General features: G+C 45.1%; 2 protein-coding genes across 11 annotated transcripts; both read right to left on the reverse strand.

The window, feature by feature from the left end:
- Positions 1 to 58927: 58927 nt before the first annotated feature.
- LOC147970794 (uncharacterized) lies at positions 58928 to 91051 on the reverse strand. Its single transcript, XM_087523633.1, has 4 exons — positions 90978 to 91051; positions 90593 to 90908; positions 90262 to 90501; positions 58928 to 59077 (listed from the first exon to the last, which is right to left on the reverse strand). Exons 2-4 carry the CDS (start codon positions 90887 to 90889, stop codon positions 58928 to 58930), a joined length of 687 nt encoding a protein of 228 aa, XP_087379759.1. The 5' UTR covers positions 90890 to 90908; positions 90978 to 91051.
- Positions 91052 to 98589: 7538 nt separating this feature from the next.
- On the reverse strand, positions 98590 to 105613 carry LOC125536822 (uncharacterized). Of its 10 annotated transcripts, none has more exons than XR_015604299.1 (7): positions 105219 to 105613; positions 104884 to 104991; positions 102202 to 104458; positions 101606 to 102107; positions 101221 to 101297; positions 101009 to 101123; positions 98590 to 99990 (listed from the first exon to the last, which is right to left on the reverse strand). XR_015604299.1 is itself a non-coding variant. In XM_087525775.1 (7 exons), the coding sequence occupies exons 5-7, from the start codon at positions 102091 to 102093 to the stop codon at positions 99856 to 99858; spliced, it is 738 nt and encodes a 245-aa protein (XP_087381901.1). In that variant the 5' UTR covers positions 102094 to 102107; positions 102202 to 102244; positions 104333 to 104458; positions 104884 to 104991; positions 105219 to 105613; the 3' UTR covers positions 98590 to 99855. The 10 variants fall into 10 exon arrangements, 8 of the variants coding, with proteins under 8 accessions (XP_087381901.1, XP_087381902.1, XP_087381898.1 ...); XM_087525775.1 differs by lacking the exon at positions 101221 to 101297 and having other exon boundaries at positions 102202 to 102244; positions 104333 to 104458; XM_087525776.1 differs by lacking the exon at positions 101221 to 101297 and having other exon boundaries at positions 102184 to 102244; positions 104333 to 104458.
- Between the last annotated feature and the right edge of the window lie 38566 nt (positions 105614 to 144179).

Genomic DNA, 144179 nt, shown 5'->3' on the forward strand with positions numbered 1-144179 from the left:
ATTGATGAGAATCCCGTAATAAAGGGGACACGATCTCTGCTTCGACAAGACGTGCCAAGGAAACCGCCTTGCAAAACACGTTGAGATGGGTTATGAAAAATTATTCGAATAAAGACCTGGCTGTGGTGTGATGTCACACTACGGGGTACGTCAGCAGATTAGATTTGTGGAAATAGTATTCTCTCTACGATGGTATGTGGAACTTGTTTTGCAGAGCGAGACACGATCCTCGTGTTCAAAATCTTCTATGAAGTATTCGGAGGAGGAACCCGCCTTGCAATGCCGAAGACAATCTGCGCGCCGGACTCATCGTCATTGAAGCCTGGTTCAGGGGCTACTGAGGGAGTCCTGGATTAGGGGGTATCCAGACAGCCGGACTATATCCTTTGGCCGGACTGTTGAACTATGAAGATACAAGATTGAAGACTTCGTCCCATGTCCGGATGGGACTCTCCTTGGCGTGGAAGGCAAGCTTGGCAGTACGGATATGTAAATCTCCTTCCTTGTAACCGACTCTGTGTAAACCTAGCACCCTCCGGTGTCTATATAAACCGGAGGGTTTAGTCCGTAGGAACAACAACAATCATACCATAGGCTAGCTTCTAGGGTTTAGCCTCTTCGATCTCGTGGTAGATCAACTCTTGTAATACTCATATCATCAAGATCAATCAAGCAGGAATAGGGTTTTACCTCCATCGAGAGGGCCCGAACCTGGGTAAAAACATCGTGTCCCTTGTCTCCTGTTACCATCCGCCTAGACACACAGTTCGGGACCCCCTACCCGAGATCCGCCGGTTTTGACACCGACAAAGGGCATGGAACACTTTTCTAGAAAGAAAATTAAATTACCTTATGAATTCAAATTTGTAACATTTTTTAAATCTTCAATAAATTCGAAAAAACTAAATATTTTCCAAAAAATTGGAATAATTTTTAAAATTCAGAAAAAAAAATAAGAATGACAAAAAAATTAAACTGCAAATATTTTTTAAGAATAAACACAACTTTTGAATTCATAACATGAACTACCGAATATACTTGGTAACGTGAACAATTTTTTGAAAATTCCATAGATTTTAAAACAAAGCGAGAAAAAAATTTGAACGGAACATTTCCTGAAATTCACATAAATTTCTTAAAAACATGAACCTTTATAGAAAATATGAACAGTTTTAAAGTTGTGAACAATTTTTGAAAATTAGAATCTATTTAGAAAATTCAGAAGAATTTTAGAAAATGTGTTTCTTTAATGCCAACATTACTTTCAATTTTTGCACATATCGCTATAAAAAATATTTTTCAATTTTGGAACATTTGTCAAATGCTTTTTTTAATATTTATTTTTTGGAAAATAACAACATTTTTCGGAAAATGAGAATATTTTAAAACTTTGAACAATTATTGGCATGAGAAAAAAATACAAACATTTTTTGGAACAGGAACACATTTTTTTAATTAACTTTTTATGTAATTTTAAATAAAAATTGAAATTGCAAACATTTTTTGAAAATTTCGAATTTCAGTATAAAAGTAAAAAATAGACTTAGAATGTGAAAAAAAGAAACAGGAACTACAAAGAGAAAGAAACAGAAAAAGAAAAATTGAAACAGGACACGAGCAAAAATGGGCCGCCAAGTCTTGAGTGCCCTGTGCGTAGCTGAAACTATTTGTCGCACTGTGGGATAAATATGATTTTTATTGCTGCGTGGGCAAGGAAAACTGGGCTGACTTTACTGGGCCATAGCGCGCGTGGCCCACGCACGTAATTCTGCAGGAATCGTTTTTCCTTTGCTAACAGACGACGATAAAAGTTGAGTACCACCTCGGATAGAAAAAAAATTGATGGTGAACGGATGAAAAATTTGGAGAAACGCACCTTGCTTTATTAGTAGGTATAGATACATATGGATAGCATACCAAAGATGATAATACCTAGATCTATCCTTGCCTTTATGCTTAGCTAGGGGCGTTAAACGATAGCGCTTGTTGGGAGGCAACCCAATTTTATTTTTGTTTATTGCTTTCTAATTCTGTTTAATAATAAATAATTCATCTGACCTCTATTTATATGTGGTTTTATGCTTTTAATTAGTTTTTGTGCCAAGTAGAACCTTTGGGAAGACTTGTGGAAAGTCTTTGCGATCTTGCTGTAAAAACAGAAACTTTAGCGCTCACGAGATTTGCTGCCATTTTTTAGTGGAGTGTGATATTTAGTTAATTCTTTTTTAAGATGATTAATAGAGAAATTCCTCACGTCCAGAAATTTATTTTAGAATTTTTGGGGTTCCAGAAGTATTCGAAACCTACAGATTACTACAGACTGTTCTGTTTTTGATAGATTCTGTTTTTCATGTGTTGTTTGCTTATTTCGATGAATCTATGGCTAGTAATGGAGTTTATGAACCATAGAAAAGTTGGAATACAGTAGGTTTAACACCAATATAAATAAATAATGATTTCATTATAATACTTTGAAGTGGTGTTTTGTTTTCTTTCTCTAATGGAGCTCATGAGATTTTCTGTTAAGTTTTGTGTTGTGAAGTTTTCAAGTTTTGGGTAAAGATTTGATGGATTATGGAACAAGGAGTGGAAAGAGCCTAAGCTTGGGGATGACCAAGTCAGCCCAAGTTAAAATCCAAGGACAACCAAAAGCTAAGCTTGGGGATGCCCCGGAAGGCATCCCCTCTTTCGTCTTCGTCCATTGGTAACTTTACTTGGAGCTATATTTTTATTCACCACATGATATGTGTTTTGCTTGGAGCGTCTTGTATGATTTGAGTCTTTGTTTTTTTAGTTTACCACAATAATCCTTGTTGTATACACCTTTTTAGAGACACACACATGAATAGGAATTCATTATAATACTATTTGTGCTTCACTTATATCTTTTGAGTTATATAATTTTTCTCTAGTGCTTCGCTTATATCTTTTAGAGCATGGTGGTGGTTTTATTTTATAGAAATTATTGATCTCTCATGCTTCACTTATATTATTTTGAGAGTCCTTTAGAACAGCAGGGTAATTTGCTTTGGTTATAAAATTAGTCCTAATATGATAGGCATCCAAGATAAAAACCTGAAAGTGCATTAAATACTAAGAGAAATTGGATACTTGATAGTTGTTTTGAAATATAAAGGTGGTAATATTAGAGGTGTTCTAGTTGAGTAATTGTGAAATTGATAAATACTTGTGTTTAAGTTTGCAAGTCCCATAGCATGCACGTATGGTAAACGATGTGTGACAAATTTGAAGCATGATGTGTTCTTTGATTGCTTTCATTATGAGTGGCGGTCGGGGACGAGCGATGGTATTTTCCTACCAATCTATCCCCCTAGGAGCATGCTCGTAGTGCTTGGTTTTGATGACTTGTAGATTTTTGCAATAAGTATGTGAGTTCTTTATCACTAATGTTGAGTCCATGGATTATACGCACTCTCACCATTCCATCATTGCTAGCCTCTTCGGTACCGTGCATTGCCCTTTCTCACCTTGAGAGTTGGTGCAAACTTCGCCGGTGCATCCAAACCCCGTGATATGATACGCTCTATCACGCATAAGCCACCTTGTATCTTCCTCAAAACAGCCACATACCTACCTATTATGGCATTTCCATAGCCATTCCGAGATATATTTCCATGCAACTTTCCATCGTTCCGTTTATTATGACATGCATCATCATTGTCATATTGCCTTGCATGATCATGTAGTTGACATCGTATTTGTGGCAAAGCCACCATGCTTAATTTTTCATACATGTCACTCTTGATTCATTGCATATCGCGGTACACCGCCGGAGGCATTCACATAGAGTCCTATTTTGTTCTAAGTATCGAGTTGTAATTTTTGAGTTGTAAGTAAACAAAAGTGTGATGATCTTCATTATTAGAGCATTGTCCCATGTGAGGAAAGGATGATGGAGACTATGATTCCCCCACAAGTCGAGATGAGACTCCGGATGAAAAAAAATAAAAAAAGAAAAAAAAGAGGCCATAAAAGAAAAAAGAAAAAGAAGAAGGCCCAAAAAATGAGAGAAAAAGAGAGAAGGGACAATGTTACTATCCTTTTTCCACACCATAATCTTCATGATAGAGAGTCTCTTATTTTGTCACTTTCATATACTAGTGGGAATTTTTCATTATATAACTTGGCTTGTATATTCCAATGATGGGCTTCCTCAAATGCCCTAGGTCTTCATGAGCAAGCAAGTTGGATGCACACCCACTTAGTTTCTTTGATGAGCTTTCATATATTTATAGCTCTAGTGCATCCGTTGCATGGCATTCCCTACTCCTTGCATTGACATCAATTGGTGGGCATCTCCATAGCCCATTGATTAGCCGCGTCAATGTGAGACTTTCTCCTTTTTTTGTCCTCTCACACAACCTCAATCATTATATTCTATTCCACCCATAATGCTATGTCCATGGCTCACGCTCATATATTGTGTAAAAGTTGAAAGAGTTTGAAAAGGCTAAGTATGAAACAATTGATTGGCTTATCATCGGGGTTGTGCATGATGAGAGCATTTTGTGTGACGAAAATGAAGCATGGCCAAACTATATGATTTTGTAGGGATAAGCTTTCTTTGGTTATGTTATTTTGATAAGACATAATTGCTTGGTTAGCATGCTTGAAGTATTATTATTTTTATGTCAACATTAAACTTTTATCTTGAATCTTTCGGATCTGAACATTCATGCCACAATAAAGAAAATTACATTGAAGAATATGCTAGAAAGCATTCCACATCAAAAATTCTGTTTTTTATCATTTACCTACTCGAGGACGAGCATGAATTAAGCTCGGGGATGCTTGATACGTCTCCAACGTATCTATAATTTTTGATTGTTCCATGCTATTATATATTCTGTTTTGGATGTTTAATGGGATTTATTATACACTTTTATATTATTTTTTGGACTAACCTATTAACCCAAGGCCCAGTGCAAATTGCTGCTTTTTTGCCTATTTCAGTGTTTCGCAGAAAAGGAATATCAAACGGAGTCCAAATAGAGTGAAACCTTTGGGAGCGTGATTTTTGGAACAAACGTGATCCAGAGGACTTGGAGTGGACGTAAACAAACAACCGAGCAGGCCACGAGGCAGGGGGGCACGCCAGGCCTGGGCACGCCCTCCCCCCTCATGGGCCCCTCATGGCTCCACCGACCTACTTCTTCCTCCTATATATGTTCATATACCCCAAAAACATCCAGGAGCACCACGAAACCCTATTTGCACCGCCGCAACCTTCTGTACCCAAGAGATCCCATCTTGGGGCCTTTTCCGGAGCTCTGCCGGAGGGGGCATCCATCACGGAGGGCCTCTACATCAACTCCATGGCCCCTCTGATGATGTGTGAGTAGTTCACTTCAGACCTTTGGGTCCATAGTTATTAGCTAGATGGCTTCTTCTCTCTCTTTGGATCCCAATACAAAGTTCTCCTCGATCTTCTTGGAGATCTATTCGATGTAACTCTTTTTGCGGTGTGTTTGTCGAGATTCGATGAATTGTGGGTTTATGATCAAGATTATCTATAAACAATATTTGATTCTTCTCTGAAATCTTTTATGTATGATTGGTTATCTTTACAAGTCTCTTCGAATTATTAGTTTGGTTTGGCCTACTAGATTGATCTTTCTTGCAATGGGAGAAGTGCTTAGCTTTGGGTTCAATCTTGTGGTGTCCTTTCCCAGTGACAGCAGGGGCAGCAAGGCACGTATTGTATTGTTTCCATCGAGGATAAAAAGATGGGGTTTATATCATATTGCTTGAGTTTATCCCTCTACATCATGTCATCTCACCTAATGCGTTACTCTGTTCTTATGAACTTAATACTCTAGATGCATGCTGGATAGTTATCGATTTGTGGAGTAATAGTAGTAGATGCAGGCAGGAGTCGGTCTACTTGTCACGGACGTGATGCCTATATACGTGATCATGCCTTGATATTCTCATAATTATTCGCTTTTCTATCAATTGCTCGACAGTAATTTGTTCACCCACCGTAATACTTATGCTATCTTGAGAGAAGCCACTAGTGAAACCTATGCCCCCCGGGTCTATTCTCCATTATATTAATCTCCCGTCACAAGTTATTTCTATTACCGTTTATTTTGCAATCTTTGCTTTTAATCTTTATCATAAAAATACCAAAAATATTATCTTATCATCTCTATCAGATCTCACTCTCGTAAGTGACCGTGAAGGGATTTACAACCCCTTTATCGCGTTGGTTGTGATGTTCTTATTTGCTTGTGTAGGTACGAGGGACTTGCGTGTGGCCTCCTACTAGATTGATACCTTGGTTCTCAAAAACTGAGGGAAATACTTACGCTACTTTGCTGCATCACCCTTTCCTCTTCAAGGGAAAACCAACGCAGTGCTCAAGAGGTAGCAGTAGGGCGTGCCCTCCACCCTCGTGGAAGCCTCGTGTCCTTTCCAGACTACTTCTTATTTTCTTATTTTCTTAAATATTCCAAAACGGAGAAAAATTGCTATTAGAACTGTTTTGGAGTCGGTTTACTTACCGTACCACATACCTATTCATTTTCGGAGTCTGAAACATTCTGGAAAGTGTCTCTTATGTATTCCTCTGGGGTTACGGTTTTAGTAACATTAGTTTCAACATTTATGGGATTACCTGAGATATAATGTTTGATTCTTTGACCGTTTACCACCTTCGGATTTGTACCTTCGAAGTTGTTGATTTTTATGGCACCGAAACAGTAAACCTGCTCGATAACGTAAGGACCTTCCCATTTAGAGAGAAGTTTGCCTGCAAAAAATCTTAAACGAGAGTTGTATAACAATACATAGTCACATACATTAAACTCATGTTTTTGTATCCTTTTGTCATGCAATCTTTTAACCTTTTCTTTAAACAGTTTGGCATTCTCATAAGCCTGGGTTCTCCATTCATCAAGTGAGCTCATGTCAAAAACCCTCTTCTCATCGGCATGTTTGAAATCATAATTTAGCTCTTTAATGGCCCAATATGCCTTATGTTCTAGTTCAAGAGGTAAGTGACATGCTTTACCATAAACCATTTTATATAGAGACATACCCATAGGATTTTTATATGCAGTTCTATAGGCCCATAATGCATCACCAAGTTTCTTGGAACAATTCTTTCTAGATCTATTAACAGTCTTTTGCAAAATTAATTTAAGCTCTCTATTACTCAATTCTACTTGACCACTAGACTGTGGATGATATGGAGATGCAATTCTATGATTAACATCATACTTAGCAAGCATTTTACGAAAAGCACCATGAACAAAATGTGAACCACCATCAATCATTAAATATCTAGGGACTCCAAACCTTGGAAAAATAACTTCTTTAAGCATCTTAATAGAGGTGTTATGATCAGCACTACTAGATGGAATAGCTTCTACCCACTTAGTAACGTAATCAAAATCAACTAAAATATGAGTATACCCATTAGAGGAAGGAAATTGTCCCATATAATCAAAACCCCAAACATCAAATGGTTCAATAACAAGAGAATAATTCATAGGCATTTCTTGACGTCTACTAATGTTACCAATTCTTTGACATTCATCACAAGACAAGACAAACTTACAGGCATCTTTGAACAGAGTAGGCCAATAAAAACCAGACTGCAATACCTTATGTGCAGTTCTATCTCCAGCATGGTGTCCTCCATAAGCCTCAGAGTGACACTTGCGTAGGATCTGTTCCTGTTCATGCTCAGGTACACAACGTCTAATAACACCATCTACTCCTTCTTCATAAAGATGTGGGTCATCCCAGAAGTAATGTCTTAGATCATAGAAGAACTTTTTCTTTTGCTGGTATGTGAAACTAGGTGGTATAAGTTTAGCAACAATGTAACTAGCATAATTAGCATACCATGGAGCAGTATGAGAAGCATTTATGACAGCTAATTGTTCATCAGGAAAGCTATCATCAATAGGTAGTGGGTCATCAAGAACATTCTCTAACCTTGACAAGTTGTCTGCAACGGGGTTCTCGGCTCCCTTTCTATCAATAATATGCAAATCAAATTCTTGTAGCAAGAGAACCCATCTAATAAGTCTAGGTTTAGCATCTTTCTTTTCCATAAGATATTTAATAGCAGCATGATCAGTGTGAACAGTTACTTTGGAATCAACAATATAAGGTCTGAACTTATCACAAGAAAATACAACCGCTAAAAATTCTTTTTCAGTAGTAGCATAATTTGTCTGGGCACTGTCTAGAGTTTTACGAGCATATTGGATAACATTTAATTTCTTATCAACTCTTTGTCCGAGAACAGCCCCTACAACATAATCACTAGCATCACACATAATTTCAAAGGGTAAATTCCAATCAGGTGGCTGAGCAATAGGTGTAGAAATCAAGACTTTCTTAAGTGTTTCAAATGCTTCTACACAATCATCATCAAAAATAAAAGGAACATCTTTTTGTAAGAGATTAGTCAGAGGCCTAGAAATTTTAGAGAAGTCCTTAATGAACCTCCTATAAAAACAGGCATGACCAAGGAAACTTCTTATACCTTTAATGTCCTTAGGACACGACGTCTTTTCAATAGCATCAACTTTAGCTTTATCAACTTCAATACCTCTTTCAGAAATTTTATGCCCCAAGACAATACCTTCATTAACCATAAAGTGGCACTTCTCCCAATTCAAGACAAGTTTAGTTTCTTCACATCTGTGCAAAACTCGATCAAGGTTGCTTAAGCAATCATCAAAAGAAGTTCCGTAAATGGAGAAATCATCCATGAAAATCTCAACAATCTTTTCACAAAAGTCAGAGAATATAGCAGTCATACATCTTTGAAAAGTAGCAGGTGCATTGCATAAACCAAAAGGCATACATCTATAAGCAAAGGTACCGAAAGGGCAAGTAAAAGTTGTCTTTTCTTGATCCTCTTTCGACACACGTATTTGAGAGAAACCAGACTAACCATCTAGAAAGCAAAAATGTGTATGTTTGTATAATCTTTCTAGCATTTGATCAATAAAAGGTAAAGGGTAATGATCCTTTGTAGTAGCTTTATTTAATTTGCGGAAATCAATTACCTTTCTATAACCTGTAACAATTCTTTGTGGGATCAATTCATCTTTATCATTAGGAACAACAGTAATACCTCCCTTCTTAGGGACACAATGGACAGGACTTACCCATTGACTATCAGCAATGGGACAAATTATACCTGCCTCCAGAAGCTTTAGTATTTCTTTTCTTACCACTTCTTTCATCTTAGGATTTAACCGTCGTTGGTGATCAACAACCGGTTTTGCGTCTTTCTCCAGTTTTATTTTGTGCTGGCAGAGAGTGGGACTAATGCCCTTAAGATCATCAAGAGTATATCCAATAGCAGCATGGTGCTTCTTTAGAGTTTTCAATAATTTCTTTTCTTCATGCTCTGAAAGGTTAGCACTAATAATAATAGGATATATCTCTTTCTCATCAAGATAAGCATATTTAAGAGTATCAGGTAAAGGTTTAAGCTCAAACATGGGATAACCCTTAGGTGGAGGAGGATACCCTAGGATTTCAACAGGCAACTTGTGTTTCAAAGTAGGTTCCTGCTTAAAGAAAACTTCATCTATTTTCCTTCTTTCATTCATAAACATATCATTTTCATGGTCTAACAAATATTGTTCTAAAGGATCACTAGGAGGCATGACAACAGAAGCAATACCAATAATTTCATCTTTACTAGGCAATTCTTTATCATGGGGTTGTATATGAAATTTAGCAAAATTAAATTCATGAGACATATCCCCTAAACCAACAGAAACAATATCCTTATTGCGGTCTATCTTAGCATTAACAGTATTCAAGAAGGGTCTACCAAATATAATGGGACAAAAGTCATCTTGTGGGGAACCAAGAACAAGAAAATCAGCAGGATATTTAACTTTCCCACACAAGACTTCAACATCTCTAACAATCCCAACCGGTGAAATAGTATCTCTATTGGCAAGCTTAATTGTAACCTCAATTTCTTCTAACTCAGCAGGTGCAATATCATGCATAATTTCTTTATATAAGGAATGAGGTATTGCACTTGCACTAGCACCCATATCACATAAGCCATGATAGCAATGATCTCCTATTTTAACAGAAATAACAGGCACGCCTACAACATGTCTATGCTTTTTTAGTATCAGGTCTAGCAATTCTAGCAGCTACATCACAGAAGTAAATAACATGCCCATCAATATTATCGGCCAAGAGATCTTTAACCATAGCAACACTAGGTTCAACTTTAATTTGCTCAGAGGGAGTAGGTGTTCTAGTATTACTCTTACGAACCACAGTTGAAGATTTAGCATGATCCTTTATTCTAACAGGGAAAGGTGGTTTCTCAATATAAGAAGTGGGAACAACAGGATCATTATAAGTGATAGTCTTTTCTTCAACTTTAATAGGTGCAACTAATTTTACTTCAATGGGAGGATTACATTTAAACCACTTCTCCTTAGGGAGATCAACATGAGTAGCAAAGGATTCACAGAAAGAAGCTACTATCTCAGAGTCAAGTCCATATTTAGTGCTAAATTCACGGAAAGCATCGGTATCCTTAAAAGATTAAACACAACCAAACTTAGGTGTTATATCTGACTCCTTACCTTCGTCGAGATCCCAGTCTTCAGAGTTGCATTTAATTCTCTCCAATAAATCCCATTTGAATTCAATAGTCTTCATCATAAAAGAACCAGTACAAGAAGTATCAAGCATGGAGCGATTACTGAGAGGAAGTCGAGCATAAATTTTTTTGAATAATCATTTCTTTTGAGAGCTCATGATTGGGGCATGAGTATAACATTGACTTAAGCCTCCCCAAAGCTTGAGCGATGCTTTTTCCTTAGTGAGACCAAAAATTGTATATATAATTACGATCACGATGAACAAGATGCATACGATAAAACTTCTGATGAAATTCCAATTTCAATCTGTTGTAGTTCCATGATCCCATATATCACATAGCCTAAACCATGTCAATGCCTCTCCCTTCAAATATAAAGGGAAGACTTTCTTCTCGATAACATCCTCCGGCAACCTGCAAGCTTAAATAATCCACAAACTTCATCCACATAGATTAGGTGCAAATCGGGATGTAATGTTCCATCACCTGTGAAAGGATTAGCTAGCAGTTTCTCTATCATACCCGAAGGAATTTTAAAGTAAACATTTTTAGTAGGTTCAGTAGGTTGAGGATCAACTCTTTGCTCTACTGGTCGGGGCGAAGATACCCCGAACAAGCCCCTCAAGGGATTATGGTCCATAGTAACAAGTGACAGTAAATTTTAGCACACTATATAAATTTTTTCCTTACCAAATTCCACCTACCAAAGGCGCTTCACTCCCCGGCAACGGCGCCAGAAAAGAGTCTAGATGACCCACAAGTGTAGGGGATCTATCGTCGCCTTTTTGATAAGTAAGAGTGTCGAACCCAATGAGGATTAGAAGGAAATGATAAGCGGTTTTCAGCAAGGTATTCTCTGCAAGCACTGAAATTATCGATAACGGATAGTTTTGTGATAAGGTAATTTGTGACGGGTAGCAAGTAATAAAAGTAAATAAGGTGCAGCAAGATAGCCCAATCCTTTTGTAGCAAAGGACAAGCCTGGACAAACTCTTATATAAAGGAAAGCGCTCCCGGAGACACATGGGAATTATCGTCAAGCTAGTTTTCATCACGCTCATATCATTCGCGTTCAGTACTTTGATAATTAGATATGTGGGTGGACCGGTGCTTGGGTACTTCCCTTCCTTGTACAAGCATCCCACTTATGATTAACCCCTATTGCAAGCATCTGCCACTACAACAGAAGTATTAAGGTAAACCTAACCATAGCATGAAACATATGGATCCAAATCACCCCCATACGAAGCAACGCATAAACTAGGGTTTAAGCTTCTGTCACTCTAGCAACCCATGATCTACTTATTACTTCCCAATGCCTTCCTCTAGGCCCAAACAATGGTGACGTGTCATGTAGTCGACGTTCACATGACACCACTAGAGGAAAGACAACATACATCTCATCAAAATATCGAACGAATACCAAATTCACATGACTACTTACAGCAAGACTTCTCCCATGTCCTCAGGAACAAACGTATCTACTCACAAATCATATTCATGTTCGTAATCAGAGGGGTATTAATATGCATAAAGGATCTGAACATATTATCTTCCACCGAATAAACCAACTAGCATCAACTACAAGGAGTAATCAACACTACTAGCAACCCACAGGTACCAATCTGAGGTTTTGTGACAAAGATTGGATACAAGAGATGAACTAGGGTTTGAGATGAGATGGTGCTGGTGAAGATGTTGATGGAGATTGACCCCCTCCCGATGAGAGGATCGATGGTGATGACGATGGTGATGATTTCCCCCTCCTGGAGGGTAGTTTCCCTGGCAGAACAGCTCCGCCGGAGCCCTAGATTGGTTCTGCCAAGGTTCCGCCTCGTGGCGACGGAGTTTCGTCCCGTGAGCTTGCTTATGATTTTTTCCTTGATGAAAGACTCCATATAGCCAAAGATGGGCATCAGAGGGCTGCTAGGGGGCCCACGAGGCAAGGGCCGCGCCCATTGGGGTAGGGCGCATGCCCCACCCTTGTGGATGGTGGGTGGCCCCCCTCTGGTACTTCTTTCGCCCAATATATATATTATGAAAAGTGCTCCCATAAAGTTTCAGGACTTTTGGAGATGTGCAGAATAGGTCTCTAATATTTGCTCCTTTTCCAGCCCAGAATTCGAGCTGCCGGCATTCTCCCTCTTCCTGTAAACCTTGTAAAATAAGAGAGAATAGGCATAATTATTGTGACATAATGTGTAATAACAGCCCATAATGCAATAAATATTGATATAAAAGCATGATGCAAAATGGACGTATCAGACAGCACCATAAATAAAATATACAATCATACCAACCAAGATCATGATTAACCCACAGGACAAAATGGATCTACTCAAACATCATAGGATAACCATAGATCATTGGGAATTAATATATGGAGTTGAGCACCATGTTTAAGTAGATATTACAGCGGGCAGAAGAGAGGTTACACCGCTTCATAGAGGGGGAGAGAGATGGTGATGACGGTAGCAAGATTGTTGATGTAGATCATCGTCACGATCCTTGCCCCGGCGGCGTTCCGGCGCCACCGGCAGAGAGGGGGAGAGAGCCCCCCTCCTTCTTGTTCTTCCTTGGCCTCCCCCTAGATGGGAGGAAAGTTCCCCCTCTGGTGCATGGCTTCCATGGCAGCGGAGGGGTTGGAGCCCCTCCAAGATTGGATCTCCCTCTCTGTTCTCTTCTGTGTCGCGTCCCCCAGATCTGGCCCTTCACGGTTTCTTAAATTCCTGGAGATCCGTAACTCCGACTGCGTTGAAATTTCTACATGATATTTTTCCATAAATTATCTTTCTTGTTCTAGAAGAAGGGCCCCAACCGACATTCGAGGAGGACACAAGATACTTGGGCGCCCCAGGCACCCCCTGGCGGGTTGTGGGCACTGTGGGCCCCTGTTTGCGTTGATTCCACCTCCCAAAAATCATACATATTCCAAAATAATTCTCCGTAAATTCTTATCGCGTTTGTACTTCATTTGATATTGATTTTCTGTGAAACTAAAAACATGCAACAAACATGAACTGGCACTGGGCACTGTATCAATAGGTTAGTCCAATAAATCATTTAAAAAGTTGCCAAAAATATGTGAGAGTTGTACAATATTGGCATGGAACAATCAAAAATTATAGATATGACGGAGACGTATGAGGATCCCCAAGCTTAATTCCTGCTAGTCCTCGAGTAGGTAAATGATTAAAAAGATAATTTTTTATGTGGAATGCTACCTAGCATAAAATTGATCATATGTATAGTCAAGGCATGAATATTAAGACACGAGTGATTCAAAGCAATAGTCTATAATTTGACATAAATACATGAATACTCAGGCATCCCAACAAAAAATCATGTCTTTCAAATTATCAACGCTAAAGAAAGCTATCCCTACAAAATCATATAGTCTTGCCATGCTCTGTCTTCTTAACACAAAGTATTTATCAAGCACAACCCCGATGACAAGCCGAGCAATTGGTTCATACTTTTGAACGCGCTTCAGCTTTTTCAACCCTCACGCAATACATGAGTGCAAGCCATGGTATAGCACTACAGGTGGAATAGAGTATGATGATAGGGGTAAATATAGAGAAGACAAAAAAGTAAGAAAGTCTCACACCGACGCGGCTAACCAACAGGCTATGGAGATGCCCATCAATTGATATCAATGCGAGGAGTAGGGATTGCCATGCAATGGATGCACTAAGAGCTATAAGTGTATGAAAGCTCAATATGAAAACTAAGTGGGTGTGCATCTAATCCTATAATGGAAAATTCCCACTAGTATATGAAAGTGACAACATAGGAGACTCTCCATATGAAGAACATGGTATTACTTTGAAGCACAAGTGTGGAACTAGCATGCCCCTTCTCTCTTTATTTCTTTATTTCTTTTCTTTTTCTTTTTTATTTTTCTTTTCTTGTTTTTCTTCTTTTTTTAATTTTTTTTCTCTCATTGTCCGGAGTCTCATCCCGACTTGTGGGGGAATCATAGTCTCCATCATCCTTTCCTCATTGGGAAATGCTTTAAAAATGAATAATGATGACCATCACACTTCTATTTACTTATAACTCAAAAGAAATAGAAATTACAACTCGATACCTGTAACAAAATATGACTCTATATGAATGCCTCTGGTAATACCAGGATGTGCAATGATCTAGCATAACATGTATGAAAAGTGATGAATGGTGGCTGAGCCACAAATACTATGTCAACTATATGATCATGCAAAGCAATATGACAATGAATGCTCAAGTCATCAAAACGGAAGCGGTGGAAGTTGCATGGCAATATATCTTTGAATGTCTATGGAAAGGCCATAATAGGTAGGTATGGTGGCTGTTTTGAGGAAGATATAATAAGGCTTATGTGTGATAGAGCATATCATATCACGGGGTTTGGATGCACCTACGAAGTTTGCAACGACTCTCGAGGTGAGAAAGGGCAATGCACGGTACCGTAGAGGCTAGCAAATTGCAAAAAGGTAAGAGTGCATATATTCCATGGACTCGCATTAGTCATAAAGAACTCATATACTTATTGCAAAAGTTTATTAGCCCTCGAAGCAAAGTACTACTACACATGCCCATAGGGGGATAGATTGGTAGGAAAAGACCATCGCTCGTCCCTGGCCGCCACTCATAAGGAAGACAATCAATAATAAATCATGCTCCAACTTCATAGCATAACGGGAGACTTGTGACGCCCTCGATTCAATCGTACACTAATAATAAATGCAAAAGTGTACGATCAAGATCAAGGACTCACTGGAAGATATCACAACACAACTCTAGACACAAATTAAAAATAATACAAGCTTTATATTACAAGCCAGGGGCCTCGAGGGCTCGAATACATAAGCTTGAAAACACAAGAGTCAGTAGAAGCAACAATATCTGAGTACATACATGAGTTAGACAAGTTTGCCCTAAGAAGGCTAGCACAAAAGCAACAACGATCGAAAAGGCAAGGCCTCCTGCCTGGGAGCCTCCTAACTACTCCTAGTCGTCTGCGGTCTTCACGTAGTAGTATGCATCCTCCGGGTAGTAGTAGTCATCAGTGGCGTCGTCTGGCTCCTGGGATCCGTCATCTGGTCGCAACAATCGGGTATGGGGGAAAAGGAAGTAGCAAAGCAACCGTGAGTACTCATCCAAAGTACTCGCAAGACTTACATCAGATCTAAACTAAGTATGCATCTGTATCAAAGGAATGGGTTGTATCTGTGGACTAAACTACAGAATGCCAGAAGGGAAGGGGAAAGCCTAGCCCATCAAAGAGTAGCATCTTCTAGAAACCACCATCTTGCAGCAACAGGAGGGAGTAGAGTAGCATAAAGTAAAGTAGTAGAAGTGTTATCAACCTCGGCCAGAGATCCTTTCTCGACTCCCTATGAGAAAGCAATCCCAGAGCCATACTATCCAAGTGTCAACACATTCCAATTCTCATCACCATCCAGTTCTCATCACAAGTATCCAGTTCTAGTTGTATCGATCGGGATACAACTCCAAGTGTCCGTTACTGTAGGACAGGCTATCGATAGATGTTTTCTTCCCTGTAGGGGTGCACCAACTTACCCACCACGCTCGATTAACTCCGGCCGGACACACTTTCCTGGGTCATGCCCGGCCTTGGCCAAACAATACGCCGCAACCCGACCTATGCTTAATAGAGAGGCCAGCACGCTGGACTAAACCTATGCCCCCAGGGGTCATGGGCCATCTCCCCGGGAACTCCTGCACGTTGCGTACGCGGCCGGTGAGCAGACCTAGCTACCTCCTTCAACAAGGCAGGAGCTTACGCAGTCCAACCCGGCGCGCGCCGCTCAGTCGCTGACGTCTATTAAGCTTCGGCTGATGTATACGACGCAGAATGCCCATACTATGCCCACGTGATGGTTAGTGCTATCAGGCCAGAGGCCCCTCGGATCAAATATCCAAATCATAGTGGATTAGGAGCACGCGGTAACGAGCAGAGACTCACAATCGATGTGACCCCGTTGCCCCGTCTCGAGTACTTGCGGCAAGGGCTAAGAATGCCCGGCCACGCCTCTTAAGTATCTCACGGGCACCTTCCAGGTCAACCCGACTCCACATCACCCGCTATTAAGCTCGCGCGGGTACCCCTCAGGGTCGACCCGTCTTTAGTAACATGGCTCAGTGTAAAGTCATAGTAACCATAGTAACTGTGTGTCTAACACCAAGGGGAAAACACGAGGAATCACCCCCGGTGAATCCCACTCGATTTTATCATCAAGGTGAACGTAAGAGGATCCACCCTCAAGGTTCACACTTGAGGGGTTGCACGACAGAGCGGTAACGGAAGTGGTTAAGGAGGAAATCACCCTCGATGACCTCGACCGTATAGCTACACTATAGAGATCTCATTAGGAGTGATGTAAGAGGTTCCACCCTCAGCATTCGATGGTAACTCTGTAGAGTTGTACAACTAGGGTGGTGATGTGCGGTGTCGGGGCCTGGACATCGATCACGTTGATCGAGTCATCGAACATAAAGCGGGGCAACTGGGACAAGGTGGGGTCACTGATGGATCTCTAACCAACCTATACTAAACAGTTTAGGATAAGCAGGTAAGGTATAAAAGCAAGTAACAACAATAGGCTATGCATCAGAGTAGGATCATACAGAAAGCAGTAGCAGTTCTAATGCAAGCGTGAGAGGAAAAGAATAGGCGATATCTGAATGCTCAAGGGGGGTTTGCTTGCCTGGTTGCCATGGGAAGAGAGAGGGGTCGTCAACACCGTAGTCGTACTGGGTAGCAGCGGCGTCGGTCTCGTAGTCTATCGGAGAGAAGAGGGGGAAGAAACAATAAATATTAAGCAAACAGAAGCATATCGATGCATGGCATGACAAGTATCGGTGCTAGGGGTGCCCTAACGCGGTATGAGGTGGTACCGGTGAAGGGGGGAAACATCCGGGAAAATATCCCTGGTGTTTCGCGTTTCCGGACAGATGAACCGGAGGGGAAAAGTTGTGTGTTCGCTATGCTAGGGATGCGTGGCGGATGAGCGGGCTGCGTATCCGGGTTCGTCTCGTCGTTCTGAGCAACTTTCATGTATAAAGTATTTTCATCCGAGTTACGGATTATTTTATATTATTTTTTGAGTTTACCCCTATGTTCCCGATTGTTCGGCTAGGGAGTAAAGGGAGCACCTCTATGATTGTCACGATCGGGTCATCCGAGCCAGACCTCAGACTGGGTGAAGCCGAAAGATAGCGCTCTTATTATTTTCAATTATGGTCGGCACACAATGGAACTCATGAGTACAAAAAATCTATTGCACAAGTCTCATAGTAACAATGAGCACCGAAAAAAGGTATCGGTGGGGGTACTATTTTCTTCGAAGATGCTTTTTACACTTCGTCAGTAATATAGCATAAGTTCCCTGAGCGCGCTTTGTCTGTTACAGCCTTATGGCCTGATTGCCTAGTTATCAGAAACACCATCGATATTCTCGACAGGTGGAGTACATAACACTTTTTGGCCCTTGACCGAAGAGGGAGAAGCCGACGGTCGGTTAAGACGCGTTTAAAGTTTGGGTGAACACAAATATGATATACATAATTAGGTACATTGAATCATTTTACATAAAATTCTTTTACCCAAGTCACTTGGGGGCTCTTAAATTTATATGAGCCGTTTTATAATAAGTGTTCTTCTTCTTAGTCGTTGCAAAGTTTTTATTATTATTACTATTTATCACTCCTTTTTTCGACACGAGTGTGTGGTCTCTAGCCGGGGAGCCTAATTTCTCTCTCAAAGCCGCTAGAGTTTAGTTTGCTAAACTGGCCTAATGATAAGCACTCCGCCTTTGGGATAAGAGGTTGATGCCGTAGGCTGACCCGCTTGAAGTCTTGAAATAGGATGTGTCATGTTAAAGCACGACAGAAGCACTTTTTTTAAAGTCCAATTTTCAGATTGGCACCGAACACTTGATCTTGTTCGGACATCAAGTTTTCACTGACGTTTTTGGTTTTCCAAGCCTATGGCACTTTTAAACTATTTGTGCGTTTCCAGCATTAGTCTCGCAGTGCAACGCCGGACACCTTCAGGGATTCGGCAAAAACATTCTCGGATATTGCTATATATGCATCGGTTTCGAATTGTGTCTTCGGTCAATGGTTGGGTTGCCCGGCTCTTGTGCTTGCCTCCTACGTTCGGCTTTGTTAGGCTAGGTGTGCAAAGGGAGAACCACTGCGATTGTGCTTCCAGCTCGCATGGTCAAGCACCTCAGTGGAGAAAGCCGAAAATTGACTGTCACAATAGGCGTAAACTGGTCAGCGATCTGATGACTATGTTAAATGACAGGTCGTTCATAACATTGGCCGAAGTGTTTACCGCTTGACCCCGGCTGTCGTCGAACACTAACCAGGGGCTCATAGCTAGCTTCCCCAGCATAAAGCTCCTATGACTAAGCGAAAGTTTTAAAGCCCGCATATCTGATTACCTTGTTTCTGCTAACACAACCGCCTTCGGGCACCGAGACGTCGGCTAAGGGTTGCTTTGTTATTGCGGAAACACCCTACGTAGTATCTACCAAGGGGTAGAAGCCGACGATGGGCCACTTTCAACTGATAAACGGTCACAATGGAGTCAAAATAATGATGTAAAGTACTTGGATACATAGAATCAGGGAAGGCATTTGGGACGCCATGCCGAACCCGCAGCAACTTGCCAACAAGAGGCACCGAGGCCGAGTAGGCCAAAAAGGAAGGAGGTCAGGACGGAGACGCCGGCGCAGAGGTATGACAAAAAACCCCGCTCCGTGGTTGTCGTCTTTCTCAAAATGTAATGACGTCCATGTTTCTTTAACAGAAAATACGCTCGTCGGAATGTGTCCGGTGAGGCTGCCGATCATGCTTCCACCAGTCGGGCTCTAGGGCCAGACATAGAGGCGGAAGCCAACATGGGGCGGACGCCGGATACTCCTCCTACAAAGGATGCGGATAGGCTGTCAGCTACAAATTCAGAAGTGGAGAGCGCCATGAATCATAGGCGTCGACGGGCCGTACTCTGTGACGCTTGCTTCTCACCGAAGGCATTTGATGCCTTCAATTCTGGAGATGCGTACCTCCGTGCTGCTCAGAATGGTCTAGCCAGAGCCATGGACCAGTATGTAAGGGATGTACAGGTAAGCAAATTTGACGATTATATGTATTAGTAGCCCCTGAGACTTGAAACAGTTAGCAGAACTGATTTAAGGATCATCTATTGTGCAAGTTCTTACAGAGAAGAATACTCGACTGTCACAGGAGCTGGAGGAATGCAAGACCCAACTTCGGGCCACCGTTGCCGGATTGAAGGAACCTAAAAAGTCCCCAGCTGGTAACATTTGTTTCAAAGAAAATGGGTACCGTATAGTATGCGGCATGGCTGTAGATCTAACAATAGATGTTGCAGATGAATCCAGAGAGAATCCGGAGGACCATCATGTCGTACGACAACTAAAGGCTGGCGAACGCGTGCTGACTGAGGTCAGGCGGGAGAAAAACAATCTCCAAGACGCCAAAACAAAGCTGAGCGTGGAACTGAAAGATGTTCGAGCCCAGCTTGCGGACTCCGAGAAGGAGAATAAGCGGCTTCGACGCGGCAATTTCAGTAAGTGCTTGAACGAGCCCTTAAAAGGGGGCGGCGGAGAAGCCGGCTAATAGAGTTATGTCTGCAGGTATGCTGACGGGTTGTCCCGTGGAGGAGATGCCCGGGTCTGCGTGTGATCTTCTACCTGAGCTTTCACAACTGCACGAACAAGTTTGGCAGGTGATGCAAGGTATTGCCCAGGCCTTGTGGCCATCCGTCTCCCTGCCAGAAGGCATTGGAGAGCTTGCGGAGAAGCTCAAGGGAGCACGGCGGCGCTTCCAATTATGGAATATATCGGCGTGCCCTCAAGGTGCCAGGGAAGCCTGGGAAATGGTAAAGACACGGTATACCAAGGCTGACCCAAACCACATGGCCGAGGTCGGACCTGTGGGGCCCGATGGGAAAGAGATCCCCGTTAGCTTAGTGTATGGGCAAGTAGAATTAGTCGCAAAGTATTCCCAACAGGATTGTAGGCTAGACAGCCTGTTGGATGGTATAGAAGAGGAATTTAGTCAGTCTACATGAATATGTAATTAAAGTGACATGTATAATGCCTTCTAGCCGGATTGTAAATCATTTGTCATGGAGGACCTTTTCGCTTCAACCTCGGGACCCGATAGTCCGGAGTGTATCCGAATACCCGCGCAGTAATATACGAACCGGGGTATGCGTGGAGACCAAGCGTAGGGGTCATTAGTGCTTGAACAGACAAGTGCCCAACTAGTTATGTTATATTACATGGGTAGTAAGAAACATCTTCCAGGGAGAATAGTTCCGTTAAGGGTTCCTTTCCCTGGGTACGCATGCCCTAAAGTGCATGTCCGGACTACGAGAGGAAACGCAGGCAAAAACATGTGGGGGCATATATGGAAAATAAAAATCATCTTTTGTTCACCGACTGAATATTCCCTTAAGAACGCTAGCTTTCAGCTTCACCCAGTCTGAGGTACACATCCGGCTGACCCGGGTAACAATCGCAGAGGTGCTGCCCTTATGCCCTAGCCGAATTAACGGGAATGTAGGGCATAAATACAAGAGCCAGGCAACCCAGCTTGGCCAAAACTTAAGTCATATCGATGCATATAATGGCGAAGAAAAGGTACATGCGGAAGAATAACACATGTGCGGGGCATGAAGCCCAAATAAATAATTAAGCTTCTGTGTAAGAAGCCCCCAGGTATAATGAGCGCGGTTAGCGCGTCTATAGTGTGCAAGCGAGGCACAAGTTGGCCCTTGAAGGCCTGGAGAAAGAATAAAAGAAAGAAAGAGAAAAAAGGACAGGTAATGTATATGCAAAAAATGGACAGAGGAAAGAGACGAACATGGAGTCCGGTGCTAGGCGTAGAATCTTCGGAGTCTGGCTGCGTTCCATGGGTTCGGCTCAAGTCGATAATTCGATGCATCCCACAGACGGTACGCTCCATCGGTCAGAACTTGGTCAATAATGAAGGGACCTTCCCATTTGGGCTCGAGCTTGGTCTTTTTCTTCTCCGGCAGGCGTAGAACTAACTCGCCAACATTATAAGTTTTGGCCCGTACTTCTCTGCTTTGGTATCTGCGAGCCTATTGCTGATAGAATGCGGAACAGGCTTTTGCCACATCGCGCTCCTCCTCCAGGGTGTCCAGACTGTCCTGCTGATCGAGCTCGGCTTGTCTTTCTTCGTACATGCGCACTCGAGGTGAGTCATGAATTATGTCACAGGGCAGAACTGCCTCTGTGCCGTACACCATAAAGAAGGGTGTATATTCGGTAGTACGATTCGGCGTGGTCTGCAGCCCCTAGAGTATGGAGTCGAGCTCCTCTACCTAGTGTGTGTTAGACTCCTTTAAGGACCGCACTAGTCTGGGTTTGATGCCGCTGATGATAAGACCATTTGCTCGCTCAACTTGGCCATTGGTTTGTGGGTGATAGACAGAAGCATAATCGAGCTTGATGCCCATGTTGCTGCACCAGAGTTTTACCTCATCGACCGTGAAGTTCATGCCGTTGTCAGTGATGATGCTATGGGGGACGCCATAACGGTGTACAACCCCGGATATGAAGTCTATCACCGGTCCGGATTTGGCCGTTTTAACAGGTTTGGCTTCTATCCATTTGGTGAATTTATCCACCATGACCAGTAAGTATTTTTTATTATGGGTTCCCCCTTTAAGGGGTCCAACCATGTCAAGCCCCCAGACCGCGAAGGGCCAGGTAATGGGGATTGTTTGTAGGGCGGTGGGTGGCATGTGGCTTTGGTTTGCAAAAAGCTGGCAAACGGCGCAGCGTTGGACCAAGTCATGTGCGTCTGCCCAGGCCGTTGGCCAATAAAAACCTGTACGGAAGGCCTTGCTTACAAGGGCCCGAGCTGCGGCGTGGTGGCCGCCGAGTCCGGCGTGAATTTCTGCCAAAAGCTTCCGCCCTTCCTCTTCGGAGATGCACCTTTGAAGGACTCCGGTAGTGCTTTTTTTATACAGCTCTCCCTCGTGGACCCTGTAGGCTTTAGATCGCCGCACTATGCAGTGTGCCTCATTTTGGTCCTCAGGAAGTTCCTGCCTAGTTAGGTAGGCCAGGAATGGTTCTGTCCACGGGGCGATGATGGCCATTATTACGTGGGCTGAAGGTGTTATTTCGGTGGCAGAGCCTCCGATTATGTCAGAGTGTTCGGTATCGGGCATTTTGGCCGGGTCCGGACTAATGTTACCGGTGTCCCCTTCCCATACCATGGATGGCTTAAACAACCTCTCCAAAAATATGTTGGGGGGACCACATCGCGTTTTGCACCGATGCGGGCGAGGATATCCGCCGCCTGATTGTTTTCCCGAGCCACATGGTGAAATCCGAGCCCCTCGAACCGAGCTGACATATTTAGGACGGCGTTTCGATAGGCCGCCATCTTCGGATCCTTGGCATCGAAGTCTCCATTTATTTGGGATATTGCAAGGTTCGAATCCCCACGCACCTCCAGGCGTTGAATGCCCATGGAAACTGCCATCCGAAGACCATGTAACAGGGCTTCATATTCGGCTGCATTGTTGGAGTCTGTATACAGTATCTGCAATATGTATTGAACTGTATCTTCGGTTGGGGACGTCAGGACGACGCCAGCCCCCAGACTATCCAGCATTTTGGAGCCGTCGAAGTGCATGATCCAATTGGAGTATGCGTCGTACTCTTTAGGGAGTTCGGCTTTCGTCCATTCGGCGACAAAGTCGGCCAATACTTAGGATTTAATGGCTCGCCGAGGTTTGTATGTTATGTCAAACGGGAGGAGCTCAATGGCCCATTTGGCAATCCGGCCCATGGCGTCGCGGTTGTTTATAATATCATTAAGTGGCACTTCCGAGGCTACTGTAATCGAACACTCTTGAAAGTAGTGTCGCAGCTTCCGGGATGCCATGAATACCGCATAGGCTATCTTTTGATAATGTGGCCCGACGACACACAGAGCACGACAGAGGAGCTGCTTCCCACCGCAAGACGCCACCGCCGCTGTGTAATCTAAATTTGCCATGAAAAACGTTCGGATTGCCATGCTTAAAATCGGAACGTTTATCATTTTTGTTTGTTTTAGATCGATCGTCGTATAATTTAAAGTTGGAGTCAGACTGAGCCCAATCTATGGTTTATTCGATTGAATGTTCTACTAGATCCATATCAAATTAAATATAAAGCGTCATCAAGCCACATGTATTCCTTGTCATCCAACGACCTAGACTGCTTCAATGTTGAGCGCTCAAAATGTTTAGCGTGCAGTTAATTTCATGCCAAAAATAGTGCTAATCACATAATAACACGCAAATAATATCCTACTTAATATCCGCATGCACTTAATATACTTCCAAATTAACGTGCATTGCATGTACACACTGACAAGTGCTGCTAGTACGTGAAACTGGTGTCGTAACTTGTGAACGCGTCCAGATATGGTCAACGGCAACATCGCCCGCGAGTTCTTCGTGTTTTCCCGTGCGTCTAAACGCAGAAGGGGAGGAGAGAGAGAGAGAGAGAGCACACATGGAACCCACCAGTAAGTGAAGGCGAATAGTACTAAAAATGATATTAAATGTTATCCATTAAATAGGCTGTGGTAATATAAAAACATTATGTGAACAAAGGGAGGTACAACAAACATTGCTGTTCTATATATGTTGCCTATTGACGTGCGGCTTGAAGGCCCTGCTCGCATGTTCGATCCTCGTCCTTTATTTTTTAATTTGTATATGGGTCCAAATTTTTTTCATGACATGTGGGCCCCTCGGTGTGTAGTTTGTAGCACTTTAATTTGTGGGTCGAAATTTGTTCCATTCCAAGTGGACAATCGGTGTGTAGTTTTGTAGCTTATTTATAATAATTAAAGAGAACAACAGAGTTTTTTGCAATAATACCATGGTGCAACGTTGAAGGTGAGAAAGGACGTGCGAGAGAGCGATGACCGAGCCAGAGGGAAATCAACTAGGGGAGTTGCAGGGGTTGCAACGGTGTTTGGAGTAGTTGTGGGCCGAATGCTTCAAAAATATAATCTAAACCGACCGGAATAAATGCCTACACAAATTAATCCAAGGTTGGAGTGCCCCTCGCAATGTAAATAGCTCCGGCTTTGCGAGGGATGGAGAGGTAGCTTCAATGTGTGGAAGATACGACATGAGAAAGCGAGGTCAATCGAGAGACATGTAGATAGAGAGACAAAGTGAGTGTGGTCCGACATTCATTGAGCAGATGTATATATATATGCTCTGGAGAGATATTGTCCGATTGAGCTTTTGGCAAGGGTGAGGGCTGTAAGATGGAGCTTGAGAGATGATCCAGTCACAGACATGTAGATATATTTTGTGCGTGGGAGGAAGCAAGGTCAATCGATCACATAGGGTCGTCGTGCGATCAAAAGAGTGAGACGGGTTGGAGAGAGTGATCTAGATAGACAATGTGCGTGAGAGAGTATAAAATGTGATTAGGTCGAATTGGGCTCAAACATGGTGATATATCATTTTTGTCCGAGAAAGAGCGATGTCAATCGAGACATACAAAGAGAGAGAGAGAGGAAGAGAGAGAGAGATTGAGCGAGCGTGGACCGCCATGAGGTCAAAAGAGTGGGGGCGGCTTGGATGGACTGACCTAGATAGACAATCTGCGTGAGAATGTATAGAGTGTGTCGATCGAGGCCCGGACAGGGAGATATATCATTTGTGTGTGAAAGAAAACGAGGTTAAACAAGACTCAGATAAAGAGAGCGAGATTGAGCGAGTGTGGCCCGCCATGCGGAAGAAAGAGTGAGACAGTCTCGAGGGAGTGACCTAGATAGACAACGTGCGTGCGTGCGCATGAGAAGTTGGGGGGGCTAGATAGGCAATGCATGTATTTAGCGCGAGAGGGTGAGAAGGAGAGGGAGGGAGATAGAGAGCTCGGCATGGGGTGCAATGGCGGGTGTGTGAGGTAAATACATTTGGTAACAGAGTGGAAAAGGGGGGTTGTGTAGTTGAGAGAGTTAGAGATTGAAACATGGAGAGAAAGAATGAATGTGTGTTGGAAACCGATAGCTTCCTAAGGTGGTTAGGAGAGGAAGATTGACCGATACAGGAAGTATGTAGCGTGTGTGGGGGGGCTAAAAACAACATTTGAATGTAGATAGTATGAGACTTAATATTGATGTTTCAATTCGGTGTACATTGTAAGATTTGAAGTAAGGACCATGAATATGGGTAATTATTTCGAATTCGTGCCATACTAGGTTTCGAAAAGTTGACATTGACTCAATTTGTTGTGCTATTTTGTAGGTCATATGTTTGAATCCATTCAAAAGTTTTCTCACTACCATGGTGTTCATCATATACATATGAATTTGTATTAAAAAAGTAGCATGGATACAGTGAAATGCGAAATCCACGTTAGAATTGGAGATCGCTATGTGACACACACTCTAATTCAAATAACTAATTATGTGACACACACACTCTAATCCATGTTAGCGTGGAAATCGTGGATACCATTTCATTTTTTTCAAATAACTCCTCATTAATTAATTTATAGTATCTCATTTGGAATGACTAATTGTTTGCAAGGAAAACACGGGCATGGTAATACATACAGATTTGTTAGCAAATGAAAGAAGATTCGTTTGCATTCTCAAATCTCCTCTCAAATGTAGGTGCACCAGGCATACCAGGGTCGTGTCGTGGTGGTCGCGTGTTTTGTACGGTGGCTTAGCACCCAGCCACCCACCCGGATGGATGCTTCAGTGCTTTAAGGCACCTACCTTTATGTCCATGACATGTGGGCCCAACAGGTGGCTGGCCCACATGTCAGTGACCCAAAGGCAGGTGCCTTCAAGGCACCGAAGCTGCGTCCCACCCACCCCCTCCCTCCCTCCCCCTCCCCCCCAAAAAAAGGACGACGACAAAATAAGTTCGCGCTTCCATGTTTCGGATTGAAATATTTGGCGGCCCCAATTCCAGCCCTGCAAAATCTCCCTTCTCCACCGTCCCCTTCCGCGCCCAGATTGCTGAAATCCCTAATTCGCCGCCAACCCAAGCAAAGTTCGAATCACCCCTCGTCTCTTCTATTTCCCCACCTCTGTGCTGGACGATGATGACGAAGACGACGGTCGCGCCTCAGCACCGCACCGGAGCTACCTCATCTACGCCCTCGTACACCGCACCGGGTGGTCCACCGACAACGCCGGCCACTGCAACCGACGTGCCTCACAGACACCGACTTCCACCGCATCAGGTGCGCTTCACCGACGCCGTCTCCCAGCTCACCAGGGCTACTTCACCGAGCACATCGTCGCACCTCCGCCCCCCGAGGCCGCTGGGGCTTCACCAACTGTCTCGTCCACCACAACGTAGCGCTCCGCTGCCACTCAAGATCTGCATCCGTGCACGGCCAGCCAACGCCAGCGCATCACCCTCAACGGCTCTGAAGTGACCCGCACTCTAGCTAGGCGAGCATGCTCAAACGCTGGCCCGAACTAGGTATCCACACATCACTCCCTTGTGCATTGTTCCGATGATATTTGGATATCCTTTCACTGCTCTCTTAGCTTACACTCTTATGAAACTCTGACTTTAACTCTTATTTCTTCTGGAGATATCATCTGAAACAAGCAAATCCATTTTTTAGCAAAGCATGGCAGCGCTACGGGATCTGGTACACATCCTGCACACCTGTATAACCTTGTAAGTATCTGTCCTCCGGTACAACAACAAGGTCGATTCCTCTTATTTGATCAACCATTCGCCGTGTCAAAAATGCAGAGGGGGATGCAAGGAGCACAAGGCCTGCACATCCAAGCAACTGGTAACATGGACTTGTACATGGAACATCCCAAGCGCAAGCAGAGCTGCAGTGAGCCTGTACAACGAGCTAGCGTAAGTCCTTGCATTTCATTTAATTCGTACTGGCATTCGTGTATGATTTGTGTGCAGTGGCAGATCCACGAATTCAAGTTACTAGGGGCGAACATTTAACTTAAAAAATACGAAGGCACTTGCACTCCGGAAATCAACATAACTTGAGAAATGTGAAGCTACATGCACTTTGAAAACCAGCTAATGATCCAAAGTAGTTCAGATTATAAACACTAAATGATGCAAGCACCAAAAACCACAAAATGTAACATGGTGTACAAGGACTACAAACATGGTATGTACCTGCTTGAATTATTCGTTCTCTGGCTGAAAATATCGAAGTGTAATTGGACCTATAACCAGTGCGCAAACTGCATATCAATATATCTATCATGCACAAGTATGCCAATAGTTTCAAACAATAGATTAGAAAAGTATTTATGCTACATTGTCATGATACGGGGACTTTCTGGTAGATGGCCTCGACGTTTCCTCAAGCCATGAAAATGCACTGTAATTTGCTTGTCATCAATGCCTGCAAATCTCTATGTCTCTCTCAACATAGAAGATCATCATTAGACACTAAATCCTTCAATGGGAGCTTGCAAAATGCTTGCATTAGATGCCTCATTAGACACTATATGTTCATCACCAGGAGCATGTAAAATGTTTGCATCAAATTCTTCATTAGCAGTCTGTTCATTAGACACTTTAGGCTCAATAACAACATGAGCTTGGATGTTTGCATCGGAAACTTGATCAGATACATCGAATTCAGTCAGTTCAGTATTGATTGGGGAGTTATAAAATAAGTAGAAATTGGTTTCATTTTCTCATAGATTCCCTACATACAGGCAGTTTTACAACACCGTCAGGTTTAACTATTGGCCAGAAATTGAAGAGTTGAATTAGATATAATCAAGGATGTGATGTACCTGCTTGTTGCGCATGCTACTCTTGCAAGCTGCGATTGTCCGTTTGCGCAAGCTCGATGCCATGCCCGTGCTGCCGCCGCTGCCTCCCACGCGGGCTACACCCAGGGTTGGATCTTCATCTTCTTGTCCTTCCATTCTATTCAAGCACGGCGACCACCCTCCAACGAGGGTGTGAGGAAGTGCTGTGTCGATCTGTCTAGTGGCGGCTAGGTTAGGAGCGAACCAGACTGGAGTCTGGAGCGAATGAATTGGGATTTTTCCTGCTGTCGATCGATATGGGAGGTGCTCATTTCGGTCGCGAGACTGCTATAGGGCCTGCCTTGCACTTATGTTATTGGCCCATCCAAATTGAAACTTTTTTCTTCATTTTTTACATTGCCTGCTCGTGCATTGGGATGAACAAAACTAGCCTGGGCCAACCTGGACGACTCAAACTAGGTTCACACTTTCCAGCCACCCGAGGCGGCCGCCCATACCAGCCCCTATGGTGGCGTCACCCCTTTTTGCATGTATGATTGGGGTAGTGAAAAATATTCCAGTGGCGCTTTTGATTTACCCACAAAATGGTTGCTTGTTTCTATGAACTGAGTTCGCCAATAATGTGAAGGATGCCAGTCTTTTCATCCTATTGTAGATTGCTTAGATCTCGATATGCCAAAATTAAGCGCATGAAATATACAGTGAAAGCCAGTGTGATGTGTGTGGCTACAACTAGTCTGACTACATGTCCTCATATAACATATCAACGACGCACCATCTTACCAGATTAACCATTCGACTTACCAGTGCAATGTGGGAATAAAGAAGTATTGGGACTGCGTATCCAAGCAATTGATGCCATGGACTCGTTCGTACAACCTTGTAAGCAAAAAAGAAGTTGAAGTGTGCCTGTACAAAGAACTAGCGTAAGTTCAGGTACCTGCTTCTTGGAGTTTTAGTTAGCCACTTATTGGAAAATTGTTCAATTATGTTGTTTGGCTTAATTTAGTTTCTATTGATTACATAATGCCACAGCCTGTTAATCCTATTATAGATTGCGCATATCTATGTGTTTGATACTTACTGTTAAGAATTACCTGTTTGCCTGAACTTAAATAGCTACTTGTTTGTTTAACTCCTTTGCTGCTGCAACAACGGGTTACAATGATGTTAATAACTACTTTTCAGCATCCAATTGAAACTCTTTAATTCCTTGTTTGTTTAACTGGTTTGCTGTTATAACTCCCAGTTGAGATGTTTTGCTAACTTCAACTTTTCTGAATCCAATCGGAACTTTATGGCAAAACAGGTTAGCCCAAGATCAAAGAGCAAGGTCCCCATGGATGTTGTATCATCCCACAGCAGTGGCACCGGCCCAATCGTGCATTATGAATTGCCAATTGTTGATGCTCGCTAAACTAGTGGTAGAAAGAGATTCTGCTTCTACACTTAGAGATGAAGTTGAGATGTTGAGGAAGCAAATAGCACAATCACAAGCAGTACTCAAGACAACCATTAAATATTTGGAGGATTTCAAAACGAAGCAAGCTAAGACTGACCACATTGTTAAGGTCCTGAAGGAAAAAAGGAAATTAAATTCCCACTTGGTAAATCATAGGTGAAATGTTCTTTCCATTGTTGAATAACCTTTGTGTTGTTTGTTCATGTAAACAATCAAACCATTTGTTTTAGAGATCATGTAATAATTGTTTCTTGTATATTTTTTTTGGTTTGTAATTTTATTTGAGCACAAGTCTGTATTAATTGATAAGACTCAGATACATTTCATTTTGATTGTTGTGCAAGACCAATAAATATGCCAATCGGGCTGAATGTGCATTCAACAATAATAGTAGTATAGATGGACCATAAGTGGCACGCATCGGAAAGGGCCAAGATGTTGTAGTAGCTTGGCTAAAAAAGGATGTTGTTGTAGCAAAAAAAGGACAGCGGCCTGGCTTATGCATGTTAGTTGATATTATTGATCCATATACTCTATAAGTGTTTATATGTCTGTTAGTTCTGTACATTCTTGGTTGATTGACTCGGTATTTGAATCTTGATACATCGCTTGTGTACATATCTAAATGGGAGTACACATTATGCTGCGTGTGACATTTGAGTAGGACATGAAGTGTTCCAAATATTTGAATTCACCTTAAACTGGATTCTAGCTTCTGAATTTGAATATCAGCATTTGTAAACCATATTCATATATGATAGTGGAATACATCTTTGTCGTCCTTTTGAATATATATAAAAACACATAGAATGACTTATAAATATTCGTATAGGAATACAAAATGGATTCGAATTTAGTTGCCAGGGTAAACATGGATGCTTATTGTCCCAAAATTCAAAAGAAGCGGCAAAATATCCACTCCCACGTCGGCTGCCCGAAGCCAAGTGTTTGGGAGATGGAAATTATTGTCTACCCATTACACGGACAATCCATCGACCCGATTTCCACTGCTCTAAATAGGGGTAGGTTAGTAACTTCAATTAGATGTGACACGACCGCCTATGAGCCCATTCCGACCCGGTGGGCGCCAAACATGGGCGGCAAAACACATTTGATTCAAGCTTGTCTGAAAGACCTCTATTTCTCCCTCCATTTCCCCATACATACACAGTGGGCGGCAAAACAAACTTGACTCGGCCGAAATCGATGTAGGCAAATATTTTCAATAGGGGGCAGGTTTGTAACTTTACTAAGACGTGACACAACCGCCCTACCTGTCAGCCCCGTTCATACACCATGGGCGCCAACCATGGGCGCCAACCACCCTCTCCTCGCCCGAAATCGCTCTGGGCAAATATTGGCGAGATGCGAGATTACCGTCGTATCCCCAACCCACGAGACGTCCAAATTTTAAACGGGGGATAAGTTCATAACTTTCCCATATTTCAGACAGCCGCGTCCCAAAAACATGGTTCCACGCACCTCTCCCTCCATTTTCCCATTCATACACCGTCCGCGCTAGAACACCAGCCTCCGTCTGCCACCCCATCCATCGCCGCCGTCCTCCACCCCATCCATCGCCGTCGTCCTCCACCACATCCATCGCCACCGTCCTCCACCATGCCAGAGCGCCTACCAAGACTGCGTCGTCCACTACTAGAGATGGACGTTTCTCATCCACGGCGATGGACCAAGAGCCTTGCATCATGTCCTCTCGCTTCATCGGCATCGTCGTCCTCTTTGTTGGGGCCGCTCACATGACCTTCTCTTCCACCGCAACGGGACTTATCCCCCGATGCACCCGTCTACCATCGCAGATCTGCTTCAATGCCACCGACAACCATCGCACCCCCGATGCCTACACGGCGTCGCAAGAGAGGTGGTACTTCATATCTCCTCAACCATTTGATCTCACCCAGAAATTAGATCTTAGCTTGGTTACTCTACTTTCTTTTCAACTCTTAGAATTTAGTTCTTAGTTCGAAGCAAACAATGGCTGCTAAATATCATTTCTCCGGTTTGCAGCTTCAAATCTGCCATGGCACAGTCATAATATGGTTTAATTGATGATGTTGGTTCCGTGGTGGTTTCTTTAATAGAAATCAGAGGGGAAACCCTCTTTTGCTAAAAAAATATGCTTAGAGTTTCCCCCTTTTATGATCACTGTAAGATCAGATTACGTGCTTCTGTCATAATAGCACTGCTCCACCCATCAAGCTAAACAAGCTTAGTTGTTCAAATACGAATCTGATATTATTAAAACAGAATCGTTTAATTGGTCAGCTAAATGTTCCTAACTTATTTTTGAAAATGCATGTTTGCCACTCGGGTGTGTATCTCAACAGGGTGCCCACGGTGGGCCGGCCCACCCTGGGATTTTGGGTCGTCCCAGGCCCCAATTCCCCTCTGTTCTGCTGCACGCTTCCGATCTCTACTCGCCCCCAGCCGCCTGCCTCACCGGCGACTTGCCGTCCCCGGACAACATGACTCTAGGAGGATTTTGGACGGTCTCTTACTGCAGGTACAATTCTGCATACTTGTCCTAGTAAGCTCACAAGTAAATCATTGATTCACTACATCTATGCTTGCCTTGTCATATTTGTTGTCAATATTCTTTTAGGGTGGACCACCCTATTTCTAAATACTGGAACCGTAGACATGAGTGAATAGTATTTCTCTATGTGATCTCCTCCATCATGTGTGGGCAACGAACAATGCATTGTATAGAAAGAAAGTGTCATTTCCAGCTTTTACATAGGCTTCGATCTTTTACATGGAATACAATCTGCCTACTTGCTTTGTGTCGCACTACCAACACTCCACCCTTGAAGCTAAACATTATGCCATTCATAATTCCTTAGTTTATTTGTTCAAATACGAATTTCATATGATTCTAATGTTCCTACTTCAGTTTTGAAATGTGTGTCTGCCTGTTATAGAGACATAAGGGGTTTGTATTTCTGTGTGTGGTCTGGTCAGCACGGTTGGGGTGAACTTTGCATATGCAGGGGTTTATAGGGAGACACTCTTCGAGTTGAATCCACAATGCATTCCATAGATAATCTGACTACTTTTTATGTTTTCATGAATCTCAGATTCTGAACAGCATCATAATGATTATGAGCTTGCGCGCATGAAAAGAATAAAGCAGAACAATGCCATGGCTGTCAAACTTGGCATTAAGGGACTAAAATCAAGTCTGTATGCAATGCAATGCAAACGTTCTCCGCCTACAGATTCATGCTCAGAATATGATCCTAACAGTGATTCTGAGCTAGAGGGAGACCTAAGTCAATGTAGCTCCCTAGTGGAGGAGTCAGAGGAAGATGCCCTATCTTATTAACCCATCAAGGTGCTTGCTCTAACTTTCCAATGTTATATTGGTCGCACATATCCTGCAGCTGATGCTTTGCATTGCTTCTACTTTGTTGAACTGCCATTAGCTTAGTTTACACATCGTGTATGTGAATACACCCTGCCTATCCATTTTCAGTACATCTTCCATCTGTCATCATACCATATTTATCCATTCAAATGTTGTTCTTGTGTATCAGACGTTCAAAAGGAAGAGGGTGATTGCTGATCGTGGAGGAGCACAAGCAAAGTATTTGGAAAAGGTAGTGGCACCTGATAAATCAAATAGCCCATTAGGTGTAGTTGCAATATCAGTTGACCCACAAAACACCCCAACTCTAGCTGACTCTAGCCCTACTACACTGGTCATTTCTGATGCCCCAACTCAGCAGACCTCGGCTACAGCAAACAGTATGATTATGCCAGTTGACATAGCACCAACTCTACGACGCAAAACCCCCATTCCAGCAAAGAGTACACCATATCCAGTTGCCAAATCCCTTTTCGAACCAGAGAGAGCCCCAATTGCAGCAAATAGGACCCCTGTTCCATTTCTTCACAGTTTAGAAGACGAAGCTTATATTGTTGTCAGGAACTTTGTGCGCATATTTCCTTCATGGAAAGATTATACCGCAGACATAGAAAGATTTCCAGTCTTCCTCCGCAACTTATGCGTAAGTAATGTACTAATGTTATTCATGGTCATTACTGCATATATTTCTGCTGACAGAAGACACAAGATTTCATTCTTTTAAATAGGCGAGGACCAAACTGGATTGTGAAGACGAGCAAGGGTTGGTTGTGCTTTTCAAGCACTTGTTGATGAAGTATCGTTCCTACCTGAGGCAAGAACACATCGATGGCAAGCCTCTAAACGAAATTTCTGTAAAGTCTCTGGTGCTACATTTATCCGACGGTGACTGGAATAATCTTGTTACACATTGGTCTCGGCTACAGGGTAAGGTACTGTCTTTGATATCACATCACAATTTGAACTACATTTCTGCATTTGCCTTAACGTCTCACTTGTACGAAAACTGTTAGCAGAAGAACATTCATTCTCAAGGGACCACAGAATCTTGCAACTGTACTACACACTGCATTGCTCTTGTGAGTACGTCTTGCCCTGTATGACCATACTTACTTTCATAGTTGTTTGATTATGTAGCATCACTGCATATGTTAGCCTCGTTATCGTCCATTTGATGGACATTATAAGATCCATATGGACTCTTACATAAATTTATAATCAACCCAATGCTTTTGAAGAGGTTTAGCTCTGCAGTCCTCTTGTAAGGACTGAACGTCGTCTATCACTGTACTTACATTAACAGCTACTCCCTCCGTCCCATAATATAAGAACGTTTTGTATAGTACACCAGTGTTCAAAACACTCTTGTATTATGGGAATAGGGATTGGTTCATTGTGTAGCATTCTGCATCTTATCTCCCTCGCCCACCATTTACTAAAAAAGATTAGATCTATATTTAATCTTACCAAAAAGTAGAATACACAGACAATGCCAGTGCAGAAGTGTAGCCCATTGCTCTTGTCAGTACATTTTGTCCAGTAACGCTTGTACTTCCAGGGATTGGTAGTTGATTATGTAGCATCAATCTGCATCTTATCTTCATTATCCTCTATCCCTTCCAATATTATCATATCTATAATTACTCTCTACAAAATGTAGAGTATAGGCAATGCTTATGAAGAAGATTTTGTGTTGAAATTCTTGAGTTATCCTTCCCTTGACATGGAGAAGGGCATTATAAAGCCGGTGTTAACTGTTAATGTAAGTCAGTCCTTCTAAAGCCTTTATCCTCAACTGCTGTTTAATTTGCTCATACTCCCTATCATTTACTGCTGTTTAGTTTGCTGTTTCTACCAAAATGCATGTTCGCAATAACCGTAAGTTCTAAGTTTTACTTGTAAAACCAAATTCCTTATTCATACCATGCACATTACTCAATACTCCCTATATGTATGCTTGTTTTTGTGGATTTATAATCCAGTGTGTGGTGAAGCAGCCAACGTTTGCACCTTGTCATCTCCTGTTTTATCTTACTGATGTGGCTGATGATATGAACAACATGCCATGCACATTAACCAAAATAGATACAATGATTTTCTTTGCCCTTCATCTATGCTTGTTATGTTGACATGGTAATCCAGTAGTGTGGTGAAGCTCCCCACATTATGAACAATGCCAAATTATGCTATTGATATTTTGAACTTACTCTTTATTTTCTAATTTGAAATTGGATGGAATTGACAGCACAGTTATCATCTTTGTTTATACACGTGCAAAACCTGTCATCTATTTGCTTTGTTTCAGGGTGATATGCCTGATGGCATGCACAAGTCTGCTGAAGGCTGTGAGACAAACCCAACATATATTGCAGCAAAGAAGGCAAAACATCTTGAAGATAGCAAGACAACCCCAAAGTCTTGTCTTGATGCAGTGTTCAAGTTACTTGAGACTAGCAGTGAGACAAGCTCATAGAATTCATTGTCTGAATTAGTTCAACTTCTTCAGTCCCAAGTTCTAGCAGAAAGGCATTCTGCAACTCAACTTCAACTTGAAGTCCTATCTCTAAGGAAGATTGCGGAGAACACCAATGAGAACCTCATCGCTAAACAGCTACACCTGGAAGCTATGACCGACATGCTAGGCCAGTCTCACAACCTTGCTCAGCAGCTTGCGCAGCATTTCCCGCGCAAGGCTAACCTTTCTTGAACTGTCTTGGAACTGGTCTCGGTTCAGTATTATTTTGTTACGCTGCAATGGTGCCTAGTTTTTGTAATCTGCTTCTTCGTTGCGCTTTATGATCACTGGTGGAGAACTTCGATGCCCAGTGGATGTAATATACCATAAATCCTTAGTTACTATGCCGTAATTTCTTTATTTTAGCGGTCCACAATTGGGCCGGCCTGCATCTTTCTTGGGCCCGAATGATTGGGGCCTTCACACTTTGCACGAGGCCCACAACTTACACCGGCCTATATTTTAGTTGGGCCTTTTGTGGACCCGGCACTTAGTTTGGCCCAGGTAGCATTGGGCCATTAACATGCTGGATATTGTACTGGCCTATTACGGCCCAGATGAAACCATGGGCCTTTAGTAGGCCGAAATGCATGTTGGGCCTCAATTTTCACTAGTCGTCGACGGGCCTTCAGGAGGTTGAAATGTAGACCAGGCCTTTTTGGGCCCAGTTATATCATGGGCAGTTACCAGGACGAAACATATCTCGGGCCTTAGTTGGCCCAGTGATATCATGGGCCTTTAAGAGGCCAAAAGCTTAGTATAGACATCAACGGGCCGAATTATGCGACAGGCCTTTAACAGGCCCAAAGTAACGTTGGGCTTAATTGTTGCCACCTTTATCACGGGTAGTTAGTGGGCCTGTCGGACCATATATGGCCCATGGGCAGCACGGGCCATTCCCAGGCCGAAAGTCACACTGGCTGTAATTGGGCCCAAATATTCAGCGAACAATTAACGGGCGAGATCTGGCTTCGGGCCGTAAATGGGCCTCTATTAAGCAGGTTGTTATTGGACTGGCCCACTAGTACCTAAGTAAGTACTACGGGCCTTTGACTGGGCCGGCCTTTTTAACCTATATGGGCCCCTATTGGGCCCAGCCACGTGTCGACGTATCATAGGCATGGCTCCTCCAATGGGCGGGCGACATCTGGCCCACTGACGAGCTGATAGGTGTTCCCTCCGGCTAATCAGAATTTTACACGTGGAAATTTCCCATTGGTCCTGGCTGTTAATGGGTTATCGGATCCAAAACCGGACCCGATAGCTTAACGGCGTTCCGTTACGGTGGATGCCACGTGTCGGTCACCCTTGACGAAAGCACTTCTGTAACACGCGATTTATCATCATGGAAGTGGACACTTCCGTGATGATAATTTTGTTAATGTCATGGAACACTTCTACGACAGCACAGGTAGGACTATCTTGATTCTGTCATAAAATCGTCATGGACGTACATGCATGACAAAAAACGCGACCTACTGTGACAAACACGTATCATCACGGAAGTGTATTTTTTTGTAGTGAGATGATTTTGCACAGTTGACTGGGGTCTTGTAACTAAATTCATACAATTGCTACACGGGCAGAGCACATCTGATTTCGGACCACCGTACTTAGCTCTGATAAAATTCATGAAGTTTTCAACCCCCTCGACATATGTAGCGGAGAATCTTCGAGCAGAAGTTATCCAAGTCATGTCCATCTGTTAGACATACAAATTAGTTCTTCTACTAGATATTATAGGAAAAACGTATATGCTTTTTTATGAAGTCCAGAAAAAAACCTAGGTCGATGTCTAAAGCTATGGCAAGATATTTGGACAAGCAGATCTAAGTAACGAAATATATGTAAAGCTAATTCAGCAAACATATTTGAGTGCTAAATTATGGCAGGCTGTTTCAGCAGTCTATGAGGCCGAGCACATAGCCATCAAAGGCCATCTCAGCAACAAAGATCGAGTATAAAACAATGTAGAGCTATTTCACCTAACAGATTGGCTACTAGACCATGGCAATCTACGTCATAATAAATATATGGCAAGATATTTTAGCAACTAATCGGGCATGGTATGCCATCTCAGCTAAGCAGATTAAGTGCAAAACGGGGCAAGGAAGCTTCTTAAGCAGAGCATATTGACTGTCAACTACATCAGCAAATAGTGAGATTAACAGCATCTATCAGCTAACATTCAGTGCTACTCCGACATGCACGGGGCCTGAGCCTAGAATGCGCATACTGTGGGAGAAGCTGACCGCCATGCGTCTCCACAAGAACGTCGCCAACAGTGGCGGCACAGCTGGAGGACGGAAGTCTACGAGAGCGTACTTTGGGAGCGAGAGGATCACCGTGCGTCCCCTCGACAAACCACGGCGCCGACATATCGTCGCGGCAGGGAGGGCGGCTTTGGTGGAGCGAATGGAGTGGAGGGGGCCAGGGGGAGGTGGGTTTGGGGAATATTATAGGCTAGTTGGCCGAAGGGCCGCTGATTTTGGGATTTGGGGGGAAATTTTTTTTTGGGGGGGGGGAATTTTTGCGTGGTGGGCGGGGGAGTTTGGCTCATGGTCGGTTTCTCCAAGTGCGATCCCATGTGTCAGTGAAGAGGCAAGCCGAAGCACATTCCGTTTGCGTTAGCCGTATGCAGGACCGACCGTGTGAGGGGTGCAATGCAAGCGCGACAGATGTGCTATGAGTGTACCGCATTTTTTCCTTTTTAAACTTGGTGCTTTGCGCGATCCATCGATACGACTACTAGTAATCCGGTAATCCCGACTAAAACGGCACGGCCAGGTCTTTTCGTGTGTGATATGCTGGGAGGTTGGCTTAGTTTTTTTTTTAGGACGAGTAATGCTACACCTACGTAATCCCAGTTACGTAAATAATGTAATGTGAAACATGTGGTCTGTTGACTGGAGATTGGGGGAGGGAGGGGGCCACCACCATCAAAATCAGGGGAGAGAGAGGCAATTTACGTTAACCCTTTTGTAGGTTCCCATAGATGTAGAAAGATGTGAAATGCATGAATGTGTAGTGGACATACTATTGGAGTGCCTAAGATAAATTGTGTGTAGACCCTATGTGTTTATTTACTTCACATGTTAGCTTTGTCTCAGGTAAAACCTGCTAAGTTTATACATACAAAATGAATCATCATTCCATATATCTTCATACTCCTACAATATATCTTACTATTATTGTGAAAGTTCATATACACCGGATGAGATTCATGCAAACACGACAGATTTTCATTACATTTTGAACTTTTATAGGACAGAAAAATAAAAGAAACCCGACCCTAAACCTATTCTACCTGGGCGACCGATGTCCTCCATCTACAATCTCTATGTACGGGGGCGGGGTTCAAGACCCGTGAAGTGAAGGTGCGGTCTTCGGCGAGGAAGAGTAGAACATGGGAGACAGACCGGCCAGTTGGCACACCATGCTCTACCGCCTCCCATACCCTACTCATCTTTGGAGGAGTTCCTGAGCTCGGCGGTGTCGGTGGACGTGAGGTCGATGATGATGGACGTGGACGGTCCATCGCTTCACCTTCCACATGCGCCACCGAACGTTGGACGGCCGCGTCTGGCGACGCCGCTATTGTGTTGCGAGCGGTGACTTGAGAGAGGGCGGAGACCTTGAGCTTCATCCCCAAAGATAATCTCTCCCGCAGAGCGTTCACGCTCGTGATCATGTCGGATGTGCTGCCAGGTAGCAGGAGGATGCGCTATGGTGTGCAGTTTAGCTGGGTGTTGCCGGTTTAAGTAGCGCATTCGGGTGAGGCCAAGTGTCCGGGTGCGTCATTAAGTTGCCGGAGTTGGTTCCTCGGGCACCGAGCCACTTAATGACGGCATACGAACGGACGGCATGAATGTGGGCAGCTGGCGACGACTGGGAACGCACCACGTGACGGTGTGAGGGACGAGATTTTTTGGTGTGCCAGGGTAGTCAGTTGCGGTCATGGCAAGGAGAGATGCCCTTTGCTCACATGCGATCCCCACATGTAATTGAAAAAGCAAGCCGACCCGGCATGGTCTCGGGTCCTAGATATGCATTTGGTCGCACTAGAACACTCCGCGGACATGTCGCGGCGCGTGCACTTTGGCGCCCCGTGCATCCTCGACGAGTCGAGTGTTGATCTGCTGGTCGTGCCACAGTGCTAATGCCACCCTCGGCACCCTGAAGCCGCCCATGTCCAGCGATGATGAGAGTGTCGCTCATCGCGGTCGCCGTGTCCACAGGCGGTGCGGGAGCTGCGCCACATTGCTGGCCCCCACGACCCACATGAACGGTTGCCGGTGGCGAGGAGGTTGTGGGCCAGCTCCTCCATTGGACTAGTCTGCGCCACATCGTCCCGACAGGTGTGCCCCACATGTCGATTTCCCTTTTTTCCGGCAAAATTCGAGCGTCAGTGCTTCGCGTTGCACATTAGGCGCAGAACAGGTGGTTTTTGTGCCCTGGTTCAAATGTGGTACGGTACCAAGTTGTTACCCTAGCCCCAAGTGTGGTGGTTTTGGGTACGGTACCACCCTTTTCCTTTTCAACTAGTGAAGCATAACACTTGATTAAGTAGCTGGATGGTGTGCTAATGTAGGTGTCTGACTGTTTGAAGGAATAATTGAGGTGTGCCCGGTCCGTACCCGCATTTAGGGGTCCAACTTACAATGTTCCAGCAGGAGTAACTATACTAGTCCCTGCGTACTCCCTCTGTTTTTATCTACAAAACATCCTTACTGATCATGCTCAAAAGAGGCATAGATCTCTCGGTAGCAACATGAACACATGGCATAAAAATAATAACAGGACAAGGACTTAGTATATTTCTAAGTCCCTGAAATCAGCAACATTAAGTAAGCTATTTTGCATGCTTGTGCTAGTCACCACAGAGATCACAAAAATACATGGCATACACCCCTATAAAGATGGCATGGCATACTTCAAAACACATGTAGAGTTCAGGATCATAGCATGCACACATTAATCATGGCAAAAGTGCAAATGCTGAAACAGATCTGAAACTATCATCACATAGCCCTCTTCCAACAGAATTTCGGGCATCAAGATGATCTCAAATGAAAATGATGCAATGGGATGAAATGGAGTACTCGTCGTGACGAACATTTTGATATGTTACACGCACGAATCGGAGCAACGGTGACGAAGTTATGATGCGATGAAGTATGCATAAAATTACTGGGACTTAGCAGATTACAGCGAGAGTCAAAAGACTACAACGCACGCGCGGGGAATAGGCATCTCACCCTGGGCTTCGGCCCGGTTAGGAGGGAAAAGGAAACGGGACGGGGGCCGCGGGATCTGGGCCTGGCCCAGCGAGGAGGTGGCGGTCAACGCAGGAGGCGAATCAGGGCTCTCCCGATCCCGTCCGGCGGCGGCGCGCGAAGGAACTCCGGCGACGGGGATGGCCGGAGTCATGGCGGGCGGCGCCGGATCTGGAGGCAGACGACCCATTCCGGCCGAATCTGGGGCCGGGCGACGACAGGGAACCGCGGATGAGCTCGGATCCAGGCTCCACGCGGCGAACGGCGGCGGGCGACGATGGGCTCCGGTCGCCGGAGTTGGTCACCGGCGACGGCGCGAAGGTGGCGGGAGGAGGGGCGGCGCGGATGCGAGGCGCCTCGGGCGCAGGAGACAGGCGGCGGCGGCCGCGGGCTCGCGCGGGCCCGCGATGGGTCTGGCGGGCGGCGGCGGCGGGCGGTGGCGGAGTGCCACATGGCGAGGCCGGATTGGCTGCGGGCGGTGGCGCTGAGGAGCGGACATGTCCGGCAGCGATGGAGACGCGTCCGGTGATCGCGAGGTAGAGGAAGACTAGGGTTAGACCGCGAATTTGGGGAAGAGGGACCTATATATAGAGGTAGAGGGAGCTAGGAGAGTCCAAATGAGGTGCGGTTCGCGGCCATGCGATCGTGATCGAATGGCCTAGATGATGGAGGAGGTTTAGGTGAGTTTTGGGCCACTTTGGAGGGGTGTTGGGCTGCAACACACACGAGGCTTTTTCGGTCCCTCGGTTAACCGTTGGAGTATCAAACGAAGTCCAAATGGCACGAAACTTGACAGGCGGTCTACCGGTAGTAAACCAAGGCCGCATGACAAGTCTCGGTCCAATCCGAAAACGTTTAACACCCGCACATGAAAAGAGGTAGAAAAGGACACCGGAGGACATAGGAGCACCGGATTGCAAAACGGACAACGGGGAAAATGCTCGGATGCATGAGAAGAACATGTATGCAAATGAAATGCACATGATGACATGATATGAAATGCATGACACGCAAGCAATGACAAGGCAACAACAGCGAATAATTGGAAGACACCTGGCACATCGGTCTCGGGGCGTCAGAATGTACCAGTAGCTATGTGTTTGATCTTTCTCTCTCTCGTGTTCTTGAGGTGATACGATCTTGATGTATCGCGAGCTTTGCTATTATAGTTGGATCCTATGATGTTTTCTCCCCCCTCTACTCTCTTGTAATGGATTGAGTTTCCCCTTTGAAGTTATCTTATTGGATTGAGTCATTAAAGATTTGAGAACACTTGATGTATGTCTTGCCGCGCGTATCTGTGGTGACAATGGGATACCACGTGATTCACTTGATGTATGTTTTGGTGATCAACTTGCGGGTTCCGCCCATGAACCTATGCACAGGGGTTGGCACACGTTTTCATCATGATTCTCCGGTAGGAACTTTGGGGCACTCATTGAGGTCCTTTGTGTTGGTTGAATAGATGAATCTGAGATTGTGTGATGCATATCGTATAATCATACCCACGGGTACTTGAGGTGACATTGGAGTATCTAGGTGACATTAGGGTTTTGGTTGATTTGTATCTTAAGGTGTTATTCTAGTACGAACTCTAGGGCTGTTTGTGACACTTATAGGAATAGCCCAACGGATTGATTGGAAAGAATAATTTTGAGGTGGTCTCGTACCCTCCATAATCTCTTCGTTCGTTCTCCTCTATTATTGACTTTGGAGTGACTCTTTTTTGCATGTTGAGGGATAGTTATGTGATCCAATTATGTTATTATTGTTGAGAGGACTTGCACTAGTGAAAGTATGAACCCTAGGCCTTGTTTCAACACATTGCAATACCGTTTACGCTCACCTTTATCAATAGTTACCTTGCTGTTTTTATAATTTCAGATTACAAATACCTTTATCTACTATCCATATTGCACTTGTATCACCATCTCTTCGCCGAACTAGTGCACCTATTCAATTTACCATTGTATTGGGTGTGTTGGGGACACAAGAGACTCTTTGTTATTTGGTTGCAGGGTTGCTTGAGAGAGACCATCTTCATCCTACGCCTCCTACGGATTGATAAACCTTAGGTCATCCACTTGAGGGAAATTTGCTACTGTCCTACAAACCTCTACACTTGGAGGCCCAACAACGTCTACAAGAAGAAGGTTGTGTAGTAGACATCAGACGCCTCACTGCTTTGTGATTTGTGATAGAAGGGACAGGGGAGTAGACTTTGTGCTCTATACTATACATGCGTCCAAGCACGGGAGAATGAGAGGTTGCATTTTTCTATTCCTTCAATCAATCAATTAGGGAGCTTTGGTTCCATAGCTTTGGCAGCATCGTCTATAATGGTTCCCATAGATGCCAAAAGCTATTTTCACATTTGGCTACACATTGTGGATGCCCTTAACCGCACCACTTGGTTTTGCTCCTATGTGCTATCTATACAAATCTCGATTATATTGATCTAAAAACTTAATAGTATCAAGATTAGTAAAAAGGAGGTGATTTGCCGCACGGATGGCGGGGGAGGTTTCTTATTTTTAGAGGACGTTGGCCTGGCGGTTTGCTAACATGTGGTCCCACGTGTCCGTGCTTTACCAAGCCGATCCGCGTCCCACATGAGGCCGAACAACGGCAGAAGCAACACGTGGTTAACTTGAAGAAGATGAGGGAGAAGCGGATTCAGCAACGAGTGAAACGATGGTTGCTTCATCCCTCTAACTTCTTTTTTTAGCATTATTACTTTGTCCCTCCAACTTAACTGCGGGAAAGGTGCAGCTTTGTGATTTGACACCTCATTGCTCATTACTACGCCGGCGCCATGACTGGGTTGCTTCACCCCTGCTGCTCTACACTGTTATTTCGGTATGGCACGTGGACCCGGTTGCTTGATGTCCCACATGTGGGCAAAGGGGACTAGAACATTTATGAAAGCGAGCGCTCCACTCTTACGATGAAGGAGTACACGACACGGCGGCCCAGTGAACTGTTACTTGTACTGTAGTACTACTATAGTTTTGTTGTTTCGCATGATCCATTGATACAAACCCGATTAAACAGGCAAGGGGGGATTTTTCCCGCACGGTAGATGATACTAGCCATACATTTCAAAGACAATTTTAATGTATGCAAACTGAATAATTAAGTTACAATATGAGATCTAGTAAAACTAAAAACACATATGATTTATTGTGTTAAGAGTGTAGTAGTAGTGTTGTATTGCATAGTTGTTAGATGTAACATGCGAGAACGTGTAGAGATGTACTTTTCGAGGGCCTATAGAGATAAATTGGGCATAAAGTGGATTCAAATATTTGTATTCGTCTTCATTGCATTTGTAACTCATATCTACAGTTTGTACAGTAGACGTGAATGCTTGTTCGCTCTTACGAAACCAGTACAACAATAATGGGGTGGCATGCGCCAATTTAGGCACTAGCACGTTGGCCTACTCAGCTCCATAGAGAGAGCAAGAGAAGAGATAAATACACGGGCGGTCAGTGTATTTCGAGCGAAAAGCATAATACGGTCACCGGACTTCAGAATACGCTCGTTACGATCACTATATACATTTTGTGGTGATTATATGGTCACTTGCTCAACATTCAACATCGGATTGCACTCTGTTGACCGGCCAAATAGTCTGTGTGGCACTATGTTGACTAGTTAAATTGACCACGTTCCTTGTGGGTCCCTGTAGTGCCCAAGATGCGATTCTATCCCAATCACATGATCAACTCATGATCGGGCCGCAATCGCATTTAGAGCACATAGCAAGGTGGATATCATTACAACATACCATGTACTGAATAGATGAGAATACAAGATAAAGGCTTACACTCGCCACAAGCTACATCATCAATACAACAGTTCATCAATACATAGTAGTCATCATACAGAAAAGCAGGATCCGAGTACGGATGAAAACAAATGAAAATAAGAATGACATCCACCCTGCTAGCCCAGGCTCCCCAACCCGGAACCTATCCCTTGATCGAAGAAGAAGCAGAACTCCAAAACAAGCAAGCATCGCACTCGTGTCAGATCATCGCATTACCTATACCTACAACTATTGTTGCAGTAATCTATGAGCCACGAGGACTCAGCAATCCCATTACCATGTGTATCAAGACTAGCAAAGCTTAATGGGTATGGAAAGGATAAGTGGTGAGGTTGCAGCAGCGACTAAGCAAAATGTGGTGGCTAACTTACGAGTACAAGAGTAAGATGAGAAACTATGCAAACGGTCGAAAACTAGTAACGATCAAGAAGTGATCCTAAACTACTTACGTTCAATCATAACCCAACCGTGTTCTCTTCTCGAACTTCCCCGAAAAGAGACAGTCACGGTTACACAACGCGGTTGGTGTATTTTATTTCGGATCTAGTGTCAAATTCTCTACAACCAGATATTAACAAATTCCCATCTGCCACATAACCGCGGGCATGGCTCTCGAAAGTTCAAACCATGCAGGGGTGTCCCAACTTAGCCCATGACAAGCTCACGATCCGCGGAGACAATCCTCCATCGCGGGACCCTCTGATCAGACTCGGAATCCTGGTGCACAAGACATTTCGACAATGGTAAAACAAAACCAGCAAGACCTCCCTAATGTGCCAAAAAATCCCGATAGGAGCTGCACATATCTTGTTCTCAGGGCACACCGGATGAGACATCCTACAAGTAAAACCAACCCTCGAGTTTCCCCGAGGTGGCCCCGCATTCTACTCGGCTTAGACCAACACTCGGAGGAGCACTGGCCCGGGGGGTTGAATTAAGAAATCCTCGGGGTCCGAAAAGTCCCTAGGCAAGTTTTAGTTGTTATTAGGCAAATGGTAAAACCAATGTTGGGCCTTTCTAGAAGAGTTTTATTCAAAGCGAACTATCAAGAGGGTCCCCGTACCCCTCACCGTGTTAGGGACGCAAAATCAAGGAACATAACACGGTATGACGGAAACTAGGGCGGCAAGGGTGGAACAGAACACCAGGCAAAAGGCCGAGCCATCCACCCTTTACCAAGTATATAGATGCATTAATTAAATAAGAGATATTGTGATATCCCATGATATCCATGTCTCAACATTGAACAACCTACAATTGCACCTGCAACTAGCAACGCTATAAGAGAGGCTGAGCGAAGCGGTAACATAGCCAAACAACGGTTTGTCGGGATGGTGGAAAAGGTTAGAGGCTGTTTCATGGCATATTAGGAGGCTTGATAAACAAGTGGTAGGTAGCGCGACATAGCGATAGCATCGAGACAACTAGCATAGCAAAGATAGTAATGGTATCCAGGGTAACGGTCATCTTTGCCTGAAATCCCGCTAGGAAGAAGATCGGATCCATGAAGAAGACGAACGAGCGTAGTTGAACGGATCCTCACAAATGCAACGATACCAGACTATCAAGGAGAAGCGCAACCGGAAAGAAGCAAACATCATGGTAAACAACCATCACATAAGCATGGCATGCTGCACAATCAAGTATGATGCATGTCCGGTTTAAAGAGGCATGGCAAAGTGCAACAAACAATACTACAAATTAAGTGGAGCTCAATATGCAATGAGTTGCATATTGAAGAAACACCACATTTAATTATTTAGTTCTCTCTTGTTTATGTACCAACAATATTAAATGTTGTTAAACATGGCAAGAGGTCAAGAATAGGTAAACTACTCATTTAGGCAAGTTTAAATGAGTCCGGAAACAACAAACAACAATTCTGGTAAATCCTCACGTGCATATAGCAATTTAATGCAAACAACAATTTTAAACATTTAAATGTTGTTAACATGATGCGGATGACATATCCAAGTTATATGCAATTTTTAAGGAAAAGTTGACATGAGCATGATATGAAGCATTTGTCACCATGGCGGAACAAAAGGGGTGCCACGGCAACGACAATGGAAATGGTGCCACGACAACATTCCGGTGATCCGGCAACTCGTTGAGATACCGACGCAAGTAAAAGTGTGACGAGAGCGTGCCATGCAAGGATGGTGGGGTGATTCCGGATACCGGGTTCCCACGGGTCGACGACGTGGCAAACGAGGAGGAACATGCAACGTCAATCGCATACGGTGAAAACACGCGGCTCATCTCATACATCACTCATGCATTCGTTCACGGCGGTCGTCTCGCCGGTTATACCTACGAAGCATGCGTTTTGGGTAGGGGCGGAGCCAGGATTTGGACATGAGGGGGGCGAAGAACGTATATGCCGGGTAACAGAAAAAAGGCGCATTTTTATCAATTGATTTGCACTCTCACATATGTTTGAGCTGAAAGTAATGGACTTGAAAAAGGGAATCTATTTTACTTGTATTGTTTCTCCTCATCTTTCAATCATTGAAAAAATAAACAGAAGAAACACTAGATTTCTAAATTAGAACCTGCCTTATCACATTAGTAAATTAAGCTATTTTCTTCAAAGGAAGCAAAAAATTACCAAAATTACGATACAGCGGTGACATACCTTGATTCCTTGAAGTTGACTTTGATCTGTTATTGTATGATACTGGTAAAGCACACAAGAAATCATTGTCTCGTGGACTTTGAGTCTCTTATGGATTCAATCGCCGCAAAGTGGAGTGCCCTCTGCCGGTCTTCCCTATCGAGGAGCGAGGGGCGGCGGCGCAGGGCGATACGGAACCTCCAGAACGCCATGAATGAAATTACGAGGAGGGTAGATCGATTGGAAAGTAACTGCTTGATCTCACGGCTGATCTTTTCTGATGTCTACAACTAGCGATCAAGGCTCAAGCGGTGATTTCCCATGTTTGGGCCGTTGGGCTAGAAAGTTACCCCGTTGGGCCATAATCAATTTAGCATTAAACGACAAATGGCAATACACTTTATACGTACAAACTACTGGTAGAACTAGCACGTACTAGTAACGAGATATTATAGGGGGGCGACGCGATGGGGGGTGTCTGACCCCTGCTCGCACCCCCCTGTCTCCACCCCTGGTTTTGGGGCGGATGGGTTTGATGCGGCATAGATGGATGTAGTGGTACATGTTCGTTTCGGATAGGAACTTGACGAATCCGAGTAACTTGGGGTCGACGGTAGTTTTGCACGATGAGGGTAGTCGAACTTGAGGCTTGCGTTACACGGGTCTTCGGCGACGGTAGTGCTACATCTTGTAGTGGAACTTGGACATAGTGGTACACATTCCGGAAGTCGTCGTAGACGTCCGTAGATGATGTTGTTGAACTTGACGAACCCGGGACCTTCAGTGTCATCGACGTCATCGTACTTGGGTTCTTCTGACGGCAGTGGTACAAGGTCGTCGTGGAACTTGTGTTCCGGTCGTGTAGTCTTACTAGGCATCCGTGGTCTTCGAGGGACTTGGCGTGTCCAAAACATAGCAGCACAAAGGTCTCGGTCGGGAGCACTCGTGGAAGAGAAGTGCCCGCATGCGAGGCGATGCAGCACGAACAGGAAGGTGGATGCCATGGTCAGGCGAGCGGCAGAGCTCCCTGGTCGGAGTCAGTAGGGACGACACGAGGCGGAGATGAAGAGGAGGTCACAGGGAGAGTTGCTGGGGGTGGATGCACGGGGTCGCTAGCCAACGAAGGACGAAGTGGCCGGCAAGGCTTGCGAGCAGAGGAAGGAGGCCTCAGGGTGCAGCGGTCGCTAGGCCTTGGCGCAGGCTGCAGCCCATAGGGAAGCAGAGAGGAGGCGAGCGACACTGCAGGGTCGAAGCAGAGGGCGGGGCAGAGCAGAGGCTCGCCGAACAGCAGGGGTCGCTGGCGGGGTAGAGGAGATCAGGCGCGAGGCATGCGCTGGAGGCGGGGTCGCGTGCGGAGTGGCTCTCCTGTGGGTGGTGGCGCGCGTGGGAGATCGAGAGGGGGTCGGGTGCGAGGTAGTGGCGCTGCGGGATCGGGATCCCTCTCCTATGCGTGGGTGGCAGCGCGAGAGGAGGAGAGGGAGACGAGCGAGAGGAGGGGGGTCGAGCCGAGGCTCACCCTGGCGGCGCAAGCAAGGGGGAAACGGAGATATGGGGATCGAGCAGGAGGGTTAGGGTTAGATAGGGGTGCGGGCTAGGCTAATGGGCCGGCCTGGCTATGGGCTAAAACACATAGAAAAGAAAAACAAAAGGAGAGATGGGCCAGCCTCGATTAAGAGAAAAAAGGTCTCTTCTACTAATTATAGAGAAAAATAGAGAAGCAAAATATTTATTTGGAAGAGCCAAATAAATAGGAATTGAACTAACATTTGGCATGTGGCTACTTTGATATATCAAAGCTCCACAACTAGAGGATGAGTATTTGGAGAAGATGAAGGATTTAAAAGATTTAAAAACAAGAGGGAATTAAGATGCAAGTTTGTTATGGTTAATTCCAAAATGATGGAATATTATATTATAGCTCCCTAAAAATATTGAGAGACTTTTATATGTTTTAAAGAGAATCTCACCATGTGAATTTCCCTCGATTTAAATGGATCGAAGATCCATACAATTTATTTAGTTGAGTTTTAAAAGGGGTGCAAGATGACATGATGCAATGCACATGATGCAAAGATGAATGCAAAGAACCAAACAAATCACATGACGAATCTTGGAATCCATGGAAGGCATCTGGAGCACCGGTCTTGGGGCGTCAAAGTCCCACCTGTCAGTTCGCATAGGAAAAAGGTCAGATAAACACAAATTTACGCAGGCGCGACAAGACTCCAACCCGTGCGTGTGAACCATCTGGTTGTGTATGTGTCTGTCAGGGCCTTATGTGTGCGCATGCACGTGTAGGTTGAGCACTTGAGCGTGAGAGTGTGTGTTGGTCATGTGGTGTGTGCATGCATGCGTGCGTGTGTGTGTGTGAGTGTTGCATGCGTGTGTGGCTATGTGTGTACGTGTGAGTGTTGCCTGCGTGTGTTCGTGTGAGTGTTGCGTGCATGCAGTTCGTGTGCATGCGTGCGTGTGTGTATAATCACCACACCAGCTCATGTGTGTTAAAACAGGTGACTCAACATACCAATACAAGGCCACCTTGTCCGCTGTGCCCGCGGTCATGACTTTGAACCACCATCCAATATTTTTTTATCGTTTGTTTTCATTCTTATACACGCCGACAGGTGGGCCCAATGGTAGTGAAATAATGTGATGCAACACTAGAGGTGTCATGTGGAGCATTTAACTGGTCAACTAGTCGCGTCTTGAGCAAATACGGAGCTGTACGTTGAGCCCGTGACTGTATAATAACCACAAAACATAAATGGTGACCGTAATGAGTGGATTCTGGAGTCCAATGTACGTATCATGCTTTTGCTTGAAATACAATGATCGTCACTGTATATATCGTGAGAGAAAGATGAAACATGTGTGAATGTGTTGGGGGCGTACTTTAAGAGGACCTGGAGATAGTTTGTGTGCGTAGGTGAAAGGGGCGTAGAGGGGGTGTATGCGATGGAGAGAGATGCTCTTCATTTCTCTTTATTATGACTAACTTTATATATAGTATACAAATATAAATATTCATAGTGCGGAATAAATATCATTGGGGGCACCATGCAATGCAAATTAACATTCATACTCCTCCATATAACTTTCTAATGTTGTATATATGTAGAAATTCGAAAATATTTTTTTGGCCACACTTTGTGTGGTTTTATTCAAAAGAACGTTGTATGGGAAACAAACGTGAAGAGAGGGCTTTTTAGATCAATGGGGTACGTGATGTAACATGTGTGAATGTGTAGTTGATGTATTCGAGAGAGGCATGGATAGAGGGGCTGACGGGGGGGACGTCAGAGAGATAGCACGAGAAATGAGAGTGGTCTAGAGAGAGAGACGAATAGGATGTCACGACGAGAGATGCCCTTGAGTGTGTGTATGGAAGGGGGGATAGAGGCATGCTACCTCTTGAGCACTGCGTTGGTTTTCCCTTGAAGAGGAAAGGGTGATGCAGCAAAGTAGCGCAAGTATTTCCCTCAGTTTTTGAGAACCAAGGTATCAATCTAGTAGGAGACTACACGCAAGTCCCTCGTACCTGCACAAACAAATAAGAACCTCGCAACCAATGTGATAAAGGGGTTGTCAATCCCTTCACTGTCACTTACAAGAGTGAGATCTGATAGAGATAATAATAATAAGATAAATATTTTTTGGTATTTTTATGATATAGATTGTAATATAAAGATTGCAAAATAAACCGCGACAGAAATAGCTAGTTAACGGGAGATTAATATAATAGAGAATAGACCTGGGGGGCATAGGTTTCACTAGTGGCTTCTCTCAAGATAGCATAAGTATTCTGGTGGGTGAACGAATTACTATTGAGCAATTGATAGAAAAGTGCATAATTATGAGAATATCTAGGCATGATCATGTATATAGGCATCACGTCCGCGACAAGTAGACCGAAACGATTCTGCATCTACTACTATTTTTTTTTGACTGGGGACTGTAGGGAAAACCCCCCACAGCATATCAAAACTTTATTAAAAGGCAAGACAAGAACAAGTACAAGGGGGATTACAAGGGGTAATCAAACTAAACTAAAAGGAGGAAAAAACAACAAATAGGCTCAAGGTGGAAGAAAAGAGATCCATTTAAGGAGATCATCCTTAAAAGCAGGCTTAACCCTATATTGCATTAAGGCAATATCATGAAGAAAAGTTGTTTTCCATTTATTAAAACCAGCTCTCTCATGCCTAAAAACCTTAGCATTTCTGACAATCCATATATTCCAGCAAGCTATAAAGACACATCGACCGCTATCCAGCATGCATCTAGAGTATTAAGTTCATAAGAACAGAGTAACGCATTAAGCAAGATGACATGATGTAGAGGGATAAACTCAAGCAATATGATATAAACCCCATCATTTTATCCTCGATGGCAACAATACAATACGTGCCTTGCTGACCCTACTGTCATTGGGAAAGGACACCGCAAGATTGAACCCAAAGCTAAGCACTTCCCCCATTGCAATAAAGATCAATCTAGTAGGCCAAACCAAACTGATAATTCAAAGCGACTTGCAAAGATAACCAATCATACATAAAAGATTTCAGAGAAAAACCAAATATTGTTCATAGATAAACTTGATCATAAACCCACAATTCATCGGATCTCGACAAACACACCGCAAAAAGAGTTACATCAAATAGATCTCCAAGAAGATCGAGGAGAACATTGTATTGAGATCCAAAGAGAGAGAAGAAGCCATATAGCTAATAACTATGGACCCGAAGGTCTGAGCTAAACTACTCACACATCATCGGAGAGGCTATGGTGTTGATGTAGAAGCCCTCCGTGATTGATTCCCCCTCCGGCGGAGCTTTGGAAAAGGCCCCAAGATGGGATCTCTTGGGTACAGAAGGTTGTGGCGGTGGAAATAGCGTTCTGTGGTGCTCCTGGATGTTTTTGGGGTATATGGATATATATAGGAGGAAGAAGTAGGTCGGTGGAGCTACGAGGGGCCCACGAGGGTGGAGGGCGCGCCCAGGGGGTAGGCGCGCCCACTGCCTCGTAGCCGCCTCATTTGTTTCTTGATGTCCACTCCAAGTCCCCTGGGTCACGTTTGTTCCAAAAATAACTCTCCCGAAGGATTCATTCCGTTTGGATTCCGTTTGATATTCCTTTTCTGTGAAACACTGAAATAGGCAAAAAAAACAGCAATTTGCACTGGGCCTCGGGTTAGTAGGTTAGTCCCAAAAATAATATAAAAGTGTATAATTAAGCCCATAAACATCCAAAACAGATAATATAATATCATGGAACAATGAAAAATTATAGATATTTTGGAGACGTATCAAGCATCCCCAAGCTTAATTTCTGCTCATCCTCGAGTAGGTTAATGATAAAAACAGAATTTTTGATGTGGAATGCTACCTAGCATAATTCTCAATGTAATTTTGTTTATTGTGGCATGAATGTTCAGATCCGAAAGATTCAAGACAAAAGTTTAATATTGACATAAAAATAGTAATACTTCAAGCATACTAACAAAGCAATCATGTCTTCTCAAAATCACATGGCCAAAGAAAGTTATCCCTACAAAATCATATAGTCTGGCTATGCTCTATCTTCATCAGACAAAGTATTTAAATCATGCACAACCCTGATGACAAGCCAAGCAATTGTTTCATACTTTTGATGTTCTCAAACTTTTTCAATCTTCACGCAATACATGAGCGTGAGCCACAGACATAGCACTATATGTGGAAAACAATGGTGGATGTGGAGAAGACAAAAAGGAGAAGATAGTCTCACATCAACTAGGCATATCAACGGGCTATGGATATGCCGATCAATAGATATCAATGTGAGTGAGTAGGGATTGCCATGCAACGGATGCACTAGAGCTATAAGTGAATGAAAGCTCAAAAAGAAACTAAGTGGGTGTGCATCCAACTCGCTTGCTCACAAAGACCTAGGGCATTTTGAGGAAGCCCATCATTGGAATATACAATCCAAGTTCTATAATCTAAAATTCCCACTAGTATATGAAAGTGAAAACATAGGAGACTCTCTATCATGAAGATCATGGTGCTACTTTGAAGCACGAGTGTGGAAAAAGGATAGTAACATTGTCCCTTCTCTCTTTTTCTCTCATTTTTCCTTTTTTTTATTTGGGCCTTCTTCTTCTCTTTTTTATGGCCTCTTTTCTTTCTTTCTTTTTCTTTTCATCTGGAGTCTCATCCCGACTTGTGGGGGAATCATAGTCTCCATCATCCTTTCCTCACTTGGGACAACACTCTAATAATGATGATCATCACACTTTTGTTTACTTACAACTCAAAAATTACAACTCAATTCTTAGAACAAAAAATGACTCTATGTGAATGCCTCCGGCGGTGTACCGGGATGTGCAATGACTCATGAGTGACATGTATGAAAGAATTATGAACGGTGGCTTTGCCACAAATACGATGTCAACTACATGATCATGCAAAGCAATATGACAATGATGAAGCATGTCATAATAAACGGAACGGTGGAAAGTTGCATGGCAATATATCTCAGAATGGCTACGGAAATGCCATAATAGGTAGGTCTGGTGGGTGTTTTGAGGAAGGTATATGGTACCGGCAAAAGTTGCGCGGTACTAGAGAGGCTAGCAATGGTGGAAGTGTTAGAGTGCGTATAATCCATGGACTCAACATTAGTCATAAAGAACTCATATACTTATTGCAAAAATTTATTAGTTATTGAAACAAAGTACTACGTGCATGCTCTTAGGGGGATAGATTGGTAGGAAAAGACCATCGCTCGTCCCCGACCGCCACTCATAAGGAAGACAATCAACAAATAAATCATGCTCCGACTTCATCACATAATGGTTCACCATACGTGCATGCTACGGGAATCACAAATTTCAACACAAGTATTTCTCAAATTCACAACTACTCAACTAGCATGACTCTAAAATATCACCATCTTCATATCTCAAAACAATCATCAAGTATCAAACTTCTCATAGTATTCAATGCACTTTTTATGATAGTTTTTATTATACCCATCTTGGATGCCTATCATATTAGGACTAATTTCATAACCAAAGAAAATTACCATGCTGTTCTAAAGGACTCTCAAAATAATATAAGTGAAGCATGAGAGATCAATAATTTCTATAAAATAAAACCACCACCGTGCTCTAAAAGATATAAGTGAAGCACTAGAGCAAAATTATCTAGCTCAAAAGATATAAGTGAAGCACATAGAGTATTCTAATAAATTCCAATTCATGTGTGTCTCTCCCAAAAGGTGTGTACAGCAAGTATGATTGTGGCAAACTAAAAAGCAAAGACACAAATCATACAAGACGCTCCAAGCAAAACACATATCATGTGGTGAATAAAAATATAGCCTCAGCTTTGTCCTCCTCGAGATATACGCCACCTCCACGGAGGAGGTGCGTTTCTATATTCCAGTCTCAATCCTGGTGGCCTTCTCTACCAGGGCACTGTACCCCTCAAGCTCTTCGTCAAGAGTGGGCAGCCGCCAATCGCTTGCCACTCCATGGGCATTGCAGTCTGGCATCCATTTTAGTATCTGGTCCCGGGCTGAATTGATATTCAAGGGGATGACTGTTGCCGGGAGTTTGAACAGCTCAAAGCGACCAAACAACTGGTCACGCAACCAGGCGTGGTCATAAACTGACAAGTTGTTGGCCAATCCTGGGAGCAACCTCATCTTGTCCCTTGCATCACCATACAACCAGGCGGGTCTGTCCCTCTTCTGCAGTGGCGAGATGCGGTGGAGAAGAAAATCATGTTTATTGTCGGGCGCAACCTGTCATTAGTGAGGCCATGAGCGCTCCATTCCTTGCCGCGCTCGACTCATTCCATCCGCGCTTCACAAAAATCTGGGGCTTCCTCATCCTGAATCCAGCACCAATCCCCTCTCCACTCATCCCACCTCTCGCGCTTCCTACCAAGGATATAATCCCAGAGCTTCCTCACTACCCGCGGCATATAGTTGATGTTCCCGGAGTGATGACCCTTGTTCTCCACCCGCGGAACAAAGTAATGCTGGAACAGATCTACATTGGGGGCACCTCTGATGAAATTCTCACACAAATGAGAGAAAATGGCCATGGTCGCCATTGCATTTGGTGTGAGGTCAAGAAGGTGGAATCCATAAATGGTCATGATCGCCTCAAGGATTTCAAAGAAAGGGGGACAGAGGCCGCAGATGAAATCAAGCACAGAAAAATCAGTATGAGTCTGGCGGATCTTCTTTCCCCTCCTCCAAAACTTTGGGCGCTCCATGCCCTTTTGGGACAGGCCTCCCCCACAGATACCCGTACCTTGCTTGAAGAACTGGGCCTTCCAAATTCGACGGAAAGAAGACGACATCTTCCATCCGCTTCTTGCTCAACTCCACCGCCCTTTTGCTCCCCTCGACGATCGCCTCCTTCGCGGCGGCCGTCTGCTTCCCTTTTTCTGCAAGTTTCTTCCCCATTCCCAATGGCGGCGATGCGAATGGGGGAAGGAATCCGGTGAGAAGGGTGGCGGCGGGCAAGAGAAAGTGGGAGGAGGAGCGGTGTTTTGGATTGTAGAGGAAGATGATGGAAGGGCGAAAAGGCGACAGGTGAACCGTGCCACTCTGCATTTTCCTATCTTTAAGGGGAGAGGCATGGAGCGGAGGCGCGACGCTTTCGAAAGTTACCATTTTACCTTAACTGCAACAGTCCCACGTCCTCACAACTCATAGTAATTATGCGAAGTGGACATTGGATTGACTAGTCATCATGGCAAAAACCGGCATATGCAGCCTTCTCCTGCCACGTGTCTGTGCACTGTTTGGGGCCTAACTTAATGTGTCGCGCTACACGTATGGCTCAGGTCCGGGGGCTTATGTCGGGGAAACAAACAGGGGCATATATTTTCCCCTGACTCATGCACGGACAGTAAAGACACATGAGCGAGTACAAGATTATGAATCAAGATGCAAGAGACCAAGATCTTCAAAGGACCAACATGCGGATCAAGAGGACCAAGGCCAAGCCGGAGAAGTAAGAAACCATCAGTAGAAAAGCCTCACTTGCCAGGCAAGCGAGCCTGGCAAGGACGGGAACACCCCCGGATGAAAACCTCCAAGACGGCCCGGCAGCGCCTGCCGGGACTCGCGGAGGCAGAACCACCTCACCACGACGCATGTTGTCAATCACTGCGGTGTCAAGCCGCAAAGTGACTAAGTGGCAGCCATTTGCCACATGGTGGCCTCTTTCTACAGGAGATACCTACAAAGGACACCCGTCCTGTGACGTGTCAAGCGAGCGGGCGTGAAGCTGGCAAGATAGCCCGGTAAGGCTTGTCGGGCAAGCGATGATGTGATGTTAAGCGGCGCATTTAATGTGCCCTGTCACCCTGCAGAGTTAGGTATGATAGCACTATTTTCTATCTTATCAGTGCATAATGACTGATTTGCCACTGTGGTGACCCCTTGGCCTATAAAAGGAGGCCCATGGCAACCTTAGAAAGGGGGGGACCCGGTGTTAGTGAATCCATCCCCTCACATTTCATACGCTCGTAGCCGTTTCGCCCTGAGGCAACCCTGTCGGGAAAACGCACTACGATCACCGCCATATTTCCACCATTAATCCACCAAAGTAGGAGTAGGGTTTTACGCCTCACGGTGGCCCGAACTTGGGTAAAATTGCTCGTGTGATCTCTATCGTGTTGCCCCATGTTTTTATGCTCTTTGTGCAATGTGACATCCCCCCCTGCCGAACCAGCAAGGGACCCTTGGTCCCATAGGTGGTCGTGGTTTCCCACGACAATAAGGTAGTTAGTCATCGGGTTAAGTAAGGGTTCGCATGCTATCAGTAAAATATGTTGATGAAAAATAAGCACATTGCAGATTCATCAGATTAATTCAAGCCACATGGAAAACCCATTTATTGAAACCAAGCATGATTAAGAACTAGGAAATATAGCACTTGTATATGTTTCACATGTATTAAGTGCAGCCAAAATCGATTGATTCCTCACATGCACAACAATACAAAATTCTACCCACGACAATTGGACATCGCATTGCAGAATTGAACCAAGTAGATAACTAAACACCACAACAAATGAACCAAACATTAAGTGAGCACCAAATTGCACAATATAACATACTCCTAATAGAAGATCAGACAGTTAACCAAACCAAGCATGCTTAACAACTTGGAAATATAGCAATTGTATTTGTTTCTCATGTATTTAGTACAGCCAAATTCAGTTTATTCCTCACATGGTATACAATAACAAAATGCACCCACAACAATTGAACATCGCATTGCAGAATTGAACCAAACAGTTAACTAAACACCAAAACAAATGAACCAAACATTACCTGAGCACCACATTGCACAATATAGCATACTCCTAATAGAAGATCAGACAGTTAACCAAACCAAGCATGCTTAACAACTTGGAAATATAGGAATTGTATTTGTTTCTCATGTATTTAGTACAGTCAAATTCGATTTATTTCTCACATGGTATACAATAACAGAATGCACCCACAACAATTGAATATCGCATTGCAAAATTGAACCAAATAGTTAACTAAACACCACAACAAATGAACCAAACGTTAACTGAGCACCACATTGCATAATATAACATACTCCTAATAGAAGATCAGAAAGTTAACCAAACCAAGCATGCTTAACAACTTGGAAATATAGCAATTGTATTGGTTTCTCATGTATTTAGTACATCCAAATTCGATTTATTTTTCACATGGTATACAATAACAGAATGCGCCCACAACAATTGAACATCGCATTGCAGAATTGAACCAAATAGTTAACTAAACACCACATCAAATGAACCAAACGTCAACTGAGCACCACATTGCACAATGTATAACATACTAGAAGATCAGATAGTTAACCAAACCAAGCATGCTTGACAACTTGGAAATATAGCAATTGTATTTGTTTCTCATGTATTTTGTACAGAAAAATTCAATTTATTTCTCACATGGAAGACAATACAAAATTGCACCCTGAAGATTGAACATCACATTTGCAGAATTGAACCAAACAGTTAACTGAACACGAAAACTAATTAACCAAACAGTTAATAAGTGAGCACCATAGCATGACATATAGAACATATACACTAGAGCAACATATTGCATGATAAAAGTAGATAGCACAATTCACTGGAATTTATTAAGGAAAGGCAGTAGCTAGCAAACTGAACATGGGTCCTTATAGTGAGCCAATAAGACAAGCTACTCCTCATTGTCGGAGATATCGATGACGATTCGCTCCTTGCAAATAGAAGAGGGCTAGGCCTCCGCATTGTGGGTGCCCATGTCGTAGTGGTATGTTGCCTGAGCCACTCCGGGCACCAACCTGCTGGCTAAGCACGTGCACGCTAAGAAATCACCTCGTAGTCTTCGTCGAAGGCACCGAGCGTGGGCTCAAGAAAATGCCATGAACTATCATTTAAAGAAGCCAACCGCGTCGCGGCATTGGCGCACGAGGCGTTGACGGTGGCCTCGACGATGAGGTGCTCCTCCAAGATCTGGGGGTCGACACGAATGGCAGCCATCGCGACCTCATCCGCGCATGCGGCCACAATTTGCTTCTCCTCTGCCAAATGCTCCTTGAGCTCCTGTCTATATTGCATGCACCATGGTTTAAGGCGACGCTTATTTGGTGGAGGGGTCGGTGATTTGGGTGGAAGATGTCGTGCCGGTGGTCGGGGCATGTGTGATGCGGAAGGAGGAGGAGGATGGGGGTCAGGTGTGGATTATCTTCCTAGATAGACGAGGCTGAGCAGCGTGAAGGAGGGTCACCGGCAGGAGGCGGCGCTGCAAGCAAGGAGTGAAGGGGGAGGGGCGGGGAGGTAGATATTGCTGCGGAAGCCAAAAAATTTGAATCGCATCAGTGAAAAACTGGCGTGCAAAGTGTCATTAGACACGGTCCCTTATTCAACACTGTGTATGATATGTGAACATCACAAACGATTCAGATAGCTTAACTCGTGTGTGATGAGTTTGAACGTCAAAAATTTTGGTTCGAATTTCCCTGGTTACAGTGATCATCCACGTCATTGCATAATTTTCATACACAAAGGAGACTACAGCACACCCACACTTCTTAATCGAGCAATTTCAGCACCTTCTCGCATAAGCCGTATGCGTACTATACATCGACGGTGCTCCTGGATATTTTGTATTGCATCTCACACTGTTGGTGATAATAAACTGTGTGTGATCTACTTGATATTTCATCTTGATTTGAATTACATAATGGGGTCACAACTGCAAAGGATGGTGTTTGAATTGCTAGAACTTTTATTTGTAGTGAACATGCAACTATAGGTGTGTTGTGAAAAAAATTGGAATTATTCAGGGTTCGTTTGGACATTTTTATACATTACCTTGGTTTTCTAGGCATTTCAGGTGCATAATTCAAAATTAAACTACATGCACATGCTCCGGTGCACCAAAATGGGTTGTAAAATGATATATGTGTCCATGGGTTGATGCTTATGTACCATTCAAGAAATGGGGATGAATTTCAAACACCACGGTACCGTGGATCTCCGGCAAACGTTGAGGTGCTTGCTTTTGTAATTCTAGTAAATACAAAACAAGTCTGAAATTCATGAACCTTGGCATGCAATCATGGAACAACATCAACATGTTGGGGTAAAAAATATTGTCCCATTTGGGGCAGGTTATGGTATAAGCTTCTCGCAAACCAGAGCTTCTCTCACAACAAGCCTGATGGTTATGGTAGGGAACGTGCCACCTTGGGGGAAGAAACGGTACCTGTTGCCTCTTCTTACTTTGAATTTTTTTTATCGTGTCAACATAGAACAACAGGAGTGTTGTGCAATTTTTGGGATTTTTCGGGGTTCGCTTGGACATTTTTATACATAAACTGAGTTTTCTATGCATACATGTGCACAATTCAAATTTGAACTACATGCACATGCTCCAGTGCATATAAACGGGTTGAAAAATCAAATGTGTGTCCTTGGTTGCAACCTTAGGTCCCATGCAAGAAATGGGAATGAATGTCAAACACCTTTGCCACTGTCGCTCGGCTACTAACATTGAGATACATGGTTTTAAAATTCTAGTAAATCGAAAACTCGTCTGAAATTCATGAAACTTGACATGCTATCATGGAACGGCATCAACATGCAGTGGTAAAAATATTGTCCCATTTGGGGCAGGTTGGGGTATAAGCTTCTCACAAACCAGAGCTTCTCGCAACAAGCCTCGTGGTTACGGTAAGGAACGTTTCACCTTTCTGGACGAAACGATATCCATTGCCTCTTCTTGATTTCAAATTTTTCTCTAGTGTCAACATAGAACAACAGGAGTGTTGTGTTAAATTTTGAATTTTTTCGGGGTTTGTTTGGACATTTTTATACATTAATTGAGTTTTAATGCATTTATGTGCATAATTCAAATTTCAACTAGAGGCACATGCTCTAATGCATATAAATTGGTTGAAAATTCAAATATGTGTCCTTGGTTGCATGCTTAGGTCCCATGCAGGAAATGGGATTGAATGTCAAACACCCAGCCACCGTCACTCGGCCACAAACATTGAGATACCTGGTTTTTAAATTCTAGTAAATCCAAAACTCGTTTGAAATTCATGAAACTTGGCATGCTATCATGGAGCGGCATCAACATGTTGTGGTAAATTGTTTTGCCCCATTTGGGGTAGGTTTGGTTATAAGCTTCTCACAAACCAGAGCTTCTCACAACAAGCCTAATGGTTTCGATAGGGAACATTTCACCTTTCTCGACGAAACGATATCCGTTGCCTCTTCTTGATTTCAATTTTTTCTCTAGTGTGAACATAGAACAACAGGAGAGTTGTGTTAAATTTTGGAATTTTTCGAGGTTCTCTTGGACATTTTTATACATTAATTGAGTTTTCAATGCATTTATGTGCATAATTCAAATTTCAACTACAGGCACATGCTCTAATGCATATAAATTGGTTGATAATTCAAATATGTGTCCTTGGTTGCATGCTTAGGTCCCATGCAAGAAATGGTAATGAATGTCAAACACCCTGCCACCATCACTCGGCCGCAAACATTGAGATACCTGGTTTTTAAATTCTAGTAGATCCAAAACTCGTCTCAAATTCATGAAACTTGGCATGCTATCATGGAGCGGAATCAACATGTCGTGGTAAAATTTTTGTCCCATTTGGGGCAGGTTTGGGTATAAGCTTCTCACAAACCAGAGCTTCTTATAGCAAGCCTGATGGTTTCGGTAGGGAACATGCCACCTTTGGGGTCGAAATTGCCTCTTATTGCTTTCAAAAAAATTCTAGTGTCAACATAGAACAACAGGAGTGTTGTGTTAAATTTTGGAATTTTTCGGGGTTCGTTTGGACATTTTTATACATTGATTGGGTTTTCTAGGCATTTTATGTGCACAACATGCACATGCTCCAGTGCATATAAATTGGTTGAAAAATCAAATATGTGTCCTTGGGTGCATGCTAAGGTCCCATGCAAGAAATGGGAATGAATTTCAAACACCAGGGCACTATTGATTGCCGGAAAAACATTGAAATACTTTGTTTTTAAATTCTAGTAATTCTAAAACTCGTCAGAAAATCATGAAACTTGGCATGCTATCATGGAATGGCACCCGACATGCTGTGGTATTTTTCATGTCCATTTTGAGAGAAGGCGCACTCGAATAATAGCCACCAAAGGCATTTTGAAACAAATAGTTGCCGCTGTAACATCTCAAACGTTTTGTATAATTTAAATCGTGTGCGTTCTGTTAACCATTCACGTTAAGCCACGCCTCACTCTTTTAATGGCTAGGAGGTGCCGTACGGACAGGTGCTTAACTAAACAAGAGGCGTGCGAGCTGTACTCCAATGCACAGGCTCACCGAGAAGCAAGTCGTTTGACTTCCATGGCCGCCCACCTTGCTCGCATCATCTTCATTAATGGCGCCCAAGCCACAGTTTAATATGGTTTTTAAATAAATATAAAACACTCATCACAAACGTTTTAGTTAGAACACCCGTATGCAAACTGGTAGATTCCCCAGGAAGCCAAGGGAAAATGTGCCGAGCAGGATTTCTGCAGCTCTTATCGCAAATGTTTTAGATAGAACACCCGTATGCAAAGTGAGAGCTATTGTCTTCCCCCTTAAGTCAAGGGAAAATTCATAGCGCAGGATTTGTACATCTCTTCGATGCAAACAGTTAAGATTGAGTACGGTATGCAAAGCCAGACTTCGGCGCTAAGCCAAGAGAAAATGTGTCGAGCAGGATTTGTACATCCCTTCAACGCAAACTATTGTCTTGGATGGCCCGTGTGCAACCACGTACAAACAATTTGGTAAGATTTGCATTTGTCATATTGGGTATGTTGCCATTTGTCAAACTGGAAAGATTGACTTTGTTGATCTAATAACATTGACATTTTTCAATCCTTGTAACGCTGTGATTTGTCAAAATATGCAGTTAAAAATCACTAGCACTATCTACTTTTTGCAACTAAAATTTAGTAATTAAGCATAGATTAAGCAGTCATTCTTAATTTATACAAACAGTTCAACTCGACAGCTGAACCGACCAAACTTTTCCCCAATTGTTGCCAACCATGTATTGAAATAGCTAGTTCAACTATATATACTAGCTAATTTTAAGTACATTGTACAGCTCCACCACATCTACGGAGGGGCTTTGTACTACTTCCGGCAACCTCTCCTTTGCCGAGCACGCTCAATAAGAGGAAGAGGAGGAGGATCCTACCGACGAGCTGGACAACTGCAATACGGTGCCTGCCGTTACTGCACGTTCAGCGATGCTCACTAGCTCGAACGCCCTCTGTCGCTCCAGACGACCCCTCTCGAAGTGGCCGGACTGCTCTTAGATCTCCTGATTCCTCGCCTCTGCGTCGGCGTGTGCTACGGCCACGGATGCGGTAAGGCCCTTTGCATGCTCAACAAGGCGCTCCTCCTCCTCCCACAGGAACTCAATGTAGCGCGCAAGGTCGCTGACGCACGTGCGGGCATCCACCTCCGCCTCCCTCCTTCGGTGGCGGTGGCGGAGCGGGTGATGATCCTGGCGGTCGACGGTGGGCTGGCAGCCACGGTGGCCAACGATGGGGTGGCGGCGATGACCACCACCTCCCGCCTTCGGGCCGCGGTGGCGGAGCAGGTGATGGCCATGGTGGCCGGCAGTGGGGTGGCAGCCACAACGGGCACCTCCCGCCTTCGGGCCGCAGCGGCGGAGCAGGCGATGGTATTGGCTTTCGACGGTGGTGTGGCGGCCACGGTGGCCGGCAGTGGGGTGGCGGCCACGGTGGCCGGCAGTGGGGTGGCGGCCACGGTGGCCGGCAGTGGGGTGGCGGCCACGGTGGCCGGCAGTGGGGTGGCGGCCACGACGGCCACCTCCCGTGTTCGAGCCGTGGCGGTGGAGCGGGCGATGGCCCTAGCTTTCGACGGTGGTGTGGTGGCAACGGTGGCTGACAACAGCTGCCGACGGGCAGTGGCGGCGGAGCGTGTGGTGGGTGTTTCGCGCACGCCCAACAGGGATGCCACGCGCACTACACTACGCCGGGGACTACGCCACCGCCGCGGTGTAGCCTCCCTGCTAGAGCTGTCCTCCGATGACGGCGGAGTGGCCCAGCGACGATGACGGACCGGTGCCATTGGCGATTATGGGAGAAGCGGACGAGATAAGCTATATGGAGGGAGGGAGGGGAAATGCGACACGGGACTCGCCGGCCGTGAGGGTTTATATATTAGGCTGGTAAGCATTGGGATTTTTGGGGATTTCACCGAGTCGGGCGGGAAGCTTGCATGGGAACCTGCGGGGTTGCGCGGGAACGGGCTCACCACTGTTTGGCCAAATGAACGCCCCTGTGCGCTACTCAAGCTTTGGCTCGAAGCCGTCTGCGGCAGCGGATTGACAAGACGTGCGAGAGGAGGACGAAAGGACACATACACATACAGTTAATAAAAAATGTTTGCGATTTAGTAACCTACTATACCCCCGTCCTGGTTTATAAGTAGGATTTAACTAATAAAATACGAATGCATGTCACCAAAGATTATATCGCTGGATTCGTATTTGAATATAGTTTTTAGTTATATAATTTTTCTAACATGCATTAACATTTGTTTGTTAAATTTAAGGTTATATGCCAGCAAGCATTTGCCCACAACACATACGGCTTATTCCATCAGAAACAACTCGAATGGATCAACTGTATGCCACGTATTGCACACGCAACTCTAATCTGATTCGTGCTTAATGTCTCTGACATCGCTCGCACGGTTCATCTTATTTGCCACGTATCACTCTGTCGGCCCCTGCTCGCGTCCCTTGGCAAGCTCTGCTCGCCGTTAGGCACTACAACGCATTGTGCTCTCCGTTAGGCGCCACGGCATGCTCTGCTCGTGTCCGTTGGCGCGCTTGGCTTGGGGACAGCTTTTCGTTGCGTGTTCAACTGCTATATGCATATATATGGTTGCTCGCCGTTGACGTGACCGCGGAGCACTCTACTCATGTCCCTCCACGCATGCTCTGCCAGTGGTTGGGCCTGCAGTGGAACTCTCAATGAAAGCACCAATGTCGGTGTCAAAACTAGCGGATCTCGGGTAGGGGGTCCCGAGCTATGGATCTAGGATCGATGGGGAACAAGGGACAATGAACATGGTATTTACCCAGGTTCGGGCCCTCTCAACGAGGTAAAATCCAACATCCTGCTTGATTGTATTTGATGTATGGTATGGTTACATAGTAGATCTACCTCGAGATCATACGAGCTAAACCCTAAGGTGATGAGGTGATGAATGTAGCTCTAGCCCTAAAGACTAAAACCATCTGGTTTATATAGGCACCGGTAGGGTTAGGGTTACACGCGATCGGTTACAAAGAGAGGAAGATCCTGTCTAATCTTGGCTTGGAGGACACACCATGGCTCCAAAGATGCCTTGTCCGGTCATGGATCCACACTCCAACTTGGCCCCATAGTGCCCCATCAGTCTGCCCCATACATAACAGGCCGGCAGCCCAAGGACCCCTTAATCCAGGACGCCCTCAATAGCATATACCATGTCAATGCTCCCCCCCCCCAAAGATAAAGGGAAAACCTTCTTATTAACCTCATCTCCAAGTAAACCTGCAATCTTAAACAATCCACAAACTTCATCCACATAGATTAGGTGCATATCAGGATGTCGTGTTCCATCTCCCGCATAAGGATTAGCTAGCAGTTTCTCTATCATACCCGAAGGAATCTCATAACAAATATTTTCAGTAGGTGCAGCGGGTTGAGGAGAAACTCTTTGTGCTTCCGGTCGAGGTGAAGATACCCCGAACAAAACCCTCAAAGGCTTGTTTTCCATAGTAACAAGTCACAGTAAATTTCAGCACATAATATAAATTTTTCCTTACCAATTTCCACTCACCAAAATTGCCTCACTCCCCGGCAACGGCACCAGAAAAGAGTCTTGATTACCCAAAAGTATAGGGGTCAATCGTGGTCCTTTCGATAAATAAGAGTGTCGAACCCAATGAGGAGCAGAAGGAAATGACAAGCGGTTTTCAGCAAGGTAATTTCTGCAGGCACTGATATTGCCGGTAACAAGGAGTTTGATTGCAAGATAAACTGTAACAAGTAATAAGTAACAGTAGTAACAATAGGTGCAGCAAGGTAACCCATCCTTTTTATAGCAAAGGATAGGCCGGAACGGTCTCTTATAGTAAGCAGAGCGTTCTTGAGGACACACGGGAATTCCATCTAGTCATCATGTTGGTTTGATTCGCGTTCGCTACTTTGATAATTTGATATGTGGGTGGGCCCAGTGCTTGGGTGTTGTTCTTACTTGAACAAGCCTCCCACTTATGATCAACCTCTCTCGCAAGCATCCGCAACTACGAAATAAGAATTAAGACAAAATCTAACCATAGCATTAAACATGTGGATCCAAATCAGCCCCTTAAGGAATAACGCATAAACTAGGGTTTAAGCTTCTGTCACTCTAGAAACCCATCATCTAATAACTACTCCACAATGCATTCCCTTAGGCCCAAAGATGGTGAAGTGTCATGTAGTCAACGCTCACATAACACCACTAAGGGAATCACAACATACATACCATCAAATATTGAACGAATATCAAATTCACATGATTACTTATGACAATACTTCTCCCATGTCCTTAAGAACAGAAGTAACTACTCACAAAACATATTCATGCTCAAGAGCAGAGGGGTATTGAATAGCATAATAGATCTAAACATATAATCTTCCACCAAATAAACCGGCTAAAATCAACTACAAGATCTTATCAACACTACTAATCACGCACAGGTACCAATCCGAGGTTTTGATACAAAGATTGAACACAAGAGATGAACTAGGGTTTTGAGATGAGATGGTGATGTTGAAGATGTTAATGAAGATTGGCCCTCCCATAATGAGAGGGTTGTTGGTGATGACGATAGCTCCGATTTCCCCCTCCCAGAGGGAAGTGTCCCCGGCGGAATTGCTCCGCTGGAGAGCAAAAGTGCCCCTGCCCAAGTTCTGCCTCGAGATGGTGGCGCTCTATCCATAAAGTCCTCTCTTTATTTTTCTAGGGTAAATGACCTTATATACCATAAGATGAGCACCGAGGGCTGGCCAGGGGGGCCACTACCCACCAGGGTGCGTCAGGGGAGCTGGCGTGCCTAGGTGCCTAGTGGGCACATGGGTGGGACCCTATGGTATTTCTTTTCTCCAATATTTTTATATATTACAAAATAATTTTCCATAAAATTTCAGCTCATTTGGAGATGTGCAAAATAGGTACCTCTCACATAGCTTTTTCAGGCCTGGAATTCCAGCTATCGGTAATCTCCCTCTTTGTGTAAACCTTGCATATTATGAGAGAGGAGGCATTCGAATTACTCCACAAATTGTTATATTGAATAAAAACCTATAAATAATAGTAGGAAAACATGATGCAAAATAGATGTATCAGCAGGTACTAGGGATGCCCTGTCCGGAAATGAAAAAACAATATGATGATAATAATAAATTCCTTGGGAAGTGTTAGTATGGAAGGCACCCATGGATACGGCTAGCCATGGACTGTGAAAGAATGGTGGAAAGTAAATAAACTTTACTTTCTATTTGGGAGCCGCTTATAATTTGTCTAGCATGGAAGGTGTTGGGAATTCTTGGTCGTTTTCCTTCACAGGAAAATCATGCCTCCGAAAATAATTTTACCTCTAATTTAAGCCTTAAGCTCCGGCACCTCTGCAAATCTCTGCTTTCCTCTGCGAAGGACCTATCTATTTACTTTTATGCAATTTTTATGTTTATTTTGAGTCTCCATCTTCTCTTACAAAGCACCAACTTGAGAGCACTATTTTCATACTTGTGCATTGGATGTAGCTAATGCTGAGTGTGTTTTATGAATGGATCAATGATTGAGCATAATGGGCTAAGGATAACTTCCTTTAGCATTGATATTTTGAAAGACATATTTGCTTGTTAGTATGCTTGAGTATTGATGTGTTCATGTCAAATTATAGACTATTGCTTTGAATCATTCAAGTCCAAATGTACATATGCAACAAAAGAAAGAGTACATGATGAATATGATAGGTAGCATTCCACATCAAAAAACTTTTGTTTGTAATTGCTACTTTATCATGATGAGTTTTATGAGAAAGAGTTGTTGTTATGATGCCAGGAAAAGTGATTGAAATTATCATTGATCAGATTTATACACTATGCTAGCATTCACACTTCATAAAATATTTCTTTTATCATTTACCTACTCGAGGAAGAGCTGGGATTAGTTTGGGGATGCTGATATGTCTCCAACGTATCTATAATTTATGAAATATTCATGTCATGTTTACAACAATTCAATATGGTTTTGGTAAGACTAGAATGTAACTAACCCAGACTGACGCTGTTTTCAGCAGAACCACTATGGTGTTGTTTTTTGTGCAAAAGTAAAAGTTGTCCAAATGCAACAAAACTTTTTGACGAATTATTTTGGAAGAAAAGAGACACTACACTACAAAAAAAGACACTTCCATGATGATACGTGTTTGTCATAGTAGGTCATGTTTTTTGTCATGCATGTACATCCATGACAATTTTATGACAGAATCAAGATAGTCATACCTGTGCTGTCGTAGAAGTGTTCCATGACATTACCAAAATTATCATCACGGAAGTGTCCACTTCCATGACGATAAATCGTGCGTCATGGAAGTGCTTTCGTCAAGGGTGACCGACACGTGGCATCCACCATAACGGGTCGCCATTAAGCTATCGGGTCTGGTTTTGGATCCGATAACCCGCTAACAACCCGGACCAATGAGGATGTTCCATGTGTAAAATTGTCATTGCCGGAGGAAACACATGTTGGCTCATCGTTGGGACATATGTCATCCATTCATTGGACAGGAGGCACCTATGATACGTCGACACGTGGCATGGCCCAACAGAGGCCCATTTTGGTGAAAAGGTCGGCTTGTTAGACTTGGTCAAACGGTAATGGGCCGGCCCACGAAAAGTGTTGGGGATATAACTATTAGGTATGACCCGCCCAGGAGGGGCCGGGTCATCCCTATGACGATTCATCGCAATGAAGCCTGAGATCATATGGCGGCTCATAGATAGGATTGGTAGAGGGCCCAGACCCGAAGGCGGCTTAAGGCCCATGGATATAAACCGCCATGTCTGTAAACTTGTATTATAAGGTATGTAATAGAGGTCACCAAGCCGGATACGTTTTATAAGCCGGCTGGGACTCTGTAGCCCGCAGGGCGTCAACCCGTGTATATAAGGGGACAACCTAGCGGCGGCTTAGGACAAGACACAACAGATCGAGAGCTGGGTCAAGCGTATTCGCTCCCTGCTCATCGAAACCCTAGCAATATCACCTCCAACCGGATTAGGCTTTTACCTTCACCATAAGAGGACGAACCAGTATAAACTCCTCGTGTCCCTTGTCCTAATTAACCCTTTAAGCTAACTGTAGCGACCAGACCTCAAACGGTCCAATCTCTATGCTCAGGTGTCATCCCTGGATCAGTAATGCTGACACCACACAGTACTTGAAGGATTTATAATAGAGTAGCAATCACACACTTATTACATCGAGAGTCTCAAAAGAGAACTTATTACAATAAATATGGCTTAAGGACATCTAATAACGATAACAGTGGAAGGCTTGGAAGATAAGTGAGTCCATCAACTCCAACGGCATCACTTAGTATAGAACCACGACCTAAAAGCACATTACTCGTCGTCTGAAAAGTATGCAACATTAACGTGGCAGCCCGAAATGGGTCAGCACATGGAATATGCTGGCAATGTAACACATAGAGAGCAATAAAAGAATAAGGCTATTCTATATGCATATTTGGCTGGTGGAAAGCTCTATGGTTACAGTTTTGCGTAAAGCCAATTTTTTCCTACTGCAAAGGAATAAATTTTATTTAACTATCATGGTAGTTGTTAAACATTGAGAATGGTTGACATCATTCTCAATCCCATTTAAGCATCATCATTAAAACCCAACAAAATTAATTTAGAGTAACATGATGAGATTCACATGATAATCCAAGTACTAGATACTCAAGATGTCCATAAACAGGGACATGGCTAATCATGATCAGTTTATACACTCTACAGAGGTTTGCGCACTTTTTCCCACAAGAATCGATCTCCTCCTTTGGGATTCTTGCACTACATGGTGTTTGAGAAACGGATGACCGAGACATAGTCTTTCAGAAGCGCTAGCACCTTACGAACGGGTAGACCGTACCAACCTACATCCCATACATCTGCTAGTCTACCACTGTAAGATTTCGCACGACTTAGTCAACTATGCTAGAGCCCATAGTAGCTTGTGGCTGCACACGGAAGTTTCTAGCATGAAAAATCTCATGATCCCTTTGAGCCTGGGTGGCGGTCCAAAAGAAAAATAGGCAATCGCTGGAATACCCAGGTGCCTCAATCCACCCAGATGTGTATTTAAGTTGCCACCTTAGATAAACCATTGATTTAACAATCTCACATCTGTCATGGATTTCACTCACCCAATCCACGTCTACTAGCATAGCATAGCATAATAAGCAAACGTAGAAGTAACTCCCAAAGGTTTGATAATAACAGGTAATAGGTACTACCTCATCTACTTCCCAAACCCACAATTTAATTAGATCCTAATCATGCAATGTGTGAGGATTGATCTAATGCAATAAAACTGGGTAATAGGAAGGTATGATCAAAGTGTTACTTGCCTTACTGATGATCCGTGAAACCTAGCGATTTGAAGTAGCAAGCGGCGCACTCCGGGTACTCTATCGCAAACAAACAAGCATACAATAAGTACTCAACTAATGCACAGGTAAAACTCGAATAAAAGATCTAACCATAAAGTTCAACTTAAGAACTCCGGTTGGCAAAAAGAATCAAACCGAATGAAGCAACGAAAGACAAACGGCAAAAGAAACAGGCTTCGTTTTGCTAATCAGAAACTAGGGCAAATCTTACTGAGGCAAAAACTTGTTTGAGTTGGTTAAACGGAAAGAGGGTTTCGAGACAAAACTCCAAGCACTTGAATCGCCTGATTCCGACAAACGAGCGAAAAGTTAAACTAAAATGAACATCGGATCGGAAATCGCGATCAGAAAAACCGCGGATTCAATCCGAGAAAAAGAAATACGACGAACAGGTTAACGAACAAACGTTCGTTAACAGGAACTAAACGATGAACGTGTTCGTTAAAACGAACGGATGAGCGAACGCTCGCTAAATAAATAAACCGGAGAAAAACCGATCTATTTAAAAAATGAAAAGTAGGGTTTTCTAAAAAAACGAAATGGCTTTTTCTCAAAAACCGGGCGGCGGCTACCTCGGCTCGGGACTCCGGCGAGGCTCCGGCGGGGCTTCGGCGGGCGGCGGGTGGTGCGGGGCGGCGGCTCCGACGCGGCAGCGGGGCGGTGCTGCGGCGCGGCGGCGGCGACAGGCGGTGCGGGCGGCGTGCGGCGGCGGCGCTGGAGGCGTGGGGCAGCGGCGGCGGTGTGAGCTGCAGGGGGGCGGCGGCGGTTATAAAGGGGGAGGGGATAGGCGACTTGGGGGAGGGGTCGGCCTCGGGAGGCGGAGTCCTCCCCGGACTCGGGCGGCGGCGGCGCTGGTCGGGACTCTTGTCCCGACCCGGCGAGAGGCGGCGGCGGGCGGCTGGGCTGGCCTGCTCGGCTGGGCCATTGGCCCAGTCGGGCGCGGGGTCTCATTTTTTTTAATCAATATCGCTGCAACTAAAAAATATTCTAGAAAAAAATAAAAATCTAAAAATGCCAAAATAAATTTTCTCTTTCTAAATAAAATATTTAGAACACGATGAACATTTTCTTGGCTCTAAATGCAATTTTTGAAAACATGCAATTTTTCCTAAATTCAAATAAAATAGCAAATAAAACCAAAATAAAATCTTATTTGATTTTTTATTTAAACCCTCAATATTTCTTTATTTTGGGAAAGTCATTTTATTCCCTCTCTCATAATTTTTATAATAGAAATAATTGAAGATAAAATAAATAAAATCAAATGATCCTATTTTCAAAATTTGAGAAAACTCAAATATGAAAATAACAAAATCCCCAACTCTCTCCGAGGGTCCTTGAGTTGCGTAGAATTTCTAGGATCAACCAAAAATGTGACGAAATATGATATGCAATGATGATCTAGTGTATAACATTCCAAATTGAAAATTTGGGATGTTACAAACCTACCCCCCTTAAGATGAATCTCGCCCTTGAGATTCGGGTTGGCTAGAAAATAGGTGAGGGTGGTCCTTCAGCAAATCTTCCTATCGTTCCCAGGTGGCTTCATCTTCCGTGTGGTGGCTCCAGGGAACTTTGCAAAACTTGATAACTTTGCTGCGGGTGACTCGGCTGGCATACTCAAGAATCTTGACTGGTTTCTCCTCATAGGTCAAATCACTGTCCAATTGAATTTCTTCCAGCGGCACTGTATCTCTCAGCGGTATATCAGCCATCTCTGCGTGGCACTTCTTCAACTGGGAAACATGGAAGACGTCGTGAACTCCTGACAATCCTTCGGGCAATTCCAACTTGTAGGCTACTTCTCCCATACGCTCGAAAACTTTGTATGGTCCTACAAAACGTGGCGCTAATTTTCCCTTAACTCCAAAGCGCTTAACTCCTCGAAGGGGAGATACTCGAAGGTAAACTCGGTCTCCAACTTCGTAAACTGTCTCCTTGCGCTTTGAATCTGCGTAGCTCTTCTGTCTGGACTGGGCTACCTTGAGCCTATCGCGAATCAATTTTACTTTCTGTTCAGACTCCTTAGTCAGATCCGGTCCAAACAACTGACGGTCTCCAAGTTCATCCCATGACAACGGGGTCCTGCACCTCCTTCCGTACAAAGCTTCGAAAGGGGCCATCTTCAAACTGGATTGATAGCTGTTGTTATAGGAGAACTCTGCGTATGGCAAATTCTCGTCCCAACTAGATCCGTAATCTAGCGCACAAGCTCTCAGCATATCCTCCAAAATCTGATTGACTCTCTTGGTCTGTCCATCTGTCTACGGATGAAAAGATGTACTGAACTCCAGCCTGGTACCCAAAGTTTCATGCAACTAATTCCAGAACTTTGAGGTAAACTGAGTTCCTCTATCTGACACAATGCTCCTTGGAACACCATGCAGACATACGATCCTGGTCATGTATATCTTTGCCAACTTTGCACTGGTATAGGTAGTCTTTACTAGAATGAAATGAGCTACCTTTGTCAAACGATCGACTACAACCCAAATCGAGTCATAGCCTGAACGAGTCCTGGGTAAACCCGTAATAAAATCCATCCCTAACTTATCCCACATCCATTCGGGTATCGGCAATGGCTGTAGCAATCCTACTGGCTTCTGATGCTCTGCCTTTACTCTCGGACATACATCGCAAACTGCTACATACTCCGCAATATCCTTCTTCATTCCGGTCCACCAGAAAATATCCTTCAAATCCAGATACATCTTGGTATTTCCTGAGTGAATCGAATAGGGTGAATCATGGGCCTCTTGCAGAATTAACTTCCTGATTTCCGAATCATTAGGCACATAAACGCGGTCTTTAAACCATAAGGTGTCGTGCTCATCCTCACGAAATCCGTTAGCTTTTCCTTTGCTCATTTTCTCCTTAAAAGAGGCAATCTCCTTGTCAGTCTTCTGGGCTTCTCTGATCTTATCCATCAACATAGACTGAATCTCCAATGCTGCTACATAGCCTCTCGGAACTATTTCCAAACATAGCTCACGAAGATTTTCGGCTAACTCCCTTGGTAAATCTCCCGTCATTAAGGTGTTGACATGACTTTTACGGCTCAACGCGTCAGCTACTACGTTAGCCTTTCCGGGGTGATAATGCAATCTCATGTCATAATCCTTGATGAGTTCCAACCATCTCCTTTGTTTGAGATTCAACTCCTTCTGCGTGAAAATGTACTTCATACTCTTGTGATCCGTGTACACCTCACAATGGTTTCCAATGAGAAAGTGTCTCCAAGTTTTCAATGCGTGCACTATGGCTGCTAACTCCAAATCATGCGTAGCATAATTCAACTCATGAGGCTTAAGTTGTCGTGAGGCATAGGAAACAACTCTTCCTTCCTGCATAAGCACTGCTCCAAGTCCTCGTCGTGAAGCGTCGCAATACACCTCATAATCTTTGGTCTGATCTGGCAAAATCAACACGGGTGATGTAACCAAACGTTTCTTCAACTCCTGGAAACTGGCCTCACATTCCTCGGTCCATATGAACTTTGTATCCTTCTTCAACAACTCCGTCATAGGTTTTGCAATCTTCGAGAAATTTTCAATGAACCTCCGGTAATATCCTGCAAGTCCAAGAAAACTCCGGATCTCTCCAACTGTTGTTGGCGCTTCCCAATTTGTCACAGTGTCAACCTTAGTGGGATCTACTGCTATACCTTCTCCAGATATAACGTGTCCGAGGAATCCAACTTCCTTCAACCAAAACTCACATTTGCTAAACTTGGCATACAACTGATGTTCTCTGAGCTTACCAAGTACTAAATGCAAATGCTCCTTATGCTCCTCTTCATTCTTTGAGTAAACCAGGATATCATTAATGAACACTATGACGAACTTATCCAGAAACTCCATAAACACTTTGTTCATCATATTCATAAAATAAGCAGGTGCATTAGTCAGACCAAATGACATAATGGTATACTCGTACAGCCCATACCTGGTGGTAAAAGTTGTCTTAGGTATATCCTATTCTCAAATCTTCAACTGATGGTACCCTGATCGCAGATCGATCTTGGAAAATACCTTAGCTCCTTGCAGTCGATCAAACAGATCATTGATCATCGGTAGTGGGTACTTGTTCTTGATGGTTACTTCATTCAATCCTCGATAATCAACAACCATCCTTAACGATCCATCCTTCTTCTCCACTAGAAGTACTGGCGATCCCCAAGGTGAAGAACTTGGGCGGATATATCCCTTATCTAGTAACTCCTTGATCTGCTTCTTAATCTCCACCAAATCCTTTGCGGGCATCCTATATGGTCTCTTAGATATTGGCCCTGTGCCTGGCAAAAGTTCAATCAAAAAATCAATATCTCTATCCGGTGGCATGCCTGGCAATTCTTCTGGAAATACATCAGGGAAATCTTTCACCACTGGTACTTCCTCCTGCACAACTCCTGTTAAGCAATTTACTTGAGTCCTTTTTGGCACATGACGGATACATACTTGATCCTTCTCCCTTCTGGGGTGGTAAGCAAAATTGACTTACTGGCACATTCCATGTTCCCTTCATACTTTGATAACCAATCCATGCCTAATATCACATCTAGTCCTTGGGATTCCAATACTATTAGGTCTGAGGGAAATACATAGTTACCAATCCTTAATGGTAACCGATCACACCATAGACTAGCCATATACTCTGCTCCAGGCAAGGTTACTAACATGGGTGACCTAAGGGCTTGGGTTGGCAGTTTATACTTATCCACAAATCCCCTTGATATGTATGAATGCGATGCAGCAGTACCAAAAAGAACGAGTGCAGTAAATGACTTAACCAAAAACTTACCTATTACTGCATCGGGCTGGGCTTCAACTTCCTCCACATTTACGTGGTTCACCTGTCCCCTATTGAAAGGGTTCGGCTTCTTCCCAGAGCTTCCATTGCCATTTCCATTTTGGGCTTCAGGACATTCATTAGCATAATGTCCGGTCTTCTGGCACTTAAAGCAAGTGACTTGGCTAAGGTCTCTCTTGGCTGGGGTTGATGGGTTGGCGCGATTCTGGCCGTTACTTCCTCCATTCCCATTCCCATTCTTGGTGCCATTGTGATTGTGCGAGCTACCTCCTCCATGGGTATGCTGAAAATGTCCTCCCGGCCTAGGGGTAAATCGTGGTTTCTGCTGAGCTCCAGAATTGTACTTCCCTTGTCCATACTTCCTCTTGCGGTTCTCAATCTGCTACTGCTTCCCTTCAATCATAAGAGCACGATATACCAACTCCTGGTAGTTGTTGAAGGTTGCTACCATCAACTGCATGCTCAACTCATCATTCAGTCCTTCCAGAAACTTCTCCTGCTTAGCTGCATCCGTAGCAACGTCATCTAGGGCATAACGTGCTAGCTTACTAAAATCCTCCACATACTGGCCAACTGTCCGTCCTCCTTGGCGCAAATTGCGAAACTCTCGCTTCTTCATGGCCATAGCTCCTGCTGAAACATGGGCAGTACGGAAAGCTTGCTGAAACTGGTCCCATGTGACAGTGTCGACAGGGAAAGTGGCTGTGAAATTCTCCCACCATGATGTTGCGGGTCCTTCAAGCTGATGTGCGGCAAACTTCACCTTCTCCGCATCTGTGCATCCTGTCGTGGTCAACTCCCTTGTTGTCTTGCGGAGCCAATCATCTGCTACTATCGGCTCGGTGCTACTGGAAAACACCGGCGGATTCGGCCTAAGAAAACGGGCTAAGTGATCAACAGGTGGTGGTGGTGGTGGGTTGTTGTTGTTGTTCCCCTGATTCTGATTCTGGACTAGCAACTGCATCAATGTGTTCTGCTGCTGGATCAACTGGGTGAGCTCCGGTGGGAAGGTAAATCCGGGGTCACGTCTCGGAGGCATCTGAGGGTTTAAAAAAGATGGGATTTAAGAATAGAGAGGGGTCTAAAGAGAAAACACTACCCATATGCATATGAGGCAAAAACAAACAATTCACTTCATTCAATCAAACAAGGGCATACAATCGATCCAACTATCGCAAAAGTGCTCAGACTACTATATTTACATGGTGGACTACTACTACTGATGGGGTGGTCTACTAGAAATATTCTTCGGTTGCAGACTCCATGATATCTGCTCCAGCTTCATCAACATAGTCATCATCGCTATCATCCGGATCCGAGTCGGTGTCGTCAATGATGATGTAGTCTTTTGGGCGAATCTCCTTGGGTTCTTCGTCTTCTTCTACTGGTGTAGGGTCTCCCATGAATATTTCAATCTTCTTGATCAGATCGTCATTCTTCTCCACTAATACTTTGATTTCTTCTTCATAATCTTCATGTGTAGCCTTGAGTTCTTCCTCCAGTCCCTTGATTCTAGTCTTTGCCTTCTTCAGATCTATCATGTCGGCGCACATCCGGTTCTCCTGACGTCAAATGTGCTGGTTTAACTCTTGGATAAAAGCTGCAATTGATCTATCCTTCTTGGTGCTGATCATCTCCCATTACTCATCTCGGCGTCCACAAATTTGGTAGATAGTATCCTTGAGATCATTGCAGTAAACTTCTCTAATGCGTCCCATGGCGATGTGAGCTGCCATGCTCTTTCCTAGACTCTGGGTTAGTGCATCAAAAGAAGACTCTAGGGGCTAAGTGACTGGCATGAACGTCCTTCCTGGAACTTGAACTTGAATCATCCAGCTCTCTTCTTCAGGTAAAGTCACGTTGTAGGTTCCGGTGAAGCTTGGTACTCCTATGTTCAGGTATCTTGTGACTTCCTTCAAATGACGTCCAAAGGGTGTATCTTCATCCGGTTGCGTGAACTTGTTCCTTGCATGCGCCATCCTAAAAGAGTAGAAAAGATGAGGAGTCAGAATGAGAAGAGAGTGAGTAGTGATCTAGGGCTTTAGCTTAGTGGTCGTGTCCTACAGTCAGCGTGTGCTCTGATACCATCTTGTAGCGACCAGACCTCAAACGGTCCAATATCTGTGCTCAGGTGTCATCCCTGGATCAGTAATGCTGACACCACACAGTACTTGAAGGATTTATAACAGAGTAGCAATCACACACTTATTACATCGAGAGTCTCAAAAGAGAACTTATTACAATAAATATGACTTAAGGCCATCTAATAACGATAACAGCGGAAGGCTTGGAAGATAAGTGAGTCCATCAACTCCAACGGCATCACTGAGTACAGAACCATGACCTAAAAGCACCTTACTCGTCGTCTGAAAAGTCTGCACCACTAACGTTGCAGCCCGAAACGGGTCAGCACATGGAATATGCTGGCAATGTAACACATAGAGAGCAATAAAAGAATAAGGCTATTCTATATGCATATTTGGCTGGTGGAAAGCTCTATGGTTACAGTTTTGCGTAAAGCCAATTTTTCCCTACTGCAAAGGAATAAATTTTATTTAACTATCATGGTAGTTGTTAAACATTGGGAATGGTTGACAGCATTCTCAATCCCATTTAAGCATCATCATTAAAACCCAGAGAAATTAATTTAGAGTAACATGATGAGATTCACATGATAATCCAAGTACTAGATACTCAAGATGTCCATAACAGGGGACATGGCTAATCATGATTAGTTTAAACACTCTGCAGAGGTTTACGCACTTTTCCCCACAAGACTCGATCTCCTTCGTTGGGATTCTCGCACTACATGGTGTTTGAGAAACGGATGACCGAGACATAGTCTTTCAGAAGCGCTAGCGCATTACGAATGGGTAGACCGTACCAACCTACATCCCCTACATCTGCTAGTCTACCACTGTAAGAGTTCGCACGACTTAGTCAACTATGCTAGAGCCCATAGTAGCTTGTGGTTGCACACGGAAGTTTCTAGCATGAAAAATCTCATGATCCCTTTGAGCCTGGGTGGCGGTCCAAAAGAAAAATAGGCAATCGCTGGAATACCCAGGTGCCTCAATCCACCCAGATGTGTATTTAAGTTGCCACCTTATATAAACCATTGATTTAACAATCTCACATCTGTCATGGATTTCACTCACCCAATCCACGTCTACTAGCATAGCATAGCATAATAAGCAAACGTAGAAGTAACTCCCAAAGGTTTGATAATAACAGGTAATAGGTACTACCTCATCTACTTCCCAAACCCACAATTTAATTAGATCCTAATCATGCAATGTGTGAGGATTGATCTAATGCAATAAAACTGGGTAATAGGAAGGTATGATCAAAGTGTTACTTGCCTTGCTGATGATCCGTGAAACCTAGCGATTCGAAGTAGCAAGCGGCGCACTCTGGGTACTCTATCGCAAACAAACAAGCATACAATAAGTACTCAAATAATGCACAGGTAAAACTTGAATAAAAGATCTAACCAGAAAGTTCAACTTAAGAACTCCGGTTGGCAAAAAGAATCAAACCGAACGAAGGAACGAAAGACAAACGGCAAAAGAAACAGGCTTCGTTTACTAATCTGAAACTAGGGCAAATCTTACTGAGGCAAAAACTTGTTTGAGTTGGTTAAATGGAAAGAGGGTTTCGAGACGAAACTCCAGGCGCTTGAATCGCCTGATTCCGACAAACGAGCGAAAAGTTAAACTAAAACGAACATCGGATCGGAAATCACGTTCAGAAAAACCGCGGATTTAATCCGAGAAAAAGAAATATGATGAACAGGTTAACAAACGAACGTTCGTTAACAGGAACTAAACGATGAATGTGTTCGTTAAAACGAACGAACGAGCGAACGCTCGCTAAATAAATAATACGGAGAAAAACCGATCTATTTAAAAAAACGAAAACTAGGGTTTTCTAAAAAACCGAAACGGCTTTTTCTAAAAAACCGGGCGGCGGCTACCTCGGCTCGGGGCTCCGGCGGGGCTCTGGCGGGCGGCGGGTGGTGCGGGGCGGCGGGGCGGCGGCTCCGACGCGGCAACGGGGCGGCGCGGGGCGGCGTGCGGCGGCGGCGCTGGAGGCATGGGGCGGCGGCGGTGTGAGCTGCAGGGGGGCCGGCGGCGGTTATAAAGGGGGCGGGGAGAGGCGACTTGGGGAAGGGGTCGACCTCGGGAGGCGGAGTCCTCCCCGGACTCGGGCGGCGGCGGCGCTGGTCGGGACTCTTGTCCCGACCCGGCGAGAGGCGGCGGCAGGCGGCTGGGCCGGCCTGCTCGGCTGGGCCCTTGGCCCAGTCGGGCTCGGGGTCTCGTTTTTTTTAAACAATATCGCTGCAACTACAAAAAATTCTAGAAAAAAATAAATATCTAAAAATGCCAAAATAAATTTTCTCTGTCTAAATAAAATATTTAGAACAGGATGAACATTTTCTTGGCTCTAAATGTAATTTTTGAAAACGTGCAATTTTTCCTAAATTCAAATAAAATAGCAAATAAAACCAAAATAAAATCTTATTTGATTTTTTATTTAAACCCTCAATATTTCTTTATTTTAGGAAAGTCATTTTATTCCCTCTCTCATAATTTTTATAATAGAAATAATTGAAGATAAAATAAATAAAATCAAATGATCCTATTTTCAAAATTTGAGAAAACTCAAATATGAAAATAACAAAATCCCCAACTCTCTCCGAGGGTCCTTGAGTTGCGTAGAATTTCTAGGATCAACCAAAAATGCGACGAAATATGATATGCAATGATGATCTAGTGTATAACATTCCAAATTGAAAATTTGGGATGTTACACTAACCTTGCCGCGATGGCTCCACGACTAAGTCCTCACACTAGGACATCTTCCCTGATAATTCCACGACAGTTGGCGCCCATCGTGGGGCTATCGCATGATGGTTTCAAGTTCTTAGAGGGCAACTTCGAAGGGATCAAGGGATACGCCGTGGGCCGGATGACCAAGAGTTGTCACGACAAGCTCTATATCGACGACGCAGGGTGGGGCCCCAAGGCTGGCTCAATTGAGTACGGGTACCGGGTCCCTTCGGCGGAATTCATGTCTTCATCGGCAAGATCGGCGAATTGGGCCCTAAGCCGGACATCTGCACCGACATCGTCGAGACGGCTCAGCGTGCGAGACCCGCCCGGGTTCGGCCTGCCATGAATCGTGCCTTCGTGGGATTTATCCATGGAGCGGAATCTGCGGACAGACCGGCATCTAGTGGTGAGACTGTTGTTTACTCTGATGGCGAGTCATCCAACGGCGGGACAGAGTCATTGTATCAACTGCAAGACGGCCGACTTGGGGGTTGTTCCGATGGCGACAGTATTCCGGACCCCTGTGAGCCGCCAAACCGGGATGCAATCTTCATGGCCGATACACAGCCCATGCAGCATTCCTCAACGGTAGCGGAGCTGATTTCCGGGTCAGCAGCCGCAGCGGCTACCGGGGCAGGAGGCCCTGAGCGCCCGCCAGCTCAGGTTTTAACCGACTTACTGGACAAGCTGACCGCGCTGTTAACAACGGTGGTTAACCCGGCGGTCGTGAAGTTGCGTGATGAGATAGCATAGGCCAAAGAGGAGTTAAACATAGAGAACACCAGGATGGCCGAGGAACGGGCTGCTTTGGATGCTCAGGCGCAACGAATTGAGTCACAGTCTTGCCGACTCATGTTAGATCAGAACGCTTCAAACGAAGTTATGAGGAGGAGACATCAGACTCGTCTGCCGTCGGTTTATGAGGCACGGAATCTCTTTAACACGCCAGGAGCAGGAACCAGTGACCCGGCAGTAGTAAACCAGGTCGAAGCACCTGGGATGGGTATGCCGGTTCAGCCACGCACAACAGACCCGCCTCGTCAGAACAATAACCCGCCGCAGCACGTGCCAACGCCACAGGGTCATTATTCTAACCCTTTGGATAACATGATCGATGCGGCGTCATGTTTAGCGGCTCTCCTGGTTGATGGTGAGTCGCCGACGGCGGTTGAGGCACGGAGGGCTAGAGCTCTTCTTCAGACAGCACTGACTCAGCAGCAGGCTTATTCTTACAGTCGTGACAGGATTCATTCCACCCCTCGCTCGAGTCGGAGTTACATCAGCCGTATTGATGAGCCGGCAGTGTCAAGCAGTGGACGGAACCATAACCCGCCCCACGGACATAACCCGGCGGGCAGTGGCGCTGATGCTCAGAATGTGGTGGATCAGGGAAGAGCCCGTCGAGAGGCTGAGTTAGCGGCACAGTATGCGGCCCGTCAACCTACTCCGGTACGTCCAACCACTTCTGTGGAGCCAGGTGTAACCTTTAGAAATTTGGGCGTGCCGTGCTTAGTACCGGATCTGCGTAATGAGCGCCTGCCCAAGGATTTCAAGGGTCCTAGCAAGGTGCCTAACTATACAGCCGATTTAAGTCCTGAGGCATGGATTGAGAGTTATGAGATGGCCATGGAATTGCTAGATGTCAGCGAGGCTTCATGTGCTAAATATTTCCCCCTGATGTTGGAGGGAACGGCCCGTACTTGGTTCAAGGGACTCCCTGCTAATTCCATCGAGTCATGGGCTGAGTTAAAGGCCCGATTCATCCAGAACTTCAAGGATACATGTAAACAGCCCATGTCAACTGTGGATCTGGCCTCCTGTGTTCAACAAGAGGGTGAGTCAACAACCCATTGGGTGCGCCGGGTCTCAACAATCTTGTACTTGTCAGATCGCATCAATGCCGACTCAGCAGTATTGATGTTGGAGAACAATTGTCGTTTCACACCCTTAAAGCAGAAGCTAGGGTGGCTCAAACGTCATTGCAATGACATGGGGACGCTCATGGCGGCTCTGGTTAAGTATGATGACTCTGATAGTACCAATGACCCCGAGTCCGATGATGAAAAGCTGGGGAAGGGAAGGAAGAGCAACAATGCCAAGGGGCAGCAGCATAACCCGGTGAACCAGGGAGGCAACGGTAAGCGCAAGGCTGGTAATAGTTTTGACTTTGTGGCTAACACCAATGCACAGAATAATGGTCAGCGTCGTAAGGGTAAACCGCCCCCACGGGCCGGAGGGTCCAGTATCAATCTTGAATAGATGTTAAATCAGCCCTGCCCAAGACATGGTACGCGAGATAGACCATCCGGGCACCTCTGGAAGGATTGTCACTGAGGGAGTCCTGGATTAGGGGGTCTCCGGACAGCCAGACTATATCCTTTGGTCAGACTGTTGGACTATGAAGATACAAGATTGAAGACTTCATCCCGTGTTCGGATGGGACTCTACTTGGCGTGGAAGGCAAGCTAGGCAATACGGATATGTGTATCTCCTCCTTTGTAACCGACCTTGTGTAACCCTAACCCTCTCTGGTGTCTATATAAACCGGAGGGTTTTAGTCCGTAGGACAAGATACAATCATACCATAGGCTAGCTTCTAGGGTTTAGCCTCTCTGATCTCGTGGTAGATCTACTCTTGTACTACCCATATCATCAATATTAATCAAGCAGGACGTAGGGTTTTACCTCCATCAAGAGGGCCTGAACCTGGGTAAAACATCATGTCCCCTGCCTCCTGTTACCATCCGCCTTAGACGCACAGTTCGGGACCCCCTACCCAAGATCCGCCGGTTTTGACACCGACATTGGTGATTTCATTAAGAGTTCCTCTGTGTCGTCGCCAGAAGGAATGATGTCTCGTCTCGTCTTTAAAGACGGTACTACTGTTGGGGGAGCTTTGGCTGCCGGCCAAACTCTCCGGCTAGGCGGGTTCATCATGACTACCTGTTCGGCCGTCGCACCGACGATGACTTCTCGGGTCATCGAAAATAGCCTCCACGTCAAATCGGCACTCCCGAACAGATGGATCCAATGGAGCTCGCCTCCTTAAACGAGCTCTTAGATCGCATCGCCGCCTTGGGAGTCACTACGGACTATGATCGGATTGGGCTTAACCCCGATCAAAGGGAGATTAGCTCTCCACCGGTTACCCATCATATCGCAGTGGTGGAGGAACAATGCGGCGACCTTTCCTCTATCCTGAGGACCAACTATGTTCGGATTCCCGAGCTCTCCGAGCCGGACGCCCGTTCGCGGGAGGACAACATCCAATCCCTGAACTTAGAGTCAGGCAGCGGACTAGGATTAGCAGGTAACACCCCGGAACCAGAACTTCCAAAATTGGAAACTCCTCGGCCCCTGGATCCCAGATCGGGTAGGGGTTCGGATTCAATTCCACCCACCCACCCAAACACAAGCGATCTTTCCCATATCAGGCTAGAGCCCCAGGAAACAGTACATCATTATTGGGCCAGATTCCTCCTTGCGACGAACAAGGTTAAGGACTGTCGCGAGGAACACGCAATCTTATTTTTCTGCAATAATTGCACGGACAAGGGAATCCTTAACGCCATAAACCGCCGTGAGATAACACGCTTCACTGACTTGGCGTCCATAGTACGAAAGTACTATGCGATGAAAAGTGCCTGGAAAACCGAAACAAACTTTTGGGATAATCCGGCCCTGAACACAAACCCAGTCCGATATAAAAGGGTGCATTATCACAATACACCCGGGTTAACTACCAAAAAGAAAAAATGCTCTACAGGGCAAGGAACCGTACTGGAGGGATGGCTCAACAGACCCTACAAAATTCATAGCACAACGGATATAATACCAACGCACAGCCTTAGAGCATGTTGGATACTCCGGTAGGTGGCCAAAAGTGGTGAGGATCTTCTTATCCCAAATACCACAGAGCACCATTCAGTGGATAACAATACGGTGTTAACAGTGTTCGAGACCTTTGCGTCAAATAATAGGCGCAAGCGAACACTCCGTAGCATGGCCGAAATCTACCACGTAGCAGCAACAAATCCATGGAGTGACATGGCTATTACCTTCAATGCCAGTGATGAACCTAAATTCCGAACAGCCCGAGCACCAGCCGCACTGGTCCTCAGTCCAATCGTGGACGGCTTTCGACTCACCAAAGTACTCATGGACAGCGGCAGCGGACTAAACCTCATCTATGAGGAAACTCTTCAAAAGATGGAAATAGACTGGGACCATATCGAGCAAAGTAGCACAACCTTTAGAGGAATTATCCCCAGTCGGGAAGCACGCTGTGTTGGGAAAATCACACTAGATGTGGTATTCGGCACGCCGGACAATTACAGGTCCGAAGAAATTACATTCCAAGTGGCCCCGTTCAGCAGTGGCTATCGCGCTCTCTTAGGACGGGAGGCGTTCACAATATTCCAAGTCGTGCCCCATTACGGGTACATGAAGCTTAAAATGCCCGGGCCCAACGGAATCATCACTCTCGCCAGTGATCCGGACACAGCACTCCGCACCAAAAACAAAACAGCCGCATTGGCCCTCGAGGCATTATCCGAAGCCCTCTCGGCCGAGGAATTAACCACGCTACGCTCCACAGTGGACAGGGACGACATGATACTCGACAAGAGATCTAAGTCCACCTCTTTTAAACCAGCGGATGAAATAGTCAAATTCCAAGTCCACCCAATGGACCCTGCAAAAACAGCCTCCATCGAGGCACTGTTAAACCCCGTTGTGGACGCCGCACTACGAGAGTTCCTGCGCGAGAATTGGGACATATTCGGCTGGCATCCCTCAGACATGCCAGGAATCCCACGCAGGTTGGCCGAGCATAGCCTCAATATCCTAAAGGGATTCAAGCCGGTCAAGCAAGCTCTTCGACGTTTCTCCAAACCTAAGAGACATGCCATGGGAGAAGAACTAGCCAAGTTATTGGAGGCCGGATTCATCAGAGAAATAAAACATCTGGACTGGCTAGCAAACCTGGTGATGGTACCAAAGAAGGACAAATCCTGGCGCCTTTGCGTCGATTTCAAAGACCTCAATAAAGCTTGCCCAAAGGATCCCTTCCCCCTCCCATGCATCGATCAAATCATCAACGCTACCGCAGGACACGAGTCATTGTGTTTCCTCGACGCATACTCCGGTTACCACCAAATCAAGATGGCGGAGTCCGACCAAGCCGCAACGGCATTCATCACACCATACGGTCCCTTCTGTTTCAACACAATGCCTTTTGGGCTCAAAAACGCCGGCGCAACATATCAGCGCATGATTCAGACATGTCTGGAGAAACAAATTGGCAAAACAGTAGAGGCATACGTAGACGATGTGGTTGTCAAAACCAAACACGTCGACTCTTTGATAGACGACTTGAGGCTCACATTCAACAACCTCCGAACATATGACATCAAGCTCAATCCGGAAAAATGCGTTTTCGGCGTACCAGCCGGAAAGCTCCTGGGATTCATTGTCTCCAGCAGAGGCATTGAAGCTAATCCGGCCAAAATCCGAGCTTTGTCACAGTTGGCTACCCCAACAGACCTCAAACAAATCCAGAAGTTAACTGGATGCGTGGCGGCTCTAAGCCGCTTTATCTCCCTCTTAGGAGAAAAGGCATTATCCCTTTATCGCCTCCTTCGGCGCACCGAACACTTCGAGTGGACGGACGCGGCCATAGCCGGATTGGAAGAAATAAAGGCCATTTTGGCAACCAACCCGATCCTGGCCGCGCCAAACATCGGCGAACCAATGCTGTTGTACATTGCGGCAACTCATCAAGTTGTAAGCGCGGTGCTCGTTGTCGAACGGGAAGCGGACGGACACAAATTCCCTCTTCAAAAGCTGGTATACTATGTATCCACTGTCCTTACTCCATGCAAATCACGGTACACGCATTACCAAAAGATAGCATATGCGGTATTCATGGCATCGCGGAAACTGCGACACTACTTTCAAGAGTGTTCGATTACAGTAGCCTCGGAAGTGCCACTTAATGATATTATAAACAACCGCGACACTACGGGCCGGATTGCCAAATGGGCCATTGAGCTCCTCCCATTCGACATAACATAGAAACCTCGATGAGCCATTAGATCGCAAGTACTGGCCAACTTCGTCGCCGAATGGACGGAGGTCGAACTCCCTAAAGAGTACAGCGCATACTCCAATTGGATCATGCACTTCAACGGTTCTAAAATGCTGGCCAGTCTAGGGGCTGGCGTCGTCCTGACGTCCCCAACCGGAGATATCGTTCGGTACATACTGCAAATATTGTATACAGACTCCAACAATGCAGCCGAATACGAAGCTTTGTTGCATGGTCTTCGGATGGCAGTATCCATGGGCATTCAACGCCTGGAGGTGCGTGGGGATTCAAACCTCGCAATATCCCAAATAAACGGAGACTTTGACGCCAAGGATCCAAAAATGGGGGCCTATCAAAACACCGTCCTAAAAATGTCAGCTCGGTTCGAGGGGCTCGAATTTCACCATGTGGCTCGGGAAAACAATCAGGCGGCGGATATCCTCGCCCGCATCGGCGCAAAACGCGATGCGGTCCCCCCCAACATATTTTTGGAAAGGCTGTTCAAGCCATCCGTAGTATGGGAAGGGGACACCGGTAACAACAGTCCGGACCCGGCCAAAATACCCGATACCGAACTCTCTGACACAATCGGAGGCTCCGCCACCAAAATAACACCTTCAGCCCACGAAATAATGGCCATTATTGCCCCGTGGACAGAACCATTCCTGGCCTACCTAACTAGACAGGAACTTTCGGAGGACCAAAATGAGGCACGCTGCATAGTGCGGCAATCCAAGGCCTACAGGGTCCATGAGGGAGAATTGTACAAAAAAAGCACCACCGGAGTCCTTCAAAGGTGCATCTCCGAAGAGGAAGGGCGGAATCTTTTGGCAGAAATTCACGCCGGACTCGGCGGTCATCACGCCGCAGCCCGGGCTCTTGTAAGCAAGGCCTTCCGTACAGGATTCTATTGGCCAACGGCCCGGGCAGATGCACAGGACTTGGTCCAACGTTGCGCCGGTTGCCAGCTCTTTGCAAATCAAAGCCACATGCCACCCACCGCCCTCTAAACAATCCCCATTACATGGCCCTTTGCGGTCTGGGGGCTTGACATGGTTGGACCCCTTAAAGGGAGAACCCACAAGAAAAAATACTTATTGGTGATGGTGGATAAATTCACCAAATGGATAGAGGCCAAACCGGTTAAAACAGCCGAATCCGGACCGGTGATAGATTTCATATCCGGGGTTGTACACCGTTATGGCGTCCCCCACAGCATCATCACTGATAATGGCACGAACTTCACGGCCGACGAGGTAAAACTCTGGTGCAACAAAATGGGCATCAAGCTCGATTATGCCTCAGCCCATCACCCACAAACAAACGGTCAAGTCGAGCGAGCAAACGGTCTCATAATGAGCGGCATTAAACCCAGATTAGTGCGTTCCTTAACGGAGTCTAACACGCACTGGGTAGAGGAGCTCGACTCCGTACTTTGGGGGCTGCGGACCACGCCAAATCGTAGTACCGGATATACACCCTTCTTTATGGTGTACGGCGCAGAGGCAGTCTTGCCCTGTGACATAATTCATGACTCACCTAGAGTACGCATGTACGAAGAAAGAGAAGCCGAGCTCGATCGGCAGGAAAGTCTGGACACCTTGGAGGAGGAGCGCGACGTAGCCAAAGCCCGTTCTGCATTTTATCAGCAACAGGATCGCAGATACCAAAGCAGAGAAGTACGGGCCAAAACTTATAACATTGGCGAACTAGTTCCACGCCTGCCGGATAAGAAAAAGAACAAGCTCGAGCACAAATGGGAAGGTCCCTTCATTATTGACCAAGTGCTGACCGATGGAGCGTACCGACTGCGGGATGCATCAACTAGTCGACTCGAGCCGAACCCATGGAACGCGGCCAGGCTCCGAAGATTCTATGCCTATAACAGGACTCTATGTTAGTCCCCTCCCTTTGTCCATTTTTTCACAAATGCATTATCTGTCTTGTTTTCCTTTCTTTCTTTCTTTTCTTATTTCTCTAGGCCTTCAAGGGTCACCTTGTGCCTTGTTTGCACATTACAGATGCGCTAGCCGCACTCTTCATACCTGGGGGCTTCTTTCACAGAAGCTTAAATTATTTATCCGGGCTTCATGCCCAACACATGTGTAATACATCCGCATGTACCTTTTTTCACCATTATATGCATCGATATGACTTAAGTTTTGGCCAAGCTGGGTTGCCTGGCTCTTGTATTTATGCCCTACGTTCCCGTTAATTCGGCTAGGGCATAAGGGGAGCACATCTGCGATTGTTACTGTCGGGTCAGCCGGATGTGTACCTCAGACTGGGTGAAGCCGAAAGCTAGCGTTCTTAAGGGAATATTTGGTTGGTGAACAAAAGATGATTTTTATTTTTCATATCTGCCCCCGGATGTTTTTCCTGCGTTTCCTATCGCAGTCCGGACATGCACTTTAGGGCATGCTTGCCCAGGGAAAGGAACCCTTAACGGAACTATTCTCCCTGGAAGATGTTTCTTACTACCCATGTAATATAACATAACTAGTTGGGCACTTGTCTGATAAAGCACTAATGACCCCTACGCCTAGTCTCCACTCATACCCCGGTTCTTTTATAACTGAGCGGGTATTCGGATACACTCCGGACTATTGGGCCCGGAGGCTGAAGCGAAAAGATCCGCAACGAAAAATGATCTACAATCCGGCTAGAAGGCATTATACATGTCACTTCAATTACATGGGAAAACTTTGTTTTTGCCACTCTAGCTTTTGACCACTTTGCTTATGCCACTCTAGAATTTGACATTTCACTTTTGCCACTCTTAGTTTTTGACAATACATCATAATTGCTATTCCGTGGCAAAATCAATAATTTTTTAGTGGCAATTGCGATACATTGTCAAAATCTAGAGTGGCAAAAGTGAAATGAAAAGTTATTGCTTTTGCCACTTAATGGCATTTGTGATGTATTGTCAAAAACTAAGTGTGGCAAAAGTGATATGTCAAAATCAAGAGTGGCATAAGCAAAGTAGGCAAAATCTAGAGTGGCAAAAACAAAGTTTTCCCCAATTACATAGTCATGCAGACTGACTAAATTCTTCTTCTATACCATCCAACAGGCGGTCTAGCTTACAATCCTGTTGGGAATACTTGGCGGCTAATTATACTTGCCCATAAACTAAGCTAACGGGGATCTCTTTTCCGTCGGGCCCCACAGGTCCGACCTCGGCCATGTGATTTGGGTCTGCTTTGGTATACCGCGTCTTCACCATGGCCCAGGCTTCTCTGGCACCCTGTCAGCAGGCTGATATCTTCCATAATCGGAAGCGCCGCCGCGCTCCTTTGAGCTTCTCCGCAAGCTCTACAACGCCCTCTGGCAGGGAGACGGACGGCCACAAGGCCTGGGCAACACCCTGCATCACCTGCCGAACTTGTTCGTGCAAATGTGATAGCTCGGACAGAAGATCACCCGCAGACCCGGGCATTTCCTCCGCGGGACGACCCGTCAGCATACCTACAGACTTAGTCGGCTTCTTCGCCGAATACCTTTAAAGGATTCGTTCAAGCACTTACTAAAAATGCCGCGTCGAAGCCTCTTATTCTCCTTCTCGGAGTCTGCAAGCTGGCCCCGAACGTCTTTTAGTTCCACGTTCAGCTTTATATTAGCGTCTTGGAGATTGTTTTTCTCCCGCCTAACCTCAGCCAGCACGCGTTTGCCAGCTTCTAGCTGCCGCATAACATGCTGGTCCCCCGGATTTTCTCCGGATTCATCTGCAAAATCTATTATTAGATATGCAGCCACGTCGCGCACTATATGGTAACCATCATTCTTTAAAATGTTACCAGCGGGAGGCTTTTTCTGTTCCTGCAATGCGGCAATAGCGGCCCGCAGTTGGGTCTTGCATTCTTCCAGCTCCTGGGACAGCCTAGTATTCTTCTCTGTAAGAACCTGCACAATAAAGATGATCCTTAAATCAGTTCTGCTAACTGTTTCAAGTATCAGGGGCTACTAATACATATAAATCATCAGATTCACTCACCCGTATATCCTTTACATATTGATCCGTGGCTCTGGCTAGACCATCTTGAGCGGCACGGAGGTACGCCTCCCCAGAATTGAAGGCATCAAACGCCTCTGGTGAGAAACAAGCGTCACGGAGTACGGCCCGACGGCGCCTATGATTCATGGCGCTTTCCACTTCTGAGTTTGTAGCAAATAACCTATCTGCATCCTCTGTAGGGGGATTATTCGGCGCCTGCCCCATATCAGCTTCTGCCTCCGTGTCCGGTCCTGGTGCCCGACTGGTGGAAGTGTGATCGGCAACATCGCCGGACATATTCCGGCGAGCATTTTTTCTGTTAAAGAAACACGGGCGTCATTACATTTTGAGAAAGACGACAACCATGGAGCGGGGTTTGTTGTACCTTTGCGCCGGCGTCTCCGTCCTAACCGCCTTCCTTTTTGGCCTACCCGGCCTCGGTGCCTCCTGTTGGCGCGTTGCTGCAGGGTGTCCCGAATGCCTTCCCTGTAAAAAGGGCCATGTGAATATGGTGGGTGAAGTGTCTAAAAGGGGATCCTACTTTTTTGAGTTGGGACTTTTCGGTTTTTCTTACGTGCGATGCAGGGAGCAGTCCGGGATAGTCGGCCGTAATGGCCACCATGGCATCGTCGCAGCTTAACTGATAGAACGCCGGTTTATCAGCTCCACGGAGATAACCGGATCTTCTTCGAGTTCGGAGTCGAGGGCCCGGTTAGGGTCCTCCGGTTGTGGAGAAGGGCTGCTGACCTCCTTTATGGCCTTTCGCACTTCCTGCCGCAAATTGGCAAGGTGAATACTTACAACGAAAAATGCGGGAGAATGGAAGTAAGGGGATATAGCTTACCCAGCTTGGAGGATTGTACATGGAGAATCCATCCCGTGGCTTGATGCGGGTGAACTCCTCCTCCTCTCCCTTGAACAGTTCGGACAGAATTTTGGCTAATGCGGCAGCATCGCCCGGACCCTTACGCCCGTAGCAGGTGGCGTCATCCTCCCCGTTGAAACACCACAAGGGGTGCCCACGGTATTGAAGTGGTTGCACTCCCCGCATTATGCAAATCGACATAACTTCGGTTATTGTCAATCCTGACTGAGCCAGTGCCTTAATCTGGTTCATCAGATAGAGGACTTCTCTGTCGTCTTCCACCTGGGGGCTCCATGGGCGCCAACTTCGGCGCTTCTTTAGAGGAGCATTGTTGAACTCAGGAAGACCCCGCCGAACAGGGTACAGAAGGGGAACGTCCTCCATATAAAACCATTCTGAAGGCCAGTCTTCGGACGGCTTCTTCGGGGTACCGGACAGATATCCGCTATTGGCGATGCGCCATACTTCGGCTCCGCCCACTTGATAAAGTGATTCCCTCTATGTGCGAGGGACGAGGCAAAATAGCCTTTTCCACAGCTCGAAATGAGCCTCGCAGCCCAGGAACAACTCGCAGAGAGCAACGTAGTCGGCGATGTGTAGAATGGAGGCAGGGTGAGATTGTGTAGTTGGAGGCCGTAGAACTCCAGGAGCCCGCGGAGGAACGGATGAATTGGAAATCCGAGTCCCCTTAGTAAGTAAGGAACAAGCCAAACCCGTTCCCCCATGGAGGGACAGGGAAAGTTCTCCGCTTGCTCCCCGCCATTGTAGGTGGCGAGCCCGGCTCTAACGGGACCAATCGACTGTGTGGGACTGAACACCTCTCCCAATCACCAAGCTTAGGGCTGCGGGGGCGGGAGGAGGAGCTGCGAAGGTCGGCCATGCTGGAATGGATCTTTCCGAAACATGCTCTGATGGATTCTCGCTGAGGGGAGGATGGTGTGGATCGGATCTAAGAATCCCAATCCCTTTAATAGACAATTTATTTATCTGGCTAGGGGGGCGAATGTAAAAATGCCCTGGCGCCTCGTATTCGTTCGATGCATGAGAGATTGCCCTTAATGGGCGCAGAAGCCAAGAAGATCAACATTTATGGGGCCGGATACTATTTACAAACACTTGGAAATTGGAGAAGAACCCGCCTTGCAATGCTGAAGACAATACTGCGCGTCGGACTCGTCGTCATTGAAGCCTGGTTCGGGGGCTACTGAGGGAGTCCTGGATTAGGGGGTCTCCGGACAGCCGGACTATATCCTTTGGCCGGACTGTTGGACTATGAAGATACAAGATTGAAGACTTCGTCCCGTGTCCGGATGGGACTCTACTTGGCGTGGAAGGCAAGCTAGGCAATACGGATATGTGTATCTCCTCCTTTGTAACCGACCTTGTGTAACCCTAACAATCTCCGGTGTCTATATAAACCGGAGGGTTTTAGTCCGTAGGACAAGATACAATCATACCATAGGCTAGCTTCTAGGGTTTAGCCTCTCTGATCTCGTGGTAGATCTACTCTTGTACTACCCATATCATCAATATTAATCAAGCAGGACGTAGGGTTTTACCTCCATCAAGAGGGCCCGAACCTGGGTAAAACATCATGTCCCCTGCCTCCTGTTACCATCCGCCTTAGACGCACAGTTCGGGACCCCCTACCCGAGATCCGCCGGTTTTGACACCGACAGTCACATTTTGAAAGAGTACAAGAATTCCAATCTTTTTCAAGACAGTCATGGGCCAGGTGGCGGTTCTGGATCTGGCTCTTACAGTCCGGGTTATGGCAGTGGCGTCTTTAACTCTGGATTCCAGGGAAATCAAGGTAATCACAACAACAATGTGGTTATCAGAGCAACCCGAAGCAGTTGAATAGTGCGCAATATCATGTCTTTACCACTAGCTTGTGTAAGCGGGACCAGAAGCTTCATAGGAGGTCAGTCAATGTTGTTGAGCCGACGGTTCCTCGTTATCTGCGTTGGTCTGAGCAGCCCATTGTGTGGAGTCGGGAAGATCACCCGCCTCGGGTTGATAATCCGGTTCATTTGGCTTCGTTGGTTGCACCTCAGGTCGGAGGGTATAAGTTTACCAAAGTACTCATGGACGGAGGGAGCAGCATCAATATCCTTTATTATGAAACTTTTCATCGCATGGGATTGACTGATAAAAATCTTAAGCCATCAAACAATGTTTTCCATGGCGTGGTGCCTGGTAAGTCGGCATATCCAGTTGGTAAGATAGCTCTGGAAGTTGTTTTTGGAGATGATCATGACTCTAGGTCAGAGACGTTGACCTTTGAAGTGGTCAAGATCCACAACCCATATCACGCTCTGTTTGGACGGCCGACTTATGCCAAGTTCATGGCGCGGCCTTGTTACGTGTATCTGCAGCTCAAGATGCCGGGTCACAAGGGAACCATTACAGTGCATGGGAGCCGTAAGATAGCTGGGAATGCGAAGAAGGGGATGCGGCTTATGCTGAGTTGGTTTGTGCAATGGAGGAGTTAAAATTTTACAAGGACAATGTTGATCCGGCAGATATGACATCTTTGAAAAAGCCAACTACAGAGCATGATCTGATTTTAAAGTTTAAATCAACAGATGATACCAAGATGGTTGATTTTGTTCCTAGCGATTTATCCAAGCAGTTCAGCATCAGTGCTAATCTGGATCCAAAATAGGAAAGCGCGCTCATCGAGTTCATCCGTGAGAACCGGGACATCTTTGCATGGAAGCCTTCAGACATGCCGGGTGTACCGAGAGAACTCGCTGAGCACACTCTTAATATTGATCCAAAGTTTAAGCCAGTCAAACAGTTTCTTCGCCGTTTTAATGAGGAAAGACGGAAGGCCATCGGAGAGGAAGTAGCCCGGCTCTTGGCAGCTGGGTTTATCGTTGAAGTTTTCCATCCTAAGTGGCTGGCTAACCCAGTGCTCATACTTAAGAAGAACGGCACTTGGCGTATGTGTGTGGACTACACAGATTTAAAGAAGGCTTGTCCAGCTAATCCTTTTGTTCTCCCTCGTATTGATCAGATTATTGATGCTATGGCTGGTTGTGAGCGTTTGAGGTTTTTGGATGCTTATTCTGGTTATCATCAGATCAAGATGGCAGTTAAGGACCAGGAGAAGACAGCTTTCATAACTCCCTTTGGAGCCTTCTGCTATGTGTCTATGCCTTTTGGGCTCAAGAGTACCCAGGCGACTTATCAGGCATGTGTGCAAATTGCCTTCATAATCAAATTGGGCGTAATGTCCATGCTTATGTGGATGATATTGTGGTGAAATCTAGAGAGAAAGAGACATTGATAGATGATTTGAAGGAGATCTTTGATCTTCGGGTTTATAAAATGATGCTTAACCCGGCCAAGTGTGTTTTTGGTGTACCGGCAAGCAAGCTCTTGGGTTTTTTGGTGTCTAACAGAGGCATTGAAGCTAATCCGGAGAAGATCAAAGCCATCACTTCTCTGGCTAAGTTGGCGTGTCAGCGTGTGTCAATGATGTGTAGCGTCTGGCGGGTCGTATTGCGGCTTTAAGCCGGTTCATAAGCCGGTTAGTAGAGAAGGCCATCCTCTGTATCAGATGATGAAAAAGACAGATAATTTTTTCTGGACTGATGCCGCTAATGCAGTGTTTGAGGACTTAAAGAAGCAGCTGGCTGAGCCACCCGTGCTTGCTACCCCTGTTGATAAGGAGCCTTTGTTGTTATATGTGGCTGCTAATAGCCGGGCTGTCAGTGTAGCCGTTGTGGTAGAAAGGAAGGAGGCAGGCAAGGAATATCCGGTTCAAAGGCCGGTTTACTATATCAGTGAGGTGCTTATTGAGTCCAAGCAGAGACATCCGCACTGGAAGAAGCTTGTATATGGGGTGTTCTTGGCTAGCCAGAAGCTTAAACACTATTTTCCGGGTCATCCCATCACTGTGGTTAGCTCTGCTCCTTTGGGAGATATGATCCAAAACAGGGAAGCAACTGGCCGGGTTGCTAAGTGGGCTATTGAGCTTGGACCTCACGGGTTAAAATATGTGCCCCGCACGGCTATCAAGTCTCAGGCGCTGGTGGATTTCATCAATGATTGGACAGAGCTGCAGATGCCTCAGGAAAAGCCAGATAACACGTATTGGACTATTCACTTTGATGGGTCTAGGCAGTTGGAGGGCTCGAGGGCTGGAGTTGTGCTTGCTTCCCCTCGAGGTGATAAATTCTGTTATGTTCTCCGTTTGATGTTTCCTTGTACTAACAATGCAGCTGAGTATGAGGCCTTGCTCCATGGTCTTTGGATGGCTAAGGAGATGAATTCAAGCCGGGTTATATTAGGTGCTACGGGACTCAGACTTGGTGGCTCAACAAGTCTCTGGTACTTGGGATTCTAAGGACCCATTCATGGCGGCTTATCGACGAGGTGGACGTTATTGCTGGTCACTTCAAGGGTTATCAAGGTGAGCATGTTGATTGGAGGAAAAATGAAGCGGCGGATGCTTTAAGCCAGTTGGGTTCGCAATGTAAACCGGTGCCGCCTAATGTTTTTCTTGATATTTTGCATAACCCGTCGGTCAAGTTACCTACAGAGGAGGATTTGGCTATCCCTGACCCGGAGGCTCAGTTGGTGGTGGCTCTTCATGTAATTCTGGATTGGACAGTTCCTTATTTGGTTTATATGACCAGGGGCGAGTTACCTGAGGATGAAACCTTAGCAAGGCAGATAACCCGGCGGTCTAAGTCAATGACAATTGTTAATGGAGAGTTACATCATCGAAGTGTCACAAGAGCATTTCAACGTTGTGTTTCTCTAGAGGAGGGCTGTGAGATCCTGCGTGAGATTCATGAAGGAAATTGTGGTCATCATGCCGGTTCAAAATCTCTCGTGGCTAAAGCTTTTCGTCATGGACTTTATTGGCTAATAGCTCATGCTAATGCGCAGGACCAGGTCAGAAGGTGTGATGGGTGTCAGAAATTTTCACGATGAGCTCATGTTCCAGCTCAAGAATTGAGGATGATTCCAATTACTTGGCCGTTTGCAGTTTGGAGGCTTGATATGGTTGGACCTTTCAAAAGATTCAAGGATAAGAAGACCCACCTTTTGGTGGCGGTTGATAAGTTCACTAAGTGGGTAGAGGCAGAGCCAGTCAATAAGTGTGATGTAGCAACGGCGGTTCAATTCATGAAGAAGGTGATCTTCCGTTTTGGCTTTCCACACAGCATCATAACAGACAATGGCACTAATCTCTCTAAAGGTGGTATGGAAGAATTTTGTCCACGTGAGCACATCTGGCTTGATGTGTCGTCAGTGGCTCACCCCCAATTTAATGGTCAAGCTGAGAGAGCCAATCAAGAGATCTTGAAAGGCATCAAGCCCCGTCTTATGATTCCCCTGTAGAGAACATTGGGTTGTTGGGTGGAGGAGTTACCTTCTGTGTTATGGAGCATCAATACCACCCCTAACAGATCTACGGGATACACACCTTTCTTCATGGTTTACGGAGCAGAGGCGGTTCTCCCTAGTGACATCCATCATGACTCACCTCGTGTGGCGGCTTATGTTGAAGTTGACAATGGAAAAGCACGTCAGGAAGCGCTTGACCTGTTGGATGAGGAGTGTGACATCGCGGCGGCTCGTTCAGCGATTTACTAGCAAGATCTGCGTCGTTACCACAGCCGCCGGGTTAAAACCAGAACTCTCCAAGAAGGCGATCTGGTGCTCTAGCTTATCTAGGATCAGACTGATATGCACAAGTTATCCCCACCTTAGGAAGGACCCTTTGTGGTTAGCAAGAATCTGAACAATGGGTCATATTACCTTATCGATGTCCGAGACCACAAGGACTCACACACGTCAGAGGAAGAGACCCATCGACCGTGGAATATTCGTCATCTTCGGCCTTACTATACTTGAGCCACTGGCTCTTCCAATGTACATATTTTGACAATGTATATATTATGATCAATATAATAAAGCCGGCATCCCTGTTAAAGCAGGGCCTCTGTCGCTATTTCTCTTTAAATAATGAGTTTTTGGTCACATGGGGGCTTCTGCTTTATACAACAAAGTTATTATTACCCTTTGATCCGGTTTATAGGCCACACAAAAAAACTTGGAGGCTTGCTACCCAGGTTAAAGGTACCAAAGATAGTCTTTTGCAAAAGCACGACTCAAACATAGGTGCCCCTTGAGCACAGCTCAAAATATTGCTTGGGAACTCTTGTAATAGGCTTAAAAGCCAAGCTTGGAAGCCAGGTGTATTAACCTAAAACCCCAAGTTATCCTACCTTTTTAAGTAAGTCACTCCGCCCAGGTAATCCTGGAAATACCCGCCGAGCGTTTGACAAGTCAATTTTATGCAGACCCTCAACTTGTCAAAGTTAAAACAACGATTGATTAATGTGAGGTCCAGCTTATAAGGTTTGTAAAACGGTTTAACTCAGTGACCTGGCAAAGCCTCGTTTTGGGCCTGGTAGCCCATGAAAAGCCTCACTTCTCGTTTGTTTTTTATTCAACAGATTCTTTCTTTCTAAGGTTTTATTTGACAAGATTTATAAAGCTTGATTGTAAATCGTCGGTGTTTATTAACCCGGCTGGTTTTCGACGTTTTCGACTATAAGTCGCCAATATGAGATAACATCTGGTGTTTATTAACCCAACCTGGTATTCGACTATAAATCGCCAGTTTGAAATACAGATAATATCAGGTGTATATTAACCCAGTCCGGTTTTGTTCATAAGCCGGCAATCTCTGATAATTACCAGTGTTCAAAATCTTGGGTTATCGCCCTTACTGCACTGGCTTGATAAACCAACAAGTGTGATCAAATATCACATGTATAACATATTTTTATTCATACTAGATGACCAGTTGCGCCAATGGCGCAAAGGCCAAGAGTAAGCCATGTATTGAAAGAGTGTACATTAATATTATTCGGACACATATTGAAACATATGAGAAAAAATTCCACTTGCTATAAGTACAAGCGATGCAATACCCATATAATGTTCAAAGACATATCAGTATTAACAGAACTGTTAATTAGTCAGACACAAATTCACACCCGAGAAGCACATTGCACAGGGTTGAAACTTTTAAGCCTTACATTCCCAAGCAATCTTAAGGAGGGCCAACAGAATTGAAATCACTGATGCAAACTATCAGCAGTTAGTAATATTTATACACACAGCTTCTTTATTGTAGTCATATGATAATGAAATCAGTACTTAAATCAGCACCAAGGATAGCCGATCAGACAAAAAAAATTCTGCATCCCACTGAACAACACTATTATGCAGGACTTACTTTAAAAGGCCCAGTTCTAATTTCTATAAGAGCTTGAAGCTTTGGAGCCAAGGCTACAAACCTTCAAATCCGACCAAATATCTTACCATGCAAACACGGTAAAATGGGAAAGAAAGACTCTAAATGTGACGCACCAAAGGCGGAAGAAAATGTTGAACGACCTGGGCGTGAGGAGTTGTGCCGGTGACTTGGTGACGCCGAGCAGCGCGTGGATGTGGGCCAGCCTGATGATGGTGGTGGCGGCGCCCTCTTTTTTTTTAGTTTCCTATGATCCAAAGTAGTCGTTGGAACAAAGTAAATCTTTAAACACCTATGTAAGTAGATTCAAAACAATAAGAAGTCATTTAATTGATGGAATGTAGCATTATGAAAAATATACAACAAAGTGATTTTGCGTATGCTAGTTGCAGCATCGGCACAGCACATATTCTAGCAAACAGACCTACTCCCTCCGTTCAAAATAGATGACTCAACTTTGTACTAAAGTTAGTACAAAGTTGAGTCATCTATTTTGGAATGGAGGGAGTATGTTTGACACATTCTACCACAAAGTGCCTGTCCAAAGGCTTCCGCACTGTGGCTCATGTAGAAAACTGAAAATGGCTCAACTGTAGTAGCATGCATGTCTAACATCTTTTGTCCTTTCATAAAGCAACGAAAGTTCAGAACATACCATCTTAAACCGGTGAGCGACTTGGTTTACATTATCTCCTAGGTGACCTGAGCTACAAATTTATTGTTTCCATAAATTAGGTAAATAATGTTTGTACAATGAATTTTAAATGTAAAAGCAGCCTAGTAGAAATTAAGGCATAATATCATGACGTGTGAAAAAGCTCAATAAACTACATCAACACAAGCAAAATGACAGACAAAATACATGATAATATTTTTTCGCCCATGGATATGTACTTCCAAATAGCTTTATATTAACATCATATGCACGTGCTGAAGGAAAATTTTAATTAGATCAACCAAGGCAAAAATATATTGTGTAAGATCTCATCTCTTGTAAAAAGAAACTGGCGCAAATAGAAAGCAGAAATCTAAGACCATTTAGGAAAAGAGTTAACCAGTTAATCGGTAAAAGACAACAATGTAAGATGCCATCAGTTATAAAAAAACTGATCAAGGAGCACATAAATCACTTCCCGCAGGGCGCCCTCCCCTGCCTCCATCCTGAGCACCTCCATCCCGTGAGCACTCAAGCCCTGGATCCATAGTCTCGAGCTCGCCCGAGCTCCGCCATCTCTGCCTCGAGCTCTGAAATCACCGCTACTAATCAGACTCTTACTTGGATACTTAACAAAAAAGAATCAGAAAGGAAATTTATTTACCGAAACAACATAATGAAATATGATATATATCGTTCTTTAGAATGAGAAGCTACAAAATAGAAGAGGCATAAGTTTATATGGAAGTATTCATATATCCTAGGCCGGGTTTTTACAGAGCAATCACGGACATGCCTTTATACGTCTATACAAAATGATCTGCGCAAGAAGGCTGCACATATGGAAGTATTCATATATCCTAGGCCGGGTTTTTACAGAGCAATCACGGGCATGCCGTTATACATCTATACAAAATGATCTGCGCGAGAAGGCTGCTGTAAAAGTAGCAAGGATTAAAGTAAAAAATGCATCACAACAATTCATTACTAAACAACGGAATGAAATACGATAGCTATCAATCCTGGTAACAGGAAGCTACGAAATATAAGACGACCACATTTATATTATTATTTTGCGGGTAGAGGATAACATTTATATGGAAACATTCAAATATCCTAGGTCTGTATTTTGACCATGTAATCACGGATATGTCGTTATACCCCCACCTTCTCCTTTTACTCCGCATATAAGTTTGGTCAAACTGAAAATGGAAATGCATTATGTTTGAACACTGAAACCCCTCCTTGCAAAAGAATCAATTAGAGCACCGGTCCTCATTCAATCTGATCTCTGACTGTGAGCTATTTTTGTTCTCTATAATTTAGCTTGGGGTTTCCACTTGTGTAGAACTGTAACAAATAAAGCAGGGCATGTAGCATGGGTGCAGCTCCTGTGCTGGGCACTATTGACATGCTTTGCACACGTATAACAGGCATGGGCAAAGGTGAGAGGGTCATGGTGTACTGCACGGCCTGGATGTGCACTGTGTGTATGCGTGAGGCTGTAAAGGAGAACAACAATGTGTAGCTTCTCGCTTCAGTCATAAACAGAAAAATACAAAAACGAACTCAACACAAAGCTAGTGCTGGGGGAAAACCATCGAGTACCTTGTATACATCCTTTCTCTGGTTGATTCTTGCTACCGATTCCTCTACGACGAGCCAAGATCTGAGTCTCATGTGTGTCCACAGGGGGAAAACAGAGGCGAGCGAGACTCCAGGCCTGTCAATCTCCTTCATTATCAGCTAATTTGAATGGTTGTTGCCAGTAAGTGAAATGGGAATTGTACATCAAGATTCACGTAGCAGAAACGAATTACCAGAGGGAGATGGGTAGTCTGCAAATGGTACAAAGGATCTCTTTTGAGCTGATCTGCTCCAAACGACTGGTTTCAAACTGAACAAGGAAATAAGCAAATGGACAAGTCATTAGAAACAACCTTGCGCAAAATAATTTGAAACATCATTATGCAGTTTACTGTCATTAGAAACAACCTTGCATAATAGTATAATTTAGTTCCAAAGTATGTCCAGAGATACAGGGGTACAGATCTAGTACATTTTAGTTTCAGAGTATGGTCCAGAATCATACTAAATCTACAAAACCAGTATCCTTATCTGAAAGCACCCACACAGTTCATTTGATAGATGCATTCAGCGGTAAAAGAAAAAAAGGATGTTAGCAAATTAGAGCTGCACACACACCTCCAAGGCTCCAATAGTGTTTTGGCCTGTGTAGGAAACACGAACCCCCAAACACCTCGAGCTCCTTGCCCAGTGGGGGTGGAGGCAATGGTGGCGCTTCTCATGACGCAGAGGAGGCAACGACGCGGTCGAGCGGTGCCGGCGCCGCCCCGGACTATATCAAGATTGGGCGAGACGAGGCGGCGACCAGGCGAGCAAGCACCATCATAGCGCAGTGGTTGGGGAGCAGCAGCGGTGTGCAGCGCGGGAGTACTGCAGCAGCGCGGAGGCACGGGAGAGAGGGAGAGAAGGGGGGGGGGGGGGCAAGGAGGCCGTGGCTGCCTCGTTTCCTCTTTGAGATCGAGAGAGAGAGAGAGAGTACCTGAGAGGAAAAGAATGTTAATGGCGAAGGATATGTATCCTGCGCAGTAAATTGTAAAAAGAAATACCCTGAAGTGAGAATTTTTGGTCGCAGTTTGCAGCTTCCTCATAAGCTTAGGCATCTTCATGCTTTACTATCACCCTGTCAAGCACAGTAATAAGCAACGTAAACATATCCTCACTGAAATTGCATCGTTGATCAAGATGACAAAACTCACTCAGATAACAAAACCAACCTTCAGCTGGCAATTAGCAATCTTGATGTACACAGATAAAGGTCTGTTCCTTGCAAACCAAGTTGGTAACAACACAACAGAATAAGGGGATGAGTGCTTAGACATTAAGCCATTAAACAAACTCGGAATTGCAAATCACCCTGTCAAGCACGGCATTACACCAACCAGCAGGTAGTGCTGCCACCTCCACACAAAGTTACTAATTCATCCTAAAGGAAAAATCACATCATGAGATGGAAAGGATGGAATTAAATCACTAACTCACACACTCTGCACACGGAACGGCCAACGCCGGTGTTGCTTCTCACGTAATGGTCAAAGGCGGAGGCCGGCTCCTCAACCCAGCTCCGGCTTTCGACAATTTGACTAACAGTCTAACACAAAGCATATTATTAACATCCATAATTTGGATTGGGTAATTTAGAACAAGTGATTCAACTTCTATAATTTGACCCTGCTAACACATGATTTATTGGATAATTTGGACTGTTGTGCAAAATTTAAGAGCGGAACTAATTGTTCAATTTCTAATTTTTTACTTGGCATATCTTCTGAGTAAGGTGAGCTCATTCTCTAAAGCAAATACAACAGTTTTCAGGAAAATGCTTAGGAACAGTAGCGGCAAGTTGAAGATCAAGTTGGACAGAGTAAGCTCTAAATGGCATCTCCCTTTTTCTAAAAGGCAAAAGATTAAGTAAAATCTGTCTTTTGGATAGAGCAAATATATAGCTTCAGAAATAAGAACAAAGCCATGAACAGAGCATCGAGGAATCAGTATAAGAACAAAGCAAATATTATACTGAAGGTTGAGTAAAATCTGTCTTTTGGATAAAATAAGAACAATTTTGAAACACAATAATTTCGAAATCTTGCAAAATCACAACAAAAATTTATGTAGTTATGAACAATTGGAAATACATTATAATAAAGGTTGATTAAAATCTGTCTTATTGGATTGAGCAAATATGTAGCTACAGAAATTTTGTAAAATCAACACAAAACAAGAATCTCATTTAATGAAAACAAATCTGTCATTACCTATGATCAGAATTAGGTATTGCGAAAATAAATCACTCTACTCGCTAGAGATCAGATAAGGAAAAGAAAACTAATGAGTGACAACTTCTAAGATATTGATCAGTTAAGGAAAAAATTGTTGATGACATTATTAACCTATCACTTTGTAGAAAAGCATGAGAAACTAACAGAAACTACCACATATACTTGCAAGTGCACCACTAAGAAAAGCAATCAGGCATGTTTTCTGGGACTCTGTCCCTGCTATTTAAAAGAACTGCACTAACAGAACAAGGCTAAGGAGGAGCAAAATAAGGACAATATCGGTAGTCATGCGAGTGGGTAGACATATGTACTGCCATAACTTGAAAATCACGAGCTTCATCAAGAAACACATGCAAAGACGAAAAAGAGTTTCAACAAGAAACACATGTAAAGACGAAAAAAGTTTTTTTCAGCTAGCAGAAGATTACCAGTTCATCTTACCCAGGCACACTGCCATAACTTGAATGTAGCTTGTACATATTATACGTATTCACTGTTTATTGAGATAGTATATCAACACTATAATGCTGAAAATGCAAGCAGATAAACAAAACTGCACTACAATCACCCATACACGCCACTAAATTTTATATGAGCACCTAGAACTATTTTATGGTGATAAAACAATGGAAGCACGTTGGCAACACAATTGTAAAATAAACTATATTCAAGGAAATCTGCACTTGCCCGGTTTGATAGCAAAGCATTTTCTACGTGTTCTGAGAATACCACAGTTTTTTAGACTACCATGCTGAAAAAGAGCCCACGTGCATATTCATGTGCCTCTCGACACACATCTCCTGCCATGTATTGTGTGAACAAATAAATAATCTATATACTGAAAAAATTAATATAATGAACTTGAAGAAAACAACTATATCATTCTGACCAACTTTGTTCAAACACGACCAGACTCCGGACCACATTTTTTATGTCATTAGTTCTAAAAGGAGCGATAGAAGAGTGCTGGAGGTACAAATAAGAATCATTTCATATTACAAATAGAAAATGTGAGAAGGACTGCTGGAGGTACAAATAAGAATCATTTCATATTACAAATAGAACATACCTTTGCATCAGTAGTTGTCGATTAACAATACATTTAGACATCCAATAGATCCAAAGTGCACACATAATTACAGTATAATTGTAGACCACAGGGTATCCGTTGCCAAGTTATTTATTGTTCCATGGCCTGTAAAAATGAAGAGTAGTGTAGTGTCACACTATTGGTACAGGAAAATTGCTGCAACTACGAAAAGAAAAACTGATTTTTTTTTGTTTATGCACAGTATAGTGCCTGGCCATCAATATTATTGCAGTAAATGTCAGAAATCATATAAACACATATATCAGGAAGTTATTCTAATGCTCTAGTAACATAATATAATAACTAATATATTAACGACACTATTGCTTGAAGGGTCCAATCAGAAGCTCCTACTTATTTTAGTCTGCCAAGCAATCCGTGTGTGCTGCAATCTTCAAGCAAAATTTACTTTTTGCATAGATCACAATAATAAAGGCAACAAGCGGTAGATTCATGAATTTGTTGCTGCTACCCAGATAGAAAATTGAAGGCAGCCTACCTCATCTTCCCAAGTTGATTGTGAGACTTACTTTATTCCAGAACGTGATGTCCATGTGCCACCAAAATGTCTCCCACGGATGCCATTGACACCACTACTTGCTAGTTATTCCAGAGTTGATAGTGAGAACATTCCACATCTGCAGCCATAAAAAATAATCAATTGAATGGAGTCCTTATAACGGGGAAACATAACTTGAAGGCAGCAATCCTTGATATCCATCAGTTCTGACACAACAATAGCAAATAGGAGAAGTTAAGAAAGATCTAAAACCAGGTGTGCTGCTCCAATGAATCTGTGTGTAACAAGAAAGAGAGGTCGGGGAAGAGAGAGAGAGAGAGGGCACAAAGGGGAAAGGGGGAGTACATGCGTGTCAAGGGTAGCCTGGCCTCCCTCCCGCTCCAGATCAGGAACCTGGGAGAAGGTGAGGAGAGGTGGCGACGAGGTGCGAGCCAGCTAGCGTGGCTGCTGCTCCCCTTCTCTTATCGAGGCCGGACTGAGGACGCGCTGCGGCTGCTGCTCCTCTCCTCTTGCTGACGCGGTCGGTCCGTGGTGGACGCGGGCGAGGAGGAGGAGGCCCCGCCGCCGCCGGGCTTGTCCACCGCCATGGATTTCTCTCCGATGCGGCAGGGGTTTGGGGCGGCGATGTGGCGACAGCAGGAGCGGAGGCGGCAGCGGCGACAGGAGGAGTAGGCGGGGAAGGGAAGAGGCAGGAGGGGGAGGAGAGTGCGGGAGCGGGCGACGGCTAGGGTTCGTCAACTGAGCGACTGAGTTTTATACATCTAGACGTGAAATTATCAAAATGCCCCCGGTGGGGCACCGAATTAACAGGCGGTGGCATAGCGATTTAAAGGCGACGTGGAGGCAACGGTTGTGACTACGAGTTTAGAAGGGTTTATATGTTCAATATGATTATTATTTAGTCCGCCTTGGTTATAAATCATGATAAGTTTATATTGGGGCATTATAACCCGTTCAGTGGTAAACCTTCAGAACACTTTTCATCTGTTATATGCAGGAATAGATTCAAAATTGATAATATCATAAAGCATATATGACATATCTTTGCATGGCGGATAAATAGTGTCATGAACAGCACAATACGCACGATGACATAGCAAAACAAGAAGTTTAAAGCTAGCCTATTACAAGGCGCTTGGTGCCCAAAAGGATGATTGTTTTTAAGTATCGCAATCAGCAGACGATAAACCGGCCCCGGTTCATGAATCTTGGCCTGGCTGGCTCGAAGGTTGCGATTCACCCCTTGCCGGTTCGTCTTCCTCCTCCACCGTCTGAAAGTGGGGTTTGGACCAGTCAAAGCCACGCAAGGCGACGAATTCAGCTTCGTCGTCAATCAGATCAGACGGATCAATATCAGGGGCGAAAATGTGCTTACGAATGGGTGAAATTAAATCCATCACTTTATATGAAGGAGTCGGCATCTTCTGGTTATCTGCATCGTAACCCGGCTGATACTTGGTGAGGTTGGTCTCTTCGGCAATGATTGTTGCATGAGTGTGAATCTCTTTGACACAGGTAGCAAAGTCTTGTTAGTCAAAAGAGGTTCCATCTTCCTCGAGACTAGGATACCGACTGGCTACGTCTGCCGGGTCTAATTCCGGTACCCAGGCTTTGGCACGGCTCAAGGTTGTCACAGCTCCGGCTCTAGCACAAGATCGCTTGATTTCTTGGAACCTGGTGGGCAAGATGGACAGTTTCTTCAGGACATCACTTAATAGATTTGGTCCTTAATTCGCTGGGAGATAGTGGCAAGAGTTCGCTGAGCTCCAGTGTATAATTGCTCAACAAGCGTGTAAACCGCCTTGAGCTTCACTAGTGTAACTTGGCTCAGATTGCTGCTCCTGGGACTTGAAACAAAAAAGTGCAAAGATTGGTTAAGTGGTGACTTATAGTGGCGACTTACAGTATGATGACAAATACTTATTCTGAATAAATAACAAGGTGACTTACCAAAGATTGCAGAAACCATCTGAGACACACGGTTCTTTAAACCAGCGAGTTCAGTGGTAACTTCTTCTAGAGCCGCCTCTGCTTTCTCAGCACGCTGAATCAGGGCAGTCTTTTCCTTCGCCCAAGCTTCTTTGTCCACAGTAAAACCGATATTCAAATTTTCGGCTTCAGACACACTAAACTGAAAATTTGATTCAGCCTTTTTTGTCTCAGTCTCCTGAGCCGCCAGCCGGGCCTTGGCTTTGGACAATTCAGTTTCCAATTCTATGGTAGCAGCCTGCATACAGCACAAGTTCATTAAGTGTCATGGCGAATTACAATAATACAAGTCCCAAGTGTTTTGCAAGCAACGACACTTGGCACTTGGGGGCTAATGTCTGTCAACGCAGTTTTTCAAAAGAATCGGCTCTTTCTAAAGTCCCAAGTGCTTTGCAGGCAACAACACTTGGCACTTGGGGGCTAATGCACATTGCTTGTTTTCTTTCTAAGGATAAGCCGAGTGTGTTGTTGATAGTCCCAGCCGACTCATGGGGGCTATGCAGTTAAGTTATGTTCTTTCACACAATGATTAATAGGACCAGTTCATTCATACTGATTAAGCCGTCCCTTGGGGACTATAGATGCAAAGTTATTCTATCATCAGAATCCAGTTTAAAGTTTTGAAATCGGACTTGGAGGGAGTCTAGCACAGAAGCTTGTAAATACTTCAAGTCTACAGATTATTCAAGTTTCTCATAATAAGAAGACTTGGGGGCTGGCAGGATATATATATATATAAGCCGGATGACGTACCTCATACTTCTAGTGCATTTATTTAACCATTTCAATCTCCAAGTCATGGTTGGAATGCACTTGACTGACATAGCCAGATAATACTTCACTAGTACTCAGTTGAGCATAGTGGGAGACATAAAACCATGCTTTCCGTCTTTCCATGACTTCTTGTTTGGCCGAATGTCTCGCTAGTATCGTTGGATTCCCGGGCTCAGTAAAGGCAGTGCCAGTGATTACAACATCATCAGCATGAATCTCCGGTGGGTTAACTGAGCTTGACGGTTCAATACTCGACGGATCGATAGTGGTTTCGTCAACAGACGGCCCAGGTCTTTCAGGTTGAGCATTGAGAGGAGGATCTTCTGGCTGTTCAAGATGTTCTGATGCAATGGTTGGCTGTTTTGTTTCAGTAGCTTTCGGACCCTCGGCCGACTTTGTGGTTTTTTATTTCTTGTTGGGTTTTGCTTGACCGCTAAAAAGAATTTGGACACGTCAGTATAATGATAAAGATATAAAGGTACAGAAGAAAGATATTTATTATTACCCAGGGGCAGCCTTGAAAGCTGGCAGTTGAGTCTGCGATGAGTCGCCAGAGGAGGAACGAGAAATCTCCTGCAAGGATGGAATCAAAATTAAGTGATTAATGAAAGTAACTCGCTGGTAAATACAAGGGTTAAGGTTAAAAAGAACCTCATTTTGGCGTTTCCGAGGAGTGTTCGGTAAGCCGGAGGATAAATCGTCATCTCCACCGGTCTGGGTCTGGCGGCGGCTCTCATGTTGCTGTCGTTTCAAGAGAAAATGAGGATCTAAATAAGCCAAGGGGTGTGAAAACCTTACTTTCCAGGTTACCTACCAAAGTTTCTGCCTTGGTAAAGGTTCTGAGTCAAAGGAAATAGTAGTTTCCTCTTCTTCGACTACTTGGCTGGCTCCCGTGTCATCCTGGCAATAGTCAGTGTCAATACGGTTGTTAAAAAATAAGCCAAGAGAATCAAGGGCTACCTCAGACTCAGAGGCGTCATCCAGCTTTAGCAATTTAGAGGCGCTTGGTCTTTTTGGCGGCTCTCGCAGCAGCTTTAGCCTTTTTGGCGGCCTCATGGTCATATTTGGCCTTCCAAAAGTCAGATTTAGCCTGTGGAAGGAAAACATATTTTGAGTTCATGCAATGTTTAAGTGCCGAAGGAAAAGAAATCAAAAGATTTACCTCTGGCGTCGGGTTAAGCTTGCAGAAAGGATTCAAACCCACTTTGCTATAGTCTTCATATTTGCTATTTACAAGAGTGGTTGCCATCTCAACGATGCCTTCTTCAGTCAGTCGAAGAGAGCTATGGCGTAAGGGATCATCTGTTCCTCCGGTATATGTACACATCAAGACGGATCGGCGGCTTAAGGGTATGATCCGCCATGCGACCCAGCAGCGGATTAAGTCGATCCAGTTAAGTCGTTTCCTAGCAAGGCTTGAACTTTTCTGATGGTAGGAAAAAGTTTCTTGCATTCGGCGGCGGTAAGTTTATCAAGGAGTTGGTACTTTGAGTCGAGACGCTTAGGCCGATAAACCGGCAACGGATTCTCATCAGACGGCGAGATATCTTTGCAGTAGAACTAGGTTTGGTTCCAGTCTCTGGGATGGCTTGGCAGAGCTACTTGAGGGAAGATGGCATCTCGTCTGCGTTGAATTGAAATCCCGCCAAGTTCCAAGCTGGGCCCATTTGTGAACTCGTTCTACCGGTTCAAGTATAAATACTCTCTGAAAAGCTCAACATTAGGCTCTTCTTGAAGGTATACCTCACAAAAGACTTGGAAGTTACAATTGTTTGATATGGAATTGGCTCCAATGTCTTGCGGATGGAGTTTGAAGAAATGTAGGATATCTCTAAAGAATTTAGAGCCGGGTGGCGAGAAGCCATGGTTCATATGATCAGTAAATATGATAACTTCACTGTCCTTAGGCTGGGGCTTCTCTTCGCTCGGGTCAGGAACACGGTAATGCATCACACTCTTATCTGGCAAATATCCAACAGTGACAAAATCCTTCAAAGTGCTCTCAGTGACTATGGAGGGAACCCAGTTGCAGGTCGTGATTGTTTTGGGCGGCATGGTGAAAGGACAACCTAAAAGACAGGAAAGAATTTGCCGGCTCAAGATGATTGTTAAAATTGCAAGTTAACAAGTACAGTGCATGTTCAGAATGGGGGCTTAAGTAAGGGCTAATTATATATGAAGTAACGATAAGCCGGCAAAGTAAGCCGCCATGACTAAGATATTCAATAGTTACCAAGAGTAAAATTTGCTAAGTGTTGGGATAAACATGTTCTGCAGATTGAGGTTACAAATTTGGATCTACCGCTGTTCAGAAAAAGGAAATAAATTCGAAATCTACAGAGGTGATAATGGAAAAGCAGAGGTGCCCTAGAGGAGATATGTCGCAGTGGGGATATATTCTAGTGTCAAAAACAAGTGCTAAAACTACTACCGTGCAAGATTCATTTGGTTTTTGGATCTAACCCATGGAAATAAACAAGGAGAAAGAAAGGCGGCGATGAACGCTGACGAACACTGACGAACACCAACAAAACCTAATGACAGATCTATAACGAAGGAAAGAGGGCTTACTGAAGTTGTTAGGATAGCAGAGTGGCGTCGCAGTTTTTTTGGTCTATTCAGGGCGATGCAGCGACAGGAGTTGAGGTTGGAGACGGAGGTTGATGGCGGCGAGGCTCGTGAAGGTCGGTGTGTCACGAGGAGGAAGAAAGGAGAAGGAGAAGAATGAAAGATGACTCTATGGTCCTATTTATAAGGAAACGGAAAAAACAGGCAGACGTGAAAGACGAGGAGGCCAAATGATGGTTATCGAGCTAATTGGACGCCTCGATTTTCAAAAAGACATTAAGATAAAGATTCGTTAAAGATGATGTCGTGGCAGGTTTCCGAAATTCTTGGAGATGACGTCATGGCGGGTTATAAGGTTTCCGCAGCAGATGAGGAGGGATTTTTCTAAGTCTTGAAGATTGACATGAACAAGTTCAAATCAACCTGGGGCCTAATGTCGGGGATATAACTATTAGGTATGACCCGCCCAGGAGGGGCCGGGTCATCCCTATGACGATTCATCGCAATGAAGCCCAAGATCATATGGCGGCTCACAGATAGGCTTGGTAGAAGGCCCAGACCCGAAGGCGGCTTAAGGCCCATGGATATAAGACGCCATGTATGTAAACTTGTATTGTATGGTATGTAATAGAGGTCACCGAGCCGGATACGTTGTATAAGCCGACTGGAACTATGTAGCCCGCAGGGCGTCAACCCGTGTATATAAGGGGACGACCTAGCGGCGGCTTAGGACAAGAAACAACAGATCGAGAGTCGGGTCAAGCGTATTCGCTCCCTGCTCATCGAAACCCTAGCAATGTCACCTCCAACTGGATTAGGCTTTTACCTTCACCGTAAGGGGCCGGACTAGTATAAACTCCTCGTGTCCCTTGTCCTGATTAACCCCTCTAAGCTAACCTCATCGCGATGGCTCCACGACTAAGTCCTCACACTAGGATATCTGCCGTGACAATTCCACGACAGAAAGCCTGTTAACGACATGTTCGTATATAGCCCATTTACGGCCCGCTAACTCACGGCCCATTACGGCCTACCGGAATTAAGACCGGTAGCTTCATCTGGGCCATCCAATATGATTCCAGCCCATTGTAACTTCCGGCCCATATATGGCCCATGATGTCTTTCGGCCCATACGAGGCCATTTGTAACTCTTGGCCCATTAACGGCCCGTGGTGAATCTGGCCCGTAATGAACAGTGTACCGCTTTATACCCATTAATGGCCCATTATTCCATTGGGCCATTTCCAACCCGTGTTATCTTTCGGCCTTCTAAGGGCCCATTTATTCTTGGGCTTATTTCCAGCATTTGGTTACTTACGTCCCGTTACTGGCCTTTTCTGCTTGTGGGCCAAATTCAGCCCGTGGTTACAATCGCCCGTTTGCGGCCCGTTAATCCGTTGGGCCGTTTTCGTAGCGTCATCAAATACGGCAGATTAATGACGGCCCTTTATGGTCGGCCCATGAAAGACGATTCCAAATCTAGCCCGTTTATGGCCCATAATGCGGTCTCTTATTGGCCCATGTTTGGTCGATCGATCAAACGGTTCGTAGAAGGCCCATTGATGTTACGGCCCGTAGAAGGACCATCATTTCTACGGCCCTTAGAAGGCCCATTTTTTCTATGGCCCGTAGGAGTCCCATGGTAACTACAGTAAATATGTAGCCCATGGTTATTGTGGACTAGTTTTAAAAAATAGGTTATTGCTGCCACTAGCAAACCGTGGAAAAAGAACTGCACTGACTACAAGCAAACAAGTAAACAAGACAACAAGGAAATAAATAAGCAAGCAACTTACGCTAGGCTATCACGGCTATTACACATATTACATCCACTGGGCATCAAAGTTCGCCACCAGTGCAAATATAGGGAACAAAGCCGCATATCATATACACTGGTTGTCAAACTTGGCGACCAGTGCAAATAAACGCCACAGCAAAAAAAAAGTCCAGAACTGAAACCACTTCAGAAGAGCTCAAGAAACAATATCGTGGGTACCCATAATGCTGGCAAGTTGCTTAGCAAGCTTATTAACTTTCTCTTGTTTGGCGCTTAAATCCTTCAGCACTTGCTGGTGCACAAGAAAGTATGCATCTGAATTCTGCACGGACTTCCTCAGTCCTTCGGCTTCTTGCCGCAGCATAGCTGATTGATGCCTTTCAGCTTGTAGCTGAACTGAAGAAGCCGAAGTGATACAGGCAGCGAGTTCGAAGAGCTTGTTCCAGCGGTACTGGCCAGTAACTCGAACACTACATCAACGCAGGACTGTGGGGTTTTCTCACTGTCTACAAGATCGTTTTTATCACCTTTCTTGGAGACCAACAGGGTTGTCTCACTATCTTGAACCTTATCTGCATTTCTTTCTCTACCATTGCATAGTGGGGTGCTCTTCTCCAATACTCTGTTTGCATACTACAAGAGAAACAAGCAGACACACCCCAGGTTTAGCATGTAGTATACGAAACTCATTTTGGTAAACCGGTTCAGTAGTAAGGTGGACATGATAACAGCATGAAACAAACATATATCTATGTAGTATGGTCACTGTATTGTCCATATCATTCTAGTTTATGTTGCCAAATCAAGATAGAGACACAGTTCAACTCATATATTTTTTAAGACACAGCAACATAGACAGAATATAAGTGTGAGAAACTACACAGCATTGGCAACACTTGTAATGTGCATCACATGAGAACATAACTGTTTATACAACTGAAACTAAAATCAACATAGAGCAAGAAGTTAGAACAACAATCCAGTTAAAGAAATAGGTTTAAAACATACCTGTTACGCCATTGGAGTTTCAATTGGATCCTTCAAATTCAAAAGTAGTTGGTATGAGTAAATACAGTGATGCAACAGCAAAGGAGTATGGACCATAGCTACGGAATCTGACCTGAGAATAGTTGCTCTTCTTCTTTAAACGTGGAGTTTGGGTTTGCTGTGGTGGTCTTTGTGCTTTGGGCACTGTAGTTGCTTTACAAACTGCTGGTGTGGGGTACTCTGTGGTGGACATGGTGCTTTGTCAACTAGAAGGGGGTTACTATCCACTGGGGTTGGGGTTAGATGGGTTGTAGCAGGTTCTCTGCCCAACGGTGTAAGTGTGCAATCTAGAAGAGTCTCGATTATGTGTGGTGGGGCTAGTTTGTGGGCCAGTACAACCATGGTTCTATTTGCATCGATGGGTAGCACTGTCTTTTTTGAAGAACGGGTTTTTGCTCCCTTAGATACTGCCATCATCCCCTCCAATTCAAATGGCTGATAAACAAGAAAAGAATTTGAACGTGCAGACATTGTATGATAGACAGATGTGGTAATTCACATATATGTTGTCTAACCAAACAGGACAGCATGGCACAATTTCACATATATGATGCCTAACTAAACAGGATAGAATGACATAGTTTTAGATATATGATGGATAACTTAACAGGATATAATGGCATAATTCAACATATGATGAGTATCTAAACATGATGACATGACAAAACTATATGATGTCTTTCTAAAATAGGTTGGGATGAAATAATTCACATACATGTTGTCTAAGTATACAGGATGGCATGATACAATTGGCATAATTGATTCATATACTAAGCAGCTGGCACTCGCATGTATGACCTCTAAACTAAGTAGATGGAATTCAATATTCTGCATATGATGTCTAAACTAAGCAATGCAAGACACCATATGCATGATATGAGAAATATAAACATTGCAACTTAGAGCATACACCTCAGGTGGGATATAGGACTGGTCATCTGTCTCTGAATCCTCCTCTGAGGAGCTCCCTATAACCATCGAGATATATGCTTCAACAGGTACCATTGCCTGCTCTGAAGACCTTGTTTTCACTCCTGATTTTTCCATAACCGGCTCAAATGGCTGATACACATGAAGAGTAGTTCAATATACACATATTGTCGACAAATGGAATATGTAATAAAAAAGATGGCATGAGATAATTCACATATATGATGCTTGGCTACATGGCGGTGTATAATTCACATATATGATAACTGGCTGGAAAACATGGCATTGCATAATTCACATATCTGATATAGAAAGCAAACAAGAGGCATTCACACAAAGCATGTCTAATATAAGCACATGGCATGGCAATGCAAGACACCATATGCATGATATGAGCAATATAACCCTGCCAAATTAGAGCATGCACCTCGGGGGGGGGGGGGATACGACTGGTCATCTGTCTCTGAATCCTCCTCTGAGGAGCTATCTTTAACCAGCAAGAAATGTGCATCGATAGGTAGCACTGACTGCTCAGAAGACCTTGCTTTCACTCCAGATTTTCCCATGACCGACTCAAATGGCTGATGCATAGGAAGAGTAGATGAATGTATAAACATTGTTGACAAATGGAATACATTATGAAAAAAATATGGCACGATACAATTCACATATACGATGACTGGCTAAACAGGATGGCATTGCATGATTCACATATATGATGCCTGGCTAAAGAAGATGGCATTGCATAATTCCCATATACTCCCTCCGTTCCTAAATATTTGTCTTTTTAGATATTTCAAATGGACTGCCACATACAGATGTATATAGACATATTTTAGAGTGTAGATTCACTCATTTTGCTCCATATGTAGTCACTTGTTGAAATCTATAAAGAGATAAATATTTAGGAATGGTGGGAGTATGATATAGAAACCAAACAGGTGGCATTCACACAAAGCAAATCTAAACTAAGCTGATGACATATAAGATGTATAATGTAAGAAATGTGAGGCACCATATGCATGATATGACCAACATCAGCATGCCAGGTTAGAGCAAACACCTCAGGTGGTAAATAGGAGTGGTCGGCTCCCTCTGAATCCCCATCTGAACAGTTATCTTCCTGTAGAATACAATCTGGAATGGCGGGAGGGGGCCACTTCGCCCACCATGGAGCGGCGTCTGCATGACATTATATTCCCACGCAACGGTATTCTCTTTTTCTCTACATGTTTAGTACGATTGTGTATAATAACTGACATGCATAATAAAAAAATAGTTAGATTTTGTAAGGCCTAAGGGGTGCATGCAGAAATCAAGACTGATGGTAGCAACCGAGTGGATAGATCCAAATCTAATGATAGCAGGTAGATTATAGCTTTAGTTTTAAAAAGATAGAGAATGGATCATCTACTATTTGTTGCCCACCCAACATGAACCACATAGAAGACCCCAGATGAACCAGATAGTAGACAAATACTATTTGTTGCTGCCTCAATATGAGACCCACGGGCATTTTAAAACTCAAGTTTGAACGATAAAGTAGCAGGTAATAATAACCGATGTATAACATGAGCAAACACAAAGGACTGCGACCTCTCTTCCGGAACTGTGTAGTCCTCAGGTTCATCTACTCAGTCGATGATGGTAATGCAGTTGTGCGTGGCTGCCGGGAACAGGGAAGATGATCTGAGGCGGCGAAAGAAAGTCTGCAGGGGGAATGTCTGCTGTAGTGAACGCTTCTGTCGATGGTGCACCTCGGGTGGGGTGGATGAGGGCACGGCAGGAGCAGGATATAACACATAGAGTTTTCTTTGACGCCTATCTGAAAATGAAGTAAATCTGTAAGGATCCTTAGAATTGGAGGATTCTATAAATGCAGGGATAGGAAAAACACAGGAATAGGATAGGAATGCACATGCAAAACAGAGCATTTGGAAACATAGGATTTCTGTCAACCTAGGTGTTTGGTTCACATGAATTGGAAGAACACAGGAATGGAGAAACATGGTCAAATTAAAGTCAAAACATGTGAAAATTTAAAAAATAAGAATCTTATTATGCCAGTAATGCAATTGGTCCAGTTCTTCACGCATATTAATTTGAAAAGGACGTCCAAGTGGATATTAAAACTCCTATGTTTTTTCTTTGAAAGAGACACCAAAGGAAAAAATCCTCTAGTTTTGCCTTGCTCCACACCTTCTAACCAAATGCACGAATAGTAGTACCATAGTAGTTCCATAGCAAAGGATCCCTGAGGGATCGACATGAATGCAGAGTAACAAAGTGATGCGACAAGTGTACAACCTCTTTGGCATAGCCTTGTGCTACCTCTTGAGCATGCGTTGGTTTTCCCTTGAAGAGGAAAGGGTGATGCGGCAAAGTAGCGTAAGTATTTCCCATAGTTTTTGAGAACCAAGGTATCAATCCAGTAGGAGATATCACACAAGTCACCTAGTACCTGCACGAACAATAAAGAACCATGCAACCAACGCGATAAAGGGGTTGTCAATCCCTTCATGGTCACTTGCGAAAGTGAGATCTGATAAAGATAGTAAGATAAATATTTTTGATATTTTTGTTATATAGATTGGAAAGTAAAGATTGCAAAATAGTAAACGATATGCGATAATAAAAAGAGATGCAATATAATAAGAAAGAGACCCGGGGGCCATAGGTTTCACTAGTGGCTTCTCTCATGATAGCAAGTATTACGGTGGGTGAACAAATTACTGCCGATCAATTGATAGAAGAGCGCATAGTTATGAGAATATTTAGGCGATGATTATGAACATAGGCATCATGTCCGTGTTAAGTAGACTAAAACAATTCAGCATCTACTACTATTACTCCACACATCGACACATATCCAACATGCATATAGAGTATTAAGTTCATAAGAACAGAGTAATGCTTTAAGCAAGATGACATGATGTAGAGGGATAAACTCAAGCAATATGATATAAAACCCATCTTTTTATCCTCGATGGCAACAATACAATACGTGCCTTGCTGCCCCTACTGTCACTTGGAAAGGACACCACAAGATTGAACCCAAAGCTAGGCACTTCTCCCATTGTAAGAAAGATCAATCTAGTAGGCCAAACTAAACCGATAATTCGAAGAGACTTGCAAAGATGTCAAATCATGCATATAAGAATTCAGAGAAGAACCAAATATTATTCGTAGATAAACTTGATCAAAAATCCACAATTCATCGGATCTCGACAAACACACCGCAAAAAGTATTACATCGAATAGATCTCCAAGAACATCGAGGAGAACTTTGTATTGAGAACCAAAGAGAGAGAAGAAGCCATCTAGCTAATAACTATGGAGCCGAAGGTCTGTGGTAAACTACTCACACGTCATCGGAGAGGCTATGGTATTATGTAGAAGCCCTCCGTGATCGAATCCCCCTCCGGCAGATCGCTGAAAAAGTCCCCACATGGGATCTCACGGGTACAGAAGGTTGCGGCGGTGGAAAATTGGTTTCGTGGCTCCCCCTGATGTTTTTAGGGCATAAGAGTATATATAGGCAAAAGAAGTACGTCGGAGGAGCTCCGTGGGGCCCACGAGGGTGGGGGTGCGCCTACCCCCCTAGGCGCGCCCTCCTGCCTCGTGGAAGCTTTGCGAAGTTCCAGAGTTCCACTCCAAGTCTCCTGGTTTGCGTTTGTTCCAAGAAAGATCCTCGCGAAGGTTTCGTTCCGTTTGGATTCTGTTTGATATTCCTTTTCTACGAAACACTGAAATAGGCAAAAAAACAGAAACTGGCACTGGGCCTCCGGTTAATAGGTTAGTCCCAAAAATAATATAAAAGAGCATATTAAAGCCCGTTAAACATCCAAAACAGATAATATAATAGCATGGAACAATTAAAAATTATAGATACGTTGGAGACGTATCAAGCATCCCCAAGCTTAATTCCTGCTGGTCCTCGAGTAGGTAAATGATAAAAACAGAATTTTTGATGTGGAATGCTACCTAGCATAATTTTTAATTTAATTTTCTTTATTCTGGCATGAATTTTCAGATCCAGAAGATTCAAGACAAAAGTTTAATATTGACATAAAAATAATAATACTTCAAGCATACTAACCAAGCAATTATGTCTTCTCAAAATAACATAGCCAAAGAAAGCTCATCCATACAAAATCATATAGTTTGGCCATGCTTCATTTTCGTCACACAAAATGCTCCCATCATGCACAACCCCGATGAAAAGCCAAGCAATTGTTTCATACTTAGCCTTTTTTAAACTTTTTCAACTTCACGCACTATATGAGCACGAGCCATGGACATAGCACTATAGGTGGAATAGAATGGTGGTTGTGGAGAAGATAAAAAGGAGGGATATAGTCTCACATCAACTAGGTGTATCAATGGGCTATGGAGATGCCCATAGAATAGATATCAATGTGAGTGAGTAGGGATTGCCATGCAACGGATGCACTAGAGCTATAAGTGTATGAAAGCTCAACAAAAGAAACTAAGTGGGTGTGCATCCAACTTGCTTGCTCATGAAGACCTAGGGCAATTTGAGGAAGCCCATCATTGGAATATACAAGCGAAGTTCTATAATGTAAAATTCCCACTAGTATATGAAAGTGACAACATAAGAGACTCTCTATCATGAAGATCATGGTGCTACTTTGAAGCACAAGTGTGGAAAAAGGATAGTAGCATTGCCCCTTCTCTATTTTTCTCTCATTTTTTTGTTTGGGCCTTCTCTTTTTTATGGCCTATTTTTTATATATTTATTTTTCGTCCGGAGTCTCATCCGGACTTGTGGGGGAATCATAGTCTCCATCATCATTTCCTCACATGGGACAATGCTCTAATAATGAAGATCATCACACTTTTATTTACTTACAACTCGATACTTAGAACAAAATATGACTCTATGTGAATGCCTCCGACGGTGTACCGGGATGTGCAATGAATCAAGAATGACATGTATAAAAAAATATGAATGGTGGCCATGCCACAAATACGATGTCAACTACATGATCATTCAAAGCAATATGACTATGATGAAGCATGTCATAATAAATGGAACGGTGAGAAGTTGCATGGCAATATATCTAGGAATGGCTATGGAAATGCCATAATGGATAGGTATGGTGGCTATTTTGAGGAAGGTAAATGATGGGTTTATGGTACCGGCGAAATTTGCGCGGCACAAGAGAGGCTAGAAATGGTGGAAGGGTGAGGGTGCGTATTGTTGAGGAAATCGTTAACTGGTAGTTGCTCGGTTGGCTAGTGAGTAGGGGATTAATCGGCTAATCGGCAAGTTAATCGGCCATTTAATCAATTAATCGGACGATTTTTTGGTTTATCGGCTACTCGGTGACCCTATGAGTAGGGATTAATCGGCAAGTTAACTGGTTAATCGGATGAATTCTTGAACAGGGCGTATAATCTATGAACTCAACATTAGTCAAAAAGAACTCACATACTTATTGCAAAAAATCTACAAGTCATCAAAAGCAAGCAGTACGCGCATGCTCCTAGGGGGATAGATTGGTAGGAAAAGACCATCGCTCATCCCCGACCGACACTCATAAGGAAGGCACTCAAAGAACACATCATGCTTCAAATTTGTCACACAACGGTTACCATACGTGCATGCTACGGGACTTGCAAACCCCAACACAAGTATTTCTTAATTTCAAAATTACTCAACTAGCACGACTCTAATATCACCATCTTTATATCTCAAAACAATTATCAAGTATCAAACTTCTCATAGTTTTTAATGCACTCTATATGAAAGTTTTTATTATACCCATCTTGGATGCCCATCATATTAGGACTAATTTCATAACCAAAGCAAATTACCATGCTGTTCTAAAAGAAACTCAAAATAATATAAGTGAAGCATGAGAGATCAATAATTTCTATAAAATAAAACCACCACCGTGCTCTGAAAAGATATAAGTGAAGCACTAGAGCAAAATTATCTAGCTCAAAATATATAAGTGAAGCACATAGAGTATTCTAATAAATTCCGATTCATGTGTGTCTCTCCCAAAAGGTGTGTATAGCAAGGATAATTGTGGTGAACTAAAAAGCAAAGACTCAAATCATACAAGACGCTCCAAGCAAAACACATATCATGTGGTGAATAAAAATGTAGCCTCAAGTAAAGTTACCGATAGACGAAGACGAAAGAGGGGATGCCTTCCGGGGCATCCCCAAGCTTAGGATTTTGGTTTTCCTTGAATTTTACCTTGGGGTGCCATGGGCATCCCCAAGATTAGCCTATTGCCACTCCTTGTTCCAAAATCCATCAAATCTTTACCCAAAATTTTGAAAACTTCATAACACAAAACTCAACAGAAAATCTCATGAGCTCCGTTACTATAAGAAAACAAACCACCACTTTAATGTACTGTAATTAACTCATTCTTTATTTATATTGGTGTTAAACCTACTTTATTCCAACTTCTCTATGGTTCATACCCCCCGATACTAGCCATAGATTCATCAAAATAAGCAAACAACACACGAAAAACAGAATCTGTCAAAACAGAACAATGTGTAGCAATCTGGAGGTTTCGAATACTTCTGTAAATCCAAAAATTCTGAAATATTATGACATCCTAAATAATTTCTATATTGATCTAATGCAGTTGGAATTGGTACTTTATCGCTCTCTGGTAACGAATGAAAATTATTTTCGTGAGCGCATACTTTTTGTTTTTATCTGCAAGATCAAACAACAATCACCCAAGAAGATCCTAAAGGCTTTACTTGACACAAACACTAATTAAAACATAAAAAACACAATCATAATAGAGGCTGGATAAACTATTTATTACTAAACAGAAACAAAAAGTAAAGAACAAAAATAAAATTGGGTTGCCTCCCAACAAGCGCTATCGTTTAACGCCCCTAGCTAGGCATAAAAGCAATAATAGATCTAGGTATTGTCATCTTTGGTATGCAATCCATAAGTGTCTCTCATAATTGATTAATAAGGCAATTTAATTTTCTTTCTAGGAAAGTGTTCCATGCCTTTCCTTAACGTAAATTGGAATATAATATTTCCTTCTTTCATGTCAATAATTGCACCAATCGTTCTAAGGAAAGATCTACCAAGAATAATAGGACATGTAGGATTGAAATCTATATCAAGAACGATGAAATCTACGGGCACATAATTCCTATTTGCAACAATAAGAACATCATTAATCCTTCCCATAAGTTTCTTAATGGTGGAATCCGCAAGGTGCAAATTTAACGAACAATCATCAAATTCACGGAAACCTAACACATCACACAAAGTTTTTGAATCGTGGAAACACTAGCACCCAAATCACACAAAGCATAGCATTCATAATCTTTAATCTTAATCTTTATAGTAGGTCCCACTCATCATAAAGTTTTCTAGGAATAGAAACTTCTAGTTCAAGCTTTTCTTCATAAGATTGCATTAAAGCATCAACGATATGTTTAGTAAAAGCTTTATTTTCATCATAGGTATGAGGAGAATTTAACACGGATTGCAACAAGGAAATACAATCTATCAAAGAGCAATTATCATAATTAAATTCCTTGAAATCCAAAATAGTGGGTTCATTGCTATGTAAAGTTTTGACCTCTTCAATCCCAGTTTTATTAATTTTAGCATCAAGATCTAAAAACTCCGAATCATTGGGACGCCTTTTAACTAAAGTTGACTCATCTTCAGTCCCATCTTTATCTAGATTCATAATGGAAAACAAAGATTTAATAGGAGACACATCAATCACTTTTAGATCTTCATCATTATTATCCTCTAGATCTTTTGATTTAGCGGCCATCTAATTAACTAAGGTGGCTTGCTTATCCGAAAGTTGGCCTACTAAATTTTCAAGATGGGCAAAATGAGATTTCAAACCATAAAATTCCTTAGACATATCATCAAGCTCTTTATTCATGTACTCCATAAAGCCTTTCTGTTATTTAAGCTCGTTTCTGAAGAAATTATTATGCTCAAATTGCAAAGACATAAAGCTTCTAACGTTGTTTTAAATTTATTCCAACCTCCTAAGGTGAGGATCAACGCTTTAGGCAAGGCCATCAGGGAAAACAGACACACAAGAGGCAAGCAGAAAGATACGAACAGAAAAGGGGCAAATAAAACGGCAAAGGTGAAGTGGGGGAGAGGAAAACGAGAGGCAAATGGAAAATAATGTAATGCGGGGGAGAAGAGTTTATGATGTGTACTTGGTATGTCTTGACTTGAGCATAGATCTCCCCGGCAACGGCGCTAGAAATCCTTCTTGCTACCTCTTGAGCATGTGTTGGTTTTCCCTTGAAGAGGAAAGGGTGATGCAGCAAAGTAGTGTAAGTATTTCCCTCAGTTTCTGAGAACCAAGGTATCAATCCAGTAGGATATAACATGCAAGTCACCTAGTACCTGCACAAACAATCAAGAACCTCGCAACCAACGCGATAAATGGGTTGTCAATCCCTTCACGGTCACTTGCGAAAGTGAGATCTGATAAAGATAGTAAGATAAATATTTTTGGTATTTTTGTTATATAGATTGGAAAGTAAAGATTGCAAAATAGTAAACGAGATGCGATAATAAAAAGAGATGCAATATAATAAGAAAGCTACCCGGGGGCCATAGGTTTCACTAGTGGTTTCTCTCATGATAGCAAGTATTACGGTGGGTGAACAAATTAATGCCGAGCAATTGATAGAAGAGCGCATAGTTATGAGAATATCTGGGCAATGATTATGAACATAGGCATCATGTCCGTGTTAAGTAGACTGAAACGATTCTGCATCTACTACTATTACTCCACACATCGACCGCTATCCAGCATGCATCTAGAGTATTAAGTTCATAAGAACAGAGTAATGCTTTAAGCAAGATGACATGATGTAGAGGGATAAACTCAAGCAATATGATATAAAACCCATCCTTTTATCCTCGATGGCAACAATACAATACGTGCCTTGCTGCCCCTACTGTCACTGGGAAAGGACACCGCAAGATTGAACCCAAAGCTAAGCATTTCTCCCATTGCAAGAAAGATCAATCTAGTAGGCCAAACTAAACCGATAATTCGTAGAGACCTGCAAAGATATCAAATCATGCATATAAGAATTCAGAGAAGAACCAAATATTATTCATAGATAAACTTGATCATAAATGCACAATTCATCGGATCTCGACAAACACACCGCAAAAAGTATTACATCGAATAGATCTCCAAGAACATCGAGGAGAACTTTGTATTGAGAACCAAAGAGAGAGAAGAAGCCATCTAGCTAATAACTATGGACTCGAAGGTCTGGGGTAAACTACTCACACATCATCGGAGAGGCTATGGTGTTGATGTAGAAGCCCTCCGTAATCGAATCCCCCTCCGGCAGATTGCCGGAAAAGGCCCCAGATGGGATCTCACGGGTACAGAAGGTTGCGGCAGTGGAAAAGTGGTTTCGTGGCTCCCCTTGATGTTTTTAGGGTATAAGAGTATATATAGGCGAAAGAAGTACGTCAGTGGAGCTCCGTGGGGCCCATGAGGGTGGGGGCGCGCCCTCCTGCCTTGTGGAAGCTTCGCGGAATTCCAGAGTTACACTCCAAGTCTCCTGGTTTGCGTTTGTTCCAAGAAAGATCCTCGCGAAGGTTTCGTTCCGTCTGGATTTCGTTTGATATTCCTTTTCTACGAAACACTGAAATAGGCAAAAAACAGAAACTAGCACCGGGCCTCCGGTTAATAGGTTAGTCCCAAAAATAATATAAAAGAGCATATTAAATCCCATTAAACATCCAAAATAGATAATATAATAGCATGGAACAATCAAAAACTATAGATACGTTGGAGACGTATCACCTTGTCAACCTCGGCATCATTGGGTTGGACGTGGAGGATGGTGATGCTGGTGTGACTGTCGGAGGCGGGGAAGAAGGTCTGAGGCCTCTGGAAACAACGCCGAGGGTACTGCTCCATTGTGATGGACGGTTCCGTTGCTGGAGCAGCTTCGATGAGGTGTATGGCGGCGAGGTTGAAGCAGGACAAGACAGACAATGTTAATCTGAAGTGGGACTCTAATATCATTTGCAATAAATGATGTAAAATACAGCACCAAAAAGTGCTAGATGTAAATCATGTGAAGCAGTGAACTAAATCAGCACTAGTGGCACTAGTAGCAGAGAAGCAGTGATCTAAATCAGCAGAAGCTCTAGCAGGGAACGCACTAGCAGACAGCAAGTCATGGAGCAGCACCGCGAGCGAGTGCTAAAGCAGAAACTCCTGTAGCTGCAGGAGGTCGTGCAGCAGCAGCAGCACGAGCGAGAGCAAGAGCAGAGCAGCAGCACGAACGAGAGCAAGAGCGGAGCAGCAGCGTGACCGACAACAATAGCAGAGAAGAGCAGTAGCACGAACGAAAGCAAGAGGAGTGCAGCAGCACGACCGACAGCAAGAAAAAGAGCCACAACACGAGCGAGAGCCGGAGCAGCTAGAGCTAGTGCCGGTGTGGAAGTCGCCATCGAGGAAGCAACGACATGGGGGAGAGATGTCGTGGATGATGTGGCTGGCGACGGCGTCGTCGATGGAGACCCGCCATGGCTGCTCGGTATCGAGCACTGGCAGCCCCGTGAGATCGAATAAAAGATAAAATGCAGTGGTGAGTGTAGAACCTCCTTGGTGGCGCCGACTGGGCCTCGGCTTCATCAGAGGAATTGGTGAGGGTGCTGCGGTTCCGGTGGGGCAGGTCAAGACGGTGCTGTGGGGATGGAGGTGGCGCGATAGATGAGGCGAACGTCGGGACATCTCCTTGGAGGTGGAGGACGGGGCGGCTAATCTGGCGGGACGACAAGATCGACGACGGATCCTCATCCGGTGCGGTCGATGAGGGACGGTGAGATGTTGCGGTGGACGACGTCGTCGGGGAAGAGTCTTCGGCTGGGCGGCGGTCGGGAGGCCGACGGAGGAGCGTGGGGTTTCGCGGGTTTTGGCGGCCTCGGTGTATGAATGGGGGGTGAAGTGGAAGGTAGGGGGAGCCATGGCTTAGGGACGTGCTTGTCCGAAATGTAGGGCAAGTTACCAGCGTACCCCCACTGGTTTTGACACCGTGACGTCGAGCTGGTATTTCCGACTGAGGGGTAGAAGGGGGATTTTGCGTGTCTGGGCTGCGGGACCGATTTCGGATCAGGAGGGAGTTTTCGCGCGGGTCGAAATTTCGGGATAACAAGGCACGGCGCGGGTTGAAGAGGCGGGAGTTTCAAAGCAGATGAGACAAAAGATATTCGAGCTTGAAAATTTCGGGATAACAAGGCGCGGATTCCTTGTTCAGCAGAACAAACTTAACGTGTACAAAAAAATAATTCATACAAGACACAAGAGAGTCATGTCCCCTTTTACTATATTGTTATAGATGTCATTGAAAAAACTACAAGAAAAATGTAATAAAAATCGGGAGAACAAGATTACCCTGTACAGTACCAAATCGATTCGCACTTCCCTCAACAACAACAAAAAAGAAATCAATTCCCACCAAAAGAAAGAGTCATGTCCCTTTTTATATGATTACAAATGCCAGGGTCTCGAATTTCAATTTTTGAATCAACATTATGTTGAATTCGAATATATCGTTAGGTGACCTTGCAGTTTATAATGGATGTAGTCCTACATTTTGATCTTCCATCATATATGAACATTTTACTCCACCCTATGAACATATATATTGCCGTCTACCATATGGACTAAATTTGAATCAATTTTCCTTATTTGAATACGATTGTTGTCAAGTTATACAATAATTGAAATATTAGCTTGATAACAAAAACATGCATATAGTAGTAATCATATTTCACTATGAACTACATGTACCATACGATATCTCCAATTCAAATATTTGTATCCATTTTATGTTGAATTCAAATCAGAGTACATTGGTCTAGGCAGCGAGATGTTCGGGGTAATCTAAACACTATTTTCATATGTATATTTTTGGCTGAACTGGGAGAAGTTTTGGTATAAGCTTCTTGCAAAACCGGAGATTCTCTCAACAAGCCTCGTGGTTCCGAGAGGGAACATGTCACCTTTGTGTGCGAAATGATATACGCTGCCTCCCCACTAATTTTCTTTACAGAGGCAACATAGAACTATATGAGTGCCCCGTTAAATTTTGGAATTATTCCGGGTTCATTTGGACTTTTTTATACATTAATTGATTTTTTTGGACATTTAATGGGCATAACCCAAATTTGAACTGCAAGCACATGCTCCGGTGCACCAAAGTTGGTTGAAAAATCACATGTGTGTCCTTGGGTGAATTTCTAGGTCCCATGCAAGAAATGGGAATGAAATTCAAACATCATGGCGTCGTGACTAGGCCGAGAACATTGAGAAACTTGGTTTTAAAATTCATGTAAATCCAAAACACGCCTGAAAATCATGAAACTTGGCATGGTGTCATGTCATGGTACTAACATGGCATGGTAAAAAATTTGGCTGAATTGGAACAAATGTTGGTATAAGCTTCTAGCAAACCGGAGCTTCTCTCAAGAAGGCTCGTGGTTTTGAGAGGGAACGTGTCACCTTTGAGTGTGAAACAATATACGCTGCCCCCCTTGAGTTTCTTTATAGAGGCAACATAGAACTACATGAGTGCCCTGTTAAATTTTGGAATTATTCCGGGTTCGTTTGGCCTTTTTTATACATTAGTTGAGTTTCTGGTCATTTAATGTGCATAATTCAAATTTGAACTACAAGCACATGCTCCTGTGCACCAAAGTTGGTTGAAAAATCACATGTGTGTCCTCGGGTGAATTTCTAGGTCCCATGCAAGAAACGGGAATGAAATTCAAACATCTGGGCATCGTGGCTTGGCTGAGAACATTGAGAAACTTGGTTTTTAAAATCTTGTAAATCCAAAACATGCCTGAATCATGAAACTTGGCACGGTGTCATGTCATGGTACTACCATGTTGTGGTAAAAAAATTGGCTGAATAGGAACAAGTTTTGGTATAAGCTTCTTGCAAACCGGAGCTTCTCTCAAGAAGGCTCGTGGTTTTGAGAGGGAACATGTCACCTTTGAGTGCGAAACAATATACGCTGCCCCCCTTGAGTTTCTTTATAGAGGCAACATAGAACTACATGAGCGCCCTGTTAAATTTTGGAATTATTCCGGGTTCGTTTGGCCTTTTTATACATTAATTGAGTTTCTGGTCATTTAATGTGCATAATTAAAATTTGAACAACAAGCACATGCTCCCGTGCACCAAAGTTGGTTGAAAAATCACATGTGTGTCCTCGAGTGAATTACTAGGTCCCATGCGAGAAATGGGAATGAAATTCAAACATATGGGCATCGTGGCTCGACCGAGAACATTGAGAAACTTGGTTTTAAAATTCTTGTAAATCCAAAACATGCCTGAAAATCATGAAACTTGGCATGGTGTGATGTCATGGTACTACCATGCTATGGTAAAAAAATTGTCAGAATAGGAACAAGTTTTGGTACAACTTTCTTGCAAACCGGAGCTTCTCTCAAGAAGGCTCGTGGTTCTGAGAGGAAACGTGTCACCTTTGTGTGCATAATTCAAATTTGAAATACAAGCACATGCTCCAGTGCACCAAAGCTGGTTGAAAAATCACATGTGTGTCCTCGGGTAAATTTCTAGGTCCCATGCACGAAATGGGAATCAAATTCAAACATCTGGGCGTCGTGGCTCGGCTAGAAACATTGAGAAACTTGGTTTTTTAATTCATGTAAATCCAAAACATGCATGAAAATCATGAAACTTGGCTTGGTGTCATGACATGGCACCAACATGTTGTGGTAATTTTGATGTCCGATTTGCGAAGGCGCACACATTAACAATCAACAAAGTCATTTTGGAACAAGTGTTGTCACGTTACAATCGGAAACACTAGTATTATTGAAACCGTGGGCGTTCTATTTACCATTTATGTGCCGCCATGCGTCCCCTTTTTTATTAGCTAGGAGGCGCCGTGCAGGGTAGCTATTTGAGTACGGGAGGCGTGCGATTAGACCCTTGTGCGTGCTTATTGGGAGGAGAGCCCTTTGACCTCCATCTGCCGTCCACCTCTCTCCCAAGGTCTCCATTAATGGCGTGGCTATGTCTCACTCGATTGATATTTAAGAGAGAGAAAAGAAAATCTAAAAAGAAAATTTTGCACAGATCTTGATGTAAGATCCGACGGACCTATATAGCATCTACTGCGACTTATAGCAAGACTGATGAATATATATAAGGACGACGAGGGTGGATAATAATTGTCTTACATAATTAGGAAGATAATTAAAAAAGCCACATGCGGCTACGGCCGAAATACACAAGGGCAAAAGAAGAAGGAAGACGCATACAATGATCTGGCTCGCTGATCTCTACTTTCTTTATGCGTTGCAGGTCGCGGAGACTAGTTCTCGCAGCGGCGATGATCTCTTTCATCAGTTTCATGTCCTTAATACGCTGCTTGGCAGCATCCCATGCTTCCTCTACCAGCCTTTCACACCCGATGCGGTGCATGGCATTCTTGTCCATAAGTTTCTTGACGATGACGACCGTCCTCTGCAAGAAGGCAGCGGTCTCCTCCGCCTGCTTCGCCCTTCTAGCGATCTTCGCCCTCAGCAGGTCGCGCTCGGCCCGGAGCTTCGCATTGCCTCCCCCAGTTGCCGGATGACATCGGTAGCCTCGTCCTGCAACCTCGCCCAGCCGGAGATCTGATCCATCTGGCAATGAACGATAGTATGCATGCTCCTGTAAGAGTCCTTGCCTTCGCGCGAGAAATTTTCCCAAGCCGCGGCCGCACGGCAGGACCTCCGTGCTACTTCGGCGGCACGGCCGGACATCTCTGCTGCTTCTGTGGCGCGGCCGGACCAGTCTGCTACATCGACAGCGCGGCGGGACCTCCGTGCTGCTTCGGCGGCGCGGCGGGACCTCTATGTTGCTACTGTTGCACGACTGGACATGTCGGCTGCTTTCGCGGTGAGGTGGGACATCTCTCATGCTTCCTCTTCCATGCTCGCCTCTCCGTGGTGGAAATCTCTTGACCCAGAACTCACGCTAGCCATGGCAGACGCAAAGGAACGATGCTGAATGACTTGATTGTTTTTTGTGGATGAGGAGTTGAGGAGTAATGTGCAATCATCTTGGCATAGTAGTATTTATAACCGAGTACTACTAATACGCTCCTAAGTGGGAAACCGTTTAGGTTGTGATCGGTGTGAACAGGTTTGCAATTAAATATAGCGTGGTAGTAATTTGTAATGTGACGAGACGCAAGCTCAAAATTTATTGACGGTTCTAGTTTCGAAGTGCGGCACTATTTCCGGATGGCGTAACGTGGGCACGTGTTCTCGGTCGTGGTGTAACATATGCCATGGTACTACTTGTTTTTCTACTTCCGTGTACGTGCAATAACTGGCACCGTCGGATACATATTTTACGATTATTGGGGTGTTCGATAGCAATAGCCTCGTGGCGAGCTATAGACTAGTTTTTTTTCACACGCATTACATTGACACATATCATCTCTCTCCCTCTTTCCCACGCACACACCTATCTCTCAGGACTTCTCGCATGCACCATCTCTAGCTCCCTAGGTTGATGCCACCCACATACACTTGTACTCTGAGTTTAGTACATTATACAGGAAGAGAAGAGGTGCACGCATGCACTCGTCCTCTCTCACACACTCATCTGTAGCTATGAATTGTAGTGTTCTCAACCATCCGATTAGCTCTATCATAGGTTTCACGTTGCTCCTTGGCCTTGAGATTGAGAAGTTTAAAACGCGGAGGTTAAGATGGAGGCATGAGGTTTTGGTTAATGTGCAGGCCACACATAGCACCAACACGACACGAGCTTCGTCTGCCTGGTGCACCTGTAGTCGGGTGAGTTGTCCAAGTATAGACACAACCAGGCCCTCCTTGGTATTCATGCCTCGACTTAGCCCAGTCACAGTGTGGAGTGACTTAGAGTAGTAACATGCACATGTTACTAGTCTATGTTACTACTTCCATAGTGGGTAGTAACATACAGTACGTGTTGTGTCATGCATCACTCCATTTTTTAGGTTGTAGACTCATCTTTTTTGATATGTGTGATGTTACAGTAACTAGCTATGTTACCACATGCCTCTCTTTCTTCATTAATTACATGCCACATCATCTATTTTGTCTAGATAAGTGTGATGTTACTCCCACTATGACCAGCCTTATGCGCAGAGAAATTAGGATCGGAGGGAGTACTACTAGTAGTAGTACTACTTTGATGTGTCGCGTCAACTCGCACAAGTATGCAACACTTCCTGAACAAACAAGCATATAAATTGTTATACTTACTTCTTATAAGTTGTTATACTTCTTACCCAAAGGATCTTTATATCCAAAAGACACAAAATATCCGTTCGACTGTTGAAAATTACTTTAATTGTTGATCTGATGTCGAAGTAATTGTTGCATCGCCACCAAAGCCCACCATCTCTTAAGGTAAAGTAAACCGAGCTAACCCCTATATTAGCATATTACTAAGATAAACCGAAGGCACTGTAGAATCATTTAGGACGTGAGCTTGTCAATCTGAATGTGGAGGGACACCAGCTTAGCCCCGACCAGCAGCTTGGGCAGAACTGTGAAGAAGGTCAGCTCGTGCACGGCGACGTCGCCGAGATCCTTGCTGCTTGTCACCTCCATTTCCACCTTGACAACATCAGTCCTGCCTTTGGGCTCCCCCGGCGGGCCGTTCGCCCACAGCTTGGCCACGTAATGCATCAGTGGGGATGACCCTGCTCCGATGCAGACGACCGACACGGCGATAGGCACGCTGCTGACCAAGAAAAATGTGCGCCCGTCCTCCTCCGCGAACAGCAAGAGCCATGGCTCCGACAGTGGCACTTGCAGCTGGAGCACCTTGCCGTGCTGGATCGTGTGCACATGCATGGGATGCACGGTGCTGATGTGGTGGGAGAGCGCCGACGGCGGTCCTTCGTAGCCACAGACGGGCACAGGGCATATGCAGGGCACGAGCGGACACATGCTCTGGTGATCGACGAGCTTGTGGTAAGTGACATAGAGCCCACAACCTTCGTGCGGGCACTCCACCCTCACCGAGGAGAGGACGGCGTCCACCGCCGTGTTCCGCATGTCGAAGCCACCGCCACGCTCGCACTTCTGGCACAGCCACTGGTTCCCAGGGCGCTCGACGTGGTAGTCCGTGCAGGCTAGGTGCCCTCCCTCGCACTGCACAAATCAATCAAACAACACATCAATCAAGAAACCTGCACCTTGCTCGATCAGCCGAACGGACAAGGTGTATTCAAACCTCATACACTGGAGGCTTCAAGGGGCGGAGGCACAAGGGGCAGTGGAGCAAGGTGAGGTCCATCAAGACCATAGAGAGCTCCATCGTCGGGTCCTGTTCCGTCTGCATGATCTCGCCCTCCTCGTGCACAACCATCTCTCGCTTTATTAGGGCCGGGGCATTACAAAGCTTTACCGCCACATATTCATACTACTTCAAGGTGCATTAAATCAACACATGCAAGTATCAAAAGGAGAGTCACAACATACATGCATGTGTTGTAATTAATGCACCGGTAAACGCAGATTATTGAAATATATCGAGTGTAGTGCTTTGATGTGTCGCGTCAACTCATACAAGACCGAGAAGTTTGATTACTACAACGCCCTCTCCCTCGCGCACCTGCCTTTGGCTGCATGACAGGTGGACCACCCACCCGTTGGGCCCACCTGTCATACACACAAAAGAAGGAGCAGTAAGTCAATGAAGCTGTGTCCCTCCCTCGCCCATGAGCGTGGTGGCTGGCAGGACTAGGAGAAGCTTTCGTTCTCTACACGCTCTCCCTCCCGCACGCGGTGGACATGCATTAGTTCAATCGGTGTCAGATGGCCAAAAGCATACTGTAGTACTCCTCCACTTCAGTAGTACTCCATCATTGTTCGACTTCCTGAAGAGGCGAAGAGCCAAGATGCTACCTCTTGAGCACTGTGTTGGTTTTCCCTTGAAGAGGAAAGGGCGATGCAGCAAAGTAGCGTCAGTATTTCCCTCAGTTTTTGAGAACCAAGGTATCAATCCAGTAGGAGACTACACGCAAGTCCCTCGTACCTACACAAACAAATAAGAACCTCGCAACCAACGCGATAAAGGGGTTGTCAATCCCTTCACGGTCACTTACGAGAGTGAGATCTGATAGAGATAATAATAATAATAACATAAATATTTTTGGTATTTTTATGATATAGATTGGAAAATAAAGATTGCAAAATAAAAGGTAATAGAAATAGCTTGTTGGCTGAAGATTAATATAAAGGAGAATAGAACCAGGGGCCATAGGTTTCACTAGTGGCTTCTCTCAAAATAGCATAAGTATTACAGTGGGTGAACAAATTACTGTCAAGCAATTGATAGAAAAGTGCATAATTATGAGAATATCTAGGCATGATCATGTATATAGGCATCACGTCCGCGACAAGTAGACCGAAATGATTCTGCATCTACTACTATTACTCCACACATCGACCGCTATCCAACATGCATCTAGAGTATTAAGTTCATAAGAACAGAGTAACGCATTAGGCAAGATGACATGATGTAGAGGGATAAACTCAAGCAATATGATATAAACCCCATCTTTTTATCCTCGATGGCAACAATACAATACGTGCCTTGCTGCCCCTGCTGTCACTGGGAAAGGACACCACAAGATTGAACTCAACTGCAAAGATAACAGATCATACAAAGATAACAAACCAAACTGATAATTGCAAGAAAAATCAATCTAGTAGGCCAAACCAAACTGATAATTCGAAGAGACTTGCAAAGATAACAAATCATACACAAAAGATTTTATAGAAGAAACAAATATTGTTCATAGATAAACTTGACCATAAACCCACAATTCATCGGATCTCGACAAACACACCGCAAAAAGAGTTACATCAAATAGATCTCCAAGAAGATCGAGGAGAACATTGTATTGAGATTCAAAGAGAGAGAAGAAGCCATCTAGATAATAACTATGGACCCGAAGGTCTAAAGTAAACTACTCACACATCATCGGAGGGGCCATGGAGTTGGTGTAGAGGCCCTCTGTGATCGATCCCCCCTCCGGCGGAGCTCCGCAAAAGGCCCCAAGATGGGATCTCTTGGGTATAGAAGGTTGCGGCGGTGGAAATAGGGTTTCATGCTTCTCTTGGATGTTTTCGGGGTATATGAATATATATAGGAGGAAGAATTTGGTCGGTGGAGCCACGAGGGGCCCACAAGAGTGGAGGGCGTGCCCAGGGGGGTAGGCGCGCCCCCCTGCCTCGTGGCCTCCTCGTTGGTTGCTTGACGTCCACTCCAAGTCCCCTGGATCACGTTTGTTCCAAAAATAACTCTCCCGAAGGTTTTATTCCGTTTGATATTCCTTTTCTGCGAAACACTGAAATAGGCAAAAAAAAACAGCAATTTGCACTGGGCCTTGGGTTAGTAGGTTAGTCCCAATAATAATATAAAAGTGTATAAATAAGCCCATTAACATCCAAAACAGATAATATAATAGCATGGAACAATCAAAAATTATAGATACGTTGGAGACGTATCAAGCATCCCCAAGCTTAATTCCTGCTCGTCCTCGAGTAGGTAGATGATAAAAACAGAATTTTTGATGTGGAATGCTACCTAGCATAATTCTTAATGTAATTTTCTTCATTGTGGCATGAATATTCAGATCCGAGAGATTCAAGACAAAAGTTTAATATTGACATAAAAATAATAATACTTCAAGCATACTAACTAAGAAATCATGTCTTCTCAAAATGACATGGCAAAAGAAAGTTCATCCCTACAAAATCATATAGTTTGGTCATGCTCCATTTTCGTCACACAAGAATACTCTCATCTTGCACAACCTCGATGACAAGCCAAGCAATTGTTTCATACTTTAGTAATCTCAAACTTTTTTCAACTTTCACGCAATACATGAGCGTGAGCCATGGATATAACACTATGGGTGGAATAGAATAATGATAGGGCGTTACATGGAGAAGACAAAAAAGGAGAAAGTCTCACATCGACGAGGCTAATCAACGGGCTAGGGTGATTCCCATTGTCGGTGTCAAAACCGGCGGATCTCGGGTAGGGGGTCCTGAACTGTGCGTCTAAGGCGGATGGTAACAGGAGGCAGGGGACACGATGTTTACCCAGGTTCGGGCCCTCTTGATGGAGGTAATACCCCGCGTCCTGCTTGATTGTTCTTGATGATATGAGTATTACAAGAGTTGATCTACCACGAGATCAAAGAGGCTAAACCCTAGAAGCTAGCCTATGGTATGATTGTATATTGTCCTACGGACTAAAACCCTCCGGTTTATATAGGCACCGGGGGGAGCTAGGGTTACACAAGGTCGGTTACAAAGGAGGAGATATACATATCCGTATTGCCTAGCTTGCCTTCCACGCCAAGTAGAGTCCCATCCAAACACGGGATGAAGTCTTCAATCTCGTATCTTCATAGTCCAACAGTTCGGCCAAAGGATATAGCCCGGCTGCCCGGAGACCCCCTAATCCAGGACTCCCTCAGTAACCCCTGAACCAGGCTTCAATGATGATGAGTCCGGCATGCAGTGTTGTCTTCGGCATTGCAAGGCGGGTTCCTCCTCCGAATACACCACGGAAGAGTTTGAATATGAGGATAGTGTCTGACCCTGCGAAATAAGTTCCACATACCACCGTAGAGAGAATAATATTTCCACAAATCTAATCTACTCACACGTTTTGATAGCATGACATCACGCCATGGCCCAGTCATTATTTGAACCATTTTTCTTAACCAGCTCCGCACATAACGCGAGGCAGTTTCCTTGACACATCTTGTCAAAGCAGAGATCGTGTTCCCCTTATCACAGGATTATCATCAATACAAACGTGGGTAACCCAACCGCGCATGTTGGTATGACTCCTAGATCTTAGGTAAGTCTCAAACAGCCACGAGGAGGACGCCTGATATTCACCCTCTTTATAAAGGGGACAAGGCCTTTTCTTTTTTCCCTCCCGCGCTCAATCGAATCCTTCCCCCGCCTCGAGTTCCAACACCCCAAGCTCAGGCAGGTGCTTCGTACCTTCAACTATGTCCGGATCCAACCTTCAAGGTCAGTGGATGCCTTCCTCCATCACAGAGGAGGACATCAAGAAGTTGAGAGAGGCCAGATATCTGACCGCCGAAATTTTGCATAGGCTGCCCGCCTGAGGGCAGGTCGTCCCTACTACCGAACCCAACGAGAGCGTTGTGTTCATCTCCCACTTCCTCCGAGGACAAGGCCTCGCTATGGATCCCTTTGTTAGGGGTCTTATGTTCTATTACGGGCTGGATTTTCACGATTTGGCCCCAGATTCCCTTCTTCACATCTCGTCATTTATTGTCGTATGTGAGGCCTTCCTCCGCATTACCCCTCACTTCGTCCTGTGTCTCAAGACCTTCGATGTGAAGCCGAAGATGATCGAGGGGCAGCACGCAGCGTGCGGAGGTGCTTTAATAAGCAAAATCGCTGACACTCCATGGCCAGAGGGTTCCTTCCCAGAGGTGTCCGGATTGTGGCAGCGGGAGTGGTTTTACGTCACAGCTCCCCGAAGTGCCAACTGGGTAGCTGCCCCCGCCTTTCGCTCGGGCCCCCACCGCAACTGATGTCATGGATCAGCAGGGAGCTGAGCTGGGGTCCAGCCAAGGACGTGCCAATACTGCAAAGCTGTATCCGAGATCTCTTTGAGAGAGATTTCAGTCTGGTTATGGTAATGCAAGTTATGCTGGTTCGTCGAGTCCAACCTTGCAAACGTCGGCCCCTCCGCATGTGGGAATTCAACCCGGAAGGACCGCGTGCTATTCAACATTTCCTCGGCATGACGCACGAAGAGATGTACAAATTGTTCTTCGGACCCCAAATAAAGTGTCCTGACACCACCGAGGACGTGGGCCTGAGCTGCAACCGCCCCGCTGCCCAAGTAAGTAATCCCATGCCGAACCTGATGTCCTTTTATTTATCATGGCATCATTCTAAAGAGCCGCCATTTGACCAGGACTGGATAACAAAGGCGATGATGATTAGGTGTTCGACCCCCCTTCCTGAGGGCTTGGACAATCCGGTACTGGACAAGATGCTCGATTTGACGCCTTATCCAGTGTCCTCAAAGTTAGATGATGGGGGGATAAAGAGGGCGAAAGCGGGCCTCACTCGCTACTTATTCCAGCCGGGGGAATGAGCACCTCCGCGAGGGAGGATGATCAAAGGGAAGAATCTGACATTCTCTCTCCCCGGGGAAGGAAGAGGACTACCTCTGAAGATCCAGAAACCAAGATTTCCAAACGGGAGAAGAAATCTTCATCAGAGGGTCCTGCCTCGGAGGGTATTCTTGCCGCACAATGTCCGCGCAGGGATCAGCCCTCTACCGAGCTGTAAGTAATCGAAAAGTACTTAATAGTGAAAACATCCTACCTTACTTCCGAAGACAATAACCGATGCTTATAAATTGTAGTCCGGATCGCAGCCCTTCTCGACAAAGTTCATCTTTGGGGGATCTTCTTCCGGAGATGATGGAGAGCGAAACGCCTCCCCCGGACACCCCAGCTCAAGAAGCGGGCGACCTTGAAGTGTCGTTGCGAAGGGTATCTCCGGATCCTCTAGGGCCAGAGGATAACCCTTTGGCTGCCCAGAGTCCCCAGTATCCAGCTCCTAAGGAGAGCGACAGCAAGGGTCCGTACAGTGTGCGGTCGGACGCGCTGAAGGATCTTCTGGGGCAAGCTGCCGTCTCGGAAGCGCATCATATGCTAATGGGTACGGTAATTGAAAGGATTTCATCCGCTGAAAGAGGTTTGCATGAAGCCTTTATGAGTCTGCTGAAAGGCTTCGAGGTACGTGAAATAATGTATGTTTTTAACAGTACCGCATACGTTAGATATGCCCTATGCAGATGGTAGCCCCTGAGACTCTGGTTATCGTCGAAAACGGCGGCAAACAGAGGATCATAGTCCCAGGTAATAACCAAACCACCTTTATGTACAGGTGGCTGAAGCTCCGGTGGCTAGCCGAACTGATGGGTTTGCCGAGCTAAAGCGCAAGTTGATGCGGCAGATGCCGACATCGTGCTTGTCAACAAGCGGCTTGACGAGGCACAAAGTGAGTGATTTTTCTAGTGATCGTCACATAATAAGAGTAGCATGATGCCAGTATCTTTAATATGTTGTGACTGCAGATGGAGTTGCCACCGTGGAGACCCTTCGGGCGGAGCTTGCCCGAGCCAAGGAGCAAGCAAGGAGTAGCAATGCGGCTGCTTTAAAGGCGGCCGAAGAGTTAAGGGCCGAACAGGCCGCGCATTGCGAGAGCAAGGAAAAAATAGCCAAGATGGCTGTAGAGTTAAAAGATGCCGCTGACCATTACCAGCTTCTTGAAGAAGAAAACCGGGCGAAGGCGACGAACCTGGGGAAGGCCCGGGTGGTTGCCAAGGAAGCCCGCTCCAAATTAGAGCGACGAAGGAGGAGCTGAATCAAGCTACAGATATCGTGTCTGGGAAGCCCTTCTTGTTGCGGACTAAGTACGGAGATCCAAAGTATGCTCCTCTGGACCGGCTATGGAGTTCTGCGGACGCGTACATGGATTTGGCTGCAAGTGCTGCTGATGCGGCTGAGTACTTCAAGGATCAGAAAGGTCTCGAAGTGGAAAAGCTGTTCTGGTCACAGTTTCATGCTCCAGTTCGTCCGTTGCTTTTGAATGAGCGATTGGCCGAGTGGGCCGAGCTCCATAGGTTGTCCGAACTTGCCATGAGGTCCGTTGTGGATCACCTGTGGCCGGGAGGGCCAAGGCCGAATAGCTACTTTAGCTTAGTGCAACAATTCCTTGGTGCTGTGCCACGCATCGATGCTGTAAAGAGATCGGCGTGCATAGAAGGTGCGCGGATGGCCTTTGCCCGTGTCAAGACATACTGGGTGGAGATGGAGGCCACCACTATTGCGACACAGGGTTCGGTCGTAAGCCAAGTGGCTGCCGAGCACTACTTTGAAGAAGTTCTTGAAGGCACTCGTTCGACAGAGGCTCAGTGCTCGAAGAATATTATGTTCAAGTGACATGTATTCCCATTGTAAAAACAATGTTTTATTGAAATAACAAGGTTGTATTTATACTTTTGCCCGAAAGTACTATGATGCCTCCTGTGCGGCTGTTTATGTATACATGTGTATAACCTGAAAGTTTGCAGTCGTCGACTTCCGCCCCCACGCATATAATGCGGGGGTGTTCGCAAAAGATGCATATCCACACTTGATCCAACGTCTTGGTCCGTTAAGGAGGTGATAGCGCAGCGAACGAGGCAATCAGACTATATTGCTTTAACACTTTCACTTAGCCAAAGGAGTTTGACAGTGGGGCTACTATATAGCCCCTGGCACTTCTGCGCTCGTCCGAATACGGGTCGCGTACGTACATGACCAGGAAACGGCCCTTCATTAATGCGGAGGAATCCCGAAGATTCCGATGAGTCATCGAGTGGTTGACCAGTCTCTCGCTGTATCATGACAGTCAGTTTTTGGCTTTCTCTACTGAGGTGCTCATCCGGATGAACCAGGGCACAATCGCAGAAGTTCTCCCAGTGCTAACTTAGCCGATATAACAGAACTTAAGGTACCAAAACGTGGGAGCCGGGCAAACCCAACATTTCACCAAAGACATGATTCGGAGCTGATGCATATAGGGCTAAACTCGCGATGCAGAACACTCCCTAAGGTGTTCGGTCTTTATAACATATACCGGGCTAAACAATGCCCTTAATAAGAAACCCCATGTGTCCAGGTACGTGCAAAATCCTGGCGTGGCCACATGCCAATAACGCCAGCATCCTTCTCGGTTGTGTGGAGTATCCGGAGGATGTGAGCAACAAGAGACAGTAAAAAAGGTTTACGCAGGGTCTTAATCTAAAAAGAAACCTTTGGGCGGGTCCCTGCTGCATGTCTGTGCCTGTGTCTCCGTTGTGCCGCGTCCTGGACGGGTGTAGCACGATTGTCATCTGCAAAAGGAAAGAACTTAGGTGAAAGTTGTCGTGCCAAAAAAGGAAGAGTTGGTTATTATCAATGAACTATCAAAATTCGAAAGAAGCCAAGTTGAGCCGGGCTGGCCCTGATTACACGCGGGAAGCCCCTGGTATCATTTTATGAGGGTTCGAAAACCAATCTCATGTATATATGATGGAACGCTGGATTCGTCTAACCGTGTCCGTGGTCTTGACGACCTGCCATTTTTTCTGGTTGGTGAGGCCGTCTAGCTCGATGCTGTTAGAGCCGCCGCGTCCTCTTTCGTACGGAAAAAACATTCGGTATTTCCGCTAACTGTGATGATGCCACGTGGACCGGGCATCTTGAGCTTGAGAAAAGCATAATGCGGTATTGCGTTAAAACAAGCAAAAGCCGCCCTTCCGAGTAGTGCTTGATAATCACTTCGGAATGGAGCGATGTGAAAAGTTAACGTTTCGCTTCGGAAGTTATCGGGAGAACCGAATACCACCTCTAGTAGTAGAGAGCCCGTACAGCAGGCCTTTTGGCCTGGTATTACTCCCTTGAAGGTAGTATTACTGTGGCTTATTTGTGTCGGGTCTATCCCCATTTTGCGGACTGTGTCCTGATATATCAGATTTAGATCACTGCCGCCGTCCATGAGGACCCGTGTGAAATGGTACCCATTTATTATTGGGTCTAACAACAAGGCCGTCAGTCCTTCGCGCCGGATATTTGTAACGTGATCCCTATGATCGAAAGTGATCGGGCAGGCCAACCAGGGGTTGAACCTAGGGGTCACGGGCTCTATGGCGCGTGTGCATCGGAGTGCATGATTGCTGTCGGCGTTCTGGGAACGGGGGTCCCCAGACTTGCCTGCCCGCGGCCTGCGGCGTGGCTTAAAGGGGGGCCCAGCACGGCCCATCTTCATCAACACAGACCCAAGACCCTCGCGAGGGGCCAAGCCTCGCGGGGCGGACGACACGGAGCTTCCTCAGGCACGGCCTCATCAGGCTGGCTCGCGAGAAGGCGGAGAGATCAAGGCGGGGTACCTCATGAGGTGCCCGTGACGCAAGCCATGACGACCAAAGGCGCCAGGCGGGCGCCAGCCCGCGCAGTGTCCTCCTTTCCTCTTTGGTGCAAAGGGAGCAAGCGCAGCCGCGGAGTACCGAGGCATCAGGCAAAGGTTGCCATTTCGGTGCAACAAGACCAAGACCAGGAGGACTGCAAGATGGAGGTCATCGTGGAGCCCAAGACGGCGTCACCACCAGAGCTTTGTGCAGACGAAGACTACTTTTGTCAGGATAGCTAGTACTAGCTGTCCCTCTTCAAATTAGCCCACCATTGTTGGCTCCCTTCCCGCTCGATATTTGGGAAGAGGACCAGGGCCTCTATAAATAGGACCAGCCACCCACAGGGTAGGTAAGTAGAGGCAAAGGACGAAGAAGAGAAGATCGAAATCCGAGAGAGAGAGAGAAGGGTGACTGAACTCCTCCTAGCAGTTCGTCCCCCCAGCCAAGAACAGACCCTCGCGAGGCTGTTCTTCCTTGTATTATTCATCATCATCAGCCCAAGAGGCAATCCACCACACCACACACTGGAGTAGGGTATTACACCACAATGGTGGCCCGAACTAGTATAAACCCTGTGTCTCTTGTGTTGTTCTTTCCATAGCTTAGATCTTAGCGAGGCGGGGGGGGGGGGGGGGTGCAGGTAGGTAGGAGGCGAAATCTCCGCGCGCACCCCAGTGTTCGAACCTCAAGGGTCTGCCGGAACCCGAAATCCGACAATTGCTTCTCCTCTTTGTCACATGGATCACATTTACTGTTTTCACCTCCGGTGGGAACTTTTTGTGTCCTCCGGTGTTTTACTGGCGAGGTTCATCCTCGTCTTCGCTTGGTGTCTCTTCCCCTTTGTGTTCGTCGTTTAGCTTACCGGCCGCCTCCTCCTCAAGAAGGCGCCATGGCTCCAAGGCGCGTGGCCCCTGGGCGGAACCCGCTCCGTCAGGTGCCAGCGCGGAAAGAGCAGAGCTGCCAAGAAGTCCCTCGCCTGAAAGAAGCTGCCCGGGCGCTCCCTGCTCCAGCACGTCGCGACCATGCTCCTACTCCCGCACGTCAAGACCCCGCGCTGCTCCCAGCTGCAGCGCGTGGGGACATGCAAGACCAAGCTCTCCGTCACCCAAGGCCTCCCGTGGCCACAGCAGGCTGCCGTGCCTTCACCACCGAGCTACGCAGCGTCGCGTGGCCCGGCAAGTTCAAGCCAGACCTGCCTCCTCGTTACGACGGCATGGCTGACCCTACGGAGTTCCTCCAGCTCTACGAGCTGGGCATCGAAGCTGCCAACAGAGACGAGAAGGTCATGGCGAACTGGTTTCCCATGGCGCTCAAGGACAGGGCCCGCACCTGGCTCCTGAACCTGGCTCCAGGCACAATCTCCTCCTGGGACGAGATGCGCACCCGCTTCATCGCCAACTTCCAAGGTACTCGTGACTGGCCACCCGCCGTGAGCGACATGCGCCTCATCAAGCAACAACCCGGGAGACCCTGCAGAAGTACATCCAGCGCTTCAACAACGCACGCCTCAAGATTCCCAAGGTGACTGAGGAGGCCATCATCTCAGCCTTCTCCGACGGCGTGCGCGATGTCAAGATGAAGGAGGAGCTGGCGATGCATGAAGACCCGTGCACTTCCTTGGAGCTGTTCAACTTGGCAACCAAGTGCGCCAGGGCTGAGGAAGGGCGTCTCTCCCTCCTCGAGCTGCCTGCCGCAGACCCAGAAGAGAAGAAGCCCAAGGCCAAGGATGTGAAGCGCAAGGGGGCTGCCGTGCTCGCGGCAGAACCAGACACCAAATGGGGCAGAGATCAGCCCGAACCTTCCAAGGGCAGTCGATACTGTGTGTACCACGACCTCCACACCCACAACACCAATGAATGTCAAGAGCTCTGAGCCGTGCGAGAAGGAAGGATCGGCCGTTGCCCCGACTGCGGTGACCGGGGCTACGGTCGAGGAGGAGGAAGGAACGTAGGACGCTGGGATGACCGTGGCCCGCGCCAAGGGTGGCGCGATCAACCTCGCGAGGATCGCTGGCAATACCCGCCTCGCGAGGGAGACTGGAGGGATCAGCCTCGCGAGGATCGCCCGCAAGGCAGCGCAGGCCTCCCTCCGCTGCCGCCGCAGCCAAGGAGAAACGAGGACCGCCACCAGGACGAGGGGGCTAGGGGCTTCCAGGAGCCGCGCGCGATTGCCTGCATCCTGGGCGGGGCTCAAGCCCCAGCCTCTCAATGCATCTTCAAGCAGTTCGCCCGCGAAGTGAATGCAGTCCTCCCCAAGCTCGAAGCCACGCGCCCTCTCAGGTGGTCGGCGTGCGCCATCACGTTCAGCTCAGCAGATCAGCTCAAGTGTGCGGCTACAGCCGGAGTCCTCCCGATGCTTTGTTCCCCAATCATCAGCAACGTGGTGGTCACCAGGACCCTCATCGATGGCGGGGCAGGGCTCAATGTCCCGTCCGTGGAAACATTCAACAATCTCCAAGTGCCATACAGCCAGCTTCAGCCAACCAAGCCTTTCTCCGGAATCATCGACGGCTCCACGGTCCCGATTGGGCAGGTCCGCCTCTCTGTCACCTTCGGGGCACGCGAGAACTACCGCACTGAGCTCATCGACTTCGACGTCGCTCACATTCGCCTGCCGTACAACGCCATCCTTGGGTACCCGGCGCTGGCCAAGTTCATGGACGTAACTCACCACGGCGACAACGTCCTCAAGATGCCAGGAAGTGGCGGAGTCATCACGGTGCCCTGTGAAGGGAAGGACGCGGTGTGTTCCCTGGAACGAGCCTTTCAGGCCGCGTCACTGGAAGACCCGGATCGCGGAAGCAGGAGGCTTCCCGAGATCGCCCCCAAGAAGAAGAAGACATCGTCTGGCCCGGCCCCTCGGGAGGCAAGCCCCTCCGGGCCCGCGCCTGCCCAGGGGGAACCTCCTTCCATCGCATAGGAAAGCGCGCCCGGTGCCCTCCTCAGGCAGGGCTCGGGGGCTCTCCCCTGGAGGGCCACCGACCTGGCTAAGGTCACGAGGGAGGCGCTTGGGCACCACATGGAGGCGTTTTTCGAAGCACGTTTCCCTCAAGAAGGAGTAAGGCAAGGAGAGCCAGACCCTCAGGAGTTCGTCAGCAAGGCCATTCAGGAGCTACAGGAGTCAAGAGTCATGAAAGGCGGCCGCCGCCTACCAGCAGTGGCTCCCCATCCAGGCGAGGATGGTGGGCTGCGCGTCTGCATCGACATACCAGGGCTCAACCGAGTCGCCTCTCTGGAGCGCCTCTAGCCCTCGCGAGTGGGGCGCTGCGGAGGTCCACCCCACAGCTACGTTCGCATGCCTTACGGCTTGCCGAACGCGGTTGCCACATACCAGCGCCTCATGAGGGGCATCACGGAGGCACAAGAGGCCAGGCGTTCCGCAGCCTTGGCGGAGATGGAGATGGTCCGTGAGGAGCCACCAGCGCCTCCGGAGCCTCCCGAGGCCCCTGGGCCTGGGGGCTCGTGAGGATCGGCTTCCGCAGCCCACCGAGTCTGCTACACCAACACCCCTTCGTCCTCAACGTCATCAGGTGACATCTTGCAAGTTTCACTTCCAGCTGGGAGCGCCCCCCAGGGCTGCATTATTCCCAGGCCACGTGGGTCCGTCCCTGCGGCGTGTATCCCTTTCGTTTCATGTTGTTAGCTTACCTTGTTGGGGGCGCCCCTCGGGCTGCATGATCCCCAAGTCGCTCGGGCCAGACCCAGCGGCATGTATCCCATTTGCGTTTATTTCCGGTTATGCGTTATACCCACCATGCTTGATTATTTGATGCCGGTCCACGGCACCTCACCATGCCGACCACTTGCATGTTAAAGGGGGGGGGTACCTGAGCATCGCAACTCAGGGCTCTTACTGGCTCTCCAGCCCTCACCCTCTGGCCTTGTCCACGGCATCGCGACCTGGCATACCAGTGATGGCTGAGACCAGCTCGAGGGCCGGGACCCGAGGACGTAGAGTGCCGGCATCTAACCAAATTTGCAGGGACACATCACAAGATAAGGCCCAGTGCCAGGCGCAACCCGCCTAGAGGTAGGGCCCCGTGAGTCCCGCGCTGGCTCACGGGTGCCCAGATACACCTCGCCAGGCCCTACCGTGCCAGCCACGTGTCAGGGCGGGTCTGTACACGCCCCGGGGGCTCCT

Source organism: Triticum urartu, chromosome 5A (genome assembly GCF_056163025.1).
Source record: "Triticum urartu cultivar PI428250 chromosome 5A, HENAU_Tu73, whole genome shotgun sequence".
In the NCBI taxonomy this organism is placed as follows: domain Eukaryota; kingdom Viridiplantae; phylum Streptophyta; class Magnoliopsida; order Poales; family Poaceae; genus Triticum; species Triticum urartu.

What these genes read in the sequence shown, in the direction of transcription:
- LOC147970794 (XM_087523633.1), bottom strand. Translation starts at nt 90,889, where the DNA reads ATGTCCGGCGATGTTGCCGATCACACTTCCACCAGTCGGGCACCAGGA. An exon ending in AATATGTAAAGGATATACGG is followed by an intron (nt 90,502 to 90,592) that starts GTGAGTGAATCT and finishes TTTATTGTGCAG; the next exon opens with GTTCTTACAGAGAAGAATAC. An exon ending in AGCTAGAAGCTGGCAAACGC is followed by an intron (nt 59,078 to 90,261) that starts GTGCTGGCTGAG and finishes GTCGACCCCCAG; the next exon opens with ATCTTGGAGGAGCACCTCAT.
- LOC125536822 (XM_087525775.1), bottom strand. Translation starts at nt 102,093, where the DNA reads ATGAAGATGCCTAAGCTTATGAGGAAGCTGCAAACTGCGACCAAAAAT. An exon ending in ACACTATTGGAGCCTTGGAG is followed by an intron (nt 101,124 to 101,605) that starts GTGTGTGTGCAG and finishes GGAGATTGACAG; the next exon opens with GCCTGGAGTCTCGCTCGCCT. An exon ending in AGAGAAAGGATGTATACAAG is followed by an intron (nt 99,991 to 101,008) that starts GTACTCGATGGT and finishes CGGTGATTTCAG; the next exon opens with AGCTCGAGGCAGAGATGGCG.